We start from the raw sequence: 121,896 nt of genomic DNA on the forward strand, positions 1-121,896 counted from the left end.
TCTTTCCTCAGCTTGGTCTATTCTGCTTTTAAAACTTGTGATTGCCTTATGAACTTCTTATACTGTGTTTTTTAACTCTAACAGGTTGGTTATGTTCTTTTCTATAGTGGATATTTTGTCTGTCAGCTCCTCTATCATTTATTGTGATTCTTAGCTTTCTTGAATTTTTACCTGAATCCCAATGATGTCATTTCTATCCATATTCTGAAGTCTATTTCTGTCATTTCAGATATCTGAGCCTGGAAAAGAACTCTTGCTAGAGAACTAGTGTTGTCATTTAGAGGAGAGAAGACACTCTGACTTTTTGAGTGTCAGAGTTCCTGCCCTGGTTCTTTCTCATCTTCGTGGACTGCCAGTCCTTCAATCATTTAAGTTTTTGTCCTTTCGATGGGTTACTTTATTTTATTTTTAATTTTATTTAATTTTTTATTATATGTTAAGTTCTGGGGTACATGTGCAGAACATGCAGTTTTGTTAAATAGGTATACACGTGCCATGGTGGTTTTCTGTACCCATCAACCTGTCATTTACATTAGGTATTTCTCCTAATGCTATACCTCCCCTAGTCCCCCACCTCCTAACAGGCCCCAGTGTGTGATGTTCCCTTATCTATGTCCATGTGTTCTCACTGTTCAACACTTACTTATAAGTGAAAACATGCAGTATTTGGTTTTCTGTTCCTGTGTTAGTTTGCTGAGAATGATGGTTTCCAGCTTCATCCATGTCCCTACAAAGGACATGAACTCATCGATTTTTATGGTTGCATAGTATTCCATGGTGTATATGTGCCACATTTTCTTTATCCAGTTTATCATTGATGGGCATTTGGGTTGGTTCCCAGTCTTTGCTATTGTAAATGGTGCAACAACAAACATACATGTGCATGTGTCTTTATAGTAGAATGATTTATAATCCTTTGGGTATATACCCAGTAAAGGGATTGCTGGGTAAAATGGTATTTCTGCTTCTGTATGCTTGAGGAATTGCCACACGGTCTTCTAAAATGGTTGAACTAATTTATACTCCCACCAACAGTGTAAAAGCATTCCTATTTCTCCACGTCCTCTCTGGCATCTGCTGTTTCCTGACTTTTTAATGATCACCATTCTAACTGGCATAAGGTGGTACCTCATTGTGGTTTTGATTTGCATTTCTCTAATGACCAGTGATAATGAGCATTTTTTCATGTTTTTGGCTGCCTAAATGTCTTCTTTTGAGAAGTGCTTCTTCATATCCTTTGCGCACTTTTTGATGGGGTTTTTTTTTGTAAATATGTTTAAGTTCTTTGTAGATTCTGGATATTAGCCCTTTGTCAGATGGATAAATTGCAAAAATTTTCTTCCATTCAGTAGGTTGCCTGTTCTCTCTGATGATAGTTTCTTTTGCTGTGCAGAAGCTCCTTAGTTTAACTGGATCCCATCTGTCAGTTCTGGCTTTTGTTGCCATTGCTTTTGGTGTTTTAGTCATGAAGTCTTTGCCCATGCCTATGTCCTGAATGGTATTGGTCTAGGTTTTCTTCTAGGGCTTTTGTGGTTTTAAGTCTTACATTTAAGTCTCTAATCCATCTTGAGTTAATTTTTGTATAAGGTGTAAGAAAGGGGTCCAGTTTGTTTTCTTCATATGGCTACCCAGTTTTCCCAGCACCATTTATTAAATAGGGAATCCTTTCCCCACTGCTTGTTTTTGTCAGGTTTGTTGAAGATCAGATGGTTATAGATGTATGGTGTTATTCCTGAGGCCTTGGTTCTCTTCCATTGGTCTATATATCTGTTTTGGTACCAGTACCATGCTGTTTTGGTTACTGTAGCCTTGTAGTATGGTTTGAAGTCAGGTAGCGTGATGCTTCCAGCTTTGTTCTTTTTGCTTAGGACTGTCCTGGTTATGTGGGCTCTTTTTTGGTTCCATATGAACTTTAAAGTACTTTTTTCCAATTCTGTGAAAAAAGTCAGTGGTACCTTGATGGGGATGGCATTGAAACCTATCAATTACTTTGGGCAGTATGACCATTTTCACAATATTGATTCGTCCTAACCATGAGCATGGAATGTTTTTCCATTTATTTGTGCTCTCTCTTATTTTCTTGAGCAGTGGTTTGTAGTTCTGCTTGAAGGGGTCCATCAATACCTAGTTTATTGGTAGATTTTATCATGAAGGGCTGTTGAATTTTGTCAAAGGCCTTTCCTGCATCTATTGAGATAATCATGTGGTTTTTGTCATTGGTTCTGTTTATGTGATGGATTATGTTTATTGATTTCAGGATGCCGAACCAGCCTTGCATCCCAGGGATGAAGTCAACTTGATCATGGTGGATAAGCTTTTTGATATGCTACAGGATTCGGTTTGCCAGTATTTTATTGAGGATTTTTGCATCGATGTTCATCAGATACATTGGCCTGAAATTTTCTTTTTTTGTTGTGTCTCTATCAGGTTTTGGTATCAGGATGATACTGGCTTCATAAAATGAGTTAGGGAGGATTCCCTCTTTTTCTATTGTTTGGAATCGTTTCAGAAGGAATTTTATCAGCTCCTCTTTGTACCTCTGGAAGAATTCAGCTGTGAATTGATCTGGTCCTGGACTTTTCTTGGTTGGTAGGCTATTAATTACTGCCTCAATTTCAGCACTTGTTATTGGTTTATTCAGGGATTCAACTTCTTCCTGGTTTAGTCTTGGCAGAATGTATGTGTCCAGGAATTTATCCATTTCTTCTAGGTTTTCTAGTTTATTTGCATAGAGGTGTATATAGTATTCTCTGATGGTAGTTTGTATTTCTGTGGGATCCGTGGTGGTATTCCCTTTATCTTTTTTTATTGTGTCTATTTGATTCTTCCCTCTTTCCTTGTTTATTAGTCTGGCTAGTAGTTTATCTATTTTGTTGATCTTTTCAAAAAACCAGCTCCTGGATTCATTGATTTTTTTGAAGGGTTTTTAAGTCTTCCTATCTCTTTCAGTTCTCCTCTGATCTTACTTATTTCTTGTCTTCTGGTAGCTTTTAAATGTGTTTGCCCTTGCTTCTCTAGTTCTTTTAATTTTTTATTTTACAGTGTCGATTTTAGATCTTTCTTGCCTTCTCTTGTGACCATTTAGTGCTATAAATTTCCCTCTACACACTGCTTTAAATGTGTCCCAAAGATTCTGGTACATTGTGTCTTTACTCTCATTGGTTTCAAAGAACATCTTTATTTCTGTCTTCATTTCATTATTTATCCAGTAGTCATTCAGGAGCAGGTGTTCAGTTTCCATGTAGTTGTACAGTTTTGAGTGAGTTTCTTAATCCTAAGCTCTAATTTGATTGCACTGTGGTTTGAGAGACTGTTACGATTTCTGTTGTTTTGCAATTTGCTGAGGAGTGTTTTACTTCCAATTATTCAGTTTTAGAATAAGTGCGATGAGGTGCTGAGAAGAATGTATATTCTGTTGATTTGGGGTAGAGAGTTCTGTAGATGTCTATTAGGTCTGCTTGGTCCAGAGGTGAGTTCAAATCCTGAATATCCTTGTTAATGTTCTGTCTTGTTAATCTGTCTAATATTGACAATGGCATGTTAAAGACTCCCACTATTATTGTGTGGGAGTCTAAGTCTCTTTGTAGGTCTCTAAGAACTTGCTTTATGAATCTTCATGCTCCTGTACCATATTTAGGATAGTTAGCTCTTTTTGTTGCATTGATCTCTTTAACATTATGTAATGCCCTTCTTTGTCTCTTTTCATCTTTGTTGGTTTAAAGTCTGTTTTATCAGACTAGGATTGCATCCCTTGCTTTTTTTTTTTTTTCTGGGTAAATATTCCACCATCCCTTTAATTTGAGCCTGTATGTGTCTTTGCACATGAGATGGGTCTTGACTCTTTATCCAATTAGCCAGTCTATGTCTTTTAATTAGAGCATTTAGCCCATTTACATTTAAGGTTAATATTGTTATGTGTGAGTTTGATCCTGTCATTATGATGATAGCTGGTTATTTTGTCCATTAGTTAATGCAGTTTCTTCATAGTGTTGATGGTCTTTACAATTTGGTATGATTTTTGCCGTGGCTAGTACTGGTTGTTCCTTTCCGTACTTAGCACTTCCTTCAGGAGCTCTTGTAAGGCAGGCCTGGTGGTGACAAAATCTCCCAGCATTTGCTTGTCTGTGAAGGATTTTATTTCTCCTTTGCTTATGAAACTTAGTTTGGCTGGATATGAAATTCTGAGTTGAAAATTCTTTTCTTTAAGAATGTTGAATATTGGCCCCCACTCTCTTCTGGCTTTTGGGGTTTGTGCTGTTAGTCTGATCTGCTTCCCTTTGTAGATAACCTGACCTTTCTCTCTGGCTGCCCTTAACATTTTTCCATCATTTCAACCTTAGTGAATCTGACAATTATGTGTCTTGGGGTTGCTCTTCTCAAGCAGTATCTTTGTGGTATTTTCTGTATTTCCTGAATTTGAATGTTGGCCTGCCTTGCTAGGTTGGGGAAGTTCTCCTGGATAATATCCTAAAGAGTGTTTTCCAACTTGGTTTCATTCTCCCTGTCACTCTCAGGTACACCAATCAAATGTAGATTTGGTCTTTTCACATAGTCCTATATTTCTTGGAGGCTTTGTTAGTTCCTTTTCATTCTTTTTTCTCTAATCTTGTCTTCTTGCTTTATTTCATTAAGTTGACCTTCAATATCTGATATCCTTTCTTCTGGTTGCTCTATTCAGCTATTGATACTTGTGTATGCTTCACGAAGTACACATGCTGTGTTTTTCAGCTCCATCATGTCATTTATGTTCTTCTCTAAACTGGTTATTCTAGTTAGCAATTCCTCTAACCTTTTTTCAAGGTTCTTAGCTTCCTTGCATTGGGTTAGAACATGCCCCTTTAGCTTGGAGGAGTTTGTTATTCCCCACCTTCTGAAGCCTACTTCTGTCAATTTGTCAAACTCATTCTCCATCCAGTTTTGTTCCCTTGCTGGCAAGGAGTTGTGATCCTTTGGAGGAGAAGAGGCCTTCTGGTTTTTGGAATTTTCAGCCTTTTTGCGCTGGTTTCTCCCAATCTTCGTGGATTTATCTACCTTTGGTCTTTGATGTTGGCGACCTTTGGATGGGGTCTCTGAGTGGACATCCTTTTTGCTGATGTTGATGCTATCCCTTTCTGTTTGTTAGTTTTCCTTCTAACAGTCAGGCCCCTCTGCTGCAGATCTGCTGGTGTTTGCTGGAGGTCCACTCCAGACCCTGTTTGCCTGGGTATCACCAGTGGAGGCTGCAGAACAGCAAACATTGCTGTCTGTTTCTTCCTCTGGAAGCTTCATCCCAGAGGAGCACCGGCCAGACGCCAGCCAGAGCTCTCCTGTATGAGATGTCTGTCGGCGCCTACTGGGAGGTGTCTCCCAGTCAGGATAAACAGGGGTCAGGGACCCACTGGAGGAGGCAGTCTGACCCTTAGCAGAGCTTGAACACTGTGCTGGGAGATCTATTGCTGTCTTCAGAGCCATCAAGCAGGGTGTTTAAGTATGCTGAAGCTGTGCCCACATTAACCCTTTCCCCCAGGTGCTGTGTCCCAGGGAGATGGGGGGTTTATCTATAAGCTCCTGACTGGGGTTGCTGCCTTTTTTTCAGAGATGCTTTGCCCAGAGGAGGAATCTAGAGAGGTAGTCTGGCCACAGCAGCCTTGCTGAGCTGCAGTGGGCTTCTCCCAGTCTGAACTTCCTGGAGGCTTTGTTTACACTGTGAGGGTAAAACTGCCTACTCAAGCCTCAGCAATGGTGGATGCCCCTCCCCCACACCAAGCTCGAGTGACCCAGTCCGACCTCAGACTTCTATGCTGTCAGCAAGAATGTCAAGCCATTGGATCTCAGCTTGCTGGGCTCCCTTGGGGTGGGGCCCACCGAGCCAGACCACTTGGCTCCCTGATTTCAGCCCCCTTTCCAAGGGAGTGAACAGTTCTGTCTCCCTGGTGTTCCAGGCACCACTGGGGTATGGGGAAAAAAATTCTGCAGCTAGTTCAGTGTTTGCCCAAATGGCCACCCAGTTCTGTGTTTGCAACCTAGGACCCTAGTGGCGTAGGCACTGGAGGGAATCTCCTGGTCTACGGGTTGTGAAGACATGGGAAAAGCACAGTATCTGAGCCACAGTGCTCTGTTCCTCCGAGCACAGTCCTTCACGGCTTCCCTTGGGTAGGGCAGAGAATTCCCCGACCCCTTGCGCTTCCCGGGTGAGGTAATGCCCCACCCTGCTTCAGCTCGCCATCCGTGGGCTGCACCCACTGTCCAACCAGTCCCAGTGAGATGAACTGGCTACCTCAGTTGGAAATGCAGAAATCACCTGACTTCTGCATCAATCTTGCTGGGAGCTGCAGACCGGAGCTGTTCCCATTGAGCTATCTTGCCAGCAGATTCCTTGATGGGTTTTTGTTTTTATCCTATTTTATAACCTTGGGGGTTTGACTGTGGTATAAGGTGGGTTTAGCTGACTGGTTTTGTTTCTGGAAGACTTTAGGGGGCCAAGGTTCAGCTTGGAACTCTTCGACTGGGGAACTGGTATCTGGCCCAGCTTTGTTCCCTGGCTCTTCAAGGTTAGGAACTTGCTGTACTGGAGGGGCCAAGGTGCTCACAGACCACTGGCCACAACACTCTGATGAGTGTTGCAGCTAAAGCACTTCATAGGATGGTAGCAGTGAGATATATCCTCATTTGCGCATGCCAGAAGCAGCAGCAGCAGCAGCACAGCTGAGTTCATGCCCATTGGCTACAGTGGGGTGCTAGCAGGTGCTGGATTGCCAGCTTCTATATGAGTGTTCACCGCAGCCGCACAGGCAGCACAATGCAGGGGTATGGGGGGCCCCCACTGATGTCTGCACATGCATTCACACTGGTGGTGGTGTTGGCACGAGGATGGGTCACTAATGGGCACAGGATTGTGTGCACCCTCTGTGCACATTCACATGGGCAGCAGTGGCAGCTCAGAGTAGGGGCAGGTCTGCTGTTCTCTGTGCCTAGTTTCACCCAGGTGCAGCGTAGGGCAGGGGTGTGATGCTAGTGGTAGTGGGGTTGGCAGGCTCTGTACCCATCAAAACTCCCACAGCAATGGCAGTTCAATGGGGTCATGGGGAGGGGTGCACTCACACCAGCACCAGTGGCATGGCAGGGTGTGTGCCCACATACACACACTGGTAAGGAAGGGGATGAAAGGTTTGCCCACACATACACATGCCAACAAAGCAATGTAGGGGTGGATGTGGGTAAGTGCATGCAGGCAAAGCAGCATGAAGAGGCTGCAGTGGGAGGTGTGAGTGGATGGGTGCATGTCCATGGTGGCTACTCTGCTGGAGCTTTCTGTGGTCAGGCATGGTCTGCCAGCACAGGAGCTATGATGAAGGTGCCCAGGAGGTACCCTTTGGGTACCCAAGGCTACACTGCAAGCAGGCACAGCCAGGCTGGGGCCCCAGGGGAGGCCAGTATACCAAGGGGTACTCAGATTGCACTGGCCCAATCTCATGCATGGGCAAGATCATCCTGCAGAGTTCAGGTCTTACAGTTCCCCCAGCACTAATGTCTCCTAGAGAAGCAAGTCAAGCCTAGGGAAGTGGGCACCCCTGGCTATGCTCCACTACAGATGCTCCTGCAGCAAACCCTCTGGTCTTCACGTCAGCTGAAGTTCTGACTCTACCACTTCTCTATAAAGCTCTCCCTGCCAACTCAATTGTCCTGAGCAGGCAAATAGGTTGCTCAACTCACTCCTTTCCTGGTAGTCACCGAATGCCAGGAATTAGTCCCAGTAGCCCCATGCAGGGCTCGCAGATTCTTCCTTTTTCAGCCTAGCATCTGTGTCTTCCCTCCATCCACTCTCAATGCCTTTCCTCTGAAGATCTGTTAGGAGTGTGCCAGTCTTAATGTTACAGTCCCTCAGAGACAGATGTTCCTTCTAGTTGCATCTAGTTAGCCATCTTGCCCCCAATCTACATCAGTCTTTACATATCCTTTTAATTATTTTTTTAATTGCTGAGCTAAGAAGAATATGCACATTTTAAATGTTTTATTGCATATCGTATATATAATTACATGTTACATATTTTATATTGACCTCCCAAAAGATAGTATACTCCTTGTAACATTTTATTAGGATATTTGCTTCCCCACAACCTTCCCATAATTAAGTGTTGTCATAAGTCTGAATATTTAGCTAGTTTGATAAGTATAGAACGATATCCCCTTATTTTGTTCACTAGTTATAGTTTACCAACTCCTGCTCTAAGGGATTCAGAAATAGCACTTACAGAAAAAGAATTATTAGGCTGAAGGGGTACAGGCAATGAAGAACCAAGGATTTTTAAGAGGGTAGGGCTACCACTTCCCGTCAGAGGGGAAGAAACATCAGAGGCAACAGATCTGATCTGAACTATAAAAGTGGTCCAGCCAGGTAGGAAGACAGCTCCCTAAGGGTATGCCCAGAGCTGCCAGTAAAACAGGCCCTAGGTGAGAGGGAGGAGTTGGCCTTGATGGTCAGCTCCACTAGGCCATCTGCAAACTGATCTATTGACTTTCACAAAGAATAACAAGGAATGAGGACTGGAACCTGGAAGGGAAGCACCCTCCTGCCATCATCCCCTCAACAATGTCCCTCTAGCACCCTCTGTTGATAAAGCTTAGCATCAAGCCAGCTGGAGAAAAAATCTTTACCAGGTTCAGCTCCAGTATCACAAAGCAGTATGCAGAATGGTAGTTGGAGCTGAAAGACAATACATTGAAAACTGATATATAGGTGTAAGATTTTTCTGGTGATTCAGCTTTATTTAATGATATAAAGGAACAAAAACTTAGCATATCCTTGTAATCTAAACATCAAGTCTTAGCAGAGCTTTTGACAGACTATAGCAAATGGATGACATAAATGACTCCAATCCTTCCTTCCTCCCTTTACCCATATCTTTTGCCACATGCCTTTGAAGTTCTGACCCCTAAAAAGGCAGGGTCCACTTCCTTACCTTTTGAATTTGGAAAGCTCTCCTGTTCTTGGATGGTTTTGCAACTTGCTCAAGCCAATGTTATCAGATGTGATGCAAGCAGAAGCCTGAAATTTTATTTATATGTCTCTGCCTACCTATTGCCCACTGCCATTGTCATGAAAACATGTCCAGTTTGACCTACTGGAGGACATAAGACACATGGAGTGAAACCAAGTCATCCAATTTTGCAAGAATGACTAGATCAACCAACAGCCTGCTGGCACACAGTCATGGAAGCAAGCCCAGCCAAGAACAGCAGAGCTGCCTAGCTGACAGATACATGAGCAAGCCCTGCCATGACCAGACTAGATGAGGGGAACTCCAGAGTATAAGCTGAATAAATGCTTACTGTTGTATACTACACAGATGTTTTGTTTATTACACAGCATTACAATAACAACACTAATTCGTGTTAACTAATACACTTTCCTTCTATATATTAATAGATGAAAGCAACATGATTTGTATACCACACAGGTTTATGGGTAGCAGATGTTTTACTATGAAAGCTCAGATTCCTTCTTATTTTCCCACATTAAAAATATCCAACCTCAGCTTCTAGGTAATGGTTAGGTATACTGTAAGTCAGGGTGAAAACTTTTCCCAGGACCATCTTTGGAGTTGCTAGACATGAGCATGAGTAAACTGCTAATGAATCTGTTAAGGCATAAAAGAGGACCCTAGCATTTGCAGGCTAGAGGAGTGGTTTCTTTCATCCTTAATACCTCCAGTTTAGAAGTCCTCAGCACATTCATAGAGACGTCCAAACTTACCTACATCAGCAGCTTAGCCCACCACCATCTACTCTATCTAAAAAGGTCCACCACAACACAAAACCTACATAAGAGCAAAACATAAAAGCTTTTCTTCTTCAGCGCACTTCTACTAGGTCATTCCAAGAATCTTACTCTGAATAAAGGCATTTTCCTGATAAGGTACTCAAGATCCCCGTGCCATACCCTGTCAGCCTCCTGTAGCCTGCCATCCTTCATCTTTCTCCCAACCCTGATTTATCTCTATCCTACCATACATCAAACCTGCTCTCAGATGCGAGCTTCCATGAGACTCACATTCACTGAGATTACAGTGACTGATAACTGAGGGGCAATTGAAGCTTACCAGGGAAAGGGTTTAAGTGTAAAAGACAGAATGGCAGACATCAGTAGTAGAATAGGAAGGAAGGTGGGGAGCGCAGCCGGAGGCAGGGCCAGCTTCGTGGGTGGGAGACATGTATAGTCAAACAGTGCCCTGCACCTATAAGAATCCCCCACTTGGTTTAATGTTCTGCTGCTGCCATCTTGAAACTTTCAGTAATTTTTGAACAAGGGATTCTGCATTTTCATTTGTGTTCGGTCCCAAGGATCCTGTAGCTGGGCTTGTCCAGAGGTAACAGATTGTTCTTCCAGATGTGTTCTGTTCTACAAAAGAGTGGGATTTCATGTATGGAAATAATTTTATCTACAAAGTCTTCTAGGTGTCAATAATCTAATAAGCCACTGAAGTCTAATCCTAACATCTACTATTTTAAACCTCCATTTTTTCCTCCTTTTCCATAGTCATTTATATGCCAGTGCATACACCCTTTAAAAAGAGTTGAAACAGATATTGGTAAAAGTCTGAAAATGATCTGTGAGAGGACTGTTTTGATTTCCCCCAAAATAGAACAAATTTACTATTAATAACCCTGGATCATGTTAAACGTACTGCTGGGACTGCCATATAAACCCTTATCTCTCTTGACTTCATTCCACATTCTGTTCTGTGGCAGGGAAAATGGAGATCTAAAATGCAATTTTTCCCTAAAGGTAACATTTTATGTACTATTTATTAAACCTACATTGTGTGTCAGGTATCTTAAAAAACCCATTAAAATGACTTCTTTCTAAAATAGCCTTTTCAATTACCTCTCAACGTAATACCTTTGTAACTCTTCCAGATGTTTTAAAGCCCAAGGACTGGAGTTTCCTAGAAGTGTCATTATTGCTTCCAGGCAACAATGAATCTGTTTACTGAATTTTTCCTTAGGCTTTCTTTGTTGCACTATATTTTATATCCTTCCTTTGTGGAACATCCCCCAGAGTCCATCCACATCCCATTAATACAAGGGAGAAAACCCCAGCCCTTGGATTTTGTTTCCCCCTACTAACAAATGAATGAGGCTGACTGCCTGTCTGTTTAATACAGTGACACAGAAACTCCCATTCATCTCTAAATCTGCTGCTAAAAGAGTTTAAAAATCCAATCTCTAGAGTCATCCTTTGTATTAATAATTATTACTGAAATGATTATTTTTAAAGTATAATGGATACTTGGAAGAGGCTATATAATACTGAGCAGAAAATAATTAAATACTCACATCTCTTCCCTTCTTCTTAGAGCTTCTGTTAGATATGCAGAAGAAGTCAATGATGTTAGAGATGTTATCTTCTCGCTACAAATTGAGGGATCACATACTCAATTTATACACCAAGCAGGAAGGAATCCTTTCCACCAGGAAGAACTTAATCAATCTTCCTACTGATGTAGCCCGTGCAGGTCCTAACTGTAGCAAACAAAGAAAATCATGGTAAAGAACACAAAATGCAACCAGTAGTGAGAGAAAAAAGAATCAAGACAAACAGAACTTGGGCTACTGAGAAAACACAATGGCCAAGGAATCCATAAAACCTATTTCTTTTACAGGGAATTTAGCTGCCCGAACTCCTCAGACTATATAAAAAAGGAGCAAAGTCTTTTTTTAGCATGACCTTTGATCATTAACAGGATCACAGTCTGAGAGCTGAATACAAATAAAGGACTCTATAATGAGAAAACAACAATTCGTGCAAGTATCACAGAGCAAAATATTATGAAAATAAAAGAATAACTGAGACAACACAAGGAGATATAAACAATAGATCAGAACAGAGATTGTTCCTTATTCACGCCTATCTGGGATAAAGTTTTATAGAGTTTTTATTATTATTATTTTTTTTTACATTGGCCAGGCACACTGGCTCACCCAGCAGTTTGGGAGGCTGAGGTGGGTGGATTAGCTGAGGTTAGGAGTTCCAGACCAGCCTGACCAACATGGGGAAACCCCATCTCTACTAAAATTACAAAATTAGCCAGGCGTGGTGGCGCATGCTTGTAATCCCGGCTACTCCAAAGGCTGAGGCAGGAGAATCACTTGAATCTGGGAGGCAGAGGTTGCGGTGAGCCGTGATCATGCCATTGCACTCTAGCCTGGGCAACAACAGCGAAATTCCATCTAAAATAATAATAATAATAATAATAATAATGCATATCAAATTGAGCTTAAAATAATGTTTAGCACTCATTCCAGAGTCTGAGTGTAGTCACTACACAAACGTTGGTCTTCATAAAGCTCACAGTTTATAAATTCCAACAAATCTTTAGTATTAAACACAGTATAAATACAGACCTGTTTATCATGGGAAGTCATTCCAAAAGAGAATAGAAAACAAAAATGTAAACTGCATCCCTAATCATAATATGAGAAAGAAATGACAAGTTCAGCAAAAGGTAAATTTGGAGTGTGGTAAGCTTTTAAGAAAATTTTGTGCCTGCAAGCCCAGACAAAACTGGAAAATATCAGTAGTTCAAAAAGTTATTGGCATACCTAGAAAGTGCAACTATTCATTCTATCAGGACTACTGAAATATACCCTGTCTCATAAGTATACATGAATTTGCTTTGTCCTGTTGAGTAAAATGAAATAAAAGTTAATAGAAGACACATACACTCAATACTGTTTTATAAGGAAATTAAGTAGAGCATCTTGGTTTGAGGGGAAATTTAACTCACCTGAGGATGTGTAACAATTAAAAAAGAGCCAGAATAAGATGAAGAATATTTATATTAATATTGCCATGGAACCAATAAAAGTGTAATCAAATATAAATTATACATATAAAACATTTTTTAAAACAAATTCCCAGATAAAGTAAAACTTCAAAAGAGAATTATTCAAGATCAAGAAAGACATGGTGACACAACAAAATTAGTTAAAAATAAGTTTGTAAGCACACAAAAAAAGAGAAAGAAAAATAAAGACATTCTGGCAATTAAGCCCACAAGAAGTCATGAAAAAATGCAGATACACAGAAAACATGATTTAAAGTATTTTTTAATTAAAGTGAAACGGTTAACAATCAAAGAGAAAATGATAGGTATGGAAGGGAAAGGAAATTCAACATACACAAAATTGGAGATACTGAGAGAATGGAAATTAAGGGAATGATAAATATTTAAAATGTCAATCATGAAAAAGTCATAGAAACAACATAAGATTTGAATCTATAAACTGTACAAGCACATTATGTTCCTGGAAAGATAACAGGATGGTCAACACCAAGCTGTATTTTAGTAAATGTACCAGTCAGGGTCCATCAAGGACAGAATCCAAAGATCCTCAGCAAAATACTAGCAAACTGATCCAGCAGCACATCAAAGGGCTAATCTACCATGATCAAGCAGGCTTTATCCCTGGGATGCAAGGTTGGTTCAACGTACACAAATCAATAAATGTGATTCATCACATAAACAGAACCAGAACCAAAAATCATATGATCATCTCAATAGATGCAGAAAAGGTATTCAATAAAATTCAACACTGCTTCATGTGAAAACACCCTCAACAAACAAGACATTGAAAGAACATACCTACTTCAAAATAATAAGGGCCATCTATAAAAAACCCACAGCCAAGATCACACTGAATGAGCAAAAGTCAGAAGCATTCCCTTTGAAAACCAGCACAAGACAAGGATGTATTCTCTCATCACTCCTATTCAACTTAGTACTGGAAGTTCTAGCCAGAGCTATCAGGCAAGAGAAAGAAATCAAAGGCATCCAAATAGGAAGAGAAGAAGTCAAACTATTCCTATTTGCAGATGATATGATTATATACGTAGAAAACCCCATAGTCTCTTCCCAAAATCTCCTTAATCTGATAAACAATTACACAGTCTCAGGATACGAAATCAATGTATAAAAATCAGTAGCAATCCTATACACCAACATCCAAGTCAAGAACCAAATGAAGAACACAATTTCATTCACAAATGCCACAAAAAGAATAAAATACCAAGGAATACAGTTAACTAAGGAGGTGAAAGATCTTTACAATGAGAACTACAAAACACTGCTCAAAGGAATCAGAGATGGCACAAATAAATGGAAAAACATTCTACGATCATGGGTAGGAAGAATCAATATTTTTTAAATGGTCATAATGCCCAAAGCAATTTACAGATTCAATGACATTCCTATTAAACTACCATTGACATTCTTCACAGATTTTTTTTCCAAAAAAAAACTATTCTAAAATTCATAGGGAACCAAAAAAAGATCCCAGAAAGCAAAGGCAATCCTAAGCAAAATGAACAAAGCTGGAGGCATCACATTATCTGACTTCTAACTATGCTACAAGGCTACAGTAACCAAAACAGTATGGTCCTGTTTCAAAAATAGACACATAGATCAATGGAACAGAATAGAGAGCCCAGAAATGATGTCATACACCAACAACTATCAGCTATTAGGCAAAGTTGCAAAAATCAAGCAATGGGGAAAAAACTTTCTATTCACTAAATGGTGGCAGAATAATTGGCTAGCCATATGCAGAAGATTGAAACTGGACCCCTTTCTTACACCATATACAAAAATCTCAAAAAAAAAAAAAAAAAAACCTAGGCAATACCATTCTGGACATACAAACTGGTGAAGAGTTCACGACGAAAACTCCAAAAGCAATTACAACAAAACCAAAAATTGATAAATGGGACCTAATTACACTAAAGAGCTCTGGCACAGCAAAAGAAACTATCAACAGAGTAAACAGACACCCTACACAACAGGAGAAAAATTTAGCAAACTATGCATCTGACAAAATCTAATACCCAACATTTATAAGCACTTAAAACAAATTTATAAGCAAAAAACAAATAACCTCCTTTAAAAAGTTGGCAAAGGCTGAGCACAGTGGCTGATGACTGTAATCCCACCTTGGGAGACCTAGGCAAGTGGATCGCCTAAGATCAGGAGTTTGAGACCAGCCTGACCAACAGAGATGAGGTGAAACCTCATCTCTACTAAAAATACAAAAAAAAAAAAATTAGGACGGTGTGGTCATGTGTGCCTGTAGTCTCAGTTACTCAGTTACTCAGTTACTGAGGCAGGAGAATCACTTGAGCCTGGGGAACGGTGGCTGCAGTGAGTCAAGATTGCACCACTGCACTCCAGCTCAGGCAACACAGCAAGACTCCACCTAACAACAACAAAAAAAAAAACATTGGCAAAGGACATACGCAGACACTCTTAAAAGAAGTGGCCAGCAAGCATATGAAAAAATGCCCAACATCACTAATCTTTAGAGAAATGCAAATCAAAGCCACAATGAGATACTGTCTCACACTAGTCAGAATGGCTATTAATAAAAAGTCAAAATATAATAGATGCTGATGAAGTTGCAAAGAAAAGGGAATGCTTATACACTGCTGATGGAGGTGTATATTAGTCCAGCCACTATGGAAAGCAGTTTGGAGGTTTCTCAAAGAACTCAAAGCAGAATTACCATTCAACCTAGCAATCCCATAACTGGGTATATACCCAAAGGATGGTAACTCATTCTATTATAAAGACATTCACAAGTACTTTTACTGCAGCAGACACGGAATCAACCTAAATGTCCATCAACAGTAGACAGGATAAAGAAAATGTGTTACAGAGGGGGAGGTTCCAAGATAGCCGAATAGGAACAGCTCTAGTCTACAGCTCCCAGCATGAGCGACACAGAATATGGGTGATTTCTGCATTTCCAACTGAGGTACCAGGTTCATCTCACTGGGGCTTGTCCGACAGTGGGTGTAGCCCAGGAAGAATGAGCCAAAGTAGGGCAGCGCATCGCCACACCCGGGAAGCACAAGGGGTTGGGGAATTCCCTTTCCTAGCAAAAGGAAGCTGTGACAGATGGTACCTGGAAATTCGGGACACCTCCACCCCAATACTGCACTTTTCCAACGGTCTTAGGAAATGGGACACCAGGAGATTATATCCTGTGTCTGGCTCAGAGGATCCCACACCCATGGAGCCTCCCTCACTGCTAAGCACAGCAGTCTGAGATTGAACTGTAAGACAGCAGCGAGTCTGGGGGAGGAGCGGCCGCCATTGCTGAGGCTTAAGTAGGTAAACAAAGTGGCCAGGAAGTTTGAACTGACTGGAGCCCACCGCAGCTCAAGGAGGCCAGCCTGCCTATGTACACTCCACCTCTGGGGGCAGCACATAGCTGAACAAAAGGCAGCAGAAACTTCTGCAGACTTAAACGTCCCTGTCTGACAGCTTTGAAGAGTAGTGGTTCTCCCAGCACGGAGTTTGAGATCTGAGAATGGACAGACTGCCTCAAGTGGGTCCTTGACCACCGAGTAGCCTAACTGGGAGATACCTCCCAGTAGGGGTGGACTGACACCTCAGACAGCTGGGTGCCCCTCTGACATGAAGCTTCCAGAGGAAGGATCAGGCAGCAACATTTGTCATTCTGCAATATTTGCTGTGCTGCAGCCTCCACTGCTGATACCCAGGCAAACAGGGTCTGGAGTGGACCTCCAGCAAACCCCAACAGACCTGCAGCTGAGGGTCCTGACTGTTAGAAGGAAAACTAATGAACAGGACATCTACACCAAAACCCCATATTTACATCACCATCATCAAAGACCAAAGGTAGATAAAACCACAAAGATGGGGAGAAACCAGAGCAGAAAAACTGAAAATTCTAAAAATCAGAGCGCCTCTTCTCCTCCAAAGGAATGCGGCTCCTCGCCAGCAACGGAACAAAGCTGGACAGAGAATGACTTTGATGAGTTGAGACAAGAAGGCTTCAGACAATTGGTAATAACCAACATCTCCAAGCTGAAGGAGAATGTTCGAACCCATCGCAAAGAAGCTAAAAACCTTGAAAAAAGACTACACAAATGGCTAACTAGAATAAACAGTGTAGAGAAATCCTTGAATGACCTGATGGAGATGGAAACCATGGCACGAGAACTACATGATGCATGCAGAAGCATCAGTAGCCAATTCGATCAACTGGAAGTAAAGGTATCAGTGACTGAAGATTAAATGATTGAAATGAAGTGAGAAGAGAGGTTCAGAGAAAAAAGAGTAAAAAGAAAAAACGAACAAAGCCTCCAAGAAATATGGGACTATGTGAAAAGACCAAATCTACAACTGATTGGTGTACCTGAAAATTATGAGGAGAATGGAAACAAGTGGGAAAATACTCTGCAGGATATTATCCAGGAGAACTTCCCCAACCTAGCAAGGCAGGCCAATATTCAAATTCAGGAAATATAGAGAACGCCACAAGGATACTCCTCAAGAAGAGCAACTCCAAGACACATAATTGTCAGATTCACCAAAGTTGAAATGAAGGAAAAAATGTTAAGGACAGCCAGAGAGAAAGGTCAGGTTACCCACAAAGGGAAGCCCATCAGACTAACAGCAGATCTTGGCAGAATCTCTAGAAGCCAGAAGAGAGTGGGGGGCAATAATCAACACTCTTAAAGAAAATAATTTTCAACTCAGAATTTGATATTCAGCCAAAGTAAGCTTCGTAAGTGAAGGAGAAATAAAATCCTTCACAGATAAGCAAATGCTGAGAGATTTTTGTCACCACCAGGCCTGCCTTACAAGAGCTCCTGAAGGAAGCACTAAACATGGAAAGGAACAACCAGTACCAGCCACTGCAAAAACATGCCAAATGGTAAAGACCATCGATGCTAGGAAGAAACTGCATCAACTAACGAGCAAAATAACCAGCTAACATCATAATGACAGGATCAAATTCACACATAACAATATTAACCATAAATGTAAATGGGCTAGATGCTCCAATTAAAAGACACAGACTGGCAAATTGGATAAACAGTCAAGACCTATCAGTGTGCTATATTCAGGAGACCCATCTCCTGTGCAGAGACACACATAGGCTCAAAATAAAGGGATGGAGGAAGATCTACCAAGCAAATGGAAAACAAAACAAAACAAAAAAAGCAGGGGTTGCAATCCTAGTCTCTGACAAAACAGACTTTACACCAACAAAGAACAAAAGAGACAAAGAAGGCCATTACATAATATTAAAGGGATCAATTCAACAAGAAGAGCTTACTATCCTGAATATATATGCACCTAATACAGGAGCACCCAGATTCATAAAGCAAGTCCTTAGAGACTTACAAAGAGACTTAGACTCCCATGCAATAATGGGAGACTTTAACACCCCACTGTCAACATTAGACAGAACAACAAGACAGAAAGCTAACAAGGATATCCAGGAATTGAACTCAGCTGTGCACCAAGCAGAACTAATAGACATCTACAGAACTCTCCACCCAAAATCAAAAGAATATACATTCTTCTCAGTACCACATCACATTTATTCCAAAATTGACCACATAGTTGGAAGTAAAGCATTCCTCAGCAATGTAAAAGAACAAAAATTATAACAAATTGTGTCTCAGACTACAGTGCAATCAAACTAGAACTCAGGATTAAGAAACTCACTCAAAACCACTGAACACCTGCTCCTAAATGACTACTGGGTACATAATGAAATGAAGGCAGAAATAAAGATGTTCTTTAAAACCAATCAGAACAAAGACACAACATACCAGAATCTATGGGACACATTTGAAGCAGTGTGTAGAGAGAAATTTACAGCACTAAATGCCCACAAGAGAAAGCAAGGAAGATCCAAAATTGACCACTAACATCACAATTAAAAGAACTAGAGAAGCAAGAGCAAACACATTCAAAAGCTACCAAAAGGCAAGAAATAAGTAAGATCAGAGCAGAACTGAAGGAGATAGAGACATAAAAAACCCTTCAAAAAATCAATGAATCCAGGAACTGGTTTTTTAAAAAGATCAACAAAATTGATAGACCGCTAGCAAGACTAATAAAGAAGAAAAGACAGAAGAATCAGATAGACACAATGAAATATGACAAAGGGGATATCACCACCGATCCCACAGAGACACAAACTACCATCAGAGAATACTATGAACACCTCTACACAAATAAACTAGAACATCTAGAAGAAATGCATAAATTCCTGGACATATACACCCTCCCAAGACTAAACCAGGAAGAAGTTGAATCCCTGAATAGACCAATAGCAGGCTCTGAAATTGAGGCAATAATTAATAGCCTACCAACCAAAAAAAGTCCAGGACCAGATGGATTCACAGCCAAATTCTGCCAGAGGTACAAAGAGGGGCTGGTACCATTCCTTCTGAAACTATCCCAATCAGTAGAAAAAGAGGGAATCCTCCCTAATTCATCTTATGAGGCCAATATCATTGTGATACGAAAGCCTGGCAAAGACACAACAAAAAAAGAGAATAGACCAATATCCCTGATGAACATCGATGCAAAAACCCTCAATAAAATACTGGCAAAACAAATCCAGCAGCACACCAAAACCTTGTCCACCACGATCCAAGTTGGCTTCATCCCTTCAGCATACGCAAATCAATAAACCTAATGCAGCATATAAACAGAACCAAAGACAAAAAACACATGATTATCTCCATACATGCAGAAAAGGCCTTTGACAAAATTCAACAGCCCTTCATGCTAAAAACTCTCAATAAACTAGGTATTGATGGGACGTATCTCAAAATAATAAGAGCTCTTTACGACAAACCCACAGCCAATATCATACTGAATGGGAAAAAACTTGAAGCATTCCCTTTGAAAACTGGCACAAGACAGGGATGCCCTCTCTCACCACTCCTATTCAACATAGTGTTGGAAGTTCTGGCTAGGGCAATCAGGCAGGAGAAAGAAATGAAGGGTATTCAATTAAGAAAAGAGGAAGTCAAAGTGTCCCTGTTTGCAGATGACAAGATTGTATATTTAGAAAACCCCATTGTCCCAGCCCAAAATCTCCTTAAGCTGATAAGCAACTTCAGCAAAGTCTCAGGATACAAAATCAATGTGCAAAAATCACAAGCATTCTTATACACTAATAACAGACAAACAGAGCCAAATCATGAGTGAACTCCCATTCACAATTGCTTCAAAGAGAATAAAATACCTAGGAATCCAACTTACAATGGATGTGAAGGACCTCTTCAAGCAGAACTACAAACCACTGCTCAAAGAAATAAAAGAGGACACAAACAAATGGAAGAATATTCCATGCTCATGGATAGAAAGAATCAATATCATGAAATCAATAAAGTGTGAGGGGATATCAATAAAGTGTGAGTGAAAAGTAAATGAAATTTTGGATGTGCAATGAATTTTTTAAGTTGTTTGCCACTGCACCTTTTCCCAGTAGCCATAGTAGGATATGCCTCAGAAAAAGAGGATATATACTATTTTTAAGACGAAGACACAGAATCTAGGAAAGAGTAGAGCCAACATAAGCTAGAGCTACAAAAGAAGGTCCTAGGATTACAAGAATTCATCAGGCCAAGGGAGAAACCAGTCCAGATGGGAAAAGTAGGATACAGGGACCTGGAAGAGGAGTCTAAGAATTCATGAAATTGATAGATTATCTGAAATGTTTGTGCACTTGGAAATTAATATTGATAAGCATAAGATAGAACCCTTAATAAATAATGGCAGATGACCAACTGCATCGACCTTGAGCCCTGAAAAGCCTCAGTTGTGCACAGGTCATACAAGCTGCAAGACTTGGGCATGCCTCAGTGCTGTGCTGGTCTTGGCAGCCATGGACTTCAGGTGCAACCAGCACTCTCAGCCTCGACAACCAAAGGATTTCAGCCATGGCAGTCCTGGTCTTAGAGTACTCCCTAGCCCTGCAATAGATAGAGTGGTAACAGACTTAGGGACCTATCAGGTAACTTTTTATGAATCTCTGAAAAAGCTTACAAAGAAAGCTTTAAAAATGCCAAAGGAAGCTCATAAACAAAGCCAGACTGCAAAGGCTGAATTAGGTACCTATGTCAATGTACAGACATTAATGCATGGCCAAAAGGATTAAGATAAATTAGAGAAATATGATGTCACCAAATGGACAAAATAAGTGTCAGTGACTGACCCTAAAGAGATGAAGATGGAGGAACTGCCTGACAAAGAATTCAAAATGGCTATCTTTAAGGAAGCTCAGTAAACATCAATAAAATATAGAAAAACAAGTCAGAAGTTGATGAGAGAAATTTTAAAAATTGAAATAATTTTTTCAAATATCAAACTGTATTGGTTCATTTTCACACTGCTGATAAAGACATATCTGAGATGGGGTAATTTATAAAGAAAAAGAGGTTTAATGGACTCACAGTTCCATATGGCTGGGGAGGTCTCACAATCATGGCAGAAGGTGAAAGGAACATCTTACATGGCAGCAGAAGAGAGAATGAGAGCCAAGTGAAAAGGGAAACCCCTCATAAAACCATCAGATTGCGTGAGACTTTTTCACTACCACAAGAACAGTATGCAGTGGAGGAAACCACCCCTATGATTCAATTATCACCTACCATGCCCCTCCCATAACACATGGAAATTATTGGAGCTACAATTCAAGATGAGATTTTGGTGGGGACGCAGAGCCAAATCATATCACAAACAGAAATCCTGGAGCTGAAAAATACAATGAAAACAAATGAGAAATGCAATGTAGAACATCAACAGCAGAACTAATGAAGCAGAGGAAAGAATCTATAAACTTGAAGACAGGTTACTTATAAATAGAGTCAGAGTAGAAAGAAGAATAAAAGAGAATGAAGAAAGCTTATGAAATGTATGGGATAACATCAGAACAGCAAATTATAGGTCATTAGTGTTCAACAGGGAGTAGAGAAAGGAGTAGAAAGCTTATTTAAAGAAATAATAACAGACTATCTTCCAAATCTGGAAAAAGATATAAATTCCCAGGTACAGGAAGGTCAATGGTCTCCAATCAGATTCAATCCAGGTAAGACTACCCCACAACATATTTTAATCAAAATTTCTACAATCCAAAACAAAGAGAGGATCCTGAAAGCAGCAAGAGAAAAGAAAATAACATACAAGGGAATCCCAGTATCTCTAACAGCAGACTCTCAGCAGCAACATTAAAACTCAGGAGAAAGTAGAATAACATATCCAAAGTGCTGAAGAAAAAAAAAAACTGCCAATCAAGAATACTCTACCCATCAAAGCTGCCTTTAGAAATAAAGGAGAGGTAAAGACTTCTCCAGACAAACAAAGCTGAGGGAATTTATCACCACCAGACCTGTCTTACAAGAAATGCTAAAGAGAGTTCTTCAAGAAGAAAATGAAAGGTGCTAATAAGTAACAGGTAAACATCTGAAAGTACATAATTCAGTAATAAAAGTACACAGTCAAATTTGGAATACCCTAATAATGTAATGGAAGTGTGTAAATCACGTATCTTTAATATAAAAGGGAAAAACTAATAAAAAATAACTATAATAATTTGTTAATGACTATGCAATATAAAAGGACATAAATTGTGACATCAAAAATGCAAAGTGTGGGTAGAGAACATAGTTAAGGGATAGAGGTTTTCTTTTTTCTTCCTTTGTTGTAATTGAAGTTAAGTCGTTATCAGTTTAAAATAACTTTTATAACTATGTTTCTTGAAACCCTCATGGTAACCACAAAGCAAAAAATCTATTACAGATACATTAAAAAGCAAGAAATCAAAATATGCTAATGGAAAAACATCACTTAACCAAAAAGGAAGACACTAAGAGAGGAAGAAAAAAAATCTACAAAACAACTAGAAAACAATTAAAAAATAAATAGATTTAATCATTCTATTAAAAGATACAGAGTGGCTGAATGGATAAAAAATAATTAATGATAGATACACTGAAAACTAATGTATGTGGTAAAGGGGGGAATTATTAACTACAAAGAAAGCATCTTATTAAAAAACAGTCATAGACTACCACTTGGTTTTGTAGTAAAAAATATTTTCACAATAACAGCATAAAAACTGAATACTGATTTATTCTAAAAATTATTATATGATTACATCAAAAGAGTAGTTGGGCAGGAAAGTAAAGTGTGGGAAAAGAATATAAGATTTCATTTCAGAAAGCCTTATCTTGGCTGGGCATGGTGGCTAATACCTGTAATCCCAGTACTTTGGGAGGCTAAGGCAGGTGGATCACTTGAGATCAGGAGTTCAAGATCAGCCCGGCCAATGTTGTGAAACCCTGTCTCTACTAAAAATACAAAAATTAGCCAGGTATGGTGGTGTGTGCCTGTAATCCCAGCTACTCAGGAGGAAGAGGCAGGAGAATCACTTGAATTTGGGAAGCGAAGGTTGCAGTTAGCCGAGATCAGGCTACTGTACTCCAGCCTGGGTGACAGAGCAAGACTCTGTCTTGAAAGAAAGAAAGGAGGAAAGGAAGAAAGAAAGAAAAAGCAAGCAAACAAGCCTTATCTTATCTTATCTTATTTAATGGGAAATCAATGGATAATGTGGGTGAAAATACTAGAAGAAATGGCTGAAATAAATACAAATGATTGCCTCTGGGAGGACTGGAGATTTGGAGGGGCAAGACAAAGGACAGCAGTTTTTCATTATTATGCTATTTTATTTTTCACATTTATGAAATACTTTGAGATACAAGTGAGAATAAATGAAACAGTCAAACTCTGTATGTTCAAGAAGTATTTGTGCCATTTACTCTGCTTGAAAAATCGAAAATTTTCATTTAGTAAAAATTGAGGATGAATACATTCTACAAATGCAGTATAATTTGTGAATTTAATCTATTCAATTATGCTACTCATTCTGTATTGATCAACATCTATCAAAACATATCTTTGGATTATAAAGGATTGATAACACTTCAAATTTAAAGTAGTGTTTCTTAAAATTATTTATCTACTTATAGTTAAAGGTAAGCAAACAAAAGGGAGGTATAATCTCTCCTGTGATATTTTCATTGTTGATTTATCCAAACATACATACAAATATGTTTATACATGGATAATAATAGATCTATTAATTACTCTGAGCTAAATTTCCTGAACTACAAAAAGGTAAAATACAGTCTTATGTCAGGCAAATGAAAAACAAGAACAGGAAACACTACAGAAAGGGAAGCACTATAAAGACCATGCAAGTATCACAGAAATCAGTACTTTATAACTTTATGAAACATGATCTCTCCTTTAAGTGTCTAAATTGTGACTAAATAATTTAATACTTACCTGAAAAATATATGTTTAATCTGTGCAATAGTTGTTTGGCATACAACTTTCTTGACTGTTTTTGTTTGCTTTTTTTTTTTTTTCCATTTGATTAGTTGGCTGGGTTGTTGTTTTACTGGGTGTGTGCAATGAAAAATCTCATGTATTTTAGTGAGTTTATCTGTAAGCCAAGTACTCCAACCATCTCTCAACTTTTCAAACAAATCCCCAATGGTCTCCCTGAGTTAAATTAACAGAACAATAATATTTCACGGGTCATTAGTGCATGCAACCAAGCAACAGATTCTGATCCAGTAGTGGAAAGGGAGAAGCAATAGTTGGTTCCCATTTTGTTAATACCACAATATGCCCTTGGCCTCAGCCAAAAGGTTTGAATTAAGGATTGAACATAATAACCATGAAGTAATTGGCTGACAACAAAAAAGGAGGGAAAAAGACTTTTAACAGAAAGAACTACTGCAACTTAAATTGTTCTCACATTTTAAATGTGTTAACAATATCTATTTTTATTTGTAAGCCAAGTGTCTGTTGCAACTCTGCTGAGTTTCACCTTTATAAGCCTCTTTTGCCTCTTTGAGCCACAGTTTTATCTTCATATTTGAGGCTTTACATCCAGGTGACTTCTTTCATTGCATTTCAAGGGTTCTCTAACCCAAAAAAAGGATGGGAGCAGCACACGACAATCCTTTGGGGTGAGTAAAGAAAAATACTACAATTTCTATTTCGATTTTATCTAAATATAATATGAGTCTATATTTGATATATGGATTTTCACAGGCATCCTTGTTCAGTAATTATATCAGAGGATCTATATCTCATACAGTGAGCAAAATATCCTGAAAGAAGCATGCATGTTCCAGGCACAGAGGGGTAGACAGTGGTGCCCTCATGTAGCCATTCTCTGATTTCAGTAGGTTACACCCTATGGCAGTTTATAAGAGACCAGTTAGGAGAATTTGTAGAGTATATTGTCAAGTTTTATCTATACTAAACTTCACAAGGACATATAGGTCTAAAATATTAATTCAAAGGCATCACATGCTGAGGATAATATCAGTGATGGAGGTGCATAAGTGAACAAGAAAATGGTAACATGGAAAATTCTACTCCTGGTATAAGCTATTCAGCCACCATATTATAAGATTAAAAATGAAGATGATCAAATTAGGTTTGACAAAAAGTTGTTGGCCAAAAGATTCAAAGTTATCAAGACTGCAGTTTGAAGGACAGATTTATATCTATAATCATACATTATAAACCATCCTAATGCATACATTTCTTTCCTGTGATGGTTAGTCATTGATTATGTGAAGCCCTTATGTAATTACAATTAGCCTGATATTTTAAAACACCATTATTTTGTTCCCTTTTGCCTTTTTTTTTTAATTTTTATTTTATGTATATTTTGTAACATACAGAATATATTAGAATTTGTTGTTTAGAGTAAATTTTTATTTATTTTAAAGGCAGCTTAGTGGATTGACAGCAAGAGCATGCAGACAGACTGCTCAGCTCTGCGACTTACAACTGTCTAACATGGGCAACTTATTTAATCTATGACTCAGTTTCTTTTCATGCAAAGAAGAATAACTATCTACTTCATATATTTGTAAAGTTCTTTAAACAGTGCCTTAAATATAGCCAGCTCCATACAAGTATCATTAAATTAAATTAAAACATTACTATTTTAAAAAATAACAAACACAAATGGAATATATGCTCGCATGTTTTTCTGACGTGAGTAAGAAATATCAAGTCTGGAAGCTGCTGTTCTAGAAAATCCTGTGTCACATTTATGTTAGTTGAAAACTTAAACATAGTCATAGTTTATCAATAGAAAATTCCTACTCCATCTACTTAAGGTGAAAAAAATATATCTTCATAATTTTACACATCAATTAATCATTTGCTTTTCAAAATTATAAGAGAACAGCTAAAATAAGATGCTTAAAATAAATAACAAGATATCATTTACATATGGCTAAGAAAATACTGTGCTTAGGATTCCTAATTGAGTCACCTTATCAAGTGTTCTTTATGTTAATATTTAAATTGGCTCATATTAACTGAGCACCAGAAATTAATCCTGGGGGACACAAAGGAGCCATCACCCTTCCCAGATAATCAAAATTCAGCACATGTGACAGTTCAGACAACTGATGGTTACTGATGGCCAAAGATGGACAGGATGTACGTGACTCATACCTCAAGAGCCAATAATAATGGTTGTGAATGCAAATTGCTGCACCTTAGTAAGACACATATGCATAAGGGAGCCTACAAACGACATTTGACCATGATTGGCTGGGACTAGAAGGAAGAATAGAGGTTTTTCAGAGGCTATGATGTTTAAACAGAACCTGAGTAAAGAGTTTACAGGGAACTCTTATCGGGTTGGTAGTGATAAATAAAAACACTAAGCAGGGAATGTGGGCAAAGTCAAAAAGACATGAAACAATGTGGACTGTGCAGGGATGTATATGTAGCTACTCTGTGTAAGCAGGGAAGTGAGTGGGAAAAGATGAGACTAGAAAAGCAAACTAGGGTAGATCTTTAAGGGATCTTGTAGTCACCCTGAGAAGCCTCGATTTGGTACTAAAAGACCTAGAGAACTATGAAGTGAAGTTGGTCTGGAAAGTGGCATGGTCAGATTTTTGTGGGAGGAAAACTCAGAACAATGAAGACAAAGATGAAGAGACTAGAGGCAGGGAAATCAGTCCAGAAGCTACCTCAGTCGTCAGACACAAGTCCACGCCTAAGCTATCATGTAATATTTGTACCCAATGGCATACTTTATAAATCAGGACTTGTAATTTTCGATAGATGACAGTTGTCTCTATCTCAGCTAGTTTTATATATTATTTCAACAAATATTTTTTGATGCTTATTCTTTACTAAATAAAGTTTAAAATGCTGGAGACAGACTAATGAACAATGCAGAAAAAACCCCCTATGCCACAGTGCTTACATTCTACAAGGGACAGAGAGACAATAATGAAATAGCAATGTCAGGTAGTAATGGAGTTATAAAGAATAGAGTGCTAGGGGTGTTCTATTTTACCTAAGATGAGCAAATATGACTCTCTAACAAGGTGACAGAGGTCCTGGTGAAGCAAAGAGGTAAGCCATGTGGCTATCTAGAACAAGAGTTGTCCTGGCAGAGGAAATAAAAGTGCTATCACATGAAGCAGAATTCTTCTTGGGGTGTTTAAGGGACAGCAGTGAAACTGAAACCACAAATGAGAACCTCCGGGGGCCAGGTGGACACTCTTTTACAAAGTCAATAATACATCTTTAAATCAGAAAAGAAAAATATGTCACTGTCACTCGGAAGCCTGGGAGAGAGAATAAATGAGCCAGAGCAATTTCATCCCCACAATCAGAAAACTCACTCATGGATTCTCTACCCTCCTGGTGGTGGGCTGTTATAATTGTGTGTGTGTGCGTGTGTGTGTGTGTGTGTGTGTGTGTGACAGAGAGAGAGAGAAAGTCTGGGTACCAGTTTACATGGCTATCAGCATGATTTAGAGGCATTACTCTGGTACGTTGGGCCAAGCCATGCACGTTAGCACACACTAAAATATAAGAAATACACAAGATTTCTGGGAAAAGATGATAGACAGTTGTTTAGCTAGAATCATTTATTTATGGTACTACGAAAGACCTCTTTGCATCTCATTCAAGTTGGAGATTTATAGTCTTTTCATTTGTAACCATCTAAATATGATTATGCCACAGACTATTACAGATCTCAAGTTTTACTTTTGTCATAATGCTGCTGATCTCTGTCAAGAAAAAAAGTTGAAGAGTATTACATAAGTACTTGGGAGAACTGACTATTCCTTTCTGATGTTATTTTTACCTTAAGTTCACGTGTTTAAGCACAGAACTTCAACATTTGCAATCCTTCTAATTATTAAAAACACGAATGCTAGTGAGCTCAATTCTATGCCAGATGCTGCACTTCTATGCATTATTCCCATTTAATCCCCACAACACCCTCAGAGGCCTGTAAAAGTGATCACAGAAAATAATTTCCATGGATTTGCCACCCAGGCATGAAGTATAAAAGTAACAAACCTGCACGTTATGCACATGTACCCTAGAACTTAAAGTATAATAATAATAAAAAAGTAATGAAACAATGTCATTTATTAACTTTCAAATTAAAATATTTTAATGGAGAGTAAAAAAAGAAAAAGAAATGCAATAAATTAAGTTACTAGACAGAACAAGAAATAAAAAAGTCGATTATTCAATAGAACTCAAATATTTACTAAGTGTTTTATGGTTTGAAGATAAATTAGGCCCTGAGAAACTTATATTTTAGCTGGGAAAGAAAGGAGGAAAAGAAGGAGAGAGAGAGGGAGGAGAGGGAGGGGGGAGCGGAGGAGAGACAGAGAGAGAGAGACAGAGAGGGAGAGAAAATGAATGAATTATATGGCAAGGCAGGATGCAGGAAGTGTCAATACCAAGTTATGGGGGGAATTAATTCTGCCTGAGAGAATATGGCTGAAATTCTAGGGGAGGTACAGGTGGGGTGGGAGAGGACACAATCTGGTTCACATAGGGCAAAAAGCAAAGGAGAGAGACTCCATAAAATATAAACGAGCAGAAATTAGCGAACAAAGAGAACAGTATTAGGAGCCAAGCCAGAAGAAATAAAAGTGTCCAAGGAGCAAAGGTGGGATTGAGTGGAGAGTCTTGAGCAAAAGAGGAAAAGAAAGATATAGAAACAGAAGGCACACATGGGTGTGGTTTACAGGGCTACAGCCTTGCCTGATAGGTGAGTAAGGGAGATGCCAGGCAGAGAAGGGTAAAAGCCCACCTCCAGTACCGGGTAAGTGAGAGCACAGTCCATTAGGTAAAAATAATATTATTATGAAATAATAACCATTTATGTTTTTGTTATCTCTTATTTTTGTGTGTGTGACATGGAGTCTTGCTCTGTTGCCCAGGCTGAAGTGCAGTGGCATAATCTCGGCTCACTGCAACCTCCGCCTCCTGGGTTCAAGTGATTCTCCTATCTCAGCCTCTGGAGTAGCTGGGACTACAGGCGTGCACTACCACACCCAGCTATTTTTTGTATTTTTAGTAGAGATGGGGTTTCAACATGTTGGCCAGGCTGATCTCAAACTCCTAACCTCAGTTGATCCACCTACCTCGGCCTTCTAAAGTGCTAGGATTACAGGCATGAGCCAATGCACCTGGCCAATCTCTTCTTATTATGAGCAACTGTTAGCCAAGACCATCACTTATGGCCAGAGTTACCACAATAATTCAGTTAACAGCTGCATAGAACTGACAAGAAGAATGCATTGTGAAGGCAAATCACAGCAAAAGCACACACAGTTGAGAAGAGCTTTGAGTGGGAGGTAGTTTTTGCTTGACACTTTTGTTCCAGGGATCTAGAAGCTTATCTTTCATCTTTTACTGGCCTCCCTCCAAGGTTCCAGCCCCAGTGTTAGCAATAAACTAGACTATCTGACATTGTTCAATCACAGAATGTTCTTTCAAATCTCCAAACTGTTCTTGCTTTCTGTGCCTGAAAACAGCCCCTCATCCTCCTTCAAGGCAAAGTTCCCAAATATGGCATTTAAATTTAATTATAACCTATTGATTACATTGATTTTTTCCTTTGGCAAAACTTAGTGATCCTACTGAAATAGGGATTATAGTGTAGCAAAGTGATTAGGAGTTAAATAGAAAACCCTCTTCTAAGGACTGATGTACCCAGAAAGGACTCTTGTGATCTCAGTACAAATGGTCCCTAAATGAATGCTGAGTCCCTCTTATAGGGAAACTGAAATTTCCTCAGAAGGAGATTCAGGAAGCAGAAACATTCCCAAATCCTCACAGTAGCAAAAGCATGAGGAATTTTCCATACCTCAGGATACACATCAGGGATTTGACATTTGGCACCCACTGTGCCATTTCCCCCAAACCACCAATTTATCATTACCCTTTTCCGATGGGGCATTCTAGTGTTACTTACTTCCTAGTGAGTAACTAGGAAGTAAGTTACTGTGGAAACACCACATTAATCATTTCACATACTTTCAAGGTTGATATCATTGCTGAGTTTGAGTTTCAGACCTCAACAAACTGGCTTTTAGATGTTTCTCAGTTGTATAGAAATTACCCTTTTTTAATAGACTAGAAATATGAAAGTATAATTAGTTTGCTGAAACTGTCTAATACCTGTGACTTATTACACTGAGTTCAGCACTGAATTCTTGCCATTCCTTGAGCACTTTATGACCGACAAGGCAGAAACCACATGAGTCTGAGCATTCTGTACAAACAACTAATGGGAATGTAACCAGGCTTTGCTGTTGAAGAGCACCTGTGGAATGGAAATGCTGACTGGCCATGGGCCAGCTTGCTGCTAATACTTATAATTACCAAGTTCACCACATGGTCATTTGATCTGGTGTGACACTGGTCTCTTCATCAAAGTGCTGCCATTTTTAAGTGTAATTATCTATTGAAGAGAGCAAAAAGGACCAAGTACTTTCACATCAGCTCCTGGATCTATGCTCATACATTTCAAACTAGAAATTTTCATTCTCATTTTGGTGTTCCTGTCATTTTTGGAAGTTCAAGATCTTCCCTAAGAGCTATTTTTCAAGTTTGCTCCTGTGGAATATGCCTCCCGTCTATTCTCTGAAACTACTTCTTTTGGGCTACATCTTTGAATAATATAATAATTGGAGCTAACATTTCTTACTTAGTGGTAAGCAATGCACTAAGTGTTTTTACTTTCATTAACTCATCCAATCTTTATGCCATTATTAGACCAGAGAGCTGAGGTTTAGAACAGTTAAGTCATTTGCCCAAGATCATGGAGCTGGTGAGTGTCAGAACCACTAGTTTTTGTTTTTTTTAATAGAGAGCATTGAAGCTAATTCATACTAAAAGTGACTGTTTTTATCTGGAATTAGTTGGAAAGAGCTATTATTAACTTTGAGTTTGGATGTCTTAACTATAGGATCATTCTGGAGCATATGATTAGAGTTGGATTAGTTACCACTGGATGGAACCATGTCTTCTCAGGTAGCAAATTCCTCCCTGTAAAAAATCTGTTTAAGAAGCATAGTTTTTGGTCAGGCACGAAGGCTCATGCCTGTAATCCCAGAACTTTGGGAGGCTGAGGCAGGTGGATCACCCAGGGTAAGGAGTTCAAGACCAGTCTGGCCAACATGGCAAAACTCTGTCTTTACTAAAAATACAAGTTTGCTGGGCATGGTGGCTTGCACCTGTAATCCCAGCTACTTGGGAGGCTGAGGCAGGAGAATCACTTGAACCTGGGAGGCAGAGGTTGCAGTGAGCCAAGACTGTGCCACTGTACTCTAGCCTGGGCCACAGAGTGAGACTCCATCTCAAAAAAAAAAAAAACTTCGCTATTGTGAACAGTGCTGCAGCAAACATGGGAGTGCAGATCTCTCTTCGGTATACTGATTTCCTTTCTAAAATAAAAATCTTTTAAAAAATGGTAGTCTATAGGAATATTTGCATATTTTTTCCTCTGCAGCCCTGGGCAGAAGGCATTTCAAAGTAGAGTTTTTGTGTCACTCTTTGAGAATTTTATCAATTGAACAATAAGCACATGGGACAATTTCATGGGAAGGCACACACAGAGAACCATCCCACTGCTGCCTCAGTATGGCACTTTATTGCATTAACTGTGCTCCTTGCTAAAAGGCCACTAGTTGCTGGTCAGAGCTAAATAGAAACTCTAGAGCTTGCACAATATTTAGGATCTAGTGTAACTGAGATGCTGAGTCCTACAGACAGCTGTCTATATGACAGAGAATTAGTTCAGCATTTGTGGAAACAGTTAAGACCCAAAAATAAAGGGCAGCAGAGAATAGATTCCCCCACTATGAAAAGATGTCCAGCTAAGAGCTGTAGATATTGAAGGATACTAATTGTGGAAGCTTGTTGGGGCACTATGAGTATTGCTCACTCAGACTGCATGGGTAAGAATTGGTATTCAGGTATAGTGGGTATGCTGAATTTAGATGAAAAGGAAAAACAGAAATCTGAATATAAAAACTGTGACATTAGGGCTACAAATAGAGACAACATAACTTCTTTAAAAAGTAAAACTTTAAAAATCTTGCCTCCAAGAATATTCTACACTCTCTAGCAAAATCTGATGATGAGTTAATATAACACTATTAAATTATTAATTTTTGTTATAACATTATGAAATGTTTAAAGAAAAATTAAGTGACTAGGATGATAAAAGATAATAAAATATTTAAAATATACACATGAAATAAACAACATGTACTGCATGAGAGTAAAATAAACTATACATTATAATTAAGATTTTTACTTATATGGTTTAAATTATCAGAAAGCAATAAACATAAAATTTCATATTTCATATCTAAAATAATAATAGTAATAATATCCTGCAATTTCCTCTTAAATTATGACTTGTAACACTTGCTGATTGACATATTTTTAAATCTACCAGTTTTTAGGTATCAAATTCAATTATGTAACAGGTTTATATTATGTTTATAATTTCATATTTGTTTAATTGCATTTTGGATAAACAAATTACATTAGGTTTAATATGCATGTTGTTGTAAAACAAAAGCTATGCCCCTTATTTTATGCCAAGTATACAGAATTTATCCCAACAGAGCAGGAAAAAAAATATCAAATCCTCAATGTTTAGGTATATATAAGAATGTCACAACTTTTCATATTCTGGAAAGTCAATAATGGAAGAATTAAGATGCAATTTCCTTTACATAAGAAGAGTAATAATTAAACAAGATCATATTTGTTATCAATGAAGTGTTTCTCCTGTGGTAATTTATTCATTGGTTTATGGACTTCAATTCTCTAGGTTTAACAACAAATCTATATCAAGATTCTACATAGATTCTATATAGATAGATTCGATGTTTTCCTCTCTGATTTAGCAGATTTGCAGAGTTGTCTACATTCAGATGGTCCTCTGGTGTTTATGGACTGACATTAAAGAATGCATAAGTTCTTTCAGAAAAATAATAAACAGTACAAATATTAGAAATTTTGCACCCAATTTTTGCTTTTGTTATCAATATACAGTCATCATTTATAGCTTATCTTAATTTCTGGGTTTCTAATGGTTAGAGGCACAAAGCAATATATTCATCTTTTTGGAAGCAGCAAAGGGCATAAAGCTTATTATCAATCTCTTATATCTACATCCTGGAAAACCTAGTTCATCTCAGATTAATTTTCTAAGATTAAAAATAATAACATAATCTTTAAAATATCAAATCCAATAATATGTAAGAAAAAACAATAATGAAATAGTTAATCTCTGCAAACATATCCTTTTATGAGTTTACAGCAGCAATAATATCTTTTTATTTTTTAATAAAATGCTAAAATATTATAAGAAATCTTGCCTTACTCTATTAAGTTATAGTCTAGAAAAAAAAGCAAAATTTTAGTTTTTAGAGAGTTGGACAGAAAAAACTGAACTGAAATATAACATTGTATATGAATCCTTTTTTAAAAAAGTATGTGAAATAAAAAGAAGCTTTCTTCATTCCATTACGAAAGGGATGGGTAGTCAATGACGATTACATATATATATAAAAATCTAGCAATCCAAAACAGCTATTATATAATTGTGTTTATTCATTGGAACATGTCACTCTGAGAGGGAACATTTGTAATCTCCTACTGCCATCTTATGTAATGTCTTGTCACTACACAATACAGAATATGCATGAAGGAAAACCAAAAGCACTTTCTGGAGGTTGTATTTCAAACCCATCACATAAAAAATTAAATATATATTGTTCCATTTCTCACTCGAATTATACTATTTATTTATAAGAAATCATTTCTAATTTCTTCCCTATTAATTTTGTAAACTTTCTATTCGTCATGTTTATCTTTTATATAGTTTATTATAATTTAAAATGCTATATAGCACTATATATTATTCAGATGCATGAGTAATTCAAAAGCTAGAGTTTAAAATTTATAATAAAGTAGAATCAAAGTACTATTCCCTTTTTTAAAGCAACAGAAGTCAACAGACTTTCTTCAAGACGTTTGTCCTGATGCCGACAATGTCAACTGTAAATATATGCCAGTATTTTAATTTAAAAATCACAGAGCAAGTAGGCTGAATATATATTGATTTGTCTATAAATTCTAACAGTTCTTGTTTAATACATGTCACAAACTGATCACTATTCAAAAGTCCATATAGCCCAGTATAATTTGGAAGGCTGTCACTAGGAGAGTGTCTCCACTCTTATTTTGCTACATAATAGCAACCCTGCAACTATTAGAGATATATATCAACTAGGAATGTGCTCATCCACAAATAACAAAAACAGCAACTGACCATGGCTTCTACAAATAAGAGTTTGTCTCCACAAGCAGCAGTATGTTGCCTTTGATTCTATTTCTCAACAATGTCATCAATTCTCAAGGTTCTTTCCAGCTTCCCATTCTACTATCCTTTGTACAATGACCTTTGTCCTCATGCTTGTCATCTCATAGTCACAAAAGAGTTACTATAGTTCTAAACATTAAGTCCAGTATCAAAATTGGAACAAAGGGGAAAAGGAGAGTACCAGATGTACCCATCCCTTTATTATCCTTATTAGTTTCACTGGCCAGAACTATTTCATCCGGCCATTTCTAGCTACAAAGGAAGCTGAAAAAATGAGTATTTAGTTCAGCATAGTCACTGTGACAAAATTAACAAGATACAGAGAAGAACGGACAGTGGAAAGAAACAATGTCTGCCAAAAGAATGAGATTAATATTGGTCCATAATTAAGATTTTGGGTCCAGAGAGTGGGCTAAGCAGTAGCAGGAAGCCTCCCTCCCTTTCCAAACATATAATAATGATAGGTAAAATATTAGGAAAAATACATAGCAAAGCTTAAAGCAAGCAAGGAAATCTTCAAGTGCCATAGACAAAGAGAACCAATAATAATGCTTAGAAGCTGAAGTCCAAACTTTACAGAGGTAACTGGAATGAATGCACCCAAGAAGCAGAAAGGAAGATGCCTGATGCCATGCACAGGCAAGAGCGGGCACTGACCTGGAAGCTGGGAATAGAAGGTCTAACTGGGAGGACATCTCCTACCAATGCAAAGACATGGCACAGATATGAACAGTATACCTCAGGCCTGGGCCAAACTACAATCTTTCGTAAGAAATAAGTTCCTGGCCTGTGTTGTATGCGGATGTGGAGTCTGAATCCTTACACAACTCACACAGAATGGAAACCTCAAAAAGTAAAACCAATGGAAATGGTCTACAACAGGTTATGTAAGACATTGTAACTGAGAAGCATAAAACCTCCTCAAAGGGACACCTTCATAACCATGGGCACATAGAAGATAATTGCTATAAAAGATTAAGTTGCTGGAAAAGCAAATGCCATGAGTGGCACATCAAATGGAAGAAATCATCCCCAGGGATCCACAGATAATAGAGCAATCTCAAAGTAACTCTATAATAAGGTGTTTAAAATATTTAAAGAAATTGTAACTATTAAGGCAAGATTGGGTCATTATGAAAAAGAACAGGTAGATTTTAAAGTAAACCAAATATGTTTTACAAATGAGAAATATCTCAGAATACAAATAATTCTTTAAGAATCTGAACTTCATCATTGTAGAGTGGTTAGCAGGTTTTTAGGATATCATTTGAAGAATTTTCCAAAGATTAATATTTGATGCATTTTATAGGAATACATATATTTTAAAAAGAATTAGTTATTGGTCTTTTCAAATCTAGTCTTTGTCAGACTCTTTCACCTTTAAAAAATAAAAGCCATAAATATAATCCATACAAAGTTCTGGGGAGTTATGGAAGGAGAACAAGAAAAAGTATTAAAGAAAAACAGGACTTGATTTATCCCTTTTCTCCCATGACCCTAAAATAAGCTTACATGTCATTCATAGAAAACAAATGAAAGAGCTAAAGGACACAGAGTCATTTACAAGAAAAAATCAATATAAAACCAACTGTATTTTAAGGAGCTAAGGGATATAGGACAGAGGTTATATAATCAAAAATTGCAAGATATACTCCCTGACCCTGAAGGTCTCCAAAACATGGCCACAAGGATAAATGTAGTAGACCAGATGAGGGCCTCCATCCAAGAAAAGCCTCCTAAAGAGATGAATTTTCAGCTGAATTTTGAAAGATCTGTAGGACTGTGGGAGATACACAAATAACTATCAGAGTACTGCTGACTCACCTTTCTACATTCCTAGGCTTGTGTCTAGTCCTAATCACACAAATTTAAATGAGTTTTAGAGAAACTGGAAAGATCTAAGGGATGTTAAAGTTTGTCCAGTAGATGGAATGTCAGCATTATGAACAAAAATAAAATGGATTCGCTTCATTTCACATAAAAAACACATGTGTGCTATGTTCAAGCTCTTCTTTGAAAGTACTTAAAATATTTCGGAAGGAAATTAAGTTACTGTTCCCAGTGGGGAAAAAAGACTCAAATCGGAACAGAATTGGTACACAAAAGACAGACTCTATGACTTTCAAGATCATAAACACTGAAATAGGCTATCAGATCAGGAACTAACTTCCATTTCTAGGCACAATGAAACAGAACAGTGGCCTCAGAAATAACACCACACATCTACAACCATCTTATCTTTGATAAACCTGACACAAACAAGCAATGGGGAAAGGATTCCCTATTTAATAAATGGTGCTGGGAAAACTGGCTAGCCATATGCAGAAAAGAGAAACTAGACCCTTTCCTTACACCTTATACAAAAATTAACTCAAGATGGATTAAAGACTTAAACGTAAAATCTAAAACCATAAAAACCATAGAAGAAAACTTAGGCAATACCATTCAGGGCATAAGCACGGACAAAGACTTCATGACTAAAACACCAAAAACAACTACAACAAAAGCCAAATTGACAAGTGGAATCTAATTAAATTAAGGAGCTTCTGCTCAGCAAAAGAAACTATCATCAGAGTGAACAGGCAACCTACAGAATGGGAGAAAATTTTTGCAATCTATCCATTTGACAAAGGGCTAATATCCAGAGTCTACAAGGAACTTAAACAAATTTATAAGAAAAAAAAAAAAAACTCTATCAAAAAGTAGGCAAAGGATATGAACAGACACCTCTCAAAAGAAGACATTTATGTGGCCAGCAAACATGAAAAAAAGGTCATGATCACTGGTCATTAGAGAAATGCAAATCAAAACCACAATGAGATACCATCTCAGGCCAGTTAGAATGACAATCATTAAAAAGTCAGGAAACAACAAATGCTGGCAAGGACATGGAGAAAGAGGAATGCTTTTACACTGCTGGTGGGAATGTAAATTAGTTCAACCACTGTGGAAGACAGTGTGGCAATTCCTCTAGGATCTAGAGCCAGAAATACCATTTGACCTAGCAATTCCATTACTGGGTATATACCCAAAGGATTATAAATCATTCTAACATAAAAACACATGTAACACATATGTTTATCACAACACTATTTACAATAGCAAAGACTTGGAACCAACCCAAATGCCCATCAATGATAGACTGGATAAAGAAAATTTGGCCATATACATCATGGAATACTATGCAGCCATAAAAAAGAATGAGTTCATGTCCTTTGCAGGGACATGGATGAAGCTGGAAACCATCATCCTCAGCAAACTAACACAGAAACAGAAAATCAAATACAGCATGATCTCACTCATAAGTAGGAGTTGAACAATGAGAACACATGGACACAGGGAGGGGAACATCATACACTAGGGCTTGTCAGGGGGGTTGGGAACAAGGGGAGGGGGAGCATTAGGACAAATACCTAATGCATGTAGGGCTTAAAACCTAGATGACGGGTTGATAGGTGCAGCAAACCACCATGGCACATGTATACCTACATAACAAACCTGCACGTTCAGCACATATATCCCAGAACTTAAAAGTAAAATAATAATAAAGAAACAATCAATCATTATGGAATTATGAGTGATTTTCACTTTTTCCTTTGTACCTTGCTAGAATGTCTAAATGTGTGTTGTTTTTTATGTTAAAACAAAATGGAAAAAATAAAAATTGAAAAGCTAACATGGTTGAGAACATCAGCTGCCTGAAAGACGAGAGTGGGGAAGATGCAGAAGTCTCCTAGGCCTTTTATTCTATAAGGAAAAAGCTCTTCCACAAATTATTTTCCAGTTCAAAAATTTCTAATGAAATATTAATACAAAATTTAAGAATATAGATATACTCAATAAGTTCTTCAACATCTAAGTAATAACTAATGTAGTTCTCTCAACTGTTCAATTACTTCACGGTTATTTAACTTCTTTAGCAATAATTATGGATGCTAGAGGAAGGGTGGTAGTAGTAGTTTCCCCCTTTAAAATAAAAGTATACAAAAAAACCTAATTAATAAGCTATATCATACTGATCATTTAAGAAAAAAAGATGAAATGGAAAATAATAATTGTCCAACCTATTCACCACCCAGGTCTTTAAATAATTTTCTTTATATAAAGTATGTAAGTATCATAATGAACAATAACCATGTTCTGCTTCATTATATGATAGAACTACAAAAACTGATCAACAAAGTTACAAAAGAACACACTAAAATAATTCTTCCACTAAAAGCATAAGGCCACATAAAAACTGGACTAAATCCAATCATAACAATATAGAATACTTCTTACTAAGACAAAGACACAAACAGGAACACATATATGTAACAGATCATTTATCAGCCTAGTTTCCTAAAAGTACCTATACAAATCGCTGTTAAATCAACCTATTAACAAGTCAATTTAAACCAAATTAGGTCTAAAGCCACACAAGGATCCCCTGATTTCCTAGTGCTAACATAAAGAACCTGAGTCATTCCTCTAATTCTATGTTTTGCATATTTGGCCTGAGCTTCTTAAACTTATTTCAGAAGACCAGGCTGAAGAAATTCTACTTCGATGCCATCCTGTTCATGGCGCTAAGACATTGTAATTCAGAAATGGAAACTAATAAAATGCTGGGCATCTGGGAAATCAGTGGCTGCAAATTGGAATCTCCAGGGGAATCTTTTTTAAAAATACCAGATTAATTAAATCAGAACCTTTAGAAATTGAGCTCATGCTTTTTATTTTTTTTATTTACCAGATGATGCTCTAATACAGAGGACGAATTAAAAAGCATAGCAATAGATGATATCAAGCAAACAATATTATTCAGGTTGAAAACATCCAAAACACAGAATTGTGTTCCCGACCAACAGAGAGCTCCAAAGAGCATTAGAACACAAATATGGCAATGTTGGTAGTCCCAGAATACAAAGATGACAATTTATAGTAGCCAAGGCACCAAGACATTATCTGAGGAGCTGATTGCTGAGATACTGAAAGAAACTAAAGCAAGTACTCTCCCTGGTGCTCTTACTCTTCAAAAGCCATGAGAACAAATATAATATGAAAGGTGAATACAATTTACTGGAATGTACCATATATCTTCCCTCACTATTTTTTCTTATATTTTACAAACAAAAAGGAGTTAAATGTGACAACTCTTCACTGTCATTTGGGGTAGCATTTAGTTGATACCAAAGCTAAACCTAAAGAACTTAAATATGAAAATAAAAATTAAAAATTTTATCTTTTTCCCAAAATTTACAAGTATCTGGACGTTTGACATCATCAGCACTTTAACAGGTATAAGACATGCCTTCCAACTTCTCAGTATGCCTCTCAAGATCCCTCCATCTGGCTTCTCTTACATTTTGCTTTTAAGCCATATGAGTGAATGCATCGTTTAATTCAGAGAACATTGTCTAACATATTGTAAGGGTTATTGAAGGTAGCTATTTTATAATATTATTAACATATAACACATTGTAAAAATATTACTATATTATCTAATTATATTGTTATAATTGCTATCATTTATATTAGCCATTATAATTATTACAATTGATAACTTTATCATTATTATTACCATACATGCTTCTATGTCCATAGCTGCTGCAAAATCCAGAGGTACTTAAGCTTTAGAGACTATAAAGTCAAAAGTATAGGACCATCTTTAGGCAAGCACCTTTTGGAGTGTAGCAGTTAATGGCATGAACTTCAGAGTCAACAGAAAACAATCTGAATCCTGACTGATGCCGTGTGACTTTGCACAAGTGAGTTCACGCTCCATACCTGTTTCCACAACCATAGAAATGTGATAGTAATGGTTGTGTCTGAGGACGCTTGAGAGGATTAAATGAGATAGTATCCATTCAACACTTGGTGTAGCACCTAAAAGCGCTCAAGAAATGTGAACTGGTATGCAACATCCCCAAGATCTGCTCTAGGGAAAAAAAGAGGTTCTTCCTGATTTTGTACACATAGAAATATAGAACTGGCTGTGGAACATTCTATCAAAGTATTTTAAAGAATATTTTATTTTTATACTGATGGAAATATCTATGAAGAAAGCCAAGGTAAAAATCTTACACATTCAAATGTTATTAAAGATGGTCTGAGTCTAGCGGCATCACTGTCTCACACATAGTGGGCCCTCAACAACACATTGTGGGCCCTCAATAAATGTTAAATTTGTGAAAAAATTGATTGCTGAAAGAACATATAATGTAATTTTCCTTGCTTTTTTTCTCTTTTGATACTCTGGGAATAAAATTTTTATATAACACTTTATACTTTCTGTGTTATACTCTTCTGAAGTTAAAGATAAACATGCTCTTTTACCAAGAGTTTGATGGAGTGGGAACTCTGTCAATTTGAATTGGAGACAATATTTGGAGTAATGGTAATCTTATGGTTTGAAACCTTTTGAAGTGTTAATGGGCTTTTGCTTCAGGAAGGAAAATAAGCACTTGTCAACTTGGGTCAGATCAAGCATTTCAAGAGTAGTGCTCATAGACTCTTAGTAAGAATAAAAAGTAAAAACCAGAACAGAAGAGTTCTTATAAAATCTACCTTCATAGAACAAGAAGTAAACATAATAAGTTAGCCTCTAATGTAAGTTAGAGGCATGCATAAAATGCATGAAATGCAATTCCAGTTTTCAATAGTTTATTTGCCTTTTAAAACAAGTCTAATGATTGAAAGCATTGGCCTCTTTGATTTTTAAATATTGCGCTCAAAGAGATCATGCCACGGATATGTCAAAATATGAAAACTAAGCATGCATAAAACAAAAGGTGGGTGAGAGCAGAGATGTAAATTGGGTAGGTGACTTGGTCAAGTCCATAGAGCTCATCAAGAGGAGAGCCAGAAGAAAGAAGGGGAAAAGGTCGAGAATTCCATTGTTCTCTCTCTCCTAAGATCGAAAGAATCCTAATATGACACAAGCAGGTCAGCTTTTAAACTTAACCTCAGAAATAGTATGATTTCAGAGACAAGAATTTTTCTTTGTTCAAAAAAAATCCTACTTGATATTACCTAAAATTTCTTCATCAGGAAACAGAGCCTTTAATTGAAAAGAGATGAAAAGATTAACATGCAAATAAAGCATGACATTTCTCAATAAAGAAAGATCCCTAGAAATCAGGAAGAAGCTGTGTACTTGAAGGGTAAGAGAATTCTCCGAAGGAAGAAAGATTGTTAAAAGGTGACAACATAGAAGGCTTGTATCTCTGACTTAACAAATTTGTCCTACACTAAAATCTGTATAGGATACTAATTAAAATCTTAAATTTGAGAGTCAGACTTTCACTCAAATCCTGCTGAGGTATGAGTATGGCATGTCATTTAATATTCCTAAGCTTCAGTTTTCTCATCTTTAAAACAAGGATGCAAATACTGTGCCTATCTCATGTGGTCGTATGAGGAAAGCATCTAGCACAATGCTTGGCAAATAATAGACAATTAATACATGTGAATTATCAATATCATTTTGTATAAATCTTTTTTTATTGTTATGAATTGAATTGTGGTCCCCTGAAATTTATTTATTTATTTTTATTATTATACTTTAAGTTCTAGGGTACATGTGCATGACGTGCAGGTTTGTTACATATGTATACTTGTGCCATGTTGGTGTGCTGCACCCATCAACTCGTCAGCACCCATCAACTCGTCATTTACATCAGGTATAACCCCGAATGCACTCCCCCCTCCCCCCTCCCCCTGATAGGCCCCAGTGTGTGATGTTCCCCTTTCCGAGTCCAAGTGATCTCATTGTTCAGTTCCCACCTATGAGTGAGAACATGCAGTGTTTGGTTTTCTGTTCTTGCGATAGTTTGCTAAGAATGATGGTTTCCAGCTGCATCCATGTCCCTACAAAGGACACAAACTCATCCTTTTTTATGGCTGCATAGTATTCCATGGTGTATATGTGCCACATTTTCTTAATCCAGTCTGTCACTGATGGACATTTGGGTTGATTCCAAGTCTTTGCTATTGTGAATAGTGCCGCAATAAACATACGTGTGCATGTGTCTTTATAGCAGCATGATTTATAAACCTTTGGGTATATACCCAGTAATGGGATGGCTGGGTCATATGGTACTTCTAGTTCTAGATCCTTGAGGAATCGCCACTGTTTTCCATAATGGTTGAACTACTTTACAATCCCACCAACAGTGTAAAAGTGTTCCTATTTCTCCACATCCTCTCCAGCACCTGTTGTTTCCTGATTTTTTAATGATTGCCATTCTAACTGCTGTGAGATGGTATCTCATTGTGTTTTGATTTGCATTTCTCTGATGGCCAGTGATGATGAGCATTTTTTCATGTGTCTGTTGGCTTTATGAATGTCTTCTTTTGAGAAATGTCTGTTCATATCCTTTGCCCACTTTTTGATGGGGTTGTTTGTTTTTTTCTTGTAAATTTGTTTGAGTTCTTTGTAGGTTCTGGATATTAGCCCTTTGTCAGATGAGTAGATTGCAAAAATTTTCTCCCATTCTGTAGGTTGCCTGTTCACTCTGATGGTAGTTTCTTTTGCTGTGCAGAAGCTTTTTAGTTTAATGAGATCCCATTTGTCAATTTTGGCTTTTGTTGCCATTGCTTTTGGTGTTTTAGACATGAAGTCCTTGCCCATGCCTATGTCCTGAATGGTATTACCTAGGCTTTCTTCTAGGGTTTTTATGTCTCTAATCCATCTTGAATTAATTTTCGTATAAGGAGTAAGGAAAGGATCCAGTTTCAGCTTTCTACTTGTGGCTAGCCAATTTTCCCAGCACCATTTATTAAATAGGGAATCCTTTCCCCATTTCTTGTTTCTCTCAGGTTTGTCAAAGATCAGATGGCTATAGATGTGTGGTATTATTTCTGAGGACTCTGTTCTGTTCCATTGGTCTATATCTCTGTTTTGGTACCAGTACCATGCTGTTTTGGTTACTGTAGCCTTGTAGTATAGTTTGAAGCCAGGTAGCCTGATGCCTCCAGCTTTGTTCTTTTGACTTAGGATTGTCTTGGAGATGCGGGCTCTTTTTTGGTTCCATATGAACTTTAAAGCAGTTTTTGCCAATTATGTGAAGAAACTCATTGGTAGTTTGATGGGGATGGCATTGAATCTATAAATTACCTTGGGCAGTATGGCCATTTTCACTATATTGATTGTTCCTATCCATGAGCATGGTATGTTCTTCCATTTGTTTGTGTCCTCTTTTATTTCACTGAGCAGTGCTTTGTAGTTCTCCTTGAAGAGGTCCTTTACATCCCTTGTAAGTTGGATTCCCAGGTATATTATTCTCTTTGAAGCAATTGTGAATGGAAGTTCATTCATGATTTGGCTCTCTGTCTGTTACTGGTGTATAAGAATGCTTGTGATTTTTGCATATTAATTTTGTATCCTGAGACTTTGCTGAAGTTGCTTATCAGCTTAAGGAGAATTTGGGCTGAGACAATGGGGTTTTCTAAATATACAATCATGTCATCTGCAAACAGGGATAATTTGACTTCTTCTTTTCCTAACTGAATACCCTTGATTTCTTTCTCTTGCCTGATTGCCCTAGCCAGAACTTCCAACACTATGTTGAATAGGAGTGGTGAGAGAGGGCATCCCTGTCTTGTGCCAGTTTTCAAAGGGAATTTTTCCAGTTTATGCCCATTCAGCATGATATTGGCTGTGGGTTTGTCATAAATAGCTCTTATTATTTTGAGATACATTCCATCAATACCGAATTTATTGGGCGTTTTTAGCATGAAGGGCTGTTGAATTTTGTCAAAGGTCTTTTCTGCATCTATTGAGATAATCATGTGGTTTTTGTCTTTGGTTCTGTTTATATGCTGGATTATGTTTATTGATTTGCGTATGTTGAACCAGCCTTGCATCCCAGGGATGAAGCCAACTTGACCATGGTGGATGAGCTTTTTGATGTACTGCTGGATCCGGTTTGCCAGTATTTTATTGAGGATTTTTGCATCAATGTTCATCAGGGATATTGGTCTAAAATTATCTTTTTTTGTTGTGTCTCTACCAGGCTGTGGTATCAGGATGATGTTGGCCTCATAAAATGAGTTAGGGAGGATTCCCTCTTTTTCTATTGATTGGAATAGTTTCAGAAGGAATGGTACCAGCTACTCCTTGTACCTCTGGTAGAATTCGGCTGTGAATCCATCTGGTCCTGGACTTTTTTTAGTTGGTAGGCTATTAATTATTGCCTCAATTTCAGAGCCTGCTATTGGTCTATTCAGGGATTCAACTTCTTCCTGGTTTAGTCTTGGGATGTAAGTGTCCAGGAAATTATCCATTTCTTCTAGATTTTATAGTTTATTTGTGTAGAGGTGTTTATAGTATTCTCTGATGGTAATTTGTATTTCTGTGGTGTCAGTGGTGATATCCCCTTTATCATTTTTTATTGCGTCTATTTGATTCTTCTCTCTTTTCTTCTTTATTAGTCTTGCTAGTGGTCTATCAATTTTGTTGATCTTTTCAAAAAACCAATTCCTGGATTCATTGATTTTTTGGAGGGTTTTTTGTCTCTCTGTCTCCTTCAGTTCTGCTCTGATCTTAGTTATTTCTTGCCTTCTGCTAGCTTTTCAATGTGTTTGCTCTTGCTTCTCTAGTTTTTCTAATTGTGATGTTAGGGTGTCAATTTTAGATCTTTCCAGCTTTCTCTTGTGTGCATTTAGTGCTATAAATTTCCCTCTACACACTGCTTTAAATGTGTCCCAGAGATTCTGGTATGTTGTATCTTTGTTCTCATTGGTTTCAAAGAACATCTTTATTTCTGCCTTCATTTCGTTATGTACCCAGTAGTCATTCAGGAGCAGGTTGTTCAGTTTCCATGTAGTTGAGCGGTTTTGATTGAGTTTCTTAGTCCTGAGTTCTAGTTTGATTGCACTGTGGTCTGAGAGACAGTTTGTTATAATTTCTGTTCTTGTACATTTGCTGAGGAGTGCTTTACTTCCAATTATGTGGTCAATTTTGGAATAAGTGCGATGTGGTGCTGAGAAGAATGTATATTCTGTTGATTTGGGGTGGAGAGTTCTATTAGGTCTGCTTGCTGTTCTGTTGACTGCTTGATATTCTGTTGATTTGGGGTGGAGAGTCTATTAGGTCTGCTTGCTGCAGAGATGAGTTCAATTCCTAGATATCCTTGTTAACTTTCTGTCTCGTTGATCTGTCTAATGTTGACAGTGGGGTGTTGAAGTCTCTTATTATTATTGTATGGGAGTCTAAGTCTCTTTGTAAGTCTCTAAGGACTTGCTTTATGAATCTGGGTGCTCCTGTATTGGGTGCATATATATTTAGGATAGTTAGCTCTTTCTTTTGAATTGATCTCTTTACCATTATGTAATGGCCTTCTTTGTCTCTTTTGATCTTTGATGGTTTAAAGTCTGTCTTATCAGAGACTAGGATTGCAACCCCTGCTTTTTTTTTTTTTTTTTTTTTTTTTTTTTTTTTTTTTTTGTTCTCCATTTGCTTGGTAGATCTTCCTCCATCCCTTTATTTTGAGCCTATGTATGTCTCTGCGTGTGAGATGGGTCTCCTGAATACAGCAGACTGATGGGTCTTGACTCTTTATCCAGTTTGCCAGTCTGTGTCTTTTAATTGGAGTATTTAGTCCATTTACATTTAAGGTTAAGATTGTTATGTGTGAACTTGATCCTGCCATTATGACATTAACTGGTTATTTCGCTCTTTAGTTGATGCAGTTTCTTCCTAGCCTCGATGGTCTTTACATTTTCGCATGTTTTTCAATGGCTGGTACCGATTGTTCCTTTCCATGTTTAGTGCTTCCTTCAGGGTCTCTTGTAAGGCAGGCCTGGTGGTGACAAAATCTCTAAGCATTTGCTTATCTGTAAAGGATTTTATTTCTCCTTCACTTATGAAACTTAGTTGCATGGATATGAAATGCTGGGTTTAAAATTCTTTAAGAATGTTGAATATTGGCCCCCACTCTCTTCTGGCTTGGAGAGTTTCTGCTGAGAGATCTGCTGTTAGTCTGATGGGCTTCCCTTTGTGGGTAACCCGACCTTTCTCTCTGGCTGCCCTTAAGATTTTTTCCTTCATTTCAACTTTGGTGAATCTGGCAATTATGTGTCTTGGAGTTGCTCTTCTCGAGGAGTATCTTTGTGGCATTCTCTGTATTTCCTGGATTTGAATGTTGGCATGCCCTACTAGGTTGGGGAAGTTCTCCTGGATGATATCCTGAAGAGTGTTTTCCAACTTGGTTCCATTTTCCCCCTCACTTTCAGGCACCCCAATCAGACATAGATTTGGTCTTTTTACATAATCCCATACTTCTTGCAGGCTTTGTTCATTTCTTTTTCTTCTTTTTTCTTTTGGTTTCTCTTCTCACTTCATTTCATTCATTTGATCCTCAATCGCTGATAACTCTTTCTTCTAGTTGATCGAGTCGGTTACTGAAGCTTGTGCATTTGTCACGTACTTCTCGTGTCATGGTTTTCATCTCTGTCAGTTCGTTTATGGCCTTCTCTGCATTAATTAATCTAGTTATCAATTCTTCCACTCTTTTTTCAAGATTTTTAGTTTCTTTGTGCTGGGTACGTAATTTCTCCTTTAGCTCTGAGAAGTTTGATGAACCGAAGCCTTCTTCTCTCGTCTCGTCAAAGTCATTCTCCGTCCAGCCTTGATCCATTGCTGGAAATGAGCTGCGTTCCTTTGCAGGGGGAGATGCGCTCTTATTTTTGGAATTTCCAGCTTTTCTGCCCTGCTTTTTCCCCATCTTTGTGGTTTTATCTGCCTCTGGTGTTTGATGATGGTGACGTACTGATGGGGTTTTGGTGTGGGTATCCTTCCTGTTTGTTAGTTTTCCTTCTAACAGTCAGGACCCTCAGCTGTAGGTCTGCTGGAGATTGCTTGAGGTCCACTCCAGACCCTGTTTGCCTGGGTATCAGCAGCAGAGGCTGCAGAAGATAGAATATTGCTGAACAGCGAGTGTACCTGTCTCATTCTTGCTTTGGAAGCTTCCTCTCAGGGGTGTACTCCATTGTGTGAGGTGTGGGGTGTCGGTCTGCCCCTAGTGGGGGATGTCTCCCAGTTAGGCTACTCAGGGGTCAGGGACCCACTTGAGCAGGCAGTCTGTCCATTCTCAGATCTCAACCTCCATTTTGGGAGATCCACTGCTCTCTTCAAAGCTGTCAGACAGAGTCGTTTGTGTCTGCAGAGGTTTCTGCTGCTTTTTTTAATATATATATATCTTGAACCTAGACTTCTTGGGAGTAAACATTTCTAATAGTCTCATTCATGTACAACAAAGTATATAAATTTCAGCAGCGTTATTTCAGGCCTCTCAGATTAGGACATGATTTACTTTTATTTCTATAAAAATACGTTCCCCAAGAGTAAAACTGAATTACACTTCTTGAAAATATGTTTCATATTGTTAACCTAATTTTATCTATCTTTGTACTTCACCCAAATATACTTCCATTTAATGTTTATAAATAAATGTAAAACAGTGAGCATATAGATAAATGTCATTGTTACATGATTTGATAGAAAATTCAGTAAAACAAGTCCCCATCAATAGATTTTATGCAACCATGTCTGCCAGTCAACTATATGCATATCTGATATCACATTGGTTTATAAAAAGATATTTGAGTGGTAAAATCCTATGAAGAGAGGACATAATACAAATATTAATAGAGAAATATTTCTAGGTGTCTGGATCAGCAACTTTATATCCTGGGAACTTGCTGGAAATGCAAAATTTCAGGCCCAACCCACAGCTAATGGATCAGAAACTCAGGGGTCAGAGATCAGCAATCTATGTTTACAAACCCTCCAGTTGATTCTGACACACACAAAAGTCTGATAATCACTTGTCTAAACTCTAGTAGATATGTTTCCTGCTTTAAACACCCCTCACTGCAGCTGCGTAATACCTGAGGGGCTGCACCTGCAGATGATAAAGAACCTAGAATTCTTGGTCCCTGCCATGTGATTACAGGTGAAGTTCCTTGCTCTATAACCAACTGCCAAAAACCCATGAAGGGTGAAGGGGAGGGATTTGGCAAAACTTCATGTTGTATAGCCTCAAGATACTAGACAGCTGAACGCCCTGAATTTTATTCCCTATGAGAAATTCCTAGCCAGAATGAACACAGTTGCAATCAGAGTAAGGACCTCATGTTCCTTCCCACGATGCCACCACCATGAAGCTGGACACTGTTCACTAATATCAGTGGTAACAAAGGGGCCTTCAAGGGAGACTTGACTTAGAAGGTCCTTAACAATATTCCAACTCCCTTTTAAGAGATAAATCAAAATTACCTTAAAGGTTTAATCCATTTAGATAAACTGAGACTCTAGGTTTTCTAAACTATTGGGTTGGAAAGCGTGGACCTCAGTTATTTCAAGAGATTATCAGTTTGTAGACACATAAAGCACATGTCGATAATAAATAACAAAGCAGCCCATGTTTAGCCTATGCTCAGCCTATACCAGAAAGCCTCACCCAAGCTTCCCAATAACCCTATGCGGTAGTTCCTTAAAAGAGTAATTTACTCAAGGTCCTCTGGCTAGCAAATGATGTTGACAGCAGTCTAATTCAAAAATAAATATTCTTAACACTACCACTTGGGCTCAGAAATATGCAAATATCTGGGAAACTGAGTCACTAAACCTTAGAGAAATTTTGCTTGAGGGACTGAGAAACGACGCAAGACAGGACTTTTTATTTTAAGGGAGAGAAGAGCCAGTCAGGCACAATAAGCTTGACTAGGTGACAAAGTCTTAGTTGCCAAGTATTTGTACAATCTGCATAGCTATCATTCAGCCCACCTTGGCCTAGCTGCCTAGACTTCCATCTGTGGCGTAATAAGAAAGAGGGCTTGGACAAACCCTAAATGCGTTTCCACTAAATACTTATTAAGAAACAAGCAGTATTGTTTTAGGATACCTCAAACGAAGAGTAACCCTAAAGATAGACAAATGAGGGCATTTTCTTTGACTTCTCTCTTCTCTCCTCACCTCCAGTGCACATATAAGAGCAGTATATTAACCATAGGCAGGCCACGTAAGAGTTAGAAACTGGAAAATGAGGAGCAGAGGTTCTTCTCGGTGTCTCCCAGGGGCTTCCTAAGCTTCATCTTTTCTTCCACTGTGGCTAAGTGCACTGATTTTTGTATCTATGATAATAGATCCAAGTTTGAATTTCAATTCCAGCGCCTAGTATGTATATGACCATAGACATCTATGCAACCTCTTGAAGATTCGATTTCTTTACTTGTAAAGTGGAATAATAATCAGCACCTACCTCATAAGCAGTCATATATTACCCAATAGGCAGAATAAGAATGTGCTCCATGCACCAGCAAAGCAGGGGAATCAAGATGAAGTGAGAAAATATTTTGAAAAAAATTGATATGAAAAAGCATCCATATGGTCATTAAAGTGGTGATTTTGTAATATAATAGGTATTATATGAAATTATCTTGGGTTTGTGCTTACATTGCAGGAGTGGCAACAAAACACCATAATCTTTTCAGTGCTTATTGCAGCTGTAAGTCTCAATTTGGCCCTGTCCATAGCATGGATATGAAAATTAAAGGAGATTATACATGGGGTGTGCTTGGAGAAATGTTTGGCCTAAAGTAACTTCTCAATAAATGCTGACTGTTATTATGATCTGCACATCAGCTTCCTCTGCTCACTTATACCTTCTGCTTACTCATGACTTCAGCTTGTGGAGCCAACTGTAACCCTTGCCCTACAAAACCTTTCAGCTTGAGGTCATCATAATTGAACACAACATTCTGTGCCTCTCAGTTCAAATCCTCAAGAGCAAAAAATAGGAGTGGATTGGACCCAAGCAACTGCAGGCTGAAGTGCAGGTTGGTAGAATAGAAGTGAGTTAGATGACCACCTAAGTTTCCTTTTTTTGTTTCAACAAGAGCTGCAATTATAGTCTGAGCAGTAAGATTTTGCAAGTTTCTGCTGTGGTAAAAATCAACCCTCAAATCCTGTTGTTTTATAAAAGAGAACGTTTATTTCCAGCCTATGTTCCATATTGACTGCAGGTGGGCTGTGACTCTGTTCCACATTTTCTTCATTCCAGGATGCAGGCTGAAGGAACATTCTCTATGACACACCATTCTTGTGCCACAGGGAAAAGAGCAATGGTGAAATGACTGATGGCAAGTAAAGTTTATGGTCAGACAACATATAAGTCATTCATGTTCCCATTAGTTAAAGAAAAGCACATGGCCAACCCTGGGGCTGGAAAGTACAAACCTCCTATGGGGAACTCTGAATAACTGGGGAAAATAACAACAAGCTGGCACATGGACCCTGGGGAAGCAAGTTCTTTAATACACATCTACAATCATGTGAAGAACCATGACATTTAAAGAACATAACTTACAAAGTAACTATGTTGGGAACTACTGCTTAAGAATGTCTGTTTAAGGTCTCCTAAGTCACTAGACAATCTGAAGAAGGTTCTGGTCAGCAGGAAAAGGTGTCATTTTCTGTATGTAAACCAGTCAATACAGAAGTGTTTAGGGGATAAGGAAGCTATAAAAATATTCATTACCTTAAATTTTAACACAGTTATACACCTTTCTATACTCAGTGCACAAATGGCTCCTTAAGAGAGCCATCGTTATTTTTTTAATAAATTAAGGAATTTAGAAAACAATTGTTTCTAGTAGCATAAGCTTGTACATTTAAATGTAATCAGTTTATTCTGCTTTATTAACATATGAATTTAGGGGAACATTATAATTAAATTAGTCTTAAATACCATAGGGAGCATCAATAATTAGTGCTATATTTAGTAATGATAATATGTCATATCATCCTAGAATAGTACAGGGAATCTGCAGACAATAATATATAATGAAATCATTCTTTTTCAAATTGACCATAACACAGTAGGTAAAAAACATATAATTTTAAGTATCTGCAATTAGTAAAAGGCATGATTATATGTTTCATGCTCTATGAATAAATGCACTGAATCTAAAATTAAACTTTGAAGAGTTGTGGCAAACAAAGCTAAGAACAGTTCCATTGCTTTATCTTCTGTCTTCTCACTAGAAATCAAAAAGTTGTTCATTACTCTCCCTACTCCGTCTGTAAAGAGACTTTATATAGTCTGTTGCCCTTTAAGTCAAGGAGTTAATCTAGCTCTATCTTCCAAGAGGCCCACAGCAAGCCCAGGGGAGGTGTCACATCAAGTAGTCTCTAAAAAACTGCAAAAGTGAATCCGTATTTTTTTTTTAAGATAGAGTCTCACTCTCTGTTGCCAGGCTGGGGTGCAGTGGTGCAATCTTGGCTCACTGCAACCTCCGACTACCTGGTTACAGCAATTCTCCTGCCTCAGCCTCCCGAGAAGCTGGGATTACAGGCATGCACCACCATGCCCAGCTAATTTTTTGTATTTTTAGTAGAGACAGGGTTCACCATGTTGGCCAGGATGGCCTTGATCAGTTATATTGAGCTTTTTCTCATATGTCTGTTGGCCCATGTATGTCTTCTTTTGAAAAGTGTCTGTTCACATCCTTTGCCCACTTTTCAATGGGGTTGTTTTTCTCTTGTAAATTGGTTTCAGTTCCTTATAGATGCTGGCTATTAGACCTTTGTCAGATGCATAGTTTGCAAATACTTTCTCCCAGAATGTAGGCTGTCTGTTTATTCTATTGATTGTTTCTTTTGCTGTGCAGATGCTCTTAAGTTTAATTAGGTCCCACTTGTCAATTTTTTCTCTTGCTGCACTTTATTTTGGTCTTTGTCATGAAATCTTTGCCCATTCCTATGTCCAGGATGGTATTACCTAGGTTGCATCCCAGGGTTTTTGTAATTTGGGGTTTTATATTTAAGTCTTTAATCCATCTTCAGTTGATTTTTTGTATAAGGTATAAGGAAGGGGTCCTAAAACCCTATCTTTCCTAAGCATTAGATGTATCTCTTGTTTCTCTAGCACAATATGTTCAATTCTCTTTCAGTGCTTTCAATATCAGACACTATTTCCTTCTCATGATATGACATCTTGAATAACCATACTCTTTCAAACTTGCAACATATTATTCCCTCCCAGAAGTGACTACCTGTCATCTTTAACCATACTACTGTATTCAAACATTGTTTACAATGGTAAATCCAATGTCTTTGAACTAAACTCTGTTTTACCTTTTGTATACTGGAAAATGACTAGTTTCTGCACTATAATTGAAACAAAGATAGATGTGTATTTCAATACACAGATTTCTAAAGTCCATATTTTATTTATAAAAATAAATTTCCTTTAAAAATTGAGACCAACAGTAATAACCAACAGTTATTCCTAAGAAAAATAAAACTTTTATTGCTTTTAAATTTTAGGGTTATTGTATTTCAGGTTCATGGGTTCCCATAGGATATGAGCTCAGAATGTTAGGCTTCTTGTAAGAGATATACATATTTTATTATAAATATATTAATATTGAGCACATAATTATGTGAACATTGATCACCTCCATGAATGACTCTCAGCAAGAGACTTCTATATGCAAAGTACCACAGAAAGTGGAGCTACAGTGAAGTTTCAGGACTTATGTCTCCCAATAAATAACATCTCATATGTAAAATGCTCATCTCCTGGATGAGCATCCTGGTGATGTGATCCTCATCTGTTTTCCCAGAACAATAAAAATAAGCTATCCTTCATGTACAAAGAAAATGTGGCAAATCCAGTATCAGTGGCATGTGACTTTGATGTTTCCCATTTATTTCAGCTGTAGTAATAGGTCTTTTCTGAATTATCTATTGTTGAACTGTCTAATATGGTAGCTACTATATAAATGTTACTATTGAGCACTTGAAATTAGGCTAGTCCAATTGAGATGTGCTGTCAGTTTAAAACACATACTGATTTCAGAATCAGCACCAAAAAAGAATACAAATAATATTTATTACATGTTGAAATATTTTAGAAATCTTAGGTTAAATAATATACTATTAAAATTCATTTTACCTGGTTTTTTCTTTACCTTTTTTAATGTGACTACTAGAAAATTTTAAATCAAATATGTGGCTTGGATTAGATTTCTGTTGAACATCATTGATCTCGTCTCTCTCTCCTAGCTCTTGAATAAACACAATTACAGGTATAAGATATACAAATTAAGTTAGGGGTCTTATATGTTAAGATTATACTAGATAAAATTAATAAGCCAATAAAGGAATGAAACATATAACCTCAAAATCTATCACTAAATGAATTATCCACCTATACAACTAAAAAATAGGGGAAATTGTAACAATGGGTCTAATTATAATAGTGGCAGCAAAATTTCAGTTCTGCCAGTTCAGATCCTTTAGAATCTGGTCATGTGGGTAATTCTTAGCACCTGCAATGCCTGAATGCTTACCTGTTTATATGTGTAAAGGATGAGGGTGATGATAACTATCATTTACCAAACACCTAATTTATATCAGGCACTTTACAAAACTTCCTCATGTAATCTTCCTAATAATCCAATGAAGTGTATTAATCAGGGTTGGCTAACTGCTGAAACAAACATCCCCCAAGTTTCAGTGCCTTAATAAAATAAATACTAATTCTTGTTTGCCAATGATCGGGGTGGCAAGGGACTGGCAGCAAACTTTGACTCAGGCCTCTTCTGTCTTAGCTATTCATTCTCATAGGACTCTGGAGTCCTCTCCAGTCAGCCAGCTAAAGAAGAGGGCACATGGAAGATTTTCATGAGCTAAGTCAGGAAGTGGTGCACTTTATTTCCACCCACATTCCAGTGCCAGAAGTCAGCAATGAAGACACCAACCTACAAGGGAAGCTGAAAATATAGTTTAACTGTGCCCAGGAAGAAAATGAAAACACATGGATATTGGTGAGCATTAACAGTCTCTGCAACTGGTAAATTTTATCTCTATTTTATAGTTGAAAAACTGGCTCTCAGAAACACTTAAATTTTACAGTGTCACAGACCTAGAAAATGGCATTCACAGTTCTGTAGGACACCAAAGCCCAGGCTTTTTCCAGGCAACGTTGCAGAACTCACAAAAATGGTCACTATCTCAGTATGTACACCTACCTCAGAAGAAGGATTAGGCAAATGAGCAAGAGATGACAGGAATTGAATCTTCTGTCCTCTCCCACCATTACAAAAGAGCAGTGTTGGGAAAATCAGTTTAGACAACCAAAAGTTCCCTTTGCATCATTAAATAATATATCTATGAGACTTGAAATCAACTTTCAACAAATAAGCAAAAAGTACAGAACAAATGGGGTGGGTTATTCGTTGCCAAAATGCTGAGTAGTCAAATACATAAGTCCCCAGGATGTTTAATAAATAATTACAGTCTAGCAGGATTAGTGTCTGTTACCTCTCAAAATATTTATTTATCTCTTATTTATCCTGAAGCCAGAATCACCTAGAACATCTTAACAATCAGGTTTATTTTGCAATACTATTGAATTACAATTATTGCTTGTATTGATGAGCCTAAGTCACTATAACATTCTGAAGTTTCTTTTGAATTATTATGTTTTATTTTATTATGTTTTAACATCATCATTAAGGATTCTATTATAAAATAGAAATTTTATTATGTTTTAACATTATCATTAAGGATTCTATTATAAAATAATTCATTTAATGTTGATAATTTGTGTAGACTACTTACATTAAATCAGCCACATTGCCCAAAAATTCAGAATCATTTAATCCCTGATATTTCTGAGTGAACAAAAATTAATTGTAATAAGGGGAAGGACAGAACATGGAATGACTAATAGGAAATTAGAACATTTTCTTCTGGACAGATGACTAGTGAGTTGGCTATGAAGTGCAGATAAAATAGTTACATGTATATGAAAACCATTAAACTAATCTGGCTATAAATGAGATGGAAATCAAGGTACACCAAAAGATTAGTAAGATAAAAAGTGCTGGAACCATTCATAGGAAACCCTGAAGTTCACAGATTTGAAATTTAAATTTGATATGAAAGATCACTTTAGATTCAAAATTGCTGATACCAATGATCAAATTTCTTTTAGTGGCCACTGAATTAGACAACTGGTTCAGGAAGGAAAGTCTGGAAGCAAAGAGACAGGAAAACTATGACTATGACAGAATAATGATTATGGTTGTGAAAAGGAGCAGATTCCAAGGATACTACTAGTCATTTGCTATGTGTTTTCTCTATTTTTATATTAATTGCATCTCAGGAGCACTTCATCCATCTCTATATCTTATTAATCAGTATTCTTGAATGTACTGAATTTTATGAACATGCTTCCAAGAGAATATAGTTTCTTTTTCAGTTCTATTGTCATTCCCTGAATGTTATTTATCTAACGTAAGTCTCCTTCGGGCAATCTTCTATGGTTCTCACAGTATATTATAGTCTCTAGCTTTGTATGAGAAGTATAATTTATGCTTTGTATGAGAAGGATAAAAGTCTGGGGGAAAAAGATGACATGTCATAACTTCATCCTCATGGACACACAACTTCAGTTAAACCTTTTCGTCTCACAGGTACTGTCTCTTAACTGGGTGAATGCCATTTGCAGATAAGCAGTTTTCCTCCATGCTTTGTTAGAAATCACAGAAGAGTTTTGTTCCATCAAAACTTCTGTACTAATTTGCTCAGAAATAATCCTTAAAGCTAAGGCTGTCTCAGCTCCAAAAGTGATGATGCCAGACTATACAAGACCATTGCAGTTCAGTGCATTGTTAAGTTTTTACTGCCACATGTCAAGCATTGTGCTGCAAACCTTTAAATATCTGCACAACCATTCTGTCAATCCAGTTATCTGATCTGTCAACTGGAATCTCATCCTCTGAGACAGGCTCCTGTGGGAAATTCCATTGTCTCTTAATCCTATGGACTTGCTTTCTCATAATTGACTGTGTCTTCTACTTTTGCTGAACTCTTGATCTCACATGTCTTGCCCTTTGCAGATGCTCCTTATCTTTGTTATACACATAGCTTCTTTCCTAGATTTCTCCCAAACCACTATGCAATACAGTCACATTGTTACATTGCCAAGATGCCAACAACTAAACATTGTAAATTAGACTTCTGTGGTATTTAAAGTTCTTGGCCACTATTGCTATCAAGGCATTTGTCTCCTTCTCCACAGGATTCAGCCTCCTATCTATCTTGCATGCCCTTTTCTCTAATTCCACGCCCTTGCCTTTCTGGCATTTCTGCTCCCACATCTCTTCATTTCTTTGTACATAACTGTTTAGTTACTTCTTTGTATTGCAGTCACCTTCTGGATCTTATGCTCAAGGCCTCACCTTCCACACTCAGAAAAGCTTATCAAGGCATTTTTTCTAAATGAAGACAGTGCCCAGTTCCCTAAGTGGAACTCTAGTACCACTGGTTCATAATATTTTTGGCCCACTAAATATATATATAAATACATATGTATATATATTTTTATTTTTATACATTTATTTATATACAAACAATTTAAACAATAAAGCAGGCCAGGTACAGTGGCTCACACCTGTAATCCTAGCACTTTGGGAGGCTGAGGCAGGTGGAACACGAGGTCAAGAGATCAAGACCACCCTGGTCAACATGGTGAAACCCTGTTCCTACTAAAAATACAAAAAAAAAAAAAAAAAAAAAAAATCTGGGTGTGGTGGTGCATGCCTGTAGTCCCAGCTACTCGGGAAGCTGAGGCAGGAGAATCACTTGAACCCAGGAGGCGGGTTTTTTGAGGCAGAGTCTCGCTGTGTCGCCAGGCTAGAGTGCAGTAGCGCAATCTCGGCTCACTGCACTCTAGCCTGGCGACACAGCGAGACTCTGCCTCAAAAAAAAAAAAATTAATTAAGCAACTGGGCCTCACAAGAGACGAATTACATAGCTCACCTATCTTAAAAAAGCAGGCCATTTTACTCTAAATGCCTTTGCCTTTTAAAAACACAAAGCTGGTTTGAAAGCATGTTTTAATTCATAAACTTTACTTTTTTTTAAACTGGACTGTGTTTTTTATTTTTATTAATTTTTTAAAGACCAGGTCTCACTCTGTCGCCCAGGCTACAGTGCAGTGGCATGATCTTGGTTCACTGCAACCTTCACCTCCTAGGTTCAAGCAATTCTCCTACCTCAGCCACTCAAGTAGCTGGGATTATAGACATGCGCTGTTGGGAAAAAGCTGAGTGTTGGAGAAAACAAAAAATTGAGTTGGGGCTTGCATGTCTGACATAATGTCCTTTGAAATGCATCTAGACTTGCTGGCTCTTTGCTTCTAGCCCTCCTAGGCTCCTAGATCCACTGTATTCCCATTATATCAAGTAGCAGGAAATGTTCCATATAAATGCTGAACCCTTACAGCTGTAGATCATGTGCCTGCCCTTTTGACCCCCACATTCTCACCACCTGTTTCTTTGTTGGATTACCAATAGCGTGGGCTCCCACAGCTCACGGCCTTTGCAGCCTCCGTAATCGCGATGGCCCCCTTGTCCCACTGTACTTCTCAAACTGTCTTTTTCTCAATCCTTTGACTCCACCAGACTGTATTGCCCCCATGACATGGTGTTGGGTCTGATCACCCCAACATTCCTAGCTGCCCAATGTGGGGCGACAAAGACCCTGGTGAAGAAACACTAGAGCGTGTGAAAGCGGAGGACGCATTGTCAAAGGACACCCAAGGACATCTAAAAGAAGCTCGGTAGGAAGGCTGAGTGCTCAGAAGAACCAGAGTAACAGCCGGACAAAGTGAAAGCAAACATTTTGCTTATTTAAATTTCTTAAGGCATTTACTATGAAGAGGTGGAGTGGAAGTCAGTACTCAGAATCTGTTATCACTCTTTAGTGCAGTAAAGCAGTTTTACCCATGGTTCCCGGAACAAGGGACTATGGAGTTGGATGAATGGGAGAGAATTGGCAGAGATTTTTAAAAAGTGTATAAAGATAGAGCAAAAATTCCAGTCTCAGTTTGGTCAATGTGGGCGCTAATAAAAGCAGCTCTTGAGCCATTTCAAAGAGATGATGAGGCAGATTCAGATGAGGAAGAGGAGGACAAGTGTAAAAAACTAACTTCAGATTCTGAATGTGAGGAACAGGAAATGGAGGAAATTAAATAAAAGAAAGGGAAGAGGCAGAGCAAGATGGCCGAATAGGAACAGCTCCAGTCTCCAACTCCCAGCGCGAGCAACACAGACGACTGGTGATTTCTGCATTTTCAACTGAGGTACTGGGTTCATCTCACTGGGGAGTGCCGGACGATCGGTGCTGGTCAGCTGCTGCAGCCCGACCAGCAAGAGCTGAAGCAGGGCGAGGCATTGCCTCACCTGGGAAGCGCAAGGGGGAAGGGAATCCCTTTTCCTAGCCAGGGGAACTGAGACACACAACACCTGGAAAATCGGGTAACTCCCACCCCAATACTGCGCTTTAAGCAAACAGGCACACCAGGAGATCATATCCCACACCTGGCCCGGAGGGTCCCACACCCACGGAGCCTCCCTCATTGCTAGCACAGCAGTCTGTGATCTACCGGCAAGGCAGCAGCGAGGCTGGGGGAGGGGCGCCCGCCATTGCTGAGGCTTAAGTAGGTAAACAAAGCTGCTGGGAAGCTCGAACTGGGTGGAGCTCACAGCAGCTCAAGGAAACCTGCCTGTCTCTGTAGACTCCACCTCTGGGGACAGGGCAATAACAAACGCAGCCGAAACCTCTGCAGACACAAACGACTCTGTCTGACAGCTTTGAAGAGAGCAGTGGATCTCCCAACACAGAGGTTGAGATCTGAGAAGGGACAGACTGCCTGCTCAAGTGGGTCACTGACCCCTGAGTAGCCTAACTGGGAGACATCCCCCACTAGGGGCAGTCTGACACCCCACACCTCACAGGGTGGAGTACACCCCTGAGAGGAAGCTTCCAAAGCAAGAATGAGACAGGTACACTTGCTGTTCAGAAATATTCTATCTTCTGCAGCCTCTGCTGCTGATACCCAGGCAAACAGGGTCTGGAGTGGACCTCAAGCAATCTCCAACAGACCTACAGCTGAGGGTCCTGACTGTTAGAAGGAAAACTATCAAACAGGAAGGACACCTACACTAAAACCCCATCAGTACATCACCATCATCAAAGACCAGAGGCAGATAAAACCACAAAGATGGGGAAAAAGCAGGGCAGAAAAGCTGGAAATTCCAAAAATAAGAGCGCATCTCCCCCTGCAAAGGAACGCAGCTCATTTCCAGCAATGGATCAAGGCTGGACGGAGAATGACTTTGACGAGATGAGAGAAGGCGGCTTCGGTTCATCAAACTTCTCAGAGCTAAAGGAGAAATTACGTACCCAGCACAAAGAAACTAAAAATCTTGAAAAAAGAGTGGAAGAATGGATAACTAGATTAATTAATGCAGAGAAGGCCATAAACGAACTGACAGAGATGAAAACCATGACACGAGAAGTACGTGACAAATGCACAAGCTTCAGTAACCGACTCGATCAACTGGAAGAAAGAGTATCAGCGATTGAGGATCAAATGAATGAAATGAAGTGAGAAGAGAAACCAAAAGAAAAAAGAAGAAAAAGAAATGAACAAAGCCTGCAAGAAGTATGGGATTATGTAAAAAGACCAAATCTATGTCTGATTGGGGTGCCTGAAAGTGAGGGGGAAAATGGAACCAAGTTGGAAAACACTCTTCAGGATATCATCCAGGAGAACTTCCCCAACCTAGTAGGGCATGCCAACATTCAAATTCAGGAAATACAGAGAATGCCACAAAGATACTCCTCGAGAAGAGCAACTCCAAGACACATAATTGCCAGATTCACCAAAGTTGAAATGAAGGAAAAAATCTTAAGGGCAGCCAGAGAGAAAGGTCGGGTTACCCACAAAGGGAAGCCCATCAGACTAACAGCAGATCTCTCGGCAGAAACTCTCCAAGCCAGAAGAGAGTGGGGGCCAATATTCAACATTCTTAAAGAAAAGAATTTTAAACCCACAATTTCAGATCCAGCCAAACTAAGTTTCATAAGTGAAGGAGAAATAAAATCCTTTACAGATAAGCAAATGCTTAGAGATTTTGTCACCACTAGGCCTGCCTTACAAGAGACCCTGAAGGAAGCACTAAACATGGAAAGGAACAACCGGTACCAGCCATTGCAAAAACATGCCAAAATGTAAAGACCATCGAGGCTAGGAAGAAACTGCATCAACTAACGAGCAAAATAACCAGTTAATATCATAATGACAGGATCAAGTTCACACATAACAATCTTAACCTTAAATGTAAATGGACTAAATGCTCCAATTAAAAGACACAGACTGGCAAACTGGATAAAGAGTCAAGACCCATCAGTCTGCTGTATTCAGGAGACCCATCTCACACGCAGAGACATACATAGGCTCAAAATAAAGGGATGGAGGAAGATTTACCAAGCAAATGGAGAACAAAAAAAAGCGGGGGTTACAATACTAGTCTCTGATAAAACAGACTTTAAACCATCAAAGATCAAAAGAGACAAAGAAGGCCATTACATAATGGTAAAGGGATCAATTCAACAGGAAGAGCTAACTATCCTAAATATATATGCACCCAATACAGCAGCACCCAGATTCAAAAAGCAAGTCCTTAGAGACTTACAAAGAGACTTAGACTCCCATACAATAATAATGGGAGACTTCAACACTCCACTGTCAACATTAGACAGATCAATGAGACAGAAAGTTAACAAGGATATCCAGGAATTGAACTCATCTCTGCAGCAAGCAGACCTAATAGACATCTATAGAACTCTCCACCCCAAATCAACAGAATATACATTCTTCTCAGCACCACATCGCACTTACTCCAAAATCGACCACGTAATTGGAAGTAAAGCACTCCTCAGCAAATGTACAAGAACAGAAATTATAACAAACTGTCTCTCAGACCACAGTGCAATCAAACTAGAACTCAGGACTAAGAAACTCAATCAAAACCGCTCAACTACATGGAAACTGAACAACCTGCTCCTGAATGACTACTGGGTACATAACGAAATGAAGGCAGAAATAAAGATGTTCTTTGAAACCAATGAGAACAAAGATACAACATACCAGAATCTCTGGGACACATTTAAAGCAGTGTGTAGAGGGAAATTTATAGCACTAAATGCCCACAAGAGAAAGCAGGAAAGATCTAAAATTGACACTCTAACATCACAATTAAAAGAACTAGAGAAGCAAGAGCAAACACATTCAAAAGCTAGCAGAAGGCAAGAAATAACTAAGATCAGAGCAGAACTGAAGGAGATAGAGACACAAAAACCCTCCAAAAAATCAATGAATCCAGGAGTTGGTTTTTTGAAAAGATCAACAAAATTGACAGACCACTAGCAAGACTAATAAAGAAGAAAAGAGAGAGGAATCAAATCGACGCAATTAAAAATGATAAAGGGGATATCACCACCGACCCCACAGAAATACAAACTACCATCAGAGAATACTATAAACACCTCTACGCAAATAAACTATAAAATCTAGAAGAAATGGATAATTTCCTGGACACTTACACTCTTCCAAGACTAAACCAGGAAGAAGTTGAATCCCTGAATAGACCAATAGCAGGCTCTGAAATTGAGGCAATAATTAATAGCCTACCAACCAAAAAAAGTCCAGGACCAGATAGATTCACAGCTGAATTCTACCAGAGGTACAAGGAGTAGCTGGTACCATTCCTTCTGAAACTATTCCAATCAACAGAAAAAGAGGGAATCCTCCCTAACTCATTTTATGAGGCCAACATCATCCTGATACCAAAGCCTGGCAGAGACACAACAAAAAAAGAGAATTTTAGACCAATATCCCTGATGAACATCGATGCAAAAATCCTCAATAAAATACTGGCAAAACGGATTCAGCAACACATCAAAAAGCTTATCCACCATGATCAAGTGGGCTTCATCCCTGGGATGCAAGGCTGGTTCAACATTCGCAAATCAATAAACATAATCCAGCATATAAACAGAACCAAAGACAAGAACCACATGATTATCTCAATAGATGCAGAAAAGGCTTTTGACAAAATTCAACAGCCCTTCATGCTAAAAACGCTCAATAAATTCGGTATTGATGGAACGTACCTCAAAATAATAAGAGCTATTTATGACAAACCCACAGCCAATATCATACTGAATGGGCAAACACAGGAAAAATTCCCTTTGAAAACTGGCACAAGACAGGGATGCCCTCTCTCACCACTCCTATTCAACATAGTGTTGGAAGTTCTGGCTAGGGCAATTAGGCAAGAGAAAGAAATCAAGGGTATTCAGTTAGGAAAAGAAGAAGTCAAATTGTCCCTGTTTGCAGATGACATGATTGTATATTTAGAAAACCCCATTGTCTCAGCCCAAATTCTCCTTAAGCTGATAAGCAACTTCAGCAAAGTCTCAGGATACAAAATTAATGTGCAAAAATCACAAGCATTCTTATACACCAGTAACAGACAAACAGAGAGCCAAATCAGGAATGAACTTCCATTCACAATTGCTTCAAAGAGAATAAAATACCTAGGAATCCAACTGACAAGGGATTTAAAGGACCTCTTCAAGGAGAACTACAAACCACTGCTCAGTGAAATCAAAGAGGACACAAACAAATGGAAGAACATACCATGCTCATGGATAGGAAGAATCAATATCGTGAAAATGGCCATACTGCCCAAGGTAATTTATAGATTCAATGCCATCCCCATCAAGCTACCAATGAGTTTCTTCACATAATTGGAAAAAACTGCTTTAAAGTTCATATGGAACCAAAAAAGAGCCCGCATCTCCAAGACAATCCTAAGTCAAAAGAACAAAGCTGGAGGCATCACGCTACCTAACTTCAAACTATACTACAAGGCTACAGTAACAAAAACAGCATGGTACTGGTACCAAAACAGAGATATAGACCAATGGAACAGAACAGAGTCCTCAGAAATAATACCACACATCTACAGCCATCTGATCTTTGACAAACCTGAGAGAAACAAGAAATGGGGAAAGGATTCCCTATTTAATAAATGGCGCTGGGAAAATTGGCTAGCCATAAGTAGAAAGCTGAAACTGGATCCTTTCCTTACTCCTTATACGAAAATTAATTCAAGATGGATTAGAGACTTAAATGTTAGACCTAATACCATAAAAATCCTAGAGGAAAACCTAGGTAGTACCATTGAGGACATAGGCATGGGCAAAGACTTCATGTCTAAAACACCAAAAGCAACGACAGCAAAAGCCAAAATTGACAAATGGGATCTCATTAAACTAAAGAGCTTCTGCACAGCAAAAGAAACTACCATCAGAGTGAACAGGCAACCTACAGAATGGGAAAACTTTTTGCAATCTACTCATCTGACAAAGGGCTAATATCCAGAACCTACAGAGAACTCAAACAAATTTACAAGAAAAAAACAAACAACCCCATCAAAAAGTGGGCAAAGGATATGAACAGACATTTCTCAAAAGAAGACATTCATACAGCCAACAGACACAAGAAAAAATGCTCATCATCACTGGCCATCAGAGAAATGCAAATCAAAACCACAATGAGATACCATCTCACACCAGTTAGAATGGCGATCATTAAAAAGTCAGGAAACAACAGGTGCTGGAGAGGATGTGGAGAAATAGGAACACTTTTACACTGTTGGTGGGATTGTAAACTAGTTCAACCATTATGGAAAACAGTATGGCAATTCCTCAAGGATCTAGAACTAGATGTACCATATGACCCAGCCATCCCATTACTGGGGATATACCCAAAGGATTATAAATTATGCTGCTATAAAGACACATGCACACGTATGTTTATTGCAGCACTATTCACAATAGCAAAGACTTGGAATCCACCCAAATGTCCATCAGTGACAGACTGGATTAAGAAAATGTGGCACATACACACCATGGAATACTATGCAGCCATCAAAAAGGATGAGTTTGAGTCCTTTGTAGGGACATGGATGCAGCTGGAAACCATCATTCTTAGCAAACTATCACAAGAACAGAAAACCAAACACCGCATGTTCTCACTCATAGGTGGGAACTGAACAATGAGATCACTTGGACTCAGGAAGGGGAACATCACACACCGGGGCCTATCATGGGGAGGGGGGAGGGGGGAGGGATTGCATTGGGAGTTATACCTGATGTAAATGACGAGTTGATGGGCGCAGCACACCAACATGGCACAAGTATACATATGTAACAAACCTGCACGTTATGCACATGTACCCTACAACTTAAAGTATAATAATAATAAATAAATTAAAAAAAAAGAAAGGGAAATTGAAAAAAGTATGTTTTACTAGTCCACCTGCTGAATTAAGTGAAAGGCCACCTCCTCTCTCTCCCCTTAATGGGCGAGAAGATGAATTAGCTACAAAACTAACTGCTCCTGTAGTTGCAACATTAAAATCTGGAGCAATTGGTGGTGCTATACAAAATTCTATTCAAAAGGCTAGAGCCGAGGGAGATCTTGAAGCATGGCAATTTCCTGTAACTATAATCCAGCAGGGAGGACAGAATATAGCTAATTGGACCACCTTTCCTTTTAAGCTGTTAAAGGAATTCAAGCAAGCCACTAGTCAATATGAGCCAAACTCCCCTTTTGTGCAAACTTTATTAAAAAACATTTCTCTCAATAATAGATTAATACCGTATGATTGGGATACTTCAACAAAATCTGTTCTCACTCCATCTCAGTACTTGCAGTTTAAAACCTGGTGGGCTGATGAAGCTCAAACTCAGGCAAGGGAAAATACACAAGCACAACCATGTGTGCCTGTTTCCTTTGAACAGTTAATGGGAATCAGACCTGATTGGGGTCAATTAGAAAATTAAGCCATAATGGAGGATGTTGCCATTGTTCGGCTATACTCTGTGTGCTTACAGGCAAGGGAAAGGATAAATGTTAAAGGGGGAAAATATCCTTCTTTCAGTTCTGTCCGACAAAAACCTGAAGAATCATATTGATTTTATTGCTCGGCTCCAAGAGGCTGTGTATAAAGCCGTAACTGATAAAACAGCTCAAGATTTGTAATGCACCTTGTTGCATACGATAATGCTAATGCAGTGTCAAACTGCTATTAGACCCCTGAGAGGGAAGTCTCATTTAGCTGAATATATTAAGGCTTGTGATGGCATTGGAGGTAACTTACATAAGGCTACTCTTTTAGTTCAGGCTATGGCTGGATTAACAGTCAGAAAGAATATGCCCCGTTTCTCAGGCTCTTGCTTTAATTGTGGGCAATTTGGACACAGAAAAAAGGGAATGTAGAAAAGGAAATCAAAAGGCAAGAGCTACCATCAAACAACAGAAAAGTCCCAGTGTATGACCCCGTGGTGAAAAAAGCCATCACTGGTCAAGTCAGTGTCATTCTAAAATTAGCAAAGATGGACAACCTCTCTCAGGAAACTGGAAGAGGGGCCCACCTCAAGCCCCTCAACAAACCGAGGCATAACTGGCACAGCGAGTGCCCTTACAAATGTACAACAATTGTCCACGCCACAGCAGGCAATGCTGTCATAGACCTCTGCAGCGCAATTCCCATATCCTTACTTCCTGGGGAGCCACACCAAAAAAGGTCCCTATGGGGGACTCCTATGGGAGTTAGGGGACCCTTACCTGCAGGAACAGTTGGTCTATTACTTGGAAAGTCTAGTCTAAATTTGAAAGGTGTCACTGTGCATACGGGAATAATTGATTCTGATTATACTGGAGAAATTCAATTAGTTATTAGTTCCTCAACTCCGTGGTCTGCTTCCCCAGGAGAAAGAATTGTTCAGTTGTTGTTGTTACCTTACATAAAACTAGGAAGCAGCACAGTGAAGAGAATAGGAGGCTTTGGTAGTACTAATCAAACAGGAAAGGCTGTATATTGGTTTAATCAAATGTCTGACAAAAGAGCTATTTGCACAGTAACTATTCAGGGAAAAGATTCTGAAGGGCTAGTAGATACTGGAGCTGATGTCTCTATTATTACTATAAATCAATGGCCCTGACATTGGCCTAAGCAAAAGGCATCCATTCGTATTATTGGAGTAGGAGTTGCCTCGGAAGTTTTTCAAAGTTCCTTGATTTTACCATGTCAAGGGCCGGATGATCAGGAAGGGACAATTGAGCCTATCACTACACCTATTCCTGTCAATTTATGGGGCAGAGACTTATTGCAACAATGTGATGCTGAAATATCTATTCCTATGGATCAATATAGTAGTAATGAGAAATATGGGATATTGCCTGGGAAAAGGACTAGGAAAAAAATAAATATGGCCAATCAGAACCTTTAGAATTGAAAGGACAAACAGATTGGACCAGATTGGGGTGTCATTTTTAGGAGCAGCCATTGTTGAGCCTCCAGCTCCCATTCCTCTTGTTTGGCTAACTGCCAAACCAGTTTGGGTGGACCAATGGCTGCTGAAACAGGAAAAACTGAGGCTTTAAATGAGCTGGTGCAGGAACATTTGCAAAAGGGTCATATAGAACCTACTTTCTCCCCTTGGAATTCTCCTGTATTTGTCAACATGAAAAAATCAGGGAAATGGAGAATGTTAACAGATTTAAGGGCTGTTAATGCTGTAATTCAACCCATGGCTTCAGCGGAACAATGCCTGACAAGACAGAAGGAAGGTAAAGGGGATGGACAGGATATGTGATAGAGGGATGCATATGCAGGGAGCTGTGAAAAAGGAAAGATAATTATATGGGGAAGAGGATTTCCTTGTGTCTCACCAGGTGACAATCAGGTGCCAGTGTGGGTGCCCACCAAACATCTGAAGATCTACCATGAGCCACAGCATCTAGTGCACCCACCTGTACAGTATGAATTGAAGGTTTGCAAAGCCTCAATTTGCTTTCCCTGTGCCTTGTGTTAAAAGGGGCCTGTTTCTCATTATCAGTGGCCTCCTGGCTACAGCCACAAAAATTTTTGCTTCTGTTTCAGTAGATTTACTAAGGTGGGGGTAAGGGTATGCTTGTGTTTTTGCAGGAGATGAATGAACCATGTGGATGCCCTCAAGATGTGTACGACCATGGAACGGGAGACTGGAGGGACCCATGGATCCCAACCATGGACTGGGCTCCCCCAGTATGAGCCATGAGCCAGGTGAATCTGAATGCGAAGATAGAACGAAGACCGACCAGAGTCACAATGTTTAATGGACCAATGCTTTCTGACTCAGCTCCTCTCTACCCTGAATACAAGAGACCTTAGTAGTTAGGCAGAAATATCATCACCCCTATTCAGCATGAAGAAATTACAGAACATGGACCTTCATCCTTCTGCAACCCCTAGGATTAAGAGTCCTCTTGTAAAAGGGAAAGGAGAGATATGTGTGAAGCATTCAAACCAGAGCAGCTCCAGTTTGAATAAGGGCTAAGAAAAACAAGCTGGATCACCAACCCACAATTAAGGGCTGCACAGCCTGCAATTGCCTTGCTCAATTAAAAGAGGTCACTTTTTATGCTAGTAATAATGATAGTTAGTAATGACAGTAATAATGATAACTTCTCTTCTACAAAAAAGAGAAGGGGGGCATATTGGGGAAAAGCTGAGTGTTGGGGAAAAAACTGAGGCAGGGCTTGCATGTCTGATATAATGTCCTCTGGAATGTGTCTAGACTTGCTGGCTCCTTGCTTCTAGCCCTCTCAGGCTCCTAGATCGATTGTATTCCCATTATCTCAAGTAGCAGAAAATGTTCCATATAAATGCTAAACTGTCACAGCTGTAGATTATGTGCCTGCCCTTTTGACCCCCACATTTTCATCACCTGTTTCTTGGTTGGATTACCAATAAATAGTGTGGGCTCCCAGAGCTCAGGGCCTTTGCAGCCTCCACAATTGTGATGGCCCCCTGGTCCCACTTTACTTCTCAAACTGTCTTTTTCTCAATCTTTTGACCACCAGACTTCATCGCCCCCACGCCCCCATCGTTGGGTCTGATCACCCAAACGATGCACTGCCACGCCTATCTAATTTTTATATTTTTAGTAGAGATGGAGTTTCACCATGTTGCCCAGGCTAGTCTCAAACCCCTGACCTCATGTGATCCACCCGCCTAGGCCTCCCAAAGTGCTGGGATTACAGATGTCAGCCACCACACCCAGTCTAAACTTTACTTTTTAGATCAATTTTAGGTTCACAGCAAAAGCAAGCACAAAGTACAGAGAGTTTCCATATCTGCCTTCCCTACCTCCACACACAGATATAACCCCCCTTATCAATATGCTGCACCACAAGTGTATATTTGCTACAATCAATGAACCTATATTAACACATTATTATCACCTGAAGTCCACAGGTGTTTTTTATGGGGTTTTTTGTTTGTTTGAGACGGAGTCTCTGTCACCCAGCTGGAGTGTAGTGACGTGATCTTGGCTCACTGCAACCTCCGCCTCCTGGGTTCAAGCAATTCTCCTGCCTAAGCTTCCTGAGTAGCTGGGATTACAGGCACCCATCACCATGCACAGCTATTTTTGTATTTTTAGTAGAGACAGGGTTTTGCCATGTTGGCCAGGCTGGTCTCGAATTCCTGACCTCAGGTGATCTGCCCACCTCAGCCTCAAAGTGCTGGGATTACAAGCTTGAGCCACCATGCCTGGCCCACAGTTTCTGCATTGTACCTAAGGATACAACTGCTGGATCTCATGTAAAAACAAGTTTAATTTTGTAAGACACTGCCAAACTGTCTTCCAAAGTGGCTGTACTATGTTGCATTCCTACCAGCAATAAATGAGTGGTCTTTTTGCTCCACATACTCACCAGTATTTGGAGTTGTTAGCGTTTTGGAGTTTGATCATTTTAACAGGTGTGTATTGTTATCTTGTTATTTTAATTTACAATTCTCTAATGACATAGGATATTGAATATATTTTTATATGTTTACTTGCCATATGTATAACTTCTTTGGTAAGGTGTTCTAGTCAGACAACTGGTTTTTAAAATAAGACTTTTATAACATTCATCATTTTGTATTAAACTTTACTCAGCTTTTAGAATTAAAAAGAAGCAACTTAAATTCTCTCATATTACAAATAAGAAAATTGAGCCAGTAGAGGTGAAAACTGAATCCATGAAAGTAGCTATAAATTCAGAGGGAGAGGCCAGGCACGGTAGCTCACACCTGTAATCCCAGCACTTTGGGAGGGCGAGGCAGGCAGATTATGAGGTCAGGAGTTCGAAACCAGCCTGGCCAACATAATGAAATCCGGTCTCTACTAAAAATACAAAAATCAGTCAGGCATGAAGGCATACGCCTGTAGTCCCAGCTACTTGGGAGGCTGAAGCAAGAGAATCGTTTGAACTCATGAGGCAGAGGTTGCGGTGAGCCGAGATTGTGCCACTGCACTCCAGCCTGGGCAACAAAGCGAGATTCCATCTCAAAAAAAAAAAAAAAAAAAAAAATTTAGAGGGAGAAGAGACGCCAGTGAAACATACAGGAAAGATGTGACCAGAGAGAAGGAAGTAGAACAAGAAGAGCAGTGTTGTAAGAATCAAAAAAGGCTAGAGGTGAAGTAGATTTTTTTTATTTGTTTTGAGAAAGAGCTTTGCCAGCAGCAATAGGCTCTGTATGTAGTGCAAATAATCAGTGATCACTGGGAGGCAGCAGGACAGAGTGGAAAGAGTATTAGACTGCCTCTGCTGGTAACCTGGGGCACATGACTTGAAAATTTTTTCTAGGTTCTAGTGTGTTCATCTGTAAAATAAGACTATGCGTCTCTAGTTTCTAAATTCAATGTTTTCTTTATTACAGGATCTTCCCTTTGTCAATTTTTTGTACAACTTTTTTCTTTGAAAATTTTGCTAATTTATTTATCATCTATATCTCTGTGCCCTGTTAGATCTTCAATGACTAACCATCTAACCAAGATTTCATTTCCCTCTGCATGCTTAGAGAATTACAGTTACGATAACTCTTTACAAACATCTAATATAGTATTCATGAACACAGAATTTACGTAAGCAGTCTTCTCTTATTTGTTACAATTTTGCCAGGATGCTATAAACTTGACTATTTATTCTACATAAAATATCAAGAAATTAAGATTTCCTAACTAATTAATTTATGTATCTGCAATATCCTGTTAGCTTTGACACTATTAAAATTTGGAATGAAATACTTTTTGAAGATTAAAATATCTGTAGGCAAAGCTACCTCTAATCCACCACTTTCAAGGAGAGACATCAAGAAGAAGCAGTCTTTACCAAAGTGAGAGTTTCACAGCTTAAATCTGAAAAGAACTGTCAAACATTTCTTACTCTCTTGGATACAGTGTAAATTAGTTAAGATATAATTACAACTAACAATTGTTACTATTACTACCATAGCTTCATTTACAAAATATTACTTCTTCCCTAATTAAACGAAGCATTCGGTGCTTCACATAACCAACTAAAATGTTAAGTAGTTACATTATGCAGCTAAATATGTGAAAACCAAGAATAATAAGCCAGATAATACAAAAGAAAAACAGTGATGTGAAACGAATTATGGCAAAAATGAGCAAAGTGAAAACACATTTAAACCATAACCTTTTTGGAAATTTGAGGTGTCCAAGAGGTCAGTCAAAGATGTACACGGAATCAGGTGGTATGAAATCTAACAGCAAAACATAGGGTAGCTCAGTCTAACAACAAAATGATACAGTGGATTGGCTGATTGAAGTTTATTTTCACTCAGAGATCAGAGATATACTTGAGAGTACTTTATCTGGACTAAGTTGTAACCTTCAAAGTGAAGATGTAATCATGAGAATAGAACCCTGTGTAAGGAGGGCAGTGGAGACAAGTATATAAAGCTGACTGGCAAAAATCCCTATAGTCCACACAGCATCTTATTCTACCTGTATCATTTAAGGTACCAGAAGATAAACATCTGCAACCTACTAAGAAAGCAAGAAATCAACCTGGAAATAAAATAAAAGGCTAGAAGGAAAGCTATACCCAGTGTCTGGGGGTATTTGTGAGATAAAATAGGATAATTTCTCACTTCATTTCTGGAAGGTCTGAATCCAATGACTTAAACAAAACTCACTATAGACAATATTAACAAATATTTATCTCTTTCTCCTTTTCCCAATCACTCTTCCTTAACCCTTTGCCATCTGGTTAACCATAAAACATTTCTTTGAAAGGTCACTAAAAATCTGCTAAATATTACATTCAATAGGCATGTCTTCATCTTCAAGTTTTTGACCTGTATCATGACATATAGATCACCTCTTTTTGACAATTATACAAACTTTGGTTCTACAACATTGTACTATCAATCTTTCCCTTACCGCTTTGAGCCTTTTTTCTTTTTCTTTTGGCTTCTTCATTTACCAATATATTTTCCATAAGTATTTAATTATAAAGTATAGTAAAGTCTAAAGTGATTTTAGTACCTCTGACATCTTTTTGAACAAGCCAAGGACCTTAATACACACTTCTAGGTTAGTTTTTTTCCCCCCTCAGCATTTAGAATGTATTATTCCATTCTCTTCGGACAGTTGGGATTTTAATTTTTGAGATATTTGAAATCACCCACCATAAGCTGGGTACTGTCAGAGACTTCAACTCAAAGTCAGATACCCCACCAGAAATAGATAAAAAGATAATGGCACATCTGAGACACAAGCACCAGAGGGTATGAGCAAGCTGCATGAGCAAGCAGCTCAGATGCCCATGCAACCCACCAAGTTTGCACCAAAACACCTCCCTCACCTCACACCAATGGTTACATAGGGATTACTCTATGGCCAGTTGAAGGAGGAGGAAAAAACCTGAGCTTTTATGGCGAGATTATGGATAGGCTGGCTTGGTATGCAGATGCCAGTAAAAAATGAGAAGCAGCTGTGTGATAACATCACTTGTAAAGTCTTTGAATAACAGTGTAGAAGGAAAATTTCCCCAAAAGGTGGAGCTTTGAGCAATGCACCTAGAGATCCACTTTGTGTGAAGTTCTATAAATTCCTTAAGGCTGAAAGGTATAAAAGTCAGCTTTAAATTCTCTTTCTCATTTATTCTTATCAGTCTTGGTTTTAAGATAACATAAAACTTAGTCAAGTTATTTATGCAAGAAAAAAAGAAGTGGGAATTTTATAAGGATACAGGAATATTTTACAGAACTCCAGGGCAGGAATGAAACCAGGCCAAAGAAAAAATTCTTAAAAAAGAGACTAGAATTACATCTGCACTATTATTCCATCTCATCATTTTGGAAAGTATCATTCTCTCTTTCTCCCCACCACATCTCTAAACTTTTTCTATTTCTCTAGTGGAAAAATGGCCAATCTATATTTCCCAAGGTTTTATATAAATATATATGAGTGTATGTTACAGCCCTGCCACTTAAGACACCAAATTTTAAAAATTTGGTGTAAATATAGATTCTCAAAGATGGCTGAATAGGAACAGCTCCAGCCTCCAGCTCACAGTGTGAGCAACACAGAAGACGGGAGATTTCTGCGTTTTCAACTGAGGTACCAGGTTCATCTCACTGGGGCGTGTCGGACAGTTGGCACTGGTCCACGGGTGCAGCCCAACCAGCAAGAGCTGAAGCAGGGCAAAGCATCGCCTCACCTGGGAAGCACAAGGGGGAAGGGAATTACTTTTCCTAGCCAAAAGAAATTGAGACACACAACACCTGGAAAATCGGGTAACTCCCACCCTAATACTGCGCTTTACCAGGCGTCTTAGCAAACGGCACACCAGGAGATTATTTCCCACACCTGGCCCAGAGGGTCCCACGCCCACGGAGCCTCCCTCATTACTAGCACAGCAGTCTGAGATCAAACTGCAAGGCGGCAGCGAGGCTGGGGGAGGAGCACCTGCCATTGCTGAGGCTTAAGTAGGTAAACAAAGCCGCTAGGAAGCTCAAATTGGGTGAAGCCCACCACAGCTCAAGGAGACCGGCCTGCCTCTGTACACTCCTCCTCTGGGGACAGGGCATAGCTAAACAAAAAGCAGCAGAAACCTCGGCAGAGGTAAATGCCACTGTCTGACAGCTTTGAAGAGAGCTCTACAGGGAGCTCTGATCTCCCACTGATCTCCCAGCACGGACGTTGAGATCTGAGAACGGACAGACTGCCTGCTCAAGTGGGTCCCTGACCCCTGAGTAGTCTAACTGGGAGACATCCCCCACTAGGTACAGACAGACACCTCACACCTCACATGACAGGGTACACCCCTGAGACAAAGCTTCCAGAGCAAGAATCAGACAGGTACACTCGCTGTTCAGCAATATTCTATCTTCTGCAGCCTCTGCTGCTGATACCCAGGCAAACAGGGTCTGGAGTGGACCTCAAGCAAACTCCAACAGACCTACAGCAGGGGGCCCTGATTTTTAGAAGGAAAACTAACGAACAGAAAGGACACCTATACCAAAACCCCATCAGTATGTCACCATCATCAAAGACCAAAGGCAGATAAAACCACAAAGATGGGGAAAAAGCAGTGCAGAAAAGCTGGAAATTCAAAAAATCAGAGCACATCTCCCCCTCCAAAGGAACGCAGCTCATCGCCAGCAACAGAACAAAGCTGGACAGAGAATGACTTTGACGAGTTGAGAGAAGAAGCCTTCAGTTGATCAAACTTCTCAGAGCTAAAGAAGGAACTACATAACCAGCGCAAAGAAACTAAAAATCTTGAAAAAAAGGATGGATGAATGGATAACTAGAATAATCAATGCAGAGAAGACCTTAAAAGAACTGATGGAGATGAAAACCATAACACGAGAACTACGTGACAAATGCACAAGCTTCAGTAACCAACTCAATCAACTGGAAGAAAGAGTATCAGCGACTGAAGATCAAATGAATGAAATGAAGCGAGAAGAGAAGTGTAGAGAAAAAAGAGTAAAAAGAAATGAACAAAGCCTCCAAAAAATATGGGATTAACTGAAAAGAGCAAATCTACATCTGATTGGTGTGCCTGAAACTGACGGGGAAAATGGAACCAAGTTGGAAAACACTCTTCAGGATATCATCCAGGAGAACTTCCCCAACCTTGTAAGGCAGGCCAACATTCAAATTCAGGAATATAGAGAACGCCAGCCACAAAGATACTACTCGAGAAGAGCAACTCCAAGACACAAAATTGTCAGATTCACCAAAGTTGAAATGAAGGAAAACATCTTAAGGGCAGCCAGAGAGAAAGGTCGGCTTACACACAAAGGGAAGCCCATCAGACTAACAGCAGATCTCTTGGCAGAAACTTTCCAAGCCAGAAGACAGTGGGGGCCCATATTCGACATCCTAAAAGAAAAGAATTGTCAACCCAGAATTTCGTATCCAGCCAAACTAAGTTTCATAAGTGAAGGAGAAATAAAATCCGTTACAGACAAGCAATGTTTAGAGATTTTGTCACCACCAGGTAGGTGGTGGCAGGCAGGCCTGCCCTACAAGAGATCCTGAAGGAAGCACTAAACATGGAAAGAAACAATAGGTACCAGCCATTGCAAAAACATGTCAAAATGTAAAGTCCATCAATGCTAGGAAGACACTGCATCAACTAGCGAGCAAAATAACCAGCTAATATCATACTGACAGGAACAAGTTCCCACATAACAATATTAATCTTAAATGTAAATGGACTACATGGTCCAATTAAAAGACACAGACTGGCAAACTGGATACAGAGTCAAGACCCATCAGTCTGCTGTATTCAGGAGACCCATCTCATGTGCAGAGACACATATAGGCTCAAAATAAAGGGATGGAGGAAGATCTACCAAGCAAATGGAACATACAAAAAAGCAGGGGTTGCAATACTAGTCTCTGATAAAACAGACTTGAAACCATCAAAGATCAAAAGAGACAAAGAAAGGCATTAAAAAATGGTAAAAGGATCAATTCATCAGAAAGAGCTAACTATCCTAAATATATATGCACCCAATACAGAAGCACCCAGATTCATAAAGCAAGTCCTTAGAGACTTACAAAGAGACTTAGACTCCCATGCAATAATAATGGGAGATTCCAATACCCCACTGTCAACATTAGACAGATCAATGAGACAGAAATTTAACAAGGATATCTAGGAATTGAACTCATCTCTGCACCAAGCAGACCTAATAGACATCTACAGAACTCTCCACCCCAAATCAACAGAATATACATTCTTCTCAGCACCACATCACACTTATTCCAAAATTGACCACATAATTTGAAGTAAAGCACTCCTCAGCAAATGTACAAGAGCAGAAATTATAACAAACTGTCTCTCAGACCACAGTGCAATCAAACTAGAACTTAGGATTAAGAAATGCAGTAAAAACTGCTCAACTACATGGAAACTGAATAACCTGCTCCTGAATGACAACTGGGTACATAAAAAAATGAAGGCAGAAATAAAGATGTTCCTTGAAACCAATGAGAACAAAGATACAACATATCAGAATCTCTGGGACACATTTAAAGCAGTGTGTAGAGGGAAATTTATAGCACTAAACGCACACAAGAGAAAGCAGGAAAGGTCTAAAATTGACACCCTAACATCACAATTAAAAGAACTAGAGAAGCAAGAGCAAACACATTGAAAAGCTAGCAGAAGGCAAGAAATAACTAAGATCAGAGCAGAACTGAAGGAGATAGAGACACAAAAACCCTCCAAGAAATCAATGAATCCAGGAACTGGTTTTTTGAAAAGATCAACAAAATTGATAGACCGCTAGCAAGACTAATAAAGAAGAAAAGAGAGAATAATCAAATAGATGCAATAAAAAATGATAAAGGGGATATCACCACTGACCGCACATAAATACAAACTACCATCAGAGAATACTATAAACACCTCTATGCAAATAAACTAGAAAACCTAGAAGACATGGATAATTTCCTGGACACTTACACTCTCCCAAGACTAAACCAGGAAGAAGTTGAATCCCTGAATAGACCAATAGCAGGCTCTGAAATTGAGGCAATAATTAACAGCCTACTAACCAAAAAAAGTCCAGGACCAGATGGATTCAAAGCCATATTCTACCAGAGGTACAAGGAAGAGTTGGTACCATTCCTTCTGAAACTATTCCAATTAATAGAAAAAAAGGGAATCCTCCCTAATTCATTTTACGAGGCCAACATCATCCTGATATCAAAGCCTGACAGAGACACAACAACTAAAAAAAGGATTTCAGACCAATATCCCTGATGAACATCGATACAAAAATCTTCAATAAAATACTGGCAAACCGAATCCAGCAGCACATCAAAAAGCTTATCCACCATGATCAAGTGGGCTTTATCCCTGAGATGCAAGTCTGGTTCAACATATGCAAATCAATAAACGTAATCCAGCATATAAACAGAACCAAAGACAAAAAACACATGATTATCTCAATAGATGCAGAAAAGGCCTTGACAAAATTCAACAGACCTTCATGCTAAAAACTCTCAATAAATTCGGTATTGATGGAACGTATCTCAAAATAATAAGAGCTATTTATGACAAACCCACAGCCAATATCATACTGAATGGGCAAAAACTGGAAGCATTCCCTTTGAAAACTGGCACAAGACAGGGATGCCCTCTCTCACCACTCCTATTCAACATAGTGTTGGAAGTTCTGGCTAGGGCAATCAGGCAAGAGAAAGATATCAAGGGTATTCAGTTGGAAAAGAGGAAGTCAAATTGTCCCTGTTTGAGATGACATGATTGTATATTTAGAAAACCCCATTGTCTCAGCCCAAAATCTCCTTAAGCTAATGAGCAACTTCAACAAAGTCTCAGGATACAAAATCAATGTGCAAAAATCACAAGCATTCTTATACACCAGTAACAGAAAAACAGAGAGCCAAAACATGAACGAATTCCCATTCACAATAGCTTCAAAGAAAATAAAATACCTAGGAATCCAACTTACAAGGGATGTAAAGGACCTCTTCAAGGAGAACTACAAACCACTGCTCAGTGAAATAAAAGAGGACACAAACAAATGGAAGAACATACCATGCTCATGGATAGGAAGAATCAATATTGTGAAAATGGCCATACTGCCCAAGGTAATTTATAGATTCAATGCCATCCCCATTAAGCTACCAATGACTTTCTTCACGGAATTGGAAAAAACTGCTTTAAAGTTCATATGGAACCAAAAAAGAGCCCGCATCTCCAAGACAATCCTAAGCCAAAAGAACAAAGCTGGAGGTATCATGCTACCTGACTTCAAACTATACTACAAGGCTACAGTAACCAAAACAGCATGGTACTGGTACCAAAACAGAGATATAGACCAATGGAACAGAACAGAGTCCTCAGAAATAATACCACACATCTACAGCCATCTGATCTTTGACAAACCTGAGAGAAACAAGAAATGGGGAAAGGATTCCCTATTTAATAAATGGTGCTGGGAAAATTGGCTAGCCATAAGTAGAAAGCTGAAACTGGATCTTTTCCTTACTCCTTATATGAAAATTAATTCAAGATGGATTAGAGACTTAAATGTTAGACCTAAAACCATAAAAACCTAGAAGAAAACCCAGGTGATACCATTCAGGACATAGGCATGGGCAAAGACTTCATGTCTAAAACACCAAAAGCAACGGCAACAAAAGCCAAAATTGACAAATGGGATCTCATTAAACTAAAGAGCTTCTGCACAGCAAAAGAAACTACTATCAGAGTGAACAGGCAACCTACAGAATGGGAGAAAAATTTTGCAATCTACTCATCTGACAAAGGGCTAATATCTAGAACCTATAAAGAACTCAATCAAATTTACAATAAAAAAACAAACAACCCCATCAAAAAGTGGGCAAAGGATATGAAGAGACACTTCTGAAAAGAAGACATTCATACAGCCCGCAGACACATGAAAAAATGCTCATCATCACTCGCCATGAGAGAAATGCAAATCAAAACCACAATGAGATACCATCTCACACTAGTTAGAATGGCAATCATTAAAAAAATCAGGAAACAACAGGTGCTGGAGAGGATGTGGAGAAATAGGAACACTTTTACACTGTTGGTGAGATTGTAAACTAGTTCAACCATTGTGGAAAACAGTGTGGCGATTCCTCAAGGATCTAGAACTAGAAATACCATTTGACCCAGCCATCCCATTACTGGGGATATACCCAAAGGATTATAAGTCATGCTGCTATAAAGACATATGCACACGTATGTTTATTGTGGCACTATTCACAATAGCAAAGACTTAGAATCAACCCAAATGTCCATCAGTGACAGGCTGGATTAAGAAAATGTGGCACATATACACCATGGAATACTATGCAGCCACAAAAAAGGATGAGTTTGTGTCCTTTGTAGGGACATGGATGCAGCTGGAAACCATCATTCTCAGCCAACTATCACAAGAAAAGACAACCAAACACCGCATGTTCTCACTCATAGGTGGGAACTGAACAATGAGATCACTTGGACACAGGAAGGGGATCATCACACACCGGGTCCTATTGTCGGTGTGGAGGGGGAGGGATAGCATTAGGAGATATACCTTATGTAAATGACGAGTTAATGGGTGCAGCACACCAACATGGCACATGTATACATATGTAACAAACCTGCACGTCTTGCCCATGTACCCTAGAACTTAAAGTATAATTTAAAAAAAAAAGAAAAAAAAATAAATACAGATTCTCGTGTGAAAAATTCCAACAGATTCAACCGGAATTAGGTACCTATTCTTAGTCCAATCAACTTGGTAGTCACCTTATTCAAAACAGTTGCTAGGGGCTCAGCCTTGTGAGAGAGAATTGAGCTAGTATGATCTGAACAAATAGCTCTATCCTCTTCATTCATTCTCCCAATCATCCCAGCTGAAAACCTAAGTCAGTTTAGGCTTATCCTTCTCTTTCATATACTATTGATTTATAGTTCTGTCACAAAGAATTAATTCATTCTTCTTTCAAAATCCAGTATTATCTATTTCTTCTCTATTCTCATGGACTTTATTACTTGCCAAAATGATAGTTCAAAAACAGACATTACACTGCAGTTACATTTGCATTTCTTAAACTACTGGGGAGGATAAACTTTTTTTTTTTCATCCTACAGACTATTAACATTTCTGCTTTCTTGGTCTGTATTGTGGACTTAATTGTATCCCCCAAAATTCATATGTTGGAGTGCTAACTTCAATGTGACTGTATTTGGAATAGGGTTTTTAAGGAGGTAATTAAGGTTTAATGGAAGTCATAAAGGTGAGGCTCTAGAAAGAGACATCAGGGTAATGTGCACAGACACAAGGCTATGTGAGGACTCGGCAAGAAAGTAGCCATCTGCAAGCCAAAGAGAAAGGCCTTGGGAGATACCAAACCTGCTGACACCGAAATCTTGGACTTCTAGGCCCCAGAACTATAAGAAAACAAATTTGTGCTGTGTAAGCTCCAAAGTCTTTGAAGCTTAAAGACTTTTGTTATGGCAATGGCAATCTAATGCAATCTAATGCAGTTTGCCTCAGTGTTCATTATTTTTCTTTTGACACGTTTGTTTCTTCTAATAACAGCTCTCTAGGCATTAAGACTCCTAGCCCTTTATACACAATAAATATTAACAAACATTTTTCCCAATTTATTTGCCCCCCCACCTTTGTTTTCATTTTGCTTTATATAACTGATTTTTTTTGGAAAGTCCAATTTTTCAAACTTTTCCTTTATGGTTGCTGCACATGAAATTATGATTAAGGCCAGCCTTCTCATCCCCCAGAATATTTATATTTATATATAGGTTCTTCCAGTTATTTTTCTTTTTGGTCTCATTTATCATTTTCAATGTATGATGTAAGGTATACATTTTTTAAAAATATAGCTTACAATGGGTCGCGCATGGTCGCCCATGCCTGTAATCCCAGCATTTTGGGAGGCCGAGGTGGGCGGATCACGAGGTCAGGAGATTGAGACCATCCTGGTTAACACGGTGAAACCCCGTCTCTACTAAAAATACAAAAAAATTAGCTGGGCGTGGTGGCTGGTGCCTGTAGTCCCAGCTACTGGGGATGCTGAGGCAGGAGCATGGCGTGAACCCGGGAGGCGGAGCTTGCAGTGAGCCAAGATCGCACCACTGCACTCCAGCCTGGGTGACAGAACGAGACTCCCCCTCAAAAAAAAAAAATAAATAAATATATATATATATATATATAGAGAGAGAGAGAGAGAGAGAGAGAGAGAGAGAGAGAGCTTACAATTATCCCTGTACCATGTAATCATTTTCCACTGATATGAAATCTTTTATCGTATACTAAATACTTACACTTTAACTCCTGTTGCTTTTTGTTTATGACATTCATTCATTCAGTAATTTATTTTGTTTTTTTGTTTTGTTTTTTTTTTGAGACGGAGTCTCGCTCTGTCGCCCAGGCTGGAGTGCTGTGGCCCGATCTCAGCTCACTGCAAGCTCCGCCTCCCGGGTTCCCGCCATTCTCCTGCCTCAGCCTCCCGAGTAGCTGGGACTACAGGCGCCCGCCACCTCGCCCGGCTAGTTTTTTGTATTTTTTAGTAGAGACGGGGTTTCACCTGGTTAGCCAGGATGGTCTCGATCTCCTGACCTCGTGATCCGCCCGTCTCGGCCTCCCAAAGTGCTGGGATTACAGGCTTGAGCCACCGCGCCCGGCCAAGTAATTTATTTTGGAGGCTATATTCTTCCACATTTATCGTAACGGAAAAATAATTTTCCAGCAAGTTTAAGAAACATTATTTTGGGTGTCTTAAATCATAAAAGACTATGAGGGAAAGCTCTTAACGTTAGTTTTTAAATTAAAATTGTGTTCAGCGAACAGGATGAATATACACAAAATTATGTTAATCCAGTGATGAGCCTAATTAAAGGAGGGGGGTACCATTTGATTTAGTTGCATTATACTAATCGAAAAGAACAGAAAAAACAATGGTGAAGAAACTACAAGAGGACTGTCAGCTTTTTCAGGCTCCTTTTGAAACAATAGTTCTTATCCTTCTAAAACCAGTTATTCAAAATTCTTTTTTCCCCCCTCAATTCTCTTAATAAAATTCAGACAGTAAAGAGGTATAAGCCAGTGGGGCTATTTTTACAAAGATCATTGCTTAGTGCTAGGAAGAGAATCCAGAAGACGGGAAGTTGAGGGTTGTGTTCTAAAGGTTCTCTCAAGAAAAGGGTACAGAGAAACTCCAAGTTGTACACGCCCAGCAATGTCCATGTTGGATGTGCTTTGATACCACCTAAATCTCTCCTGTCCGAGTTCAAGGACCGAACCATTCCAAGGATTTTAGAAAAAAATGGGGAGACATGAAAATGATGCCAAAGCCATAGCTATTTTTACAGACATCCATTATGTTCACTCTGCTTTCCATATGCAACGCACTCTACATACAATGGGCACCTTATAAGCACATAGCAAATGTGAAAAATATTGTCAACATTGGTTTGATAATATTATTAATATATTATATATTCGAATACAATATATATTAATAATACAAAAATATTATCAACGCTGCTTTAGAGAAGATGAAACTGAGATACGAAGAATCATAAACTGTCCAAGATCACAGGGGCAAAAAGTTCACCTCAACTGAAACCTCTCACGAACCACAAAAATGTGGCCGAGGGAGCCTCAAAAGCTGTACCCCAAGCGGGGACGGTAAAGTCAGAAAAGACACGGCTGGGTGCAATCACAGAGAAATCTAAAACCACCCGCTCGGCCTCGCTACTCTTCTTCCTCTGAGGTACAGAGACGCGGGTGGGACGCCAAGGAGTTGCGAGAAAGGCCAGGGCTCACTGAGGAGGCCACAGAGAAAGCCAGCTAACATTTTTTGAAGGCCGTAAGGTAAATATGTTAAAAACCGTAGCTACTCACTCAGCCGACACCTAGTAAAGATGCGGCAAGATCAACAAGGCGTAGCTTGCGCCCGCCACAAACTCCGCGGCCTCCACAGCCATCCCGGCATACTTTGCGCCGTGCACAGGAAAGCCCTGGCGCGCATTGGCCCCTTCGGCCGCCGTCTGCCGGTAGTTACTATGGAAACCGAGCTGCTATCGCTATGTCTCTACAAAAGACCCCTCCGACCCGGGTGTTCGTGGAACTGGTTCCCTGGGCTGACAGGGGCCCAGCGAACAACCTGGTCTCAGGCGGAGAGACGCTACCCGGCCTCCGCCACCCGCTTTCCTCAACACAAGCCCAAACTGCTACCCGTGAGGTGCACGTAAGCGGAACCTCAGAAGTGTCTGGGGGCCCGGACCGGGCGCAAGTGGTGATGCGAGTGAGCAGCACCAAGGAGGCGGCAGCCGAGGCCAAAAAGAGCGTTTGTCGCCGTCTAGATTACATCACGCAGAGCCTCCAGCAGCAGGGCGTGCAGGTGAGATCTCCGCGGGGGAGGAAATGCGAGCCGGACGACACAAAAGGGTTGGCAGATGGTCGGGCCCCACGGCCGGCTCTAGAGGGAAGGGAAATGTGGAGGGTCTGGAGCGTTCAGGACGTCTTTGTCGCAAAGGTACTCCGGGACGCCTGGACCTGGCAGAGTGAATATTTGAACCATTCTTCTCCTAGACGAAGGTAATTATTGGCCTCAGGCAAATTAAAAATGAAAGAATGCAAATTGGGTAGGTTTTTATCAGGCGATATTTGCTTCAGTAATTTTGTTTTAAATTTGAAGTGATGAAATGGTAAAACTTGAAATGTTAGTTGTAAATATTTGCCCAAGTGGAGTGCTGGACACTAAATATTTTGTTTTGTTTTGTTTTTATTCTGCACCATGGAATTGGCAAGTGAAGAGCACGACCTGCTTCCTTCCGATCATGTAAAACTTTGCATGGAATGGTTCTTGAATATGTTCCGCAAACAGTAACGTTGGGGAGTGGGGAAGAAGTTGCGTCCATTTTCATTTGATAATGATTTTCATTTTGTAATGATTTCCCCAAAATTTCTCCGGCCTTCTTAGGTTTAACTTAAAAGAAAAAATCAAGCCAGTATTGTGGATACCACATACATGAAATACTTTTAACGGAGATGTCCATGAGACAAATCACTAAGCAAATCTTACCTTAAGCCTACTCCTAAGGAAAGAAAAAAAGATTGAAACCATCATTTAATCCACACAATAGCACTGTTAGGCGTGTTTTAATATCCCCGTTTTCCAAATTTAAAGAGGTTAAACAATGCTGTGAACTTTAGGTAGGGCAATATTTGAACTCATGTATTCCTGAAACCAGAATGTAAGTTGCTTCCAATTCTGCTGATAATTAGAATGAAAGAAAATTAGAAATCATAGAGATGAACTATTTCAGTTTTCTCATTTTACAGAGTAGGACCCCAAAGGCCACAGATGTGACTTATCCAGGATAACATTAAGTTGGTAAAAGTGCAGACATTGTTACTTCCAGTCTATTGCAAGAAATGCCATACCCCGAAAAAGCAAGTCCTTATTTTTAACAAGAAAAGATATTTGCATTGCCTTTATAATACAAACATATGAGTTATTACAAAGTCATTTGGACAAGATTTCTTCAAACGATTTTACAATTTAGAAAAATACAAATAATTATAAATAATGTGAGTAAAGTGGGTTTAATATGTAGAAAAATCATTTTAAAAACTGCTACTAGTGCCATAGTTGAATAAGATAACAAGTTTTTAAGTTATTTACATAAAATAAAAATGGAGCTCACATGACTCTATAAAACAACATAGGCTGGGCATGGTGGCTCATGCCTGTAATGCCAATACTTTGGGAGGCCAAGTCAGGTGGATCACTTGAGGCCAGGAGTTCAAGACCAGCCTGGTCAACATGGCAAAACCCCATCTCTAGTAAAAATACAAAAATCAGCTGGGCATGGTGGCACACTCCTGTAATCTCAGCTACTAGGGTGACTGAGGCAGGAGAATCTCTTGAACCCGTGAGGTGAAGGTTTCAGTGAGCCGAGATGGCACCACTGCACTCCAGTTTGGGCGACAGAAAGAGACTCTCTCAAATAAATAAGTAAGTAAATAAATTACTAAGTCCAACTTAGAGTAATTATATTAAGATTCAGTGTTCAATTCAATACATGAGAAGGACAGTAACCTCGCAGTTATCTCTGCTAATTGATGAAAGAAGTCATGTAGATAATTTGTTCAGGAGAGAATACAAAATATCGTTTATATTATTAGGATGAATTATGGGTCTTCACAAAGTCCTTATTCATTTTAAACTTTAGAATTCTGAGCTGTAAGGTTTATAAACATCACTTCCCTGCTTAAAGGGCTCCTCATAATCCAAACTCCTTTGCTTAAAAGATAGAGCTGAAGGTGGCTCATGCCTGTAATCCCAGCACTTTGGGAGGCCAAGAAGGGCACATCACCTGAGGTCAGGAGTTCAAGACCAGCCTGACCAACATGGCAAAACCCCGTCTCTACTAAAAATACCAGAATTAGCCAGGCATGGTGGTGCATGCCTGTAATCCCGGTTACTTGTGAGACTGAGGCAGAATTGCTTGAACCTGCGAGGCGGAGGTTGCAGTGAGCTGAGATCGCACCATTGCACTCCAGCCTGGGCAATAAGAGTGAAACTCCATCTCAAAAAAAAAAAAAAAAAAAAAAAAAAAGCCAAAACAGCCTGACTGTCTATCCTCATTTCCTATCATATCTTCCTCCCCTCTATTGTATTTTTCTTTAAGAATTAGCTCCAGCCTGAGCTATGGAATGAGACCCTGTCTCAAAAAAAAAAAAAAAAAAATCAGCCCAAATTCACCTTCTTGGCATTCCTTTCCTAATATAACACTAATCCCTGCCATACAACACTTCACTCCCTATACTTGTAATAAAAACTTATCCCGTATCATAATTCTTAATTTACTTGTCTCTCCTCCATATTCTAAACTTCTCCAGAGCCAAGACCATTTGTTCTTTTTTTGCCTGTATGAGTTACGGTCCATACACTTCACATAATGTTTACTCAGAAGATACCTTCTGAATGAATAAAAGAAACAATGAAACAATAAATGAACAAATTATTCAGCTATGTGGTTTTCATTGAAAAGTGTTTTAAAGTTTTAAGCAGTATTTACTCATTCAACCAACAAACATTAAGCCTTTCTTTTCATTGTTCATTTTTGTTTTTGTCTTTTTTTTTTTTTTTGAGATGGACTTTCACTCTTGTCGCCCATACTGGAGTACAATGGAGGCGGTCTAGGCTCACTGCAACCTCCACCTCCCAGGTTCAAGCGATTCTTCTGCCTCAGCCTCCCGAGTAGCTAGGATTACAAGTGCCTTCCACCACACCTGGCTAATTTTTGTATTTTTAGTAGAGATGGGGTTTCACCAAGTTGGCCAGGCTGGTCTTGAACTCCTGACCTCAACTGATCCCCTGCCTCGGCCTCCCAAAGTGCTGGGATTACAGGCATGAGCCACTGCACCTGGCCCATTGTTCATTTTTAAACAACACTTAATATTTTCTTAGTTTGTTTGGTCTGCTGTAATGAAAAACCATAGACTGGGTAGCTTGTAAACAACAGAAATTTATATCTTACAGTCCTGGAAGCTGGGCATCCAAGATCAAGGAGCTAGTAGATTTGGTATATAGTGAATGCTTCCAAGAATTACCCTGATATCTCTGCTTCCCTTTTATTTTCTCCTTTCTCCTACTATAGGCATAAAATGACCTCACAATGTCTGGTCCTCCCTTCACAAAAGTGTTTCTGTCATTCAGGATGCATATGTAAGTTCTAGTGCAAGAGAGGACTAGGAGTAAATGCTGAAGGGAGTGTTTAACCCCTTTAACCCATTGCAGTATGAGCAAAACCACTGTAAGATTCCTCTAAGTTAGAGTGCAGCCAAAAAAGAGACCCCTTTTCTCCTTTTTGCTTCACAACAGACCGCCTCAGCCACCCTGACACCCAGTAGGAGGTATTCCACAGGAGCAGCAGAAGAGAACTTACCTTGTATCATGACATATCAAGTCATATAGTTCTTGCAATGGACTAAATGTTTGTATGTTGAAACCTAATCCCAAGTATGATGGCATTTGGAGGAGGCTTCTAGGAGGTGATTGGGACATGAGGATAAGGCTGTTTATAGATGAGAACTCCGAGGACCAGGGTGATTATTGGCAGGTTGCTTGCCCATGGTCATAGCCAAGAAGTGGCAGAATTTTAACCTTAGGGTCCATGCTCTTAACCACTACAGGGTGTTGCTTCTTTATTCTCTTGACAGTGGGTAATTGAGGTGTTAGGTAGGGAAGATGTTGCTGATGCTATTGATACCACTGCTTACATCCTTTGGCATTTCACATTTGTGTGCATGCAGGCCCAGCTTCCAACAACATTTGTAAATTCTTTGCCTGAAAGCTTTCCCTGGGTGCCAGAATCCACTCTTGTCTGCAAAGGGGGCCAGAGTGTAATGCCAGGGAATTAAAGTCCTCTCCCCGAGCCCCACCAGCCTTCATCTGAAGGCTAATGTGGAACTAGAATGACTGAGGGAAATGAATGGAAAGAGACCTCAGCATCTTCACCCCTTGGGGTAGGATAATTCTGAGGTATATGTTCCACCCTGGTTCCTAGAGTTTCTCTGCAGGATTAAATTTGAGTTGACCACAGTGGTAATTTGCTTGACAACACATCCTTTAGTGCCTTTCTTTCCTTATCTGTCTTGCATCCCACTCTGTTAATGGTGTTTTTTGGGATCACCTTCAAAATTAACTGTATGCAAATTTTTGTCTTAGGATCTGTTTCTAGGGGCATCCAAATTAAGAAGTAGTGGCAACAAATTGAACATAGACATTGGATAAAGTTTTTCATTTTTAAAAATGGTCACAACATGAATGTCCTTGTAAGCTACATATTTACACATGTCCGTAATTACAGATTGAACATCCCATCCAAAATGCTTTACCGGAAATGTTTTGGATTTCGGAAGTTGTGGATCTGGGAATATTTGTATTTTATAGGTACCAGTGGAATATTTGTAATCTGGAAATCCAAAATTCAAAATGCTCCAGTTTCCTTTGAGTGTCATGTTGGCACTCAAAAAGTTTAAGATTTTGGAGCATTTTGGTTTTTCGGATTAGGGATCCTCAACTAGTAATATTCTTTGGACATTAATTCCTGGATTATGTATATTTGAAGGCTTATGAAAAATTGTACTCTAAAAATATACATTTATACCTTCACTTGGCACAGTAGGCATTATTTTCTTCTGTAATTTTGCAAACTTAGTAGTCCAAAAATTGATACTGTCATTTCTTTTTTCTTTATCATTTGAACTTAAACTTTTAAAATACAAATTTCTAGTTCACAATATTTTGCCCATTTTTATATTGTCCTTACCTTACTACATTTATAAGAACCTTAAAATTAAGATTATAAATAACCTGGCCTGGCACGATGGCTCAGACCTGTAATCCCAGCACTTCGGGAGACTGAGGCAGGCAGATTACGTGAGGTCAGGAGTTCAAGGCCAGCCTGGCTAACATGAAGAATCCCTGTTTCTACTAAAAATATAAAAATTAGCCAGTCATGGTGGTGGGCTGTATCTCAGCTACTCAGGAGGCTGAGGCAGGAGAATCACTTGAGCCCAGGAGGCAGAGGTGGCAGTGAGCTGAGATCACGCCACTGCACTCCAGCCTGGGCAACAGAGTGAAACTCTGTCTCAAAAAAAAAAAAAAAAAAAAAAAAAGATTGTAAATAACCTGTCATATATTGCAAAAATTTTTCTCAGTTTTTTATTTGCTGTATAACTTAGTTTATAGTATTGAACATTCAAAATCTTAAAGTTTCGTTTAGCCAAAGTCATTAATTTTTTTCTGTATTTTTTCTACCTTTGTATATAATGTTTATTGGGTATGTTGGGTTCTTCTCAAGCATAAAGCTATATAACTTTTTTTTTTTTTTTAAACACAAAGTCTCACTCTGTTGCCCAGTATGGAGTAGGGTGATAGTATCATTGTTCACTGCAGCTTAAAACTCCAGGACTCAAGCTGTCCTCCCACCTCAGCCTCCCAAATAGCTCGGACTACAGGCACACACCTCCATGCCCAGCTATTTTTTTTTAATTTTTTGTAGAGACAGGGTCTTACTGTGTTGTCCAGGCTGGTCTCAAACTCCTGGCCTCAATCAATCCTCCCACCTTGCCCTCCTGAAGCGCTGGAATGCCAGGCATGAGCCACCACACCTAGCCTTATAGAACTATTAACTAATATTTCCTGGTCTCTTAAGGAACCTTTGTAGTACATTAGATATGTGTGCTGTGCTTGGAATTTACTTTGGCATAAGGATAAGGGTTTTATTTTCTCTTGACATAGGTAAGTAACTGTACTGACACCATTTACTGAAGTCTGTCTTTCCCTTACTACACATGCAAGAACCTGGCTTTACATAATTGAAAAGTCAAGTTGTAATATGGGCTTTCATTGTCAAGGCTCTGCATACTTTGATGTAGTTCTCTTGGCTTTACCTTCATCTTCCTGCGTGATACTAAAATGGCTGCAACATTCCCAAGCCTTGCATCTTATACTGTAGCTTAAAAAGAAAAATAATAGTCTTTGTTTCCTGCAACCACATTTATTTTAAAAAATATTACAGTTTACTCTAAATAGACAACCTAAGCTTATTTTTGTGGCCAGAGAAATGCCAGACCAATTAGTTTAGATTCGGATTTCTGTCCATTTTTTAACCTAATCCTGTAGTAAATCAGATGTGATCATCCTAAATAGTTTAGACCTGTTATGGCTTACCTGAATCACATAGTTACTGCTCAGAGGGAGTAGGGGAAGGATGTATGATATGAGGATTCCGTATTCCTTGTTTTACCTACTGCTTTGAAATGTTACTGGTTATTGCTATTTGTAATCTTCAAATGTTCTTGTATTAGTTACAGAATTAATTAGTTCATTTGATCCTTGTTATGGTCCTGTGTCAGTACGACTCTGTTTAAATTATTATCTTCATAAAACATTTGTAGGGCAAGTTCTCCCCTCATTACTCTTCTGAAAAAATTCCCTGTCTGCAAGGAACAGAGGGACATTTTAAGTGACAGCATGGAATTATAGTCAGAAATTCCAGAGGGTAGAAAATTTCTATACAACAAATAAAATTTCTATTTATATTTTGCATTAAGTTTATGAATTAATTTCAGGATAATGGCTGATTTTACAGTGTTGTGTCCCAGTCCATTTATTTAAATGCTGTGTTTTTCTGTAAAGTTTTTTGGTTTTCTAGGAAATACTCTTCTAGACATTGACCTAGGCAAATAATTTATGCTGAAGACCCCGAAAGCAAATGCAACAAAATAAAAAATAGACAAATGGGACTTAATTAAACTAAAGAGCTTCTGCACAGGAAATGAAACTATCAACAGAGTAAACAGAAACACTATCGAATGGGAGAAAATATTTGCAAACTATGCATCTGACAAAGGTCTAATGTCCAGAAGCCTATAAGGAATAAATCAGCAGGAACAAAAAACAATCTCATGAAAAAGTAGGCGAAGGAAATGAGTAGACACTTCTCAAAAGAAGCCGTACAAGCAGCTAACAAACATATGAAAAAAGGCTCAACATCACTAATCATTGGAGAGATGCAAATCCAAACCACAGTGAAATACCATCTCACACTAGTAAGAATGGCTTTTATCAAAAAGTCAAAAAATAACAGATACTGGCAAGATTGTAGAGAAAGAGGAGTGCTTACACTCTTGGTGGAAATGTAAATTAGTTCTGCCACTGTGAAAGGCAGTTTGGAGATTTCTCAAAGAACTAGAAATAAAATTACCATTCAACCAGGCAGTCTCTTTGCTGGGCATATACCCAAAGGTAAATAAATTGTTCTACCAAAAAAGACACATTCACTTGTATGTTTATTGCAGCACTATTCACAATAGCAAATACATGGAATCAACCCAGGTGCCCATCAACAATGGATTAAAGAAAATGTGATACTTATACACAGTGGAATACTATGTAGCCATAAAAAGGAAAAAACTCATGTACTTTGCAGCAATATGGATAAGGCTTGAAGCCATTATCCTACCCTAGTGCAGAAATAGAAAACCACATGTTCTCACTTATAAGTGAGAAGTAAACATTGGGTACCCATGGACACAAAGATAAGAACAATAAACACTGGGAACTCCAAAAGTGGGGAAGGAGCACAGAAGTGGTTAAAAAAGTAACCAGGTACTATGTTCCATACTTGGGCAATGGGATCAGTTGTACCCCACACCTCAGCATCACTCAATGTACACGTGTAACAAACATGCATATGTACCTCCTGAATCTAAAATAAATAAATAAAATTAAAAATATATATATTGAATAGATGGGATGTTTTACCAAAAGATTTTAAAAGACTTTTTGAAGTTTTAGGGTTTTCTTCTTGTTTACTCTTTTTGATTCCTATGAAAATAATTTTTATGGCTATTGAGATTGTTATCATCATGATTTGTGCTTCCCTATTGATATAGTTTGGCTCTGTGTCCCCACCCAAATTTCATCTAGAATTGTAATCCCTATGTGTTGAGGGAGGAATCTGATGGGAGGTAATTGAACTATGGGGGCGGTTTCCTCCATGCTGTCCTTGTAAGAGTGAGGGACTTCTCATGAGAGCTGATGATTTAAAGTGTGACACTTTATCACTCTCTCTCTCTCTCTCTCCTGCCAACATGTAAGACGTGCCTTGCTTCCCCTTTGCCTTCTGCCATGATTGTAAGTTTCCTGAGGCCTCCCCAGCCATGTGGAACTGTGAGTCAAACCTCATTTGTTTATAAATTACCCAATCTTAGGTAGTATCTTTATAACAGTGTGAAAATGGACTAATACACCCATATTACTTAAGTAGCTATTCCTGTCTTGACCATTTTGTCTTAAAACTCTGCCTTTTGTATTTAGAAATAAACAGTAGCTTAATCAAGATAACTTAGCAGACTAGGCTGATATATTTCAATAATTTTCAGTTTTGTGCCCCTTATAGCAGGCTTTCTCAATCTTGGCAGTATTAACATTATGGATTTGATAATTCTTTCTTGTTGGGGGCTGTCCTGTGCATTATAGGATATTTAGGAGCATTCCTGGCCCCCACCCATGGAGTGACTACCATGTCCTCCTTTACCTGAAACTGTTCAACTTTTTAGACTGGCAGGCCCATGTCTCAGGAACCTCCTCAGTTTGAGTTTCACAGGGACACTTGATCATCTTGTGTATCCACTTAGTAGTGTACTCTTCTTCCCCAACTGTGACAACAAAAAATGTCTCCAGGCATTGGCAATGTCCCCTAGGGCAAAGTCATCTGGTGGAGAACCACTGCCCTATCGATAAACAAAAAATCTCATGCTCTGTGTGGGAACCACCAACCAGACTATCAGAAATATATCTATAGTGAAACAAAGTTAGGTTTACTTAGCATGATGCAACAAAGAAGAATGCATCCGAAAGGACCTTAGGAGTGTTTCAGAAACAGGTGTTCAGGAGGAGCCTCTTACAGGTTTTGGCCGTATGCCGAGCAGTGCAAGGGAAGAATCAGTGAAGCAGGCAGGGACAGATTGGTAACTGACTATTTTATTGATTTTTTTCATAGGAAACCCAAAGGATTAAAGTTATGCTAGGTGTGCCTTTACCAAAGGCACAGCAATCAAGCAGAAAAAGAATTTTAATTATTTTTTGTGGTTACAGGTCTGTTAGTTTCTGTTAGAAACTTTGGCTCTGTTAAAAACTTTCCTTAGATTCTATGTCCTCTTGGAAACGCTGTTTATGTTATGCTTAGACCACCTCAGTCTGATTGTTAACAGGCAATTTTTATTTCTCCATTCCCTGTAATATTATTTAGAATTTCAAAATTTATCAAATATTTTACTATATTGAGAAGCAAGATAACTATCTTCTTATATGGGTTGCTTTCAGACTGCACATACTTCCCTTTAAAAATCACTGGGCTGGGATAGGTTCCAAATGGCCGAATAGGAACAGCTCGAGTCTACAGCTCCCAGCATGAGCGACGCAGAAGACTGGTGATGTCTGCATTCCAAGTGAGGTACCAGGTTCATCTCACTGGAGCTTGTCAGACAGTGGGTGCAGACCAGGGAGCATGACCTGAAGCAGGGTGAGGCATCACCTCACCCAGGAAGCGCAATGGGTCAAGGAATTCCCTTTCCTAGTGAAGGGAAGCCAGGACAGACAGCATCTGGAAAATCGGGTCATTCCCACCCTAATACTGTGCTTTTCCAACGGTTTTAGCAAACAGCACACCAGGAGATTATATCCTGCACCTGGCTCAGACGGTCCCATGCCCATGGAGCCTTGCTCACTGCTAGCACAGCAGTCTGAGATCGAACTGCAAGGCAGCAGTAAGGCTGGGTGAGGAGCGTCCACCATTGCTGAGATTTGAGTAGGTAAACAAAGCAGCTGGGAAGCTCAAACTGAGTGGAGCCCACTGCACCTCATGGGGACCTGCCTGCAGCTATAGACTTCACCTCTGGGGGCAGGGCATAGCTGAAAGGCAGCAGAAACTTCTACAGCCTTAAACATCCCTGTCTGACAGCTTTGAAGAGAGTGCTAAGGGAAGAAACTTCCCTCAGCACAGAGTTTGAGATCTGAGAACTGACAGACTGCCTCCTCAAGTGGGTCCCTGACCCCTGATTAGCATAACTGGGAGGCATCTCCCAGTAGGGGCTGACTGACACCTTATATGGCCAGGTGCCCCTCTGAGACGAAGCTTCAAGAGGAAATATCAGGCAGCAACATTTGCTGTTCTGCAATATTTGCTGTTCTGCAGCCTCCGCTGGTGATACCCAGGCAAACAGGTCTAGAGTAGACCTCCAGCAAACTCCAACAGACCTGCAGCTGAGGGTCCTGACTGTTAGAAGGAAAATTAACATACAGAAAGGACATCCACACCAAAACCCCATCTGTACATCACCATCATTAAAGACCAAAGGTAGATAAAACCACAAAGATGGGGAGAAACCAGAGCAGAAAAACTGAAAATTCTAAAAATCAGAGCGCCTCTTCTCCTCCAAAGGAATGCAGCTCCTCGCCAGCAACGGAACAAAGCTAGACAGAGAATGACTTTAACAAGTTGAGACAAGAAGTCTTCAGACAATCGGTAATACCAAATTTCTCTGAGCTAAAGGAGGATGTTCGAACCCATCGCAAAGAAGCTAAAGACCTTGAAAAGAGATTAGACGAATGGCTAACTAGAATAAACAGTGTAGAGAAATCCTTGAATGACCTGACAGAGCTGAAAACCATGGCACGAGAACTACATGACGCATGCACAAGCTTCAGTAGCCGATTTGATCAACTGAAAGAAAGGGTGTCAGTGATTGAAGATCAAATGAATGAAATGAAATGAGAAGGGAAGTTTAGAGAAAAAAGAGTAAAAAGAAATGAACAGAGCCTCCAAGAAACATGGGACTATGCGAAAAGACCAAATCTATGTCTGATTGGTGTACCTGAAGGTGACGGGAAGAATGGAACCAAGTTGGAAAACACTCTGCAGTATATTATCCAGGAGAACTTCCCCAACCTAGCAAGGCAGGCTAACATTCAAATTTAGGAAATACAGAGAATGCCACAAAGATACTCCTGGAGAAGAGCAACTCCAAGACACATAATTGTCAGATTCACCAAAGTTGAAATGAAGGAAAAAATGTTAAGGGCAACCAAAGAGAAAGGTCAGGTTACCCACAAAGGGAAGCCCATCAGACTAACAGCAGATCTCTCGGAAGAAACTCTGCAAGCCAGAAGAGAGCAGGGGCCAATATTTGACATTATAAAAGAAAAGAATTTTCAACCCAGAATTTCATATCCAGTCAAACTAAGCTTCCTAAGTGAAGGAGAAATAAAATCCTTCAGAGACAAGCAAATGCTGAGAGACTTGTCACCACCAGGCCTGTCTTACAAGAGCTCCTGAAGGAAGCACTAAACATGGAAAGGAACAACCAGTACCAGCCACTGCAAAAACATGCCAAATGGTAAAGACCATCGATGCTAGGAAGAAACTGCATCAACTAATGAGCAAAATAACCAGCTAACATCATAATGACAGGATCAAATTCACACATAACAATATTAACCATAAATGTAAATGGGCTAGATGCTCCAATTAAAAGACACAGACTGGCAAATTGGATAAACAGTCAATACCTATCACTGTGCTGTATTCAGGAGACCCATCTCACATGCAAAGACACACATAAGCTCATAATAAAGGGATGGAGGAAGACCTACCAAGCAAATGGAAAACAAAAAAAAAGCAGGGGTTGCAGTCCTAGTCTGTGATAAAGATATTTAAACCAACAAAGATCAAAAGAGACAAAGAAGACCATTACATAATGGTAAAGGAATCAGTTCAACAAGAAGAGCTAACTATCCTGAATATATATGCACCCATTACAGGAGCACCCAGATTCATAAAGCAAGTCCTTAGAGACCTACAAAGAGACTTTGACTCCCATACAATAATAGTGGGAGACTTTAACACCCCACTGTCAACATTAGGCAGATCAACGAGATAGAAAGCTAATGAGGATATCCAGGAATTGAACTCAGCTCTGCACCAAGCAGACCTAATAGACATCTACAGAACTCTCCACCCCAAATCAACAGAACATACATTCTTCTCAGCACCACATCGCACTTATTCCAAAATTGACCACATAGTTGGAAGTAAAGCACTCAGCAAATGTAAAAACAGAAATTATAACAAACTGTCTCTCAGACCACAGTGCAATCAAACTAGAACTCAGGATTAAGAAACGCAGTAAAAACTGCTCAACTACATGAAAACTGAACACCTGCTCCTGAATAACTACTGGGTACATAACGAAATGAAAGCAGAAATAAAAATGTTCTTTGAAACCAACGAGAACAAAGACACAACATACCAGAATCTCTGGGACACATTTAAAGCAATGCGTAGAGAGAAATTTATAGCACTAAATGCCCACAATAGAAAGCAAGAAAGATCTAAAATTGACCGCTAACATCACAATTAAAAGAACTAGAGAAGCAAGAGCAAACACATTCAAAAGCTACCGAAAGGCAAGAAATAAGTAAGATCAGAGTAGAACTGAAGGAGCTATAGACATAAAAAACCCTTCAAAAAATCAATGAATCCAGGAGCTGGTTTTTTGAAAAGATCAACAAAATTGGTAGACCTCTAGCAAGACTAATAAAGAAGAGAGAAGAATCAAATAGACACAATAAAATGTGATAAAAGGGATATCACCAACTGATCCCACAGAGATACAAACTACCATCAGAGAATACGATAAACAACTCTACGCAAATAAACTGGAAAATCTAGAAGAAATGGATAAATTCCTGGACACGTACACCCTCCCAAGAAGAAATTGAATCCCTGAATAGACCAATAACAGGCTCTGAAATTGAGACAATAATTAATAGCCTACCAACTAAAAAAAGTCCAGGACCAGACTGATTCACAGGCTAATTCTACCAGAGGTACAAAGAGGAGCTGGTACCTTTCCTTCTGAAACTCTCCCAATCAGTAGAAAAAGGGAATCCTCCCTAATTCATCTTATGAGGCCAACATCATCCTGATACCAAAGGCTGGCAGAGACACAACAAAAAAAGAGAATTTTAGACCAATATCCCTGATGAACATTGATGCAGAAACCCTCAATAAAGTACTGGCAAACCAAATCCAGCAGCACATCAAAAAGCTGATCCACCACGATCAAGTTGGCTACATCCCTGGGATGCAAGGCTGGTTCAGCATATGCAAATCAATAAACATAATCCATCATATAAACAGAACCCAAAACAAAAACCACATAATTATCTCAATAGATGCAGAAAAGGCCTCTGACAAAATTCAACAGCCCTTCATACTAAAAACTCTTAATAAACTAGGTATTGATGGGACATATCTCAAAATAACAAGAGCTATTTATGACAAACTCACAGCCAATATCATACTGAATGGGCAAAAACTAGAAAAATTCCCTTTGAAAACTGGCACAAGACAAGGATGCCCTCTCTCACCACTCCTATTCAACATAGTGTTGGAAGTTCTGGCCAGGGCAATCAGGCAGGAGAAAGAAATAAAGGGTATTCAATTAGGAAAAGAGGAAGTCAAATTGTCCCTGTTTGCAGATGACATGATTGTATATTTAGAAAACCCCATCATCTCAGCTCAAAATCTCCTTAAGCCAATAAGCATCTTCAGCAAAGTCTCAGGGTGCAAAATCAATGTGCAAAAATTGAAAGCATTCTTATACACCAATAACAGACAAACAGCCAAATCATGAGTGAGCTCCCATTCACAATTGCTTCAAAGAGAATAAAATACCTAGGAATCTAGCTTAGAAGGGATATGAAGGACCTCTTCAAGCAGAACTACACACCACTGCTCAATGAAATAAAAGAGGACACAAACAAATGGAAGAACATTCCATGCTCATGGATAGGAAGAATCGATATCGTGAAAATGGCCATACTGCCCAAGGAAATTTATAGATTCAATGCTACCAATCTCCATCAGGCTACCAATGACTTTCTTCACAGAATTGGAAAAAACTACTTTAACATTCATATGGAACCGAAAAAGAGCCCGCATTGCCAAGATAATCCTAAGCAAAAAGAACAAAGCTGGAGGCATCACACTACCTGACTTCAAACTATACTACTAATTAATTCAAAATTAATTCAAGATGGATTAAAGACTTGAATCTTAGACCTAAAACCATAAAAACCCTAGAAGAAAACCTAGGCAATAGTTTCATGACTGAAACACCAAAAGCAATGGCAACAAAAGCCAAAATTGACAAATGGGATCTAGTTAAACTAAAAAGCTTCTGCAGAGCAAAAGAAACTATCATCAGAGTGAATAGGCAACCTACAGAATGGGAGAAAATTTTAGCAAGCTACCCATCTGACAAAGGGCTAATATCCAGAATCTACAAAGAAGTTAAACAAATTTACAAGAAAAAAATCAAACAACCCCATCAAAAAGTGGGCAAAGGATATGAACAGACACTTTTCAAAAGAAGACATTTATGCAGCCAACAGACACATGAAAGAATGCTCATCATCGCCAGTCATTAGAGAAATGCAAATCAAAACCACAATGAGATACTATCTCACACCAGTTAGAATGGCAATCATTAAAAAGTCAGGAAACAAGAGGTGCTGGAGAGGATATGGAGAAACAGGGACACTTTTACACTGTTCGTGGGACTGTAAACTAGTTCAACCATTGTGGAAAACAGTGTGGCGATTCCTCAAGGATCTAGAACTAGAAATACCATTTGACCCAGCCATCCCATTACTGGGTATATACCCTAAGAATTATAAATCATGCTGCTATAAAGACACTTGCACACATATGTTTTTTGCAGCACTGTTCATAATAGCAAAGATAGACTGGATTAAGAAAATGTGGCACATACACACCCTGGAATACTATGCAGCCATAGAAAAGGATGAGTTCCTGTCCTTTGTAGGGACATGGATGAAACTGGAAACCATCATTCTGAGCAAACTATCACAAGGACAGAAAACCAGCCACCACATGTTCCCTCTCATATGTGGGAGTTGAACAATGAGAACACTTGTACACAGGATGGGGAACATCACACACCAGGGCCTGTCATTGGATGAGGGGAGTGGGGAGGGATAGCATTAGGAGATATACCTAATGTAAATGACGAGTAAATGAGTGCAGCACACCAACATGTCACATGTATACATATGTAACCTGCACATTGTGCACATGTACCCTAGAACTTAAAGTATAATAATAAAATTTTTTTTTAAAAATAGAAAATAAAAGTCACTGGACTAAAATGAGTAAGTATTTTACTGGTTCTAAGATTGTTTTTCAGAGAGAAGAACAATACGAGTGTGGAAGCAATTCAGTAAAGTAAGGAGTCTTTTTAACAAATGTTGCTGTAACAGTCAAATGTCTATATGCAAAAAAAAATGGACCTCCACAGTCACCTCACACCTTATACAAAACTTTGTTCAAAATTGGTCAGTATTGCGCATGTAGCATCTGTTGCCTGTTATCAGGATAGAAGTCCAAGCACTTCTGCCCACTGCATCTTAGTATGAGAGTCACCAAGAAAACAATGCAGTCAAGCACTGGATGGAACAAACCTTACTTATGTAGAGAAAAGACAAGAGTGAGATCAGAGTCACTAGTAGGTGTCAGTCCCCCATGACCAGCAACTCCTTCCCAGAAGCTAATGCAGGAGCAGTTGACCAGGATGCACATCTCTTGTGCTGCAACAGAGGGACTCAGTCCCCTTCCTAAAGGGTACAGATACAGTAGTGTGAGGTTGGCCAGGTGTCATACAACATACAACCTTTAAAAAGTAGAACAAAAAAGTACATATTGAGTCTGAAATGGGGAAGATATTCCCATACCAGGAAACAAGCCCAGCACAAGCTCTGAAAGATACTTTATCTCTTAGTAACCAAGTGTTCCAGGGCCACGGTCCATTCCTGGGCAGTTGAGCGTAGATCAAAAGACTATAGCATGAGATTGCCTTTCCCAACAGTAAAACACAAAACTTATAGAAAAAAGAAAAGGAGAAAATCTATGTGACCTTGGGATTGAAGATGAGTTTTTAGATACGGAGGTTGAGTATCCCTTATCTGAAATGTTGGGACCAGAAATGTTTCAGATTTCAGATTTTTATTTTGGAATATTTGCATTATATACTTAATGGCTGAATATCCCAAATCCAAAAATCTAAAATTCGAAATGCTCCAAGGAGCATTTTCTTTGAGCATCATGTTGGTGCTAAAAAAAAGTTTTGAATTTTGGAGATTTTTGAATTTTGGATTTTCACATTTAGGATGCTCATCCTGTATTACCAAAAAGCACAGTCCATGAATCAAAGAAAAAAGATAAATTGTATTTTATCACAATTAAAAACTCACTTTGTGAAAAACATTGTTAAGAAAATGAAAAGTCAATCTATAGACTGGGAGAAAATATTTGTAAATTACATAGCTGATAAAGGACTTGTATCTGTTAAGAAAATGAAAAATCAGTCTATAGACTGGGAGAAGACATTTGTAAATTACATAGCTGATAAAAGACTTCTATCAAGAACATATGTACAACTCAATTCAGCAGTAACAAACAGCTCAATAAAAATGCACAAAAGATCTTAACAGACACTTCACCAAGGAACTTATGCAGATGGCAAGTAGCCACATGAAAAGATACTCAACATTACTTGTCATTAGGGAAATGGGAAATAAACCACAATGAAATACTACTGTGTACCTATTAGAATGGTAACACTGATGCCAAATGCTGGGAAGGATGCAGAGCAACAGGAATTCTCATTCATTGCTGGTGAGATTGCAAAATTATATGGCCACTTTGGAAGGTAGTCTTACAGTTTCTTATAAAGTTAAATTAGACTTACCATAGAAGTCAGCATTCTAGGATAATTTGCCAAAGTGAATTGAAAACTTAAGTACATAGAAGAATCTGTACACAAATGTTTATGGCAGCTTTATTCATAACTTCTAAAACTGGAAGCAGCCAAGATGTCTTTCAGCAGTGGAATGGATTTTAAAAACTCTGGTACATCCAAGCAAAAGAATATTATTCAGCAATAAAAAGGAATGAGAATTGATTCACAAAACCATGTGAGTGAATCTTAGCTGCATGTTAGTCAGTGAAAGAAGCCAGATCCAAAAGCTTTGAATTTTATGATTCTATTCACATGATCTCCTGGAGAAGAGCAATACTATGGGGACCGAAAACAGATTCGTGGTTAACAATCTGTTGGAGGGCGAAGTGGTTGACTAAAAGAGATGCGCGGAGAAATTTTTAAGGCGAAAGAACTATTCTTCATGGTACTGGAGTGGTACATACATGACTTTATGCATTTGTCAAACCTCACAGAGCTGTAAATCACAAATAGTGAAGCTTGATGTATGTAAAACTGGGGGAAAAAGGCATCAAAGAGCCTATCACAGGATCAATCCCACGATAAAATGTATTCTCTTGACAAATGAACCCAGTTCTTAACAAATGAGTGACATAACTGCTTAAGGTGATGGGGGCAGGGAGTGTCCTAAATTACTGGAAAATGGTGTTTTGACTGGAAATTATAAGGATGAAGAATAAAGATACAAAAACTGTATGTTCTAGTTGGTAAATATGTTTTCCAAAGGAGTATTTCTTAACATGTCTGAAACTGCTTTACATGTGTACTGAGATTAAACAAATAAGTGGATAGCGGATGGTGGGAGCCAGGTTTCTCACTCTAAGAGAGGGAAGTTACAGATAAAAATGGAAGGTTAAAATGAATTCTGTGATTCAGGATTAGAATTGAAAACATCAGTGTGAACGCATGTTTAGCTTTGTATATTGTACAGATGGAAAAACAAAATTTTATGTGTGTGCATATATATATATGTATGTATGTATGTATGTGTGTCTATGTGTGTATATATATACCCTAGCTCTGTCCACTGAGATAGCCTGGAAGGAATGACACCCCAATAGCAGTGAGCAGTCTCAGCATTCAGATCTTGGTTCTACATACAAATCTCAAAGAAAAGGTACTATGCTTCTTGGAGAAATGGCTTATTCTAGGACTGGGACAGGGAAACTACATAAGCCTGTAATATATTGTAACAGAAAGTAAGAAAGTGCTCAACAAGTAAAGGAAAGGGGTATTTCAAACAGATAAAGGAGCCAAGCTGAAAGAAATGCCAATGGCCAAAGCTAGAACAATTGAACAACAAAATAAACAAAGTAGTATTTATTGAGTGAGTGTCGGCTACACTTAGTGACATGCTTCCAATTAATAAAGTATGGAAAGGGGAAAATAGTAACTTTACAGTGGAAGAAACTGGCAAACACTACTTTACCCAAGTGACCTGTATTGGTATCTTGAGTAGTGTCATGTGGATACCATGTACTGCCTCATGTGTTGTGATTAAAAAGGCATTTCACCTCTACAGTATTCTTTCCTAAAATTTATAATGCTAGTCTAATCATGAGAAAACATCAAAATGAGGGACATTCTGCAAAATACATGACAAAAACTTTCAAAGTCATGAAAAGCAAGGGAAGACTGAGAAACTGTCAAGAGACCAGAGGCGACTAAGGAGACTTGATGAGTTAATGCAATACAGTATCATGGATTCGATCCTGTAGTAGTAAAAAGCACATTTAATAGAAAAACTGGTGAAATCCAAATAAAGTTTGGAGTTTAGTTAATGGTAATCTGCTAATGTTGGCTTTTAGTTTAGACAGATATACTATAGTATTAACATCAGAGAAGTCTGAAACTGAGGTAGATGGGAACTCTGTACTATCTTGGTAACTTCTCCATAAATTTTAAATTATTCCAAAATTTAAAGTTTATTTTAAAAAGTTCAGGCCAAGTGTGGTGGCTCATGCCTGTAATCCCGGCACTTTGAGAGGCTAAGGTGGGAGGATCATTTGAGGCCAGGAATTTGAGACCACCCTATCAACATAGCAAGATCCTAGCTCTACAAAAAAATTTTTAGAAAATTCGGGCGTCCTCCTAGCTACTCAGGAGGCTGAGGCAGGAAGATCACTTGAGCTCAGGGATTCAAGATTACAGTGAGGCATGCTTGTACCACTACTCTGCAGCCTGGGCAGCAAAGCAAGACCCTGTCAATCAATAGTTAAAAACAAAATGTACAATATAATTTTATTTATGAAAAAGTCTGTATATAGATCTAGATACATTTATATGCATTGATGGTTTATTAAAATGTTTACTAAAATATTAACAGTAATGGGATTTGAGAATGCTACTACTTTTTGGTTATTTTCGCTAGTATTAGATTTTCTTTGATTAGCATGTATTTTTATTTAAAAAACACTATTAAAAACAAAGATAGCAATAAAAGATACTTTGCTTTCCGGTTACCTTTCATAAAATTATTTCTCATAATTTTCAATCAGAAGTTCATCAAGTGAAGTTGCAGAAAAGTGAAAAATGAGACACGTTTTATGACGTATGTTTACATGTCATAAAATATTAAATGACAAAAAGTTTCATGTTAATCAAGTGAAAAAATGATTGCAAGCAATATGTATAGTACAGACCCCTAATTCTTGCAGTCAGTCTTGGGCCGAAAATATTAAATGTAAAATTCCAGAAATAATCCATAAGTTTAAAACTGTACACCATTCTGAGTAGAGTGATGAAATCTCTGTGTCCTGCTCTGTCCCACCTGGGGATGTGAATCATACCTTGTTCAGTGTATCCATGCTGTATATGCTACCTACCCATTAGTCACTTGTAGCTGTCTAGGTTATCAGAGCAGAAAAAAAATATTATACATAAGGTTGGATACTATCTGTGGTTTCAGGTATCTGCTGGATTTTTAAGGTGAAAGAACTATTCTTTATGGTACTGGAGTGGTACGTACATAACTTTATGCATTTGTCAAACCTCACAGAGCTGTAAATCACAAATAGTGAAGCTTGATGTATGTAAACTGGGGGAAAAAGTCATCAAAGAACCTATCACAGGATCAATCCCAGGATAAAATGTATTCTCTTGACAAATGAACCCAGTTCTTACAAATGAGTGACATAACTGCTTAAGATGATGGGGGCAGAGAGTGTCCTAAATTACTGGAAAATGGTATGAGTGACATAACTGCTTAAGATGATGGGGGCAGAGAGTGTCCTAAATTACTGGAAAATGGTATCAAGTTCCAGGTATCTCTTGGAAGTTATCCCCTGTAGACAAGGGAGAACTACTGTACTGTTTTGTAATTAACCTGTATTCTAAATTTTCCACAATGAGTAGGTATTACTTTCATAATAAAAATGTTGCACTAATATTTTCATGGGACTGACCAACATCAGAGTGATATTTGGAACTTGAGTCAAAAGCTTTTAAATTAGGTTAAAACTTTTAAGAATTTTTCTGGATAACATAAACTGCTTGTAAATAGTTTGTATCTTAAAATTTAGATGCAACCATGTCTTCTTCAAATAACATAATTAAATTGCTTGGCATAATCATATATTGATTTAACATATATTTTGAAAGGTACAAAAAAATTACATAAAATACAAGTTTTGCTTGTCCCCAAAGAATGATAGTAGCTGAAGATTTTAGTCACCGAATTTAAAAACCCTTTTGGAAAGCAAATAAGAAATTCAACTTTTTTGTCAGAATTATATGCCTTGTATTTACCCTGAGAATATGTAAGTATTAATACTACTTTTTTAAAACCAGACTGGCTCAGGTTAGATGTTTCAATAAATATTTATATCATAGTGGTATAGTCTGAACTTTTGGTGAGTGCTTTCTCTATGCCAACTACTTGATATATAACTTCTCATTAAGTCTGCAAAACGATGCTATGTGATGTACATGGTATTAACCTGATTTTATAAATGTGGAAACTAAGGCTCAAAAAATTGAATATTGAGTAACTTGCCCAGAGTTGCACATGATACATATTTGGTAATTTTGTATTAAAATATTTGTAAATTAAATATTTTTTAAAATGCTGACACTCAACATTAAGTATGCTTTATGTGCAAACAATTGCTCATATATATATCACCCTAACTTCATACTTTCATTACAAGCTAATATAAATTATAAAAGGAGTGACATGAAATTTTAAGCAAACATTTATAGATTTCTGAATTCATTTTATGTCACTTTTAGGAAAGTTTTAAAACATCAGGCAGAGTTCTTTTTGCATACTTTATGTTTTTCTGATTTTAATTAGTGTAGGTTTCTAATTTATGTTTTAGTGTAATTGCGTCAAATGTTTAGTAATCATACTCTTGGACTTTTTCTGTTTCAGGCAGAAAATACCACTGTGACAAAGGATTTTAGGAGAGTGGAAAATGCTTATCACATGGAAGCAGAGGTATGTACTTATCTTAACAAATAATTGGAAGCAGCATGATTTTGTGGAGACATTTATTTTTATTCTTGAACTGGAATGGTGAAAAATGCTTCTCATGATATTGATAGAAGATTATTTTTCTCAAAATCATGTTGGTGTTATGTATCTATTTCAGCTTTTAAATAAATTTAGTGAGATTTAAGAGAAATAGTTTAAAATGGAATAAAAACAGCAAGTGGGAAATAGTAGTTAATTGCCACTAAATAAAATTTTAGTACTATCATCTAATGTGCAGGTAACACTACAGAAATCTGTTTTTAGATAAAAAGCAAATAAACAAAGTGATAACCTAAAGGATTTGAAATACTTTTCAGCAGTCTTTTGTTTTGCAGTGCAATTTTACTGTATTGTGATAAATATTGTTTAAAAATGAAAACCCTTTAACCTTTATACAAATTAAAAAGAATAAAACTATTTTCAGTATACTCAATTAATGACAACATTTAGTTCCTACAGCTGCCTATACTTTTTACTTATATTTAAAGATTTGATGGCCAGGATTTTGTGAAATCAGAGTGTGTTCTAGTGGTGGTTAGGTTACAGGACTGCTGTTTCTGATTCCAAACATTTTGGAGTATGTGCCTAGTCCATGTCACTTCCTTGTAACAGGAAACAAAGGGTGGGGTTATATTGAAATCTTGTATATCAAATGAGAGAATCTTTGTCTTTTGAAATAGAAAATATCCCCATCACCTGTTTCTGTCTTCAGGCAGACAATACATTGGTTTTCTGACTTTAAGGAGGTGACCTTAGGTTCAAATCACTTAGGCCCAGATTTCTCAAAGGTCATATAACAAGAATTAGATTAGAAATTAGAACCCTGGGTTCTTATCTCTTGAGAAGCAACTTCCACAGTATTCTGTTTGTTGCCCCAATGCTTCCTATAATCATTTTGTGATTTCTCCACTTAAAATTTTACTGTGTCAAGGAATTTTTAAATGACTCGTTATGATTTTAGGGATCCACTTGGCAAAACTTATTTTGTAGTAGTAGGAACTGAAAAATGCCTTTCAAAACAGTATGAAGAGCAGTCTGATCCAAATTACAGAGGTTAAAAGCTGGTAGTATGTTATAGTACTCCTCCAGTAATTATCACCTGTTAGCACTTCAGATTGTAATGAATATAAATAGGAGCAAGTTATCTTAGTTAAGTAGGTTTATTAAGAAGGAACCAAGGGAATAATGGGAAAAAGGAAACAGTCCCAGAAACTACACAGCCAGGCTTCATGGAAAACTGGAACGTGTTTGAAACCACTGAGTTGTTCTAGGAACTGACCTTTCAGATGCAGAAAGAGAGCATTAGAGCTGCTTGTTTTAAAACATGACTAAATGGGAGTTTGGCTAAACTCTGCTCCTCTTCCTTCTACTTTACTTACCTTTTTGATGTTTTATATTCAGATTTCTTAAGAGATAATCTGATTATATTTTGTATAGGGATTCCAGGTAGCCAGAATTTATATCATATCACACAGTCCAATACATGATTGCCCTTAGGTCAGCACCAGCAGTCAGTGGAAACCAGAGTACTGGGATCACAAAATACAAAATGTACTAACCTAAGCATTAATAACAATGTGTGGCTTTATGGCTATGGATTTAGCAAACACTAAAACCTAATGTATAACACATACCAGTATTCTTAAGTACTGTTAGATATATGGAAGATTAGATGGTTGGTAGACTCCTACAACTCAAGTGAAGAAAAGCAAATAACTTGATTTTAAAAATGAACCAAGGACTTGAATAGACATTTATCAAAAGAAGACATACAGATGGACAAAAGGTATAAAAAAAGATGTTCAGCATCACTAATTACTTGAGACATACAAATCAAAACTATATTGAGCTATAACCTCACACCTATTAGAATGGCTATTATCAAAAAAGCAGAAGATTGGCTGGTCACGGTGGTTCATGCCTATAATCTCAGCACTTTGGGAGATCGAGGTGGGCGGATCACGAGGTCAGGAAACCCCATCTCTACTAAAAATACAAAAAAATTAGCCGGGTGTGGTGGTGGGCACCTGTAATCCCAGCTACTCGGGAGGCTGAGGCAGAAAAATCACTAGAACCCGGGAGGTGGAGGTTGCAGTGAGCCAAGATAGCGCCACTGCACTCCAGCCTGGGCGACAGAGCAAGACTCCGTCTCAAAAAAAAAAAAAAAAAAAAAAAAAAAACAGAAGACAGTGTTGATGAGAAAGTGGAAAAATTAGAACGCTTGTGCACTGCAGGTGGGAATGTATGATGGTGTAACCATTATGGAAAACAGTATACAGGTTCCTCAAAAAATTAAAAATAGAACTACCATATGATTCAGCAATCCCACTCCTGGATGTCTATCCAAAAGAAGTGACATCAGGATCTGGAAGAAATAACTGTACTTGCATGTTCATTGTAGCATTATTCACAACAGCCAAGATATGGAAGCAACCCAAATGTCCATAGACAGATAAATGGATAAAGAAAATGTGTTATATACATACAATGAAATATTATTTGGCCTCAAAAAAAAAAAAGGGAGCTCCTACCATTTGCAACATTGCTGTGCCTGCAAGACAGTATGTTAAGAGAAACGTCAGTAACAGAATGATAAATACTGGATTATTCCACTTACATGAGGAGTCTAAAATAATCAAATCATAGAAGCAAAAAATAGAAGCTGGTTGCCAAAGAATGGAGGGAAGGGGAAATGGGATTTCTTACTCAATGGGTATAAAGTTACAGTTATGCAGGTGAATAAATTCTAGATATGGGCTATACAGCATAGTGCCTACAGTTAACACAGTGTTGTGCACTTAAAAATTTGTTAAGAGGGTAGATCTCATGTTATGCTTTTATCATACACATGCACAAAGCAAAGAACACAAGGAAAATTTTAGAGGTGATAGATACGTTTATTGTCTTGATTATAGTGATATCACAGGTATATGTGTATGTCCAAACTCATCAAATTGTATATTCTAAATATGTGCAGTTTTTATGTATAAATTACACCTCAGTACAGCTCCAATTTTTTTTTTTTTTTTTTTTTTTTTTTTTTTGAGACTGAGTCTCACTCTGTTGCCCAGGCTGGAGTGCTGTGGCATGATCTCAGCTCACTGCAACCTCTGCCTCCCAGGTTCAAGTGATTCTCCTGCCTCAGCCTCTGGAGTTGCTGGGATTACAGGTACCTGGCTAATTTTTGTATTTATCGTAGAGACGGGGTTTCATCATGTTGGCCAGGCTGGTCTCAAATTCCTGACTTCAAGTGACCTACCTGCCTCGACCTCCCAAAGTGCTGGGACTACAGACGTGAGCCACCCAGCCTGCCCTAAATAATTTTTTTTAAAAGAATAGATGAGGCCAGACACAGTGGCTCAAGGCTGTAATCCCAGCACTTTGAGAGGCTGAGGTGGGCGGATTGCTTGAGCCCAGGAGCTCCAGACCAACCTGGGCGACATGGTAAAACCCTGTCTCTACAAAAAAATACAATAATTAGATAGATGTGACGGTAGGCACCTATAGACCTATCTACTCTGGAAGCTGGGGTGGGAGGATAGCTTGAGCCCAGGAGGCAGAGGTTCCAATGAGTCAAGATCATGCCACTGCACTGCAGCCTGGGCAACAGAGTGAGACTCTGTCTCAAAAAAATAAAAATAAAAAATAAAAAAACAAAGAAATATTAGACAGTAGAACATTACTTTTGACATAATATCCGAAAATTTCATTCCAAAAGGCATGAAATTCTTTATCTACCTTCCACCTACCATGCCGCTTATCTTTGTTTCAAAGATAAAAATGTTAAACTCAAGATGGATTAAACACTTAAGTGTAAAACCTAAAACTATATAAACCCTAGAAGAAAACCTAGGCAATACCATTCAGGACATAGGCAGGGGCAGACTTCATGACTAAAACAACAAAAGCAATTGCAACAAAAGCCACAGTTGACATATGGGATCTAATTAAACTGAAGAGCTTCTGCACAGCAAAAGAAACCATCATCAGAGTGAACAGGCAACCTACAGAATGGAAGAAAAATTTTGCATTCTATCCATCTGACAAAGGGATAATATACAGAATCTATAAGGAACTTAAACAAATTTACAAAAAAAAAAAAAATTAAAAAGTGGGTGGAGGATATGAACAGATACTTCTCAAAAGAAGACATTTATGTGGCCAGCAAACATTAAAAAAGGCTCATCATCACTGGTCATTAGAGAAATGCAAATCAAAACCACAGTGAGATACCATCTCATGCCAGTTAGAATGGCGATTATGGAGAAATAGGAACGCTTTTACACTGTTGATAGGTGGGTAAATTAGTTCAACCATTTTGGAAGACAGTCTGGCAATTCCTCAAGGATCTAAAACCTGAAATACCATTTGACCCAGCAATCTCATTACTGGATATATACTGGAAGGATTATAAATCATTCTACTATAAAGACACATGCACATGTATGTTTGTTGTGGCACTATTTACAATAGCAAAGACTGGAAACCAACCCAAATGCCCATCAATGATAAACTGGTTAAAGAAAATGTGGCACATATACACCATGGAATACTATGCAGCCATAAAAAGGGATGCATTCACGTTCTTTGCAGGGACATGGTTGAAGCTGGAAACCATCATTCTCAGCAAACTAACACAGGAACAGGAAATCAAACACTGCATGTTCTCACTCATAAGTTGGAGTTGAACAATGAGAACACATGGACATAGGGAGGGGAACATCACACACCAGAGTCTGTCAGGGGGGTGGGGGGCTAGAGGAGGGATAGGATTAGGAGAAATACCTAATGTAGATGACAGGTTGATGGTTGCAGCAAACCACCATGGTATGTGTATGTAACAAACGTGCATGTTCTGCACATGTATCCCAGAACTTAAAGTATAATTAAAAAAAAAAAAAAGTCCAAAAAGAGAGCACAGAGTGAAAGAGAATAATCAAAAAAATTTCTCCAAAATGTACTAAAATGCAAGATTTGAATTTCCATATTCAGTGGACCCAGTGGGTGCCCAACACAATGAACAACAACAACAACAAACTCATCAAAGCGTACTGGAAATGTTAGAACCCCAGGAATAAAAGGACCCCAAAAGTTCTAGAGAAAGAAAAATAGTTCCAAACCAAGGGTCAGAAATCTGAACAGCAGTTGGACCTCTCAGTGTCAACACTGGAAGCTAGTAACTAAAAGGCAAGACAGCAACATCTTCCAATTCTGAGAGAAAACAATGTCTAATCTAGAAATCCTTACCCATCCAAAAAACAGTAAAGGTGAAGGTAATACAAGGACAAGCAGACAGGGCTGACCAGAACTGTCACACTGTTCTGTATTTGACCAGGATCTGATGGATTAATGCCCTCTTAAAGATGTTAAAAATGTGAAACATCACTCCTGCATACAAGGTCTCAAAACATTTCCCTACCATACATGAGGAAGTAAACCAAGAAATAGAAAAACAGGAGTTCCCAGGTAATGGCAAAGGAATATCCCCAGATTCAGGGGACAGGAGGACTAAGGCTTCAGTAAAATGCCTCCAAGAAAAAAATAAAGGAACTCATAGATTACCCAATTAATTTGACCTATTTATTTGAATTTTATAGCTCTTGTCAGAGGGTTTGAAGGACATGTACAGCTAAGAAAGCAAACAAATAAAAATGAAGTGATTATTAACTCCCAGGAGTTCAATGAAGACTAGAAGAAAAGAAATGCGATCATAGTACACTATATTGTTCAGCTGTAAACAATTATAATAATACAAACACTGACTGTTGATTTAATTTTAAAAGAAAGTTTCTAAGTGATGACTTTAATGGTAGGTGAATGACTGGAGGTGGGAAGGAGGGTTGGATTAAAATCCTAACTCTGTGATTCCTATACCAGTACTCTTTCCAGTTTTTACATTATTTTCATGTTATAACCTTAGTGTTTAGAGGATTTTTTTTTTTTTTTTTTTTTTTTTTTGAGATGAAGTCTCGCTCTTGTCACCCAGGCTGGAGTGCAATGGCGTGATCTTGTTTCACTGCAGCCTCCGTGTCCCAGGTTCAAGTGATTATCCTGCCTCAGCCTCCCGAGTAACTCAGATTACAGCCTCTGCCACCACACCTGACTAATTTTTGTATTTTTAGTAGACACAGGGTTTCACCATGTTGGCCAGGCTTGTCTCGAACTCCTGGCCTCAGGCAATCCACCTGCCTCTGCCTCCCAAAGTGTTGGGATTACAGGCGTGAGCCACCGTGCCCAGCCTAGAGGAATTTTTTAATCCTGGGAAATAATAGGTATTCAATACTGTGTATCAGGTAGAAAAAGTAGTAGTGTAACTTCTCATATAGTTTTCTCCCTCTTCTTTCCCCCTCCTTTTCCTTGCGTGCCTGCTATGTGTTAAGCATTTTCCATATATTATTCCATCCAATCTTTTTTAAATATTTATTTTTATTGTGAAATATTTTATACATATATAGGCAGGAATATATAAGACTCATTCCATTTCAGACATCTGATCAATACAGAATCTTTGAACATTAAGCCAAAATTGTCTCACTAGTAGCCATAGGTTAGTGTACTTCTGTAAGAAGAAACAAAACAAGGTAAATACTTCTTCCTTAAAATATATACTTGAAGTTCATTTTAATATTGATGCTACTTTTTTCTTTTCCAGGGTAAGAATCCTGTTTGGCTATTTCTTATGTAACAAACTCTTTCTTTAGTTAGCCAGTTTCATTCTAAACCATCTACAACTACATTGTTCTGCTTATGATTTAGCCAGTCCAAACTAGAGAAAGTTGATTATCTCCCTTATTCTAGAATATTTATTTCTAATAACACATGTAAGACTGAATTAACTTTTTGGCATTTGCTTCACATTGTTCCCTCAATTCAGCTTATAGTCATAATAATTATAACCAATAAAAGTGTCTTTATCATGTGCTACCTTTAAATCATATTTCTTTCATCTTATACTGTGTTACTGCTATTTTAGTGTGAACTACGGGATTTTACATTTATTTCTATGAAATTTTATCTTAATTTGGTTTACCTATATTTCCAGTCTGTAAAATAGCAGAGAAGTAAAGCTCATAATAAGGAGAAAAATCAGACCAACTCAGGAGTGACACAGATGTTAGAATTAAAAGACATAGTCATTAAAAGTTATTTTGACTGTAATTCACATGCTCAGAAATTAAGGAGGGATGTGCAAGATATTAAAAAAAAAAAAAACTGAATTTCCAGAGATGAAAACTACAGTGTATGAGATAATGAATACACTCAATAGGATTAACAGCAAATTAGACCTTATACAAGACATGCTTAGTGAACCTAAAAATGTAGCAATAAAAACTATCCATAATGAAACACAGAAAAGAAAGACATAAAAATGAGTTAATAAAACGTAGGACAACGTCAGATAGCCTATTATACATATAATTGAAGTCCCAATGCAGAGGAAATTGGGGGACAAGAAAAATACTTGGAAAAATTATGACCCAAAAATCTCCAAACTTGATGAGAATTATAAACCTACAGAGTCAAAAAGTTCAACTAACCGTAAGCACAATAAATTTAAAAAAAAAAAAAAATGCACCAGTACACATTATAATCACATTGCTCAAAACCAGTGATAAATCTTAAAACAGCCAGAGGAGGGGAAAAAAGACATATTATCTACAAAGGAACAAAGATAAGACAACAGATTTCTTGTTGAAAACAGTGCAAGCAAGGAGACAGTTGTGCCACATCTTTAAACGACTAAAAGGTATATATATATATCTCAACCAAGAGTTTCTATTAATGTATCCAGCAAAAGTAGTGCTCAAAAACAAAGACCAATCAAAGACTTTTCCAGTAAACTGAAAGAATTCATTACCTGTAGACCTACTCTTTGAGAAATTTAAATGACATCATTTAAGCAGGAAAGAATGATACCAGAAAGAAATAGGAATTTACACTATGTGGGTTTTTCTTAATATAAATCTCTTTAGAAATCTCTATATTTATATAAAAGATAACTGACTAGACTGGGTGCAGTGGCTCACGTCTGTAATCCCAGCACTTTGGGAGGCCGAGGCAGGTGGATCACCTGACGTCAGGAGTTCAAAACCAGCCTGGCCAACATGGCATAACCCCGTCTCTACTAAAAGTGCAAAAATTAGCCAGGCATGGTGGCTCACACCTGTAGGCCCAGGTACTTGGGAGGCTGAGGAAGGAGAATTGCTCGAACCCAGGAGGCGGAGGTTGCAGTGAGCCGAGATCACATCACTGCACTCCAGCCTGGGCAACATGGCAAGACTCTGTCTCAAAAAAAAAAAAAAAAAAAAATGACTAAATAAATGATAATGATAAACTATGGAGATTATAACATATGTAAAAATAAAATATATAACAACAATAGCACAAAGGTCAGGAAGGGAAGAACAGAAGTACAATGTTATAAAGGTGTATGTGAAATGGTATTCTAGCTCTTGACAGTAGATTGTAATAACTTAAAAATGTATTCTGTAAATCCAAAGCAAACACTAAAATAATGGAGTTACAGCTAATAAGTCCATGAAAGCTATGAAATAATATAATAAAAATATCAAAAAGAAAACAGAAAATGAGTAAAAGTGAAATAACAAGACCACAGGTTTATATTTAACCATATCAATAATCACATTAAATGTAAATGGTCCACATACCTTCATTAAAATACAGATATTTTCAGTTGTATTTAAAAAGTTAACTCCACTTACATGCTGCCTGAGAGAAGTGTACTTTAAATATGAAGACATGTATCGGTTAAAATTAATGGGATGGAGAAAGATATGTCATGCTAACATAAATGAAAAGAAAGCTAGGTATAGTAATCAAAGTAGATTTCAGAGCAAAGACTTTCAAAGATAAAGACGGTCATTTCATAACGATAAAAGTCAATCAAGAGGACATACAGCACTAAATATTTATACATATAATAAAGCTTCAAAATACTTAAGGCAAAAATGATAGAACTACAAAGAAGTCTACAGTTTTTGTAGATTTCAATACCCCCCCTTTTCAAGTTGATAAAACCATAGACAGAAAATCAGTAAGAATATATCAGATTTGAATCACACTGTCAACCAATTTGACCTGCTTGACATATATAGAACACTCCAAAAACAGCAGCCTACACATTCCTTTCAAGTGCACATTGAACATTTGCCGACATAGACCATATTCTGTGTCATATACAAGTATTTGGCCAGGCACAATGGCTCACACCTGTAATCCCAGCAGTTTGGGAGGCCGAGGTGGGCAGATCACCTGAGGTCAAGACCAGCCTGGCTAACATGGTGAAAACCCATCTGTACAGAAATACAAAAATTAGCTGGGCATGGTGATGCACACCTGTAATCCCAGCTACTCGGGAAGCTAAGACGGGAGAATCACTTGAACCCGGGAGGTAGAGGTTGCAGTGAGCCGAGATCATGCCATGGCATTGCACTCCAGCCTGGGGCGACTGAGCGAGACTGCATCTCAAAAAAAAAAAAAAGGATTTGAATCGTACAAAGTTCACTGACCACAGTGTAATTAAATTAAAAACCACTAATAGAAGGGTCTCAGGAAAATCCCCCAAATACGCTGAATTTTAAAAACATACTTTTCAGTAATCCATGTGTTAAAAAAGAAGTTGAAAAGGAAACTAGAAAGTGTGTAAGGAAGAAATCATGCCAATTCTATACAAATTCTTCCAGAAAAACTGAAAAGGAAGAAATATTTCCTAGCTCATTCTTTGAGGTCAGAAGATAACCAGAAAAATACCACTACAAGCAAAGAAAATTACAGACCAATATCCATCATGAACATATGCAAAAATCATAAACTAAATTTTAGCCAAATTTAATGATTTATACACATACACACATACACACTGCACACACACGTATCCTTTACATGCAGGTATAAAGAATAATATTAATACTTAATGACCAAGTGTTGTGTATCTCAAGTTGGTTAACATTGAGAAATTGGTCAATCTAATTCACTGTATTAACAAACTGAAAAAAATCACCTGATCTTCTCAATAGATACAGAAGAAGCACTTAACAAAATCTATTATTTATTTATTCCTAGTAAAAATTATCAGTGAAATAAGAACAGTGGAGATTTTCCTCAAACTGATAAGAGGAATCCATGAAAACCTACAGCTGTCATACTTAGTGGTGAAACACTGAATGCTTTGTGCCTACAATCAGGTACAAGACAAAGATGTCTTCGTTCATGTCTTCTTTCACCATTGTGCTTGAAAAAGAATGAAAGACATCCAGAGTGGAAATGAAGAAGTAAAACTATCTTAATTCATGGACAACATGACCATTTTTGTAGAAAATCTGACAGAATCTACAAAAAAGCTATTAGAACTAGTAAGCATCAAAAAATTTAAAATACATAGGTATAAATCTGTTATAAAGATGTGAAAGACCTGTATGCTAAACACTGCAAAGCATTGCTGAGAGAAATTAAAGAGGACCTAAATTAGTGGAGAAACATTTCTTGTTCATGGTTTGGAAGATTCACTATTCCAGATATCAGTTCTCCCTAAATTAATCTATACAATCCTAATGAAAATCTCAGCCAGCTTTTCAAAAAATAGAAATTGACAAAAACTGATTACAAAATATATTTGGAAATACAAAGGATCTAGAACTACTTTGAAAAAGCAGCATCTTTATTTATAATAGCCCCAAACTGGAAGCAACCTAAATGGAAAAAAAAAAAAAAAAAAAAAAAAAAACCTGTGATTAGATCATATAACGAATACTATTCAGCATAAAAGGAACAAAAACTATTATGCAACGATGTGGATGAATTGCAAATATATTATGCTAAATGAAAGTAGTAGTCTCAAAGATTACAGACTGTATGCTTCCATGTATATGACATTCTAAAAAAGGCAAATCTTTAACAGTAGAGAATGTATCAGTTAGTTGCCAGGGTTTAGGAACTGGGGAAGGAACTGATAAAGGAGTTACTCGAGATAATTTTTAGGGGTATTGGAACAGGTCTAAATTTTTGTTATGGTGGTTACAAAGTCCTATCCCTTTTTCAAAAGTAATAGAATTCACTAGGTATGGTGGCACTTTCCTGTAGTCCAGCTACTCAGGGGGCTGAGGCAAGAGGATCATCTGAACCCGAGGGTTGAGGTTGCAGTGAGCGCATGATCACACCACTGCACTCCAGCCAGGAAAACAGAAAGAGACCCTGTCTTAAAAAAAAATATATATATATATATATGTGTATATATATATGTATATGTATATGATTAAAGACAGATGTTCTGCATTGTATAAGGTGAGGTTATCTTATATCTGTCTTTGCTACTCCAGCTTATTCTCTAATATCTGTACTTTTTGTTTTGCATATTGAGATTGTGTAAGGGTTCTTTAGAACAAAAGGTTTAGGCTGGGTGTGGTGGCTTATGCCTACAACCACTGAGGTGGGAGGATTGCTTGAGGCCAGGAGTTTGAGACCAGCTTGGGGAACATAGTGAGACTCCACCTCTACAAAAAAATTGTTTTTAATTAGCTGGGCATGGTGGTGCATGCCTGTAGTCCTTCCTACTTGGAAGTCTGAGGTAGGAGGATCGCTTGAACCCAGGAGTTTGAGGCTGCAGTGAGCTATGATTGTGCCAGTGCACTCCAGCCTGGGCAACGTAGCAAGATCTTGTCTCTCTTAAAAAAAAAAAAAAAAAAAAAAAAAAAAAGACAAGGTTTAGTTCTCTTCATTGAAGAGTTTACAGACCAGTTTTAAAGTATTGCCAAATATAAGGACTGCTTCCACATATTTAAAGGCAGAAGACAGAGTGAAATACATTAGCTTCCACATATGGATCTGAACAGAACTATTGGAAGAAGAAACATTTCTCAATGACAGCAGTGACGTATGACATAATTACTACTAATCAGGAAGCTAAGGGCATTGACCAGACAAAGGAATCATGTCGAGTTATCAGGATTAAAATTTAGCCAAGTAGTAAGATTTAAGGGAAACTCCTCCAATTTCATTTAAAAATCCCTGGTTTAAAATATAAATTTTTTAATGTTCAAGACAATATTAATTAAATTTGAAAATTCAAAAGCAAAAAAAGAACAAAATAATTCAGTTACAAGTATCAAATAGACTTTTAAAAATCTGTTACATACTATATAATGACCTCATCATCTGGCTATACTATTTTACTTAGATGCAGAGAAAATCTTGAAACAGTACATCAGACATGAAAATAATATCGTGTCATTTCATTTACAGGTCTGCATTACATTTACTGAATTTGGAAAAATGCAAAATATTTGTAACTTTCTTGTTGAAAAGCTAGATAGCTCTGTTGTCATCAGCCCACCCCAGTTCTATCATACTCCAGGTTCTGTTGAGAATCTTCGGTAAGTTTAAGCACATCTTTAACTAAGATATTCTTTAAACAAAACTATCCAGTGCTACATTTCATTGAGTGTCATATTAATAATCTCTCCATTTAATTCCTAAGACGGCAAGCCTGTCTTGTTGCTGTTGAGAATGCGTGGCGCAAAGCTCAAGAAGTCTGTAACCTTGTTGGCCAAACCTTAGGAAAACCTTTACTAATCAAAGAAGAAGAAACAAAAGAATGGGAAGGCCAAATAGATGATCACCAGTCATCCAGACTCTCAAGTTCGTTAACTGTACAACAAAAAATCAAAAGTGCAACAATACATGCTGCTTCAAAAGTATTTATAACTTTTGAGATAAAGGGAAAAGAGAAGAGAAAAAAGCACCTTTGAAATTCCAACCAAATTATTATTGTACTTGTATCTTTTTACCTATTTTTATACTTTTTATAATGTTTGCTTTTGTCCTGAATATATATATATATATTGTATAGGAGATAAGCTATTTCTTTCCAAAATCTATAAATCTTTGAATATAGTCCCACAGAATACTTACATTCACTTTCTATTTTTAAAAGACTACTCTGAAAAACACTCTTGGGAAATAAATGTATTATGTATATACTTATATACTGACAGTTCATACAAGCACATGTGTAATATTTCTATTATAAGGACAAATATTGACCCTTGCATTTGATAATTTTTAAAGATATTTAAGCTAACATTTTCTCAGCCACATTTTTATATAAAACCAAATTTTATGTAAAAACTAGGCTTCAATAAGTTAAACTTTTTAAATTGTAAGACAAAATTTTTATGTAAAAGAATTCTTATATCCCATCAAACCTAATAATTTTCCACAACTAAAAATGAGTATAAATACATAATTTTAAGTGTATCCTGTCAGGTCTGATATTTGGTTTTACTTTACTTAGAAGCTAAGTAGTTACTCTGTTACTTTTTCATGGATGCTAACAGAAGACATGAGATTCCTGGACAGAAACAAAGGACTGTTACTCATGGCACAACAAGGAGTATAAGCATCAGCACATTCTCATTGCTTCCCTTGTCCCAAGTCCCATGGGGGCAAAATGATATGGCCATACACAATATGGCTACATATACAGTGGGCTTTAGTTGTAGGTAAAGAATACTGAGCTTGGAGGGTTCACTGCTTTTTATCCATGAACAGATGCAAACCTGCTCTTTGCCTTATCCCTTACAGATGCTCACTCAAAACTCAATACTGAGAAATGGCCCAGGTATAGTACAGTCAAGGTCTTGCATGGTAGCCACACCTAGCAATATGTGTAGGAAGGTGAAGTCTATTGAGGGCTATCTCACATCTAACAGTTTCTTTACTAGGACCAGAAACCATTTGATGCAGACAATAACCCCAACCTTAACAACTTCACAACATGAATAGAAATAGTGATAGATAATTCATAGCTTTTTACAAAAGAATAATGAGGTATAATGGGAAAATATTTTGATGCCAAAAATAAAAGAGTTAATATTTGAATCAGACTCCAACAGGACTCCTTAAAATGATACAAATACAAAGCAAATGATACGTGTAATTTAAAATTTCCTAATACACACGTTTTTTATTTTTCTTTTTTGAGATGGAGTCTTGCTCTGTCACCCAAGCTGGAGTGCAGTGGTACGATCTCGGCTCACTGCAACCGCCACCATCCTAGTTCAAGGGATTCTCCTGCCTCAGCCTCCTGAGTAGCTGGGATTACAGGCACATGCCACCATGCCTGGCTAATTTTTGTGAGATGGGATTTCACCATGTTGACCAGGTTGGTCTTGAACTCTTGACCTTGTGATCCACCCGCCTCAGCCTCCCAAAGTGCTGGGATTACAGGCATGAGCCACCGCACCTGGCCCTGTACACACATTTTTAAAAATAAAACTTTTTTAAAAAAGAAAGGGTTGAAACTAATTTTAATAAGATTTTATTTAACCAAATATAGCAAAAATAATATTTCAGCATGTAATCAGTATTTTTTTAATTAGTGAGATATTTATGTTTTATCTTGCCTTCAAAATGCAGTGTATTTTTTTACATTATAGCACATCTCAATTCAGATGCTAAATTTTCATCAGAAATATTTGATCCATATTTAAATTTCCTAAAATATACAATTGAGAAAAAGAGATTCACATACCCAGGTTGTTCTAGCATGCCTAAAAAATCTTGTAACTGGATCAAGTATCAGTTTTTAAATTAGTTAAAATTAAATAAAATTTAAAATTTAGTTCCTCAGTCACACTAGCCATATTTCAAGTACTTGAAAGCCGCAAATGGCTTGTGACTACCTTGCTGGACAGAGCAAGGTCCAACACTGAGATAATAATGATTCTTAAGGCCATTTGAAAGTTGACAGCAAGTATGTGTTACTGCTGTTGAATTACATGTTATCTACAGGCAATCATAAGCCATATCTGTTGTGCAGCATAGGCTTTCCATTCTCTGTACATCTAGGTCATAGCGTTTTTCTATTGATAAATCTGGATGTTTATATACCAACATTACTTTCTTACAACATATTCCAGTATACAGTGTCCATCTTCACCTACTTTTTAAAGTGGTCCTGAAACAATTTTATTCATCTTATTGGAGTGTTGCTGTAGGGGAAGAGTAGAAGCTAAGAAGAGTTTGAGTCCAACACCATTATATTCAAACTGGAGTTGTAAGCTCCTTAAAAATGGGGATCTTGTCTGTCTTGTTCACAGTTGTGTTCCCAGCCCCAGAGGTAGTCTCAAGGCCAATACCAAGTATGCTCTCAAATATTTGCTGGGAAAATTTACTAGCTGGATAAAAGACAAGTTACTTTAATCTCTTTAATCTTCCTTTTTCCTTACAAATGAAAGAGACTAATAGTACTTACCTTGCAGCGTCATTATAAGAATTAAAGTTGATAAATACATGATCATGAGAACAATGGCTAGCACATAGCAGTCACTCTGAAAGTAGTAGCCAAAATATATCAACCGCATTGTTTGATTATTGTCGGCTCAGTTAAAAGTTGGCTTTTCCAAATCCTCCATTTGGAAGAATTTTTAAATAGCCATATTAAAAATAAAGTTATCAGAAAACCAATGTAACATATGTTGAATTTTTATTACCAAAAGTTACTATCCAGTTGTACAGAAAAGTAGAATGAGACTGTGCATCAAGAAAAAAATTGTTCATTCTCAATAAAAATTTAATCACATGGGTAGTTTTTTTTTTAGCTATGGGTTCATGCTATATTTGGTTTCATCATATTTGATAAAGAAGCTTTCAACTTAGCATGAAATACCTAAAGACAATTTTTTTTAAGTTAGCAGGCACTTTTTAGAATATCCAGGAACTTTTAAAGATGTTGCTTCTGAAAAAAAAAAAAAAAAAAATCCTGTAAAGTATACAATCCTACATCTTTCCATAGAAGATCTTAGGGAAGAAATCCTTCAAAGGTTGGAAAGACTTATGTGTAGTATTCTGTATACTAAAGGGTATCAAATTTAGTTGTCAGTTGATAGCAATTTAATTTCTTGATATGTGGCATACACTGGATTCTTATGATGAATTACTTAGGGAGACCTGTGCCACAAAGCCTACTGGAATAAACCTATCCTAAACTTAATCTTGTTAGAATTTCCTTCTTTTGAACTCCCTTAAAAAAAAAATCTTTCCAGAAAGTGGAAAGTTATAATTTCTATTTTCCAAAAGACAAAATAAAATTCTAAATAGGGTATTTGAAACAGACCCACTATATTCTAAACTCCTTTTTAAAAGGAAATGCTATTAAAATAAGATTTCATATATTACTGATAATTCATAATGAATTTTAGGATTCCATTCAGTTGCATACTAAAAATTCCTTTTTTTATAGTAACAATGTACTTTTAGCAGTATTCTTATTTGACAGTCAATTTGAGTTCAATGTAAACAAATAGGACTTAGAAAAATAATTTGTAACTCAAGATGCTGTACCTCATATCCTATAATTATTGTTTTATAATTTTCCTTCTCAGGAATGTGGGCTAGGGATATCTCAATTCTGTCAGATTTGTTGATAAGAATGTAATAGTGAGGAGTTCTTATAGCCTACTAAAATAAATGCATGAATTATGAGATCAAATGTGGGAGTTAATATATGATTATCTGCATTCCAAAATGAAAGCAAATTTTTTATTTATTCCAACAAAAAAAGACCTATATAAATTAGTTTGAGCTAACATTTAGACATTTACTATTAACACGTATGGTATTTGCAACCAAATCACTGAGTTTGTTGTTGTCGTTGTTGTTGTTTGCGACTGCTGCTCTGTCACCCAGGATGGAGTGCAAGTAGCTCAATCATAGCTTACTGCAGCCTCAAATCTCCTGGGCTCAAGAAATCATCTCACCTCAGCTTTTTAAGTAGCTGAAACATCAGATGCACACCACCAGGCCTGGCTAATTTTTTATTAGCGATAAGGTCTTGCTATGTTGCCCAGGCTGGTCTCAAACTCCTGGCTTCAAACAATCCTGCCTCAGCTTCCCAAAGTGCTGGACTACAGGCATGAGCCACTGCACCCAGCCCCAAATAGCTTCTACTCATAGCCTAGTGTGGCCTAAATTTATTTAAAATGCCCGGGTAGGCCAGGCACGTTGACTCATGCCTGTAATCCCAGCACTTTGGGAGGCCGAGATAGGCAGATCACTTGAGGTCAGGAGTTCAAGACCAACCTGGCCAACATAAAACCCCGTCTCTACTAAAAATACAAAAATTACTTGGGCGTGGTGGCATGTGCCTGTAATCTCAGCTACTCGGGAGGCTGAAGCAGGAGAAATGCTTCAGCCTGGGAGGTGGAGCTTACAGTGAGCCAAGATCATGCCACTGCACTTCAGCCTAGGTGAGAGAGCAAGACTCCATCTACATACATACATACACACATACATACATACATACATACATACATACATACATACATACATAAAATGCCCAGTATCTTACAAGACTAGTTCACAGTGGGTAATTCAAATCAGACACTGCTCTTCAAGAGAGGTAATATTAATAGAAATCTTTCAGGAAGGGTTGTTTGTACTATTAAACGAATAAAACTCTTATAAACCTGTTCATCAGGAGGATATTTCTGTTTCAGCAATACCTGGAACCCTTCTTCAACATCCCAACCAACAATTACTCCCAGATAGCCATATCACCTGTGAATTATCATGAA

The 121,896-nt window shown here is 38.2% G+C and overlaps 1 protein-coding gene and 1 long non-coding RNA gene across 3 annotated transcripts; one reads left to right on the forward strand and one right to left on the reverse strand.

Moving 5' to 3' along the window:
• Nucleotides 1-7,516: 7,516 nt before the first annotated feature.
• LOC126953020 (uncharacterized) lies at nucleotides 7,517-82,393 on the reverse strand. Of its 2 annotated transcripts, XR_007725109.1 has the most exons (4): nucleotides 82,288-82,393; nucleotides 11,962-12,210; nucleotides 11,317-11,502; nucleotides 7,517-10,378 (listed from the first exon to the last, which is right to left on the reverse strand). It is a non-coding gene; the product is annotated as an uncharacterized LOC126953020 (long non-coding RNA). The 2 variants fall into 2 exon arrangements; XR_007725110.1 differs by lacking the exon at nucleotides 11,962-12,210 and having other exon boundaries at nucleotides 82,288-82,389.
• A 1-nt stretch (nucleotide 82,394) lies between these two features.
• IRAK1BP1 (interleukin 1 receptor associated kinase 1 binding protein 1) lies at nucleotides 82,395-119,788 on the forward strand. Its single transcript, XM_050788280.1, has 4 exons — nucleotides 82,395-82,786; nucleotides 104,204-104,269; nucleotides 116,564-116,694; nucleotides 116,799-119,788. The coding sequence occupies exons 1-4, from the start codon at nucleotides 82,472-82,474 to the stop codon at nucleotides 117,067-117,069; spliced, it is 783 nt and encodes a 260-aa protein (XP_050644237.1). The 5' UTR covers nucleotides 82,395-82,471; the 3' UTR covers nucleotides 117,070-119,788.
• The last annotated feature ends 2,108 nt before the right edge of the window (nucleotides 119,789-121,896 follow it).

Source organism: Macaca thibetana, chromosome 4 (assembly GCF_024542745.1).
Source record: "Macaca thibetana thibetana isolate TM-01 chromosome 4, ASM2454274v1, whole genome shotgun sequence".
Classification (NCBI taxonomy): Eukaryota; Metazoa; Chordata; class Mammalia; order Primates; family Cercopithecidae; genus Macaca; species Macaca thibetana.

Coding starts and splice junctions, on each gene's coding strand:
- IRAK1BP1 (XM_050788280.1), top strand. CDS start 82,472: ATGTCTCTACAAAAGACCCCTCCGACCCGGGTGTTCGTGGAACTGGTT. Junction 104,270..116,563: donor CTTATCACATGGAAGCAGAG/GTATGTACTTAT, acceptor TTTCATTTACAG/GTCTGCATTACATTTACTGA. Junction 116,695..116,798: donor GGTTCTGTTGAGAATCTTCG/GTAAGTTTAAGC, acceptor TTAATTCCTAAG/ACGGCAAGCCTGTCTTGTTG.